Raw genomic sequence first — 144,179 nt, 5'->3', positions numbered from 1 at the left:
GGACATCACCGACACCGGCTTTCGCCAGATGGGCAACAGCGTTTGCCTTCGTCTGAGCGGTCGGTTTAAGGCCACCGATTTCCATCAGAACATGCAGACCAGGGTACTGGACATGGCCTTCGACGGGAACAACCTGTTCGGCAAGGCAGTGGACGAGTCACTGCAGGCCATCAAGGCGGACACTGAGACGGCCCGGGCCTTGGGTTCTCTCCAACAACGACGGCCACCCGTTCGGACCTCCGGAGGCAAGTCTCAAGGTGCCTCCAAAGGATTTGGTGGCGGTTCCTCGTCGTACCGCCAAGCGGCCCATTCATCGTCACAGGAGGCCTACAGAGGCTGTGGCAAGGCCGGAGGACGTCGTCGTCGTTGCCAGGGAGGCCAAGACGCCAAGGCCTTGGCGAAGCAGGATTGAACCGGCCACGGCATCGGGCCCCCACCGAAGCACCCCGGTGGGAGGCCGGCTGGGGAAAATCGTCAGCGTGTGGGAGTCCATCTCCACCAACCGTTGGGTGTTGGACGCGCTGGGCTGCGGGCACTCTGGAATTCCAAAGAAAGTGTCCCCGTCTACCACCTGTGGCCAGGAAGGAAAACCACGTCCCACAGCTACTTCGGAGGTACACGTAATGCTGAAAAAGGGCACGATAGAACTTGTCCCGAAGAGGCTCCAGGGGCTCCGGAGTGTACTCGCGGTACTTCCTCGCCCGAAAGAAGACCAGCGGTTGGTGACCCCTCCTGGACCTTCGTCGTCAGCACCCAGGGTCTTCACCAAGTGCCTGGCGGCGGGCATGGACTTCCAGACCCAGCACATCAGGAAACGGTGACGACGGACGCCTCCCTGGAAGAATGGGGAGCTCACACCGGAGATCTCCACGCAAGAGGCCTTTGGCTCCCGGAGGAGAGGTCACTACAAATCAACGTCCTGGAGCTCCAAGCCATGTTCTGGGCCCTCAGGTTGTTCCTTCCGTCCCTCAAGGGCAAGGTGGTAAGGGTCTTCACCGACAACACCACCACAATGTTCTACATCAGGAAGCAGGATCTGTAGCATTGGTCCGTTGCCCAAGGGATGTTCCTGGTACCTTTCCATCTGGCAGGAATAAAGAAAACCATTGCCGACTCACTCAGCAGGGAGCTGCGCTCGTGCCACTAGTGGGAGCTTCGGCAGGATCAAGTGGATCTCCTATTCCGACGATGGGGCAATCCCCAGATCGACCTATTCGCGACGGTGAGGAATGCCAAGTGCCAGAGGTTTGCCAGCAGGTTTCCCCAGCCGGGGAGCATGGGCGATACCTTCTCATTCCCCTGGGATGGCCTGTTCCTGTATGCGTTCCCTCCGTTGCCGTTGCTGCTCCGACTCAGTCAACTCAGACGGTCCCGGTGCAGGATGATCCTCGTCGCACCGGCGTGGCCGAGGCAGATCTGGTTCCTGGATTTTCTGGACATGTCAGCGTCCCCTGGTCAAACTTCCGGCGGACGTGGATCTTCTCGCCAGGGAAGGAGGCGCCATCCTCCATCACAACCCAGGATCGCTGAACCTGCAGGCCTGGCTCCTGCAGCACTAGAGTTCGGAGGGTACAATAAACCGGCGGACTGCAAGGAGGTGCTTGCTTGCAAAGGCCAGGGCGTCCTCGACTCTCAAGTGCTATGGACACAAATGGAAGAGGTTCTCTGTCTGGTGTCGTGCACAGAAGATTAACCCTCTGCGGATTACAGACCCTCAAGTGCTGCCGTACCTACTATCGCTGGCCAAGGCGGGGCTGGCACATGCCTCCATCAAGATCCATCTGGCGGCTATCTCCCGCTACACCAGAACTTCGGGCGGTCATCTCTGTGGTCTCATCGCCTGGTGAAGGAGTTCATGAAAGGACTGTTCCGGTCGTTCCTGGCGGTGAAGGCCCCGGCCCCGGCGTGGGAGCTCAACATGGTACTGACCAGGCTCATGGGGCCGCCATTCGAGCCTCTGCATTTGGCACCGTTGAAGTTCCTGTCGTGGAAGACAGTGTTTCTTGTGACCATCACCTCTGCACGACGAGTGGGAGAGATCCAGGCCCTCTCCTGTAAACCTCCATACCTGACATTCCACGAGATGAGGGTAGTGCTGAGGATGCACCCCTCCTTCATGCCCAAGGTGCCGTCGGACTTCCATCTCAACGAGCCTTTGGTGTTACCTGTTTTCTTCCCGTTGCCTTCGTCGCCGGCTGAGAGGACTTTGCACTCGCTGGATGTGGCTAGAGTGCTGAAGTTCTACGTGGACCGCACGAAGAGTCTTTGGAAGACATTACAGCTGTTTGTGAACTTTGGACCTATGAACCAAGGGAAGGCTCTCTCGAAGGCTTCCATTTCCAGATGGTTCTCCGGCTGCATCATGCACTGCATCATGCTCTGTCACCGGTTGGCAAACCGACCGTTACCTGGCTGTCCGAGAGCCCATTCAACCAGAGCGATTGTTGCTACCATGGCGTTCCTGTCTGGTGTGTCCCTGCTGGACATCTGCAGGGCTGCTATGTAGAGGTTGACACACACCTTCACAAGATTCTACTGCGTCGACCGGGATTCCAGGGAGGAGTCCAGAGTCGGCCAGGCAGTGCTGTGCAACCTGTTCGCCTGAAGGTGAGCCTGGTGAGGAGGTAAGAGATGCTTAATGTTGAGTTGTTGAAATGCTTAATGTTGAGCCTTGCCACCTCCCGTGGTTCTGCATGTGTGTACTGCTATGTATTCTTATATTCATGAGCATGTGAATCCATGCCAGACCACATGCTGGAGAAGGAACAAGTTACTTACCTGTAACTGGTGTTCTCCAGCATGGTTCTGGCATGGATTCAAATGTGAACCCTCCCTCCAACCCCTCTGCGACTCCTCTCTTGGTCATACTGCCACTTTACGTGCTACCAAATCTGAAGATGGCTGCCAGAGGAGGGGCTTAGGTAGAGGGCAGTCATTGGTTGCGGGCAGTATGACCCAGAGACCAGTCATTGGTTACTAGTAGAAAGACAGCTCAGAAACAAAACTGAAACTGATTTTTTCTTTACCAAGGATTCCCAGCGAATCCATCCCAGACCCATGCTGGAGAACAACAGTAACAGGTAAGTAACTTGTTCCTTACTTCCCTTACTTTCTTATAGTTCTTAGGTCAAAGGCTTTCGACTGTACAGGGATTTTGCTTGACCTCCTGCATGACCACTTTGAGCTATCTCGACGGCTCTCCTACGGCCTTCTGGTATCTGTAGTTTCACTCAGGGATCAATCAGAGTCGGCCAGAGTTTCTCGAAGCAGTACCCACGTGGTGCTGGTCCCCTTCTCCAGCTGGTCTCCCCTTTACAATTTTTCTTTGAACTTCTTTTACTTTCATTCCTCACAGCCCGGTTCTTATCAGTTTTTCCTTCGACTCACTGGCTGTGATGAACCGCTTGGTTTTCTTCACAACTGGAGTCAAGGCCGGTACCATGGTAGCAGGAGTCTCCCTCGATCCAGTTTATCAGCGTCAATACGCTCGGTGTACCTTTGACATCTGTAGCAGGACACTTGGTCTATTGTCCTCGGTCTTACGATTCCTTTTGCAGAGGTTTCGCTGGGTTTTGTCGAGAAGGGCAAGGTTGTGTCACTCCTTGTCTGCCTCTCGATGTTTGTCGCCTTTCTCCTCCTCTTGAACTGCCTGGTCTTGATAGCTGTCTCATTGTGCGGTCTGCCTCGTTCGTGCTGTGCTCTCTATGCTCTCTTGCTCCCTTTTTATTCCTCTGGGGAAGGGAAAGGGCCATCAGGTGTGTGTGATTCTGATAAATTGCCTGACTTTTGCCTGACCCTGGTATTGGGACAAGTCAGGTAAACGGCTCTGGTGTTAGTCCATTGTCTTTCATGTTGTGCAAAAGTGTTCGTGTCGGAAAAGGGGGGGGGCAGTGTTTTTGAATGTCCTACGGAAGAGGATGGGGAAAAGGTGTTGAAGGAAGGGGGATACCAGTCTCACCCGTCAGTGTCCCACTCCCCGAGGACACCCCATCCAGGTGATCCTCCCTCACTAGTCCACCCACAGGATCCAATAGCGATGGCCATGTCCTGGCCACCTGGACGACAGATCTCTGGGATTTAGCCAGGGTGACACCTTCAGGTTTCTCACAGCGGTTAAACAGGCATAGGGTGCAAGCTTTAATCGGCCACTGAGTGACTACTGTATGTTTTTTATGTTGAAGGGAAAGTGTAAAAGGGAATTGTATCTGGGCAATCACAAACAATGGGGGCTCTGCCAAAACTAGGGTGATTTGGCAGTTAGTTGACAAGTTGTCCCACTGAGCTTGATCATAACCCTGGGGAGTGGCTTCCTCTGAGGGTTTGACAACTGAGAACTTGGCCTGACTCCCATCACCGTCTTCAGCTACAATCCAAACAGACTCGTTTTTGGGACACTGAGAATGCTAGGATCCCTCACTGATTGTTTCAATGTGTCCCTCCTGAGCACACGAGGGAAGCGGCTACATCCCCCATGCACAGCCCCCACCCACTCACACAAATACTAGAGCAGCGTCTTCTGATTCTAGAATGGGAATCTGAAGTACAGGCAAGTCCCTGTTCGGTCCAGAACCTTTCTACGACCCACCTCAGCAAGCTCTACCCCATGAGGCAGACGGGCAGCTGTAAGCCCGGTCTGCCGCAGGGTGTCCCTCTGTATCTGGTGGGTGATAGGGCACCGCTGCCACACTAGCTCAGGGAAGCCTTTCAGAAGCTACCCTGTACTGGTGTAGCAGCAACGTCCTATTTAAACGAAAAGCTCCAAGCTGATGTGTACGAGCGGAGAGCTTATCACTTAAATAGTGCGCCTCTGCCACACCAGCATGGGCAGTTTTTCAAAGGCTGTCCCATTCTGGTGTAGCAGCAGTGCCCTATTGAAATGAAAAAAGTCCTGCTCCCGTGCTGGAGCACCCAGAAGAAGGGACATTTGTTTTTATGAGGAGCAAATGTAATATATTTTTCTGTTTTTCAGGGGTAGGCTGCAGGGGCTACAGCTCTTCCATTGTTTGGAATGGTAGGTATGTGCAGTACATGTAACAGACAAATCAGAGCAGGCATATTAACCCTTTGTGCAATCTAACTGGGAATGGGAAATTCGGACCCGTAGGATACACATATATCACTGTAGCAGAGACATTGACACCCCTGGCTATATTACAGGGACTCAAACTTACTTTTATCTCTTATTTGATTCATTTTTTATTTGACTTTTTATTTTAGTAGAATTATTTGAGTACTGATTACATTTGAATTTATAAGTTTTGGCTCCATCAGGTGGTGGTTTAGTTCCCCTCTGCATGTGAGCCAAAATGAATGCCCTAAATGATGACTAGGAGATAAGGCGTCAGGTTCAGTCCTTACCTCTTTGCTTCTGGACTCCTTTGCTGGGAAGAGGTAAGGCCTGTCCTTTCAGGTAGCCACCATGCAACCCGATTACAGGATAACAGGTAAGCACTACGGCTACCCTGGGAGCCAGGTCCCAGGGGGGAAAAAACCTTGAGGGGGAAAAAAACAAGGTGCTGAGAAGAAGTTCCAGGTACAATTGTTATTCTGGGAATTTGTCTTTACAGGAACCAGGAACAAGTAGAAAACACGAGGTTGCAAGGCAAACTAGCGTTCCGCAATACAAAACGATTGCAATGCGAGAAACCTTCTGAAAACCTCTATTTATTTCCCGGTATCAGATGTTGCCGGGAGCAATCTTGTATCGGGACGCAATTTGAAAGCGTTTCCAAAATGAAACCTGATCAGATAAGCGCCAAGTAGGCGAAAGCATGACATAAGGGTTGGCAGAGACAGATACAGAGTCTGGATTTTGTTTGGCTGAACTGTCTTTAGTCTTGGTTATCTGCAGTTAAAAGGTTTTGCATTTTGCATTATTCATATTACCAAACATTTTTTAAGATCAGACAGCAGGCGACCATTGCCAAACACAGTTGGCCATTGCTGACATTTGCCAGCGTCCAAACCAACCACAGTTGCCTATCCCCAAGTCAATCATTGCCAATCATTGCCAACCATGGCCCACCATCCCAAATCATAGCTAACCATTGCCAAGCATCGCCAATCATGGTCAAGTCTTGCCGATCATGGACAGCAATTATGGACCATGGCCGACTATAGCCATCTGTTGAGCCAGTAAGGTTGTTCTGTGGGTTGAGTCCCCACCACAGAGATCTGTGGAACACCTCTAGACTGCACCTTTTATACTTTCAGGGTCTATCAAAGACCTTGAAATTATATGAGGTTAATGGTCAAGGTGTATTATTGCAGTGGCAAGAGTGCATTTAGTTATGGAGGGTGTTTTGTCAAAGATTGTGTGAGAGAGACAGGTAGAGAGAGATAAAGACAAACACTTATGATGATGATGATGATAGTTTATTTATATAGCGCCTATACACAATGTGTTTGAAAGGGCATCAAGGCAAGGGAGGGAACAAGGGAAAATACAATGACATTCTTACAGGCCATGAACAGCAAGGATGTGAAATTAACTATCGTACTCGGCCTGACGACATTTCAGATAGTGCAAGAGCTAAGACATAGATAAGGAAGGGAGGGGGAGAATGGGAAGGAAATGTAAACAGACAGGCGACTACCGTACTAGGCCTGACGACATTTCTGGTAGAGCCGGAAAAACAAAAGGTGAGGGAGAGGGGTGCAGAAAGGGAGGGGAGGAACAAAACAAGCGACTATCATACTAGGCCTGACGACATTTCAGATAGTGCTGGAGGTGGAGTGGGGAGGAAAAAACAGTAATGGAAGTGTGGAGGAAACAGACGAGGTTGCTATCATATTAGGTCCAGGGACAATTCTGATAGAGTAAGTGCATAGAAGAAAGTAAGGGGAGGTGATAGGAAAAGGGAGAAGGGAAAAGAGGAGAGAACAGAGAGTAAGCAGCCAAAAAGAGTGGAGAAGCAAGAGTGGAGAGCGAATAGAATTGCAGAAGTCAGTAGTGACGCATAATGTTGCAAGCCAGAATACAAGATGAAGATGGGAACAGCATGATTCAAGGCCACCATGAGAACAAGATGCAAAGGAAATCCAGCATGAGAGTTGAGAAAGAGTGACGCACCGTGAATGAATGAAGTCCATAAAAGTCAAATCCAGCATTGGCCACAAGACGGTGATGGTGAAACCACAATTTATCAGGACAGACTCCTGTAGAAGTAGCCTGGAAGGGGGTAGGGGGAGCAGGGTAGAAGAATCAAGCAAACCAGGCAACACCTGTGTGTGTGCGAGAAGGGTTGGGGTACAAGGGAACATCAGAGGGGGACCAGAGAGGATGGGGATGGCCTGTGGGGACAGAAGGGGTAACACATGTTGGTGCATGCGTACCTGCTGTCTGAGCAGGGGGTCGGGCCCTGGGTCCTCCTGGTCTGAGCAGGCCCAAACAGGAATTGCCCTTTTCTTCGTCTGCCCTTCGCTTAGGACGCCCAGGCGAGAGACGCCCTTGATCTAATAGTTAAGAGCAGGAAAGAAGAGACAGGGCTAAGAAGGTGGGTGGTGCTTAGGCCAGGTGACCTAGATCCACTTGCACCTGCTCCCCATCTGCAAAGGAAAAGAGGCTGGAGGGCTCCTTAAGTAGGGAAACAGAGCGGCAAGCAGGAAGGCACCAGGTGGGCGGGGCTTGCTAAGTGGTGAAAAAACCAGCAGGCAGGAAGGCACCAGGTGGGCGGAGTTTAGGCCAGGTGACCGAGATCCACTTGCACCTGCTCCCCACTTACCATTCCAGCACCCAATATGGCATCCAGAAAATCATCATGGAAGGGATAAACACATGTTATAAATATAATCCCCACCTGTGGAACACCACCAATCACTGGGGCACCCTTGAACGGCATTAATAAGCATGCCAATTAATCTGTTTTTACATACTGCCTGCGCCTGCTGTATGCATCTCCTTCTTAACAAATGTATGATATACACAGCCTATAAAATAGCTAGACTGGTAATATTGCTGTGGAGAGGATTAATACACTTGCTACCGTGATCTCCATGTGAGCAGGAGTAGGTACAATTTTTATTTTATTTATTTAATATATTTTCACGGTGAAACATATTCTAATGAGGCCTCACAGCGTTGACAACATTGGCAGCTTCCACTGCCGCAAGGTTGATGAAATAGGAACAGTTCCACTTTCTAAGAGTATCATCTGGTATGGAAGACTTTGCTAAACCAGGGGATTACACCAAGAACTGCACTAGAAGCAGCGAACATGCTTTAACAAGCTTGTGGCAGTGGGGTTTGAAAGGGAAGGCTGTATCAATCCTACTCTCTGACAAATAATCCGGCAGGGCTTCTGTATTGATCTGCACAAAAGAGGAATACATCAGTACAGTACTCCACTCATGCACATCTTCTGAACTAAGGACGTGAGACCAAAGGACATACAGGAGAGAAGATGTGGCACTTTGCAGCAGCACAACATCTCTCTTATCTCCTGACTCAGGGTTTGAGCCCAGGCCATTGTAAAAGGGAGGCAACATAATGCGTGCCTGCTGCACCCATGCACCAAAGCAGTATCCCAATTGTGTTCAGAATTGAGGGCTTCTTACCTGCAGATGCTGTAAGGGGTGAGAAGAACAACCATGTATGCCTACTGTGTTGATGTTTCGGCACAGCATACTGTGTTGCCCGCAACGCTCTGCCCGACGCCACAAGGGCACGCCGTTCGTGGTCGAGGAGGCGTGTGAGGGTCTCGCAGGGCGCTGCACAGAAAAGCACAGAACGGCAGGCAGAGCGAATGCTCCCATGGGGCTCTCCTGCTTGTGGAATGAACTACACTATGCACACCAGCCGGGTGTGATAGCAGCATCGGTACTTTATGAAGAATAATACTGTATCTTGTTAACAATAACAAGACTATGGGCCTCATTACGGATCTGGCGGTAACCCTGCCGGTAAAACCAGTGGGTTGCCGCCAGACCCGACAAAAATGACCAGCACCTGATTTCCCAGTAACACCAACCCCGGTGGCTGGGAAGTCAGACACTGGTAATTCTGTTCGTCCCCATTCCCATTGAGTCCAATAGGACTCAATGGGAATGGGGACCAAGGAAGCAACGTCACCGTTAATAACGGTTTTGGTTCTTCCGTGAAACTCTGCGGGCGGGACAGCACCTGCCCGCAGAGTCATACTGTGCCGGTCCGGTAACAACAGTGCCGGCACAGTCGTAAGTCAACTTTATGTGTAGAAATACTCATTTCTACACATATCTCTCAGGCATATTACCTCCATGTTCCTCTTCCTTGTCCCAGTACCTACTTTTAAGGTATCAGCCTCTTTGACAGAAACCCTTCCGGTGTCGGCATATGAGGAGGGTCACACAGCTTGCAGACTTAATTGCTGCTGTAAACACGCTACTGGTGTAATAAAAATGCTGAAGCCAGGTCTGCAGTCAGCCACTTAATTTATAAGCACTCTGTGTTGATTTCATTGAAGTGCTGTTAAGCACAAGCATTGGCAAAGCCAACAGTTTTGGCTTGTGTATAATATTAGGAACTTGCCGGGCACTGCTTAGATGCCCAGATACTGCCACATTTTGCACCTGCAACTACCAATGGGCAGTTAATACCAATACGACTGTGCCTGACAAGTGCCTTTGCCATGCCTACAAAAAAGCCCAAACTGTTCGCATTGCTAATGCTTGTTGTATCAGTGTGCTCCGTCTTGTCGATGTTCCTGTTGCTGTCTGTCACAAACACACCTTGTACCCACCGACTTTTCTTATGTATTGCTGTTTGTGGTTGTTTTTATTAGTGCCTCTTTGATGGAAAATTGTATTTGAAAGGTTTCATTTCTTGATTTATGTAAGGAATCTGTGGCGGTATATGATGAGGATGTATCACTTTGTTGAAATTACTGTTCACGCTCTTTCTTGAATATAACATTTTGACAAAAAAAGTGTAGACCTAATGGAGGAAGTCTTATGTGGTGTGTTAAAGCCCTTCAATCCGTAGGATGGGTGAAATGCACAAGGGTGGTTCATAAACTCATAGATGTGGCACCAGGGACTGTAAAGCTTCATATCTTGATTGGCTGGAGAACACCTGGACACAGTGGCGTACCGAGCGGGGCTGGGGAGGGCACACTGCTCTTTTGAGAGCCTGACCGGGACTTTCGTCAGTGGGCCCCCTCTCCTGTTCGGCACCTCAATGAAGGTGCCCAAACGGGAAACGTGTCCCCCTTGCAGGACAATGTGTGCTGAGTAATTCCTGCTCAGCACAGTAATTGTCCTGGCAGCAGGACACCTTACTCTTTCCGAAGCCTCTGCCAGGATAATGTCCCAAGGAGCTCCAGGCAGCAGCAGAGGGGCTCGCAAGTTGCTCTGTGTCAAGAGCATTTCAATGTGAACCATTAGGCACTGATGGAAGGGAGGGTGGACTATTAGCAGGAACATTTGTCCATTTAGAAATGTGCATGGGAGGGAGTAATCAGGTGTGAGACGGTTGCATATGGCTGCAGGCTTTATGAAATAATGAGTATTGCTTTACCCAAAGGGGGTTTGTTAGGCTCACATTAATCTGCATGATGCTATTGTGACTTTGCATGCAGAATGGGGACAATAAAACTAAATCCATCCTCTTATTCCTCAACATATTTCTATAATGATGTATAGTTAAAGTTAATAATGAAAGGGTAGTTTCTTATGTAATGTGCTTTGCTTCCAAGGCATTGCTATAAAGTATTATGTAATGTGTGCAGGTTTACTAGGAAAACAACATCATTCCAAATTGAAGGAAAGGAATGGAAGATCAAACATTTCTCAAATTGTAAAACTACAAATGTGGTCTACATCATTGAATGTCCTTGCGGACTCAGACATGTTGGCCAGACCCAGAGGCAAGTCAACAAAAGAATTGGCGAACATCGCTCTAGGATTCGATGTCGAGTCCACACAGCACCACTAGTCTCGCACTTCATGGAGTATCAACATAGTGCGGATGATAAATACTGGTGGATTGCAGATACAGTAGCCAACACCACCAATGCATCCAATGCGTTGAACAATAAGGAATCATGGTGGATTTTTAAACTTAAGGCTACTACTAAGGGTCTCAACGAGGCCATGCCAAATACCTTCAGATGACCTGTTAGTCCCTATCCCTTTCACTAAACTCGTGGGGGGACCCACCACTTCTTTTCCTTCACACAAATAGGACAGTCCACTATGTGACTGTACTCGAGCAATATGCCAGGTGTGCTATCAACGCCTGACCGCACAAGTACACATCATGTCCTCGTATTGTTAGGTGCTTTACATTTTCTATAAAGTGGAGCACTAACTAGCAATGTGCTTCCTTATGTACCATTCGTGAAAATGTACACGCAATCATTTCATGCAAAGCAATTAATGTTATGCACAATAAGAGTTTATTTGCTAATGGTTTCATCCTGTGCCAACCTTGTCCTTCCTGCATATGCCATGGTTCCCTCCTATTTGGTATCACTTGTACATATATATATATATATATATATATATATATATATATATATATATATATATACTGTATCATCATACGCACACCAATTGATGCTGAGCATATTTACTTTGAGTTTTGAAATGCTTGTGTCACTGTCTATTTTGTAAACAACACGCAGCCTACAGTCATCGCGGCAACAAACTGCCTTACTATTCAATCCATAAGAATCTACCAGTATAAGGAGGATGTACATCTGTGCCCTCCGTAATCGCAACCAACATCTTCCCTATTCAATATTCCCATTCACAGCCCACACGATAGAAGCTCTGATTCCACCCCACTCCTTTAACGCCATATTACGCTTCGCATAAACTGTTCGGTTACCATGCCAAACCTTGGACCGGCATGGTTCGCGCATGTGCAGGGTGACAGACACTTCTTACCTGCGCCTGCGCTGAGCGTACTTGCGACACAGCTCTGACTGTCTCTGTTCCGACGCCGGCTCTCGCAGCCGACCTCCACAGCCCAAGAAAGCGATCGACTCACTTTTCGGACACATAGGTACGAGCGCCCTGCAGGGCTTGCCACGAAGGAGCCGGGGGTTTACCGCCCCCGCCACGGAAGCTACCCGTGTACTAAGCTCCTGTCTTCTCACGACGGCACGATCCAACCCAACACGGGCGGGCGCCTTCCGCCCCTTGCTTTCAGAAGTCTCATAGCATCATATTTTTCTGAATCTCTTTAGAGCGTCTTCTTGATAAACTGTACCCTGGTTTCTCATTTCCAGGGTCCTGCAGCCACATTAAGGCGTGGCAAAATTCAGACCCCATAATCCTGGGAGCCCCACCAATATGTGGACCACCGCCTGATTGCCTTTTACAAGCATCATTCATAAGGTCCTCGCACAACTGAACACAGCCAAGAATCTCCAAACGGCTGCAAGACTGTGCCAACAGGTACTTGTATGTCAACTGTTTTAGTCAAGCATTCCACTACACATTAGTGACTACCATTTATTTACTCATACATATATGCTTTCTGTGTTTTTTAAATATTTTTCCCAATACCCAAGTGCATCCAGCACACAGTTACCTAGCGGCAGAAATCCCCTCCTACTGCTTGAAGAGGTCCGCCACTCATTTTTCCCAGTCCTCTGGTACCACCAACTGGAAGAAAACACCACTTTCTGATTACTGTCCAGGTCAGTAACCAAGTGCCAGCAAGCCAGTGGACAATGACATATTGTTCACTCACATGGTCTCAATTAGATTTTATTGCATGCCAGTATAACTAGCATCAGATTTGAACCTCCTAGACGAGCTCTACAATATTTTCTGAGCCCATTTCCCTCTTTTTCTTTTCTTTCCTTTGCTTTCCATATAGGGTAGACCAAGTCAAGGCAAATGAAGAAGGCTTTCCGCCGAAACGTCACAGGACTACATCATTTTGAGGGCTTTATTCCCCCATTCCCGCTTCACACCTCGATCCGTTTCTAGTCGTTGACCAACGACTAGGTCCCTTTCCTTTAGGAGCCAGTAACAAATCTACCCAGTCTCAGAAAGAAAGAAAGTCTTTTCTCTGACACATGGTCTGGACTCCACACATCCCACATAAGTGTTTGCCTTGTGTTTAAATAATACACCATGTTTCGCTGCATCCATTGCACATCTAGGCAAATCATCAACGATTGTGCATTCATTTGCCTTGTTTGTTAATTTCCCTTAAGCATTTGCTATCTTTTCTTTGTTGCATTTGTTTAATAAGATGACTGTAATTTGATCCTTATGTACACCAGAAAACAAATTAGTTTCATGTTAGACTTAAATGCGGGAAAAAATTCCCCCTGCATTCACTGACAATGGCTAAATAAAAAGCTACAGTGCACCTTTGAAGTGCTCCAAAGCTCGCCTTTTTTGTATATGTGTGACAGTTAGCTTAATGAAATAGCTTTTGCCATACTAAGCATGCTGAATAACTTAGCCTTGACCAACATGTTTAGGTCAAGAGACTAAAAGTAAGTGGCAGGACGCCATCCCTTTCGTTTCAAGTATCATTAGCTCTTAAGTCCTTCCACTTGTTCATGAGCTGACCCTCCAGTTACATAGATAAAGTATTATTTAAGCAGATGAAATGCAAAGGGAAACATTAATAAAAATCTATATAAACTAAATCTGTGAAGAAGTGCTCAGTTGCTTAAATTGTCCACATCCCAGTTTCACCATTTAACCAAAGTGTGTGATCCTGGGCAGACCATGTAATCAGACTGTGTCTTATCTGCAGCTCTGTAAGTGATTCACTTCAAAGCTTTAATATATCATGCTGGTATTTTTTTAAAAGCCTGTCTTGCTCCATATATAACAATGCAATTTAGGTATTTTGCACCAGAAAATTATTTGCCACTTGGCTTACTTATGACAACTTATTCTAAAGTCAGTTGCATGGCGCCTCCAAGTATCAAAGACTGTTGATGCTCCTTGCGATTTGCTTTCTGTGTAGTAATTTCTGTTGGTGCAATCCACAAGCAAATCAGGAGATGTGCATGTATTTTGCCCCAGAGCACCTAGATAGAGCTCTAAAAGATGAGTTCGCTGCATCTGTAATGATTCTGCCCTTTTTCATTTTTGTTGTGTTAAAATGCGAGATGCCACTAGTAATGTTACCAAAAAAATAGATTGGGGCAGGGGTGGGCGGTTTGTGGGCGCGAATGAGACAACCTGGAATTGCGTGCACTGCATTTGAGGGGAAAGTAGCAGGCGTTTCACCGTGGCTGTCCCCCTCAACACATCTTGCAATGCGCTGAATACTCCACTTACAGGATAATATAGGGAGGCTTTTCATGAGATGTAACTGTCTTTTTTTTTTTTTAACCTTTATTTTATTTTGCTTGACACTGCATAGAGGGGTGCGTAGGGGGTACATACATCAATTTTTACAAAGATCATACAAAAAACCATGTATTTGCAGTAATATACATCTTCATGACAAAATCATATCAGTGAGATCTAACTGTCTTGTTATTATCACAAAGCGCAGCTCGACATTTCATGAACTGTAACGAGTCGTTAATGGCTTCAGTCGAAGCCTCGTATTTTAATGACAAGTTCAAGTTTATGCAATGCCGAGCTTCGTTCCGTTGTGGGTACAGATTAATAACTGTTTATTATTCTGAGAGAAAGCTTTACATCAGCAGCCTCGCGTTTTAATGCAAAGCTTTCTCTCAGAATGAACAGTGTTTTATCTATTCAGCAACGGAGGCCGCTCGCGCAGTGCTCTGCTGCTTATGTCTGTGACAGCTGGAAGAGGGGCCACTGCTCAGGCTTATTGCAGCCAATCAACGATCAGCCGAAGACAGCCGAAGACCAGGGGATACCGGATCGGTATGGGATACCAAATATTACAGAACACCACCAACGCATTTAATAACAAAAGGGCGCCTACCGCGCCTTCTCCCACTATGCCAGCTCGGGGGAGCCTTTGAAAGACTCGCCCCGAGCTGGCGTGGTGGGGAGCTAGTGGCGCCCTGGGGGGCATGACGCCCCGGGCAATCGCCCGGCCCCCCCTGCCCTAAGGCTGGCCCTGCCAAAGGAATTGACAGGCAGCAAAGGGGGCTAAATGGGACAATGGTAAAAAAAGGGGCAAAACTGAACTGGAGTAAAGGGCAGTTACAGGGGTTGGGGAAAAAAGGCGTTAAATTGGACTGAGAGGTCAAAAAGGGGCAAAATGGGACTGAGGGCAGCTAAAATAGTTGAGGGGCAACAAAAGGGGCTAATTGGGACTCGTGGCAACTAAAGTGGCTGAAGGCAACAAACAGGGCTAAAGAGTTCTGAGGGGGCAAGAAAAGGATCTAGTGGGTAAGGGGCTCGCTTAAATTTGACGCCACTGCACAGCACCACCAGGAAGTTGTAGGACTACTCGTGAGACCCAGAAACCCCGAGATATTGCAGGATTTGATGCAAGAGGTGCAGAAGGTTGCAGGAAGCATTGGGGAAGACAGGAGAGCCACGGAGCAACAGCAGCTCCCGACGCTCCTCCTGCATGAGGATTCAGAGACTTGTACTAGCCTTAAACACTATGAGAAAGCCCAGATACTTGGACATTACAATACATTGAAGCTAATTGTGTTCTGTAATGACCTTAATTTATGCTGCCACGTGTGCTTATCTATAAGTCCAAGGTTACAACACTACTGTGGGTCTGATCATTATAAAACATAATTGGCGACAAGGAGCAACAGAGAAACCGCAACCCACCATGCAAGGTGCAACGCCGCCTCGCCTTTTCTTCAAACTCCAGGTAGGCCCACAATTCCATGGCCTCAATCGGAATCTTTATTTACAACATATGTGGATGCGATGGGAGGTGCGGAATAAACAGCTGCTAGGTGCAGGGCAATGCTTCTAAATGAATTAGGAGTAGAAGGACAAAGAGTGTTTGCCTAACCTAAGATTGACATGGACACACGGGAAGGGGAGGAGCGCGCCAAGGGTGCGAGATCTCAGTTCCAGTTAGGGTTCGATATAATAAAGACATGGCGTACCACATCTCCGGCCTCCGCCTCTTATGTGATGCCTGAGTGCATGACTGGGCCGCAGCGAGATAAGTACGTCCACGGCCATCTCACACTGGCGACGAAGCGGGATTTCCGTCAGAACCAGCATTTTCCCTCCTGAGGGCACCCGCGCTCGTGGCTGCGAAAAGGCCGCCACTCGAGCTGCGTGCTGTCGGCTCTGGGAACGGAGTCAGGCTAGGAAGGAAAGGCGGGTGGGAGCTCATAAGCTCTCTGCCAGCTGGCCGCACATCCCACAAAATCCGGGCGGTAAGAGGAACATCTCCCGCCGACGGCAACAAAACACACCAGTGAGTAAGAGCGGGAAAGCTCCCCACTACAATGCACATCCGGACGGTCGGAGAAGGACATTGTTCTCCCGCCAACTGCAATGTTCCATTCCTCGCTCAGAATGGGAGCAGGAAGACCCTTACGGCGAGGCAGATACAAAGAAAAAGAGAGATAATAAACGCTCTCCCGCCGCCGCCTTCCACCGCCAGCAGTGCAACACGCCCTCACAGTCACAGAGGCACAGGAAAGTTGCAATACTGCCCCAATCACAGCAAAGACTGGTAAGTGCACCAGTTTGTTTCACGTGACACAATCATCAGACATCCACCTTGAACAGGGCCTGTCCAGGTCTCCTGAACACGCAGGATTTCCACCTGTCCATCAAATACAGAACCAAGTAGAACAAAACAGGCCCGCCAAGAAACCTGAAGAGACACCATCTCACACAAGGTCAGTCTGGAAACAAAGAGACAGGCAAATAGCAACCCTACCTGGCCAACGCAATGTCAGAAAATGATTTGCTGACGGTACCATTAACTACCGGTACCATTTGGCCCAAACACTTCAGCCCAAAATGTCAGACAGCTTACTAACTCAATTGCCCACAAACTTCAACCTCAGCGACACCAGCACCTTGGGCCCACGGTGGAAAAGGTGGTTGAGGGATTTTGAGGTGTGCCTAAAAGCGGTGGGCCCAATTGACGATGAAAATAAGCACAGCCTACTAACTTTTGCCATAGGTTCAAATGTAAGAGACATTGTAGATGAACTCCCTGAAAGTGACACTGACACCTACACGAGCCTGAAGACAATAATCACAGACTATTTCACAACACATACAAACGTGGATTGCGAAAAGACACATTTTCCACACCACCAAACAAAACAAAGGTGAGACCATGGATGTTTCCGTGATGCGTTTGAGACTCAAGATGAAACACTGTGACTTCAACCAATATTCCAACAAAGAGGCATTACGCTCACAGATTATAGTAGGATGTGAGAGCGCAGACCTAAGGAAATGACTGCTGCGGAAGCCAAGGAGTCTGGAAGAGATCTTACGCATGGCTCATTCAGATGCTGCTTTGGCGTCACAGGTAGAAGGGCTAGATGACACCAAGATCACTCATGGAAAGCAGGAGTGCGTCAACAGATTGGAAGGGGCCTCAAAAGGCAGCACCGATCCCTTCTGCTACAGATGCGGTCATGAATACCTGCATGAAGGACAATGCCCAGCCATGGCCAAGAGTGCTCTGCCTGTGGGGGGAAAAACCACTGCAGAGCAGTATGTCTCATATACCGCAGCAAAATACGAGGCGCAGGAAGGAGCGGACGACCGGCACCGGAAAGAGATCGAAGACTGTAAAGTCCACCCCGCTCCACAGGCTCATCACATGACACCATGTACAGCATATACAAGGACGACCAGCCAGACAAAAGAAGGGAACGGACCTCAAGTGACTGGAGAGACAACAAACCCACAACATCCAGACCAAGAAGACGCCCCAGAAGATACGTCAGATGTCTATTGGAACAATCTCAGTTAGAGAGCGCCTCAGGAGCATCGTCGGATGACAATGCCAGAAGAAGTGAGAAACCCAGGGAAGAGCCACGGAAAAAGAGATACCTGTATGTTCTAGGCAACCCAACAGCCAATGAGCACAGTCCAACTCTGATCATGCAAGTCAACAAGACAACGGCAGAATTTCTGGTGGACACTGGAGCCACCGTAAATGTCATAAGTGAAGAGGTATACAATAATAATACAGTAATAATACAGTAACGTCTACAACCAGTCAAAGCACTTATATTCCCCTACGGCTCAAAGACACCTCTAGCCTGCAAGGGTTTCTTTACAGCATCCTGCAGCTACAAAGGTCAATCCAAAGACATCCCCATGCATGTCCTGGAGGCTGCTACAGATAGCGGATGCATTCTGAGCTACAGGGCCGCAATTGAAATGGGCCTCATCCACATTCTTTATACAGTCATGGTGCACAAATACCTGGATCCTACTGCAAACATTGAACAAGTATTTCCAGCACTCTTCAAAGGCTTGGGAAAATTGAAAGGCTGCCAAATAAAACTGCACATTGACACTAGAGTCATTCCTGTGGCACAGCACTACAGGGGCATCCCTATAAACATACAAAAACAGGTCGAAAATGAACTGAACAAATTGCTGTAGGCTGATATCATTGAGCCAGCAGAAGGACCAACACCCTGGCTGTCCCCCATAATACTGGTGCCCAAAAAGGATTCGTCAGACATTCGCATATGCGTGGACATGCGACGGCCAAATGAAGCCATCATGAGAGAGCGTCACCAAGCACCACGCATTACCGACATGGTACACCTCCTCAATGGAGCCACCATCTTCTTCAAACTGGACCTCAACAAAAGGTACCGTCAATTGGAACTCCACAAAACGTACCGATACATCACCACATTCGCCACCCGTCTGGGTTTATATCTGGGTTTATACAGATACAAACGGCTCAGCTTTGGGGTCTCATCCGCGGCAGAAATATGGAGATATGATATATCAGAGATCCACAATGTGATTAAGCATATACCAAACTGTCTGAACTACAGTGATGATATCCTAGTTTTTGGTCAGACCCAAGAACAGCATGACAATACACTTATGCGAGTGTGCACGGCCCTCAAGGAGGCTCGACTTACCCTAAACAAGGACAAATGTGATTTTAGGAAAAAGACATTTTGTTTCTTTGGCCACATTTTTTCTGCAGAAGGAATGACACCTGACCCAGAAAAGGTCAGAGCACTCAAGGAAGCGGAACCACCATGCTCCACGACAGACCTCAGATCATTTTTAGGATTAGCGAGCTACTGCACACTATACATAAAAACCTTTGCGTCGGTGAGTGAACCCCTCAGGGCACTCACAAAACTTAACTCAGAGTTCAAGTGGTCTGAGAAGTGCCAGCAGGCATTTCAGCTCATAAAGGATCGCATAGCGGATGCCAAGAATATGGCATACTTTGACCCAGGAAAAGCCATGGAACTGATAGTGGACGCAAGCCCAGTCGGCCTCGGGGCCATCTTGACCCAACTAGACGAGAGAGACAACCAATCCAAACCCATTGTGTCCTATGCTAGCAGGAGCTTTTCCAAGACCGAGCAAGCCTACTCACAGGCCGAGAGGGACGGACTTGCTGTAGTGTGGGCCTCTGAACACTTCCACTTATTTTTGTACGGGAAGCCATTCACAATAGTCACAGACCACCAGGCTTTGCTGTTCATTTACGGAAACCCTCAGGCAAAAATGCTGCCACGGATAGCAAGGTGGACCTTAAGACTACAAGCCTACCACTTCAACATCATTCACAGGCCCGGGAAGGAGCACAACCCTGCGGACTTCCTTTCAAGACAACCAAACAAGGAAAGCAGGGCAATCCCGTCCATAGCAGATCAGTACTTCAGATATGTAATCAAAGGAAACACACCAAAAGGCCTTGACGCGCAGCAGATCGCACAGGAGTCCAACGCAGATCAAGGACTACTGATCATCCTGAGATGTCTGGAGACCGGGCACTGGAAGCAAGCACGAACATTGATAGAAGGGACATGAGAAGACACCAAACAAGACATCACTTGTCTCTTGACCGTCAAAGAGGTACTCGCCAAGTCCGAGGAAGGTTTGCTGCTCAAAGGCACCAAACTAGTGATCCCTCGCAGTTAAAGACAAAAGGTCCTGGAACTGGCACATGAAGGACACAGGGGCATAGTGTCCACAAAAAGAATGCTGAGGCAACGACTATGGTTCCCTTATATCGACTCCGAGGTGGAGGAACGTCTCAAAAACTGCCCCACATGTGCAGTAATGAACCCTGACACCAGACCAGGACCACTCTGCATGACCGCACTACCAGAAGGGGCTTGGGAAGAAATCGCTGTGGACTACTTTGGACCACTGGAACGGGGAGAACACATAATAGTGGTAATCAACTAATACTCCAGATTCCCAGACATTCAAATAGTGCCGTCCACATCAGCCCATCACGTCATCCCTGCCCATGGTCGTGAAAACGGACAATGGGCCTCCATTCACGGGGCAGGACTTCAAGACATTTGCAGAGTACATGGGATTCCAACACAGAAAAATAGCACCTTTGTGGCCTCAAGCAAACAGCACCATAGAGTGCTTAATGAACAATATCAAGCACACCACGCAAATCGCTTGACTCACAGGTGAACCGCTGGAGAAGATGCTGTGTCAGCTAATGAGAGACTATAGGAATACCCCACACAGCACCACTGGGAAGACACTGTCTGAAGTAATGTTTGGGAGAAACATAAGAACCAGGCTCCCTCACATAACGCAGGAAGACAAAAGATACAGCGGCGACCAGGAGATGCGAGAGCAAGATTCTCTGGGGAAGGCTGACATAAAGAGAGACTCGGACCTGAGAAGAAGAGCCAAGGAAAATGACCTTGAGCCAGAGGATGCTGTAATTGCAAGACAAAACCAAAGTCGTAAGAGCATGGCCGCTTTTGACGAAGAACCCCTCAAAGTCGTTCAAGTTAAGGGATCCTTCATCACTGCTGAAGGTGACTTGAAAACCACCACAAGGAACTCCTCACATTTCCGGCAGATGCCGGGAATTGTGCCCATCACCAACCCCAGCTCACCCACTCACCTTACAAAATGGGATGCATCCTATGAAGGGGACAGAGAAGACTCCAGTGCAGAAACATCGCCCTGGCCGCCTCAGAAATGTAATGAGCAGACAAACCAGCGACCCCAAACAGCACGTAAGAAGCATCACCGGCTCATCGGAGAAATGAACTAGAGTCGGACTTCATGTTTAGTATCGGGGGTGGTGGGTGTAATGTCGTCACTTACCCATGTCACGTGGGGAGGGACATGAACACACGGGAAGGGGAGGAATGCGCCATGGACATGAGAGCTCAGTTCCAGTTAGGGTTCGATATTATAAAGACGTGTTGTACCACATCTCCGGCCTCCGCCTCCTATGTGTATGCCTGAGTGCGTGACTGACACTTCGGCCACTGCTTTTATATTTATTTTGGAAATAGTAGTTGATGTGACTTCCTGTGATGTCTCCATGTTCAAAGTTTATCGTACATCACTTCTTGTGATATAATCTTGCCAACTGTTTTGTGATGTCACTTCCTGAATGTCATTGTGGTCAAATTTCATGTGATGTCACTTTGACCACTCTTTTAGTGAACTCCACCACTGCTCGCACATTTCTAGTGATTCGGCGGCTTCGTTGGCATACATGGATACGTTCTCTCACACTTTAGCAAGTGCCTAAAAGCAGGACTATTTGAAGTGATGCAAGAAAAGTGCTCTGTTAAAGAAACACGGCAAGAAACATGAAGACTTCTATTTGAAACTATGAGAGGCACATATGTTGAAACACGCAACATGAATGCCATTTTCAATCTGCGGTTGTCTGGGTTTGTGGTTGCATTAATCTATCATGACGCAAGGAAATATTAAAATAACACTGAAAATACAATAAGAAATGTCATTTGCCATTTAAAAGGGAACCTTCACCATGGGAAGCTTGCATGATTGATGCATCTCAATGTGAAAAGTGCTCATTGAATAGGTGAAGAGGGCAGTTCCTTGGGATGCTTGTCAATTAATGCTATTCACATGTCTGCCCCCAAGTCTTCAGTCGTGGAAATCACACCATTTAACCAGTAGCAGATTTAAGGCAAAGGGCCCCGAAGTCAGCACCTGACACAGGGCCCTAGGTGGGCGGATCATGGAGGTGCAGCTTTGGGTGGGCAGAGTTAATTGTGGTCACAGTGCAAAATGGCAAACTTTAGTGACAAAAGCAATTTTTTATTAAGTAGTCTTCATTACAGTTCCCTAGTGGTCTGACTAACTGGAAACAGCTGGGCCTCCTCAGCAGGCTTTGCTATCAATGTTAAATATCAATGTTAAATATTGTAAACTTAGAGAACATACGCGTCCTTGTAGAAAGTGATGTCATCTCTGTTTGTGCGGGCGTTGCTGCAGCCATGCATTGCAAAACAGCAGAATTGCATAGTGTTATGCTTTTGCTGCACGGGCTGGAGAGTGAAACACTCGGATCTGTATAAGGGTGTACTAGTATGGAATTACAGAGCCCTTTACATATTTTGTATCTGCGTGTACTTTAGATGCAAAACAGATCAATGTGGACGGTGTCAAAAAACAAACAAGAAGATCATTGATGTTTGTGACAATAGTGTGATGAGCTGCTTGTGATCACCGCAGGACCAGATGCTGTATCTATTAGTTTATTAATTAGATTTTTTCCCCAAAAGATGATAGAATGCTGTGACACTCCTCAACCATACCACACCCCTGTGTGCCTGATTTACAAAACGCTTCCAATAGGATTTTTCCACTGAAAAGTGCTTTTGTAAATCAGGCCATATAGCGCCTTCAAGGGTAGGGCTGTGCTCCGTAAACTTCCTAAAAAAAAGGAAAAGTATAAAAAAAGCAACACAAAACAACGTGCTGATGTGGATTGTCGTAATATTTTAAAACCTTCTCATTGCAGCATGTATTTTGAAGGAGATACTGACATTGGTATATAACAAAGCCTGTGACAACGTACATGCAAAACACACCACAAGAATTGTGTTTTTTTTTTTTCATCAGCGACCAAACCCCTCTTCATTTCGTACCAACCTTGTTTGGCTTTGTTTATGCTGTGAAAGCTGTCACATAAAAGCCTGCAATGTTCCCTCACGGCTGACAAACAGTGTTAAGATCCACACGGCGATGGCACGTGTGCTCTCTGGCAGCAGTCAGGGGGAAAGCGAGCAGAGAACTCGCCGCTGCAAAGCAGGCCTGCCACAGCAGAAAGGGCCCTGTGCTGTGTGGAAGGGGTGGAGCCTAGCACAAGACCCGCTCCCCATTTGTCTTGCTCGTTAGATCTACCTCTGCATTTAACACTTCCATGAGCTGTTCCAACCTGTACAATCTCCCCATTCGGACTTGGAAGGGTTTGAAAGTGGTCCATTCTTCCTGAGAGCCGTGTGCACATGGCTCACAGAGACATTCTTGCATGATTCCTGGTGCCCAATCGGGCGCAGTAGAAATGTGGTAGACGAATAGCCTGGTTACTTAACGCACTCTGTATTGCTCTTAGTCATACTCTTCCTCGTCACAACTTTTACTTATGTGGTACTAACTTCAATGACAGGAACCAATTTTCAACTCCTTTTTGTTAACACCCCCTCTCTCAGAGTGTATCCAACCTCCAGTATCCCGATGCCCGGCTCCAGGATTTTTTATCTGGGTGATCCAGGCTTGCCACCAGAGTTGGGCGGCGGGGTACTAGGGGAGTTTTCCTAAAGTCCACTTGCGGTAAGACTTCATAAAACGATCCCAATGGTATGCAGGTCCCCAACTCTTAGTATCAGTCTGTACTATTCATGGAACCTTGGTAGAGTGGCAGAACAGTCAGGCTTATCATAAACCATGATTTTGATTTACTGATAATTTATTAGACGCCTATAAAACAAAATGGTGTTTCCAGGCATCACAAGGCAAAGTGGGGAGGGAACAGGGGAGTAAATAATAATGGCAAAAGGAAACAGTAAATATACATTCATGGTCCTACTAGGCCTTGTGACATTCTGATGTGCAAGTGCAGTGTAAAGAAGTGCAGGAGATGGGGGGGCAAGGTATGGGCATGCACTGGTGAGAGCCCGGTAGGGAAGTGCCAAGGGGAGCCAGGGGAGGAGGCCTCAGGCAAGTGCTAGGGCACAGGAATCTCAAGGGTGGGATACACAGCTGCCATGAGGAGGGCCACAAGGGCAGTGCTGTGGGTGTGGGGGTTGCTGGTGTAGACTGGGCAGGGGCCTGGTAGCCTGTGAGATTCATGAAGGTCCTGGCTGCCAGTCTCACCGGCAGTGGAGTGATTTGCAGGGAAGGGAAAGAGAGAAAAGCAGAGTTTTGAGAAGTTTCCGAAACTTAAGGAGGTCCAGCTCAAGTCTGAGAAGAGAAGGGAGGCTGTTCCAAAGAGAGGCACCAGCCGTAGAGAGAGAGACCTGCCACCCACTTTCTGCTTGGAGAAGCATTTGACAAACAGATTTGGAGTTAGAGGAGCGAAGGGTTCTAGCAGGGGAGTATTTAGGGAGGTATTTAGGGAGAGAAAGTTGGGGGTAGCGTGGTCGTAGGCCCCAGAAAACCTTGTGGATGATGCATAGAGTCTTGAATTTGATCCTCGCAGCCACCAGGAGCCAGTGGAGAGATCTTAGGGCTGGAGAGATATGGTCCCTCGGCTTGAGGCCAAGGATAGGTCTTGCAGCCCTATTCTGGATTAGCTGAAGGGGGCATAGGAAGGAAAGGGGGAGATTGAGGAGGAGGCTGTTGCAGTAGTCCAACCTAGAGAGAACCAGAGCTCTGGAAACATTGAGCATCTGGGGAAAGGGAGAATGCATCTAAGGAGGTGAAACTGGAAGTGGGCCTTCTTGGGAAGGTCCAAGGTGTAAGGGGTGAAGGAGAGGGAGGAGTCGAAGATGACCCAAGGTTTTTGGCCTCACCTGATGGTGAACGTAGAGGGCCCAAGAAAGGCAGCCAGAGGGTCCGAGAGAAACAGGGCACAGATGTCCCAATATTACTTAATTTACACATCTTGTACATTTGTAGGAGGGCACAAAACCTGCAGGTATCTAGGTACTGGTTACAGAAGAGGGAAGTGGGAAGGGGGCACATGGGAGAGGTCAAAACCTAGTTGAAGAGGAAGGTTTTGAGGTGTTTCCTGAAGGCGTAATATGAAGGTTCATTTCGCAGATGTGGTGGGAGCTCATTCCAAAGGGCTGGTGCACGGGCTAAAAAGCATGCCCTGCCTGCTCTTTTCCTGTTGAAACGCAGAATGATTAGACACTGTCTATAGGCAGATCTGATCGGGCTGGATGACAAGTGTTTTTTGATAGTGTCAGTGAGGTATTGGGTGCCTCGCTGGTGATGCACCCCAATACCAAGGATCTCCGTCGTGCTGGTATTAAGACAAGAGGTCATTAGCCTCACACCATACCTGGATAGTGGAAAGACAATTGGGGATGAGAGAGGAGGAAGAAGCGGTAGTAGAGGGAAGTTTGAAGGAAAGCTGCGTGTTATCAGCACAACACTGGAAATGAGGAGAGAAGGAGATCAGGTGAGCAAAAGGGGCAAGATAGATATTGAATAGCCATGGGGAAAGGATAGAGCCCTGGGGGACGCCACAGGTTGAGAATGAAATGCTGGAGGAGAAAGGGCCCAGCTGCAGCTGGGTGAGGCGGTTAGTGGAGAAAGTGATTAGCCAATCCAGTGACCGATCCGTGATGCCGAGGGTATCTATCACCCATCCTCCAGTTGCAGGTAAGTACACTGAATCTAGTTAGTAATGCAATTCAAAGAAACACTTACACAAATAAATGTATATAAAATATATATTTATTATATTTACATAAGAGATGTTTTAAAATAATTAGCACATTAAACCAAAACACATAAGATTTCTTGTACATACTTTTCAAAGGCCACTGCTTAGTTTGTCGTTGCTTGTGGTTACAATTGTTGCAGCTTTTTACAGTAATTACAGTTCTACCGTATTATCGGTAATAACGCACACTCACGCACACACAAAGATATACAGTAATTGTATTTAGTCAGCAAAACCACATAAGATAAAGCCTTTTTTTGGAAGGAAAACAGTTGGTTAGTCAAATAGTAGCAGAGCTTAAGGTTCTAGAGGCAGTTTCTTCGCACACTAAGGCTTTTAAAGTCCAATTCGCATCCCTAGCTAAAAGGCAGTTCGGAGAGGGCTCCAAGTCTTATGAAGCAGCAGAATTGCAAATGTTCCTGTGGATACTTTCAGTCTCTAGGTAAGGATACTAGAAGAATAACCCAATGTTTAAAGGACTTGCAAAAGTGACAAAGCTGGAGCTTGTGTCAGAGGTAAGAGTTGACTCCCTAGATACCTCTATGTGCACTCTAACACTCTGGTGCAACTTCTTGATTTAAGGTACGCAATACCTTTTCTCCCCACAGTACCTTAGGTTAGAAGAAACGTTTGTGGCAGCGCTGGACCTGACCTCCTGATTCCTTGGTCTGGTGACGAAAGGCAAGACAATGGACAGGATATCTCAGTGGCTGTCTCGATGGAGGACCTCTGACACGGATGTCATCAGCTTCTCTGGTCAGTCAGTGGTTTTGGTGCCTTTTTTGCAGCACCAACAAAGGACACAATTCACCCAGACAATCTTCTTTGATTCCTGGAGTCTTGCACTCTGGACAGGGGACTTGTATGAGATAGATTGTGTCTCTGGAGGTTCACCTAGAGCTCAGCAAAGACTTGGACGGATTCGGCCTTGGAAACACGATGCACTATAATTGGGTCGGAGGTACCCTGGTATTCATGATTTGGAGCTCTGAAACACCACATCACGTCAGGAGATGTCTCTGATTAAAGTTCGTCTCAGGGCTAGTTGGTCCCACCAACCAAAAGTAAGGAGTCATCCTCTTCGGAGTTCCACTGTCGCAAAGAATATATATGGGGTAAGGAAAGCAGTGGTCGCTTCACAGTTTTGCAAAAGGTCTGCAGGTGTCTCTGGTCGTCTCTTTGGTTACTTCAGTTTCCAGTGGTTGACTTTCCTTTTTCATCTCAGGGAACTCACCTTTTATTTAGTTTCAGCACACACTCCTCTGCAATATCTCTCAGCAGTTCACAGGTAAAGGGGTGGGTGGTTGTCCAATCAGGATAGCCAGACCCCCAGTGGGAGCTGGTTCCATTCAGGCACTCAGGCAGACAAAGGGCACAGGAGTGAAAAACCCCTCCTCCAATTCCCCTACTTCCTGCCTGCCCAGACACACAGGAACCTAGATGGGGACACCCAAGAATCCGACCAAAGGCAAAACATACACAGAGACCGCCCCCTCCAGAATAGTAGAAGAAGGGCTAACAAAGACCAACCATGCTAGAAATGGAGAAAAAAGAAAGAAGCCACCAAGTTTGTACTTAGATGACTCTATTGCGCACAAACGGGACTGTGAATACAGTCTGCGGAACACATAGCACAAACACGTCCACTGTTACCAGCCATAACTAGACGGTTGCCTATGTGACTAAAAAGTCACAGGAACAGAGAGAACGGGCATACTAAGTATCCCCTTGGCACTCCACATAAGGTGGTGTGTGCCAATCTCTCAGAATATAAAGCTTTAGGAGGGATACAAAGTATCCCTCTATCCTTAAGAACAGTAGTAAGTAAGGATAAAGAAGGAATCTCAAAGGAGAACCCAAAGGGTTCCCAGCAACACTGCCCATAAGGAGCTGTGTGCTGCAAACGTTTAACACAGATGCCTTAAAAGAGATCTGGAGGAAAGTAGACTCCACAATTGTTAGGACTGATTTTCCATACTCTGGCCTGGTGGACAGATGTATAGAAGGCCAATCTATAGTGTGACAGGGACAACTCTGGGAAGCTGTAGCCAAACCAGTTTAAGGTAGCAGTGACAGGCAGTCTAGGCTACGTTATTCAGAGGGGTGAGAGTGTAAAGGGTCCACAATGAGGTCACACAATGGGAATCACAAATTGCACTTAAACAGGATGTATAAAAATACAGTTATTTAATTATGGCCAAAACATACTGTAAGAAAATGAATACAAGCAAGTAGACTTATTAACCAATACCATCAAACTAAAATGCATATATACAGTCACAGGTTCAAATGCACAATACAAATCAAAATACTCCTGCAAAGGAATGAATAGGTAAGTATCATACACAAAAAGGTCCACAGAGATTATCCCTAGCTAAAATTGTCCAACCATAAGTTGTCTGGGGCCTTGTGCCCTATTGTTCAGGATACAGTTGCACAGAACTTAGGATGCAGGATGAAATGTAGGTAGGGTCTCTGGGATCCAGTGATGGATTCTTAGGGTCAGTGTTCAATGTAGACAAGTGCCCAAAATTACCCCAAACAGCCAGAACTCTTGCCAAGGCAAGTAATGGCAAACGCCAATAGTGTAAGTAATGGGATTATTATAAGCCCTTTGACCTATAATGGGAGTATAGGGGTAGGTTAAAAGCTCTGTGACTTACCCCCTTACTCCAAATCTTCCCATGTCTTTGTGGAACAAAGGAAGGGTGTGCTGGCTTGCTTTCCCCCCCTCGATTTTCAGGGGTTGCAGGTTTGAGTGATTCTCCGTTGGGATCTTTTGCTGGTGCAAGGACTCTCGGTGAAGAAATGCAAAAACCAATGATGCAGCACCCCTCTCAGGACTGGACTCGTGTCAGAAACGCAGGTTTCAGACGGTGCCCGCCACGCACAGCAATGCAACCACCCTCAGTAGCCGCGGTTGGACTTTCCGGTCTTTCTCGGTGCAAGGATGCCGAAATTTCGCAGATAGTGTTGGTGCAGTAGTAGCTGAGGGTGTGCCAAGTTTCAGGTGGAAACTTGGAACGGCGACAAAGTTAACCTGGCAGTCCAAAAACAAAGCTGGTCAGCCACAGGATGATTCCCGGGCACTTCCGAAGGCGGCTTTTGTGCTGGGCACTGAGTAGACGTCGGGAATAGATGGTCCCTCCACTCCTGGAGTCGTAGCACCTTCGCAGGCCTATGGAAGATCACGAGACAGACAGGGCTCCACCAGAACTGTACCCGAAGTCGGTTGCCAGGCCTCCTTCAATCAGGTTTCAGGTTTCTTTGCAGGTCTTCTCAGCTGGACAGGATACTTGGCTCCTTCAGGTTCTTCCAGGATCTCTGAGAAATGTATGCAGGGGTCCTCTTATTATCCTAAAAGCCAGGTAGGAGTCAAAACTCCCACTAGCCAATAGCAGAACTAGCCCACACACACACCCCACAGTGGTTCAATCAGGACCACTGGCGGGAACACTCATGCATACCATTCAGACACACAGAAACCAGTATGTGGATTAGGGTCAGACGACCCAGCCCACATCCTGCCTGTCAAACACACAAAGCCCTCCAGTAGCCCGCCAAAAGCTGCTGCTTTCCCGGGCACTGGAAGTCCTTATAAGGATCTTCCTGGACTCTGAGGCCAGGAAGAAGGCTAAACATCAAGATGCAAAAAGAATGGCCGAAAAACCTCATGGCACTGCCACGTTTTACCTGTAGACACAGTCAGTAGCTAAACGCGGTAAATGTGGTAAAGCTAAAACAAAATTCCCCAAAAAGTGGGGAAAAGTCACTGCTGCCACCAACCCATTTTGTAAGCACATCTAGAGTAACCAAAATCCTATGAGTGTTAGTCCAGGGCAAAAGGAAATGCACCCCATTGTACTGCAGTGTAAGCTGCTTTGTGCAATGATAAAAAGTTACCACAAGTGATACAAAATTAACCACCAGTAGCAACATAGTCACAAGACAAAGGGAAACACTGTTTCCCAGTACTGATAGCCTTATGGACCTATCAGCTTTCCCCTAATATGTGAGCAAAGGCCAGTGCAGTGAAGCTTAAGGCTTCACTGTACAGCAAAACGTACAGCTCAGGGTCAAAATAAAAGCTAAATGTTTGGGGGTTCCATAAAGATGGACGGAAACGTGCAGTAAAGATAATCTTTCCTAACAACAGTAAAGGTAAAACACAGAGAACAGAGTTCCAAAAGACAGAGCCCACAAGAATGAATGAGTGGAAAAAGGCATCACTCATTCAAGGTTTAAAGAAAAAGGTCCATAAAGCCAATAAAAAGTGCTGGGGGTCTCACTCAGAGAAGGGATGAAGCATAAACATGATACATCTCCCTAACAGGGGGCACTGTTTGTTTGGTGCAGGAGTAGACTAGTCGACTACACCCTCGGGAGTCGCATCCTATAGATTTCCAAACAAGTCCCACAATACACATGGTAGATTCTGTTTGCATAAATACTGTTAACCTCCTACTTGCTTAGAAACTGTCTGGTCAGTACTTAGCAGGCTGAATCATGACAACGTCTGGCCGGGCATGCTGCCACACACATACACAAGGATACATTCTTTTTAGGTTGGAAAGCCTTCGCAGGTACGCTTGACAGGAAGAGCTGTTCATGCTCGCCATTCTAGGCTCACCATTTTCAGGCATGGCCTTGTTGGACCTAATCAGTGAGGTGCTCCTTGATTCCCTAGAATGGGGGTCTGCAACCTGTGGCTCTCCAGCTGTTATGGGCTACAACTCCCATGATACCTCACCATTGACTATGCTAATGGGAGTTGTAGTTCAAAACCTCTGCAGAGCCAAAGGTAGCAAACCCCTGCCCTAGAAGTAGCAATCAAGACACCCACAGCTGAGGATACAATCTGTGAGTTAGAGATACACGCTAAAACCAACAAGAATTAGCAAAGGCAACCGTTGTTTCTCTTGTCTCGGCATAGGATAGGCATATGCCAGGCTTTGCCATAAGGCTAGCTCCTGACCATAAGATAGTAACAGCTGGACAATGGCGCTATTACCGGAGCATATGATGTCAATGCTTGGCAAATGCATATCGAATACATATACAGAAGCCATAACTGTTAGCTTTAAAGAACAGATGCCAGGACGCACATACTGCTTATAAATCAAGTAGGCACGATTGCTTAGGAGGTTTGTATTATACCAGGAACTCATTTATAGCAGCAATTAATCCATTAGCTTTCAAAAGGCTGCTTAGAAATACCACTGGCTGGCTCTATACAGTAAAAGGTTTGAGGTTATACAAGGAAGGAGCTAGATCCAAGGAGGGTGTGTTTTGGGCGGGAGGAGCAGGTAGTGGGTCAGAAAGGCCATAGGGATTAGCATGGCCAAAGATGGTAAATAACCAAGAAACACCCAGGAGAGTGTGTTCCTCCTCAAATCCATCACCCTTCTATTTGTACTCCAATGCAATAGTTTCGACTGATAGGTGGCGCTAAGAACCACCTAAGAGCTAAAACTAAAAAATGGATGAATGTAAGGCGTTCAATCAGCAATATTAGCCCCTGGTATTGCTCTGGTCAGCCTGCACCATTGTCTGCAAATCAGTCTTGGTCCTGCCTCCAATGCGAGCAGTCCTGTCTGAATGGCTGGACCACAAGGCCTAAAATGGCTGCAGTGGCTTGTGTTCCAGTGTAGAAGGGACCTTGCCAAGTAGCTCAGGCTAAATTGCAACTCTTAGTGGAAGGTCCAATGACTCATTTGCCCATGACTAGTCCGTTTATGTAATGGCACTGGCATGCTAAAGAACAATGACATAACAATGGCATGGAAGCCTGACCAGAGCAATGGTTACTGTTATGTATTGTTATTTCATTAGATTAACATGGTTGTAGCTTAGACAGAATTTAGAATGGTAGAATGGCAGGAATAGGACTCTAGAATGTGGAGCTCAGGAAGTTCAGTTGATGTATGAATAAAGCTGTGTCAAGACGCATAATTTGTGGTGGCTCGTAATTACAAAATAAGGAAACCAGATCATAACAATGGCGACGAGGATAAACTGGACATGATTAAAGATTTCACTCGAAGGCAAGCGGGACCGTGACGCCCATGAACAAAAGCACTGGAGGTGCAACATTGCAGAGGATAAAGCGGAGAACGCAGACGACACACCGCTTACTGAATCAGCCGATAAGTTAAAGTATGACCTCCGATAGCAAAGAGTGTAAGCGCGTGCATCATATGGCCAAGCAAAACAATTTAGGAATTTGAGGCATCATTCAAGCTGCAACGTAACTGAGCGTGCAAGCCGACACGCAAGTGGAGTAAACATAGAAGAGAACTGGCATGCGCAAAAGTATGCTCTGTAATAAAGAAACAACTGAAAAACATTAGAGAAAAGGATCCGCGGACGTAAAAATACGTGCCGCCATTTTGAGGAAGATACTTTTTTGACATGTTGAATTAGCACGAACGAATTCGTAGAAGTATAAAGGGGCGTTTGAATACACCGAAAGGCAAAATAAACACAACATTGCAAACCGGAACAAGGAGGAAACAGAAAGAAGTGGACAGAGACTGAAAACAATTTATACTGAAGCTCTAAAAGGGAAAACAAAATATTAAATGGACAGAGAAATGATAAATGCCATCCAATTAAAGATGAAATGGCAACGTAGTGAATAGAAACACACGTAAAATTAAGCAGGAAAGTGAAAACTACTATAAAGTTGGAAAACATAAAAACAAAAAAAATGTTTAAACACCCCAGGAAATAACAAACAAAGAAAGTTATAAAATGTCTCTGGAAGACACACATTCTGCGGGGGATGCAAGTGAACAACAGAGCATGCCACAAATAGCAGCAAGCACACTAATGTCAACAAATCCACTAAATTATCTAAAAAGGCCAAATCCATTTACCCTAGACTCAAAAGAAAAACAAGGCCAGAGGTGGCAAAGGTGGATTGAGGAATTCGAGGAGTTCCTTAGAGCTGTAGGGGATCAAAATGCCCCAAATAAAATGGACATTTTCACAAATTTAGTCTGGAAGGAAATAAAAACCATTATCAAGACGATTCCACCCCAAGAGAGAATGACTTATCCATCATTGGTGGATGCAATTAATGCACAGATAATAATCCCCCTCAACAGAGATTACGATAGATATGTCTTTAACCAATGCATACAAAGCCCCCACGAAACAATAGCCCAATTTGTGCTGAGACTGCAAAAGAAGACCACATACTGTGAATTTACTGACTTCAATGATGATGAAGCAATACGGCTGAGGGTGATTGAAGGGTGCCTATCATCACAATTTAGAAAACATTTGTTAAAGAAACCTCTACCAATGAAAGAGGTACTAGAACTTGCTAGAGTATATGAGAGGGTAGATGCGCAAGCGGCAAACATAGAAAACCCGAAGAAGATAGACACCATTGCTGTCATAAATAGGAATGTCCAGTGGCAAAGGAGACAACCTGGAATGGGATCACCTAATGTAATGCACAGGGGCAGCGGTGAGAGACAGTGCTACCGATGTGGCTTTGAATTTCCCCACAAAGGGCCTTGCCCCGCGATGGGCCAACTATGCCTACGATGTGGGCAGGAGAACCATTTCCAGACAATGTGCAGAGAAAGGACAAACATGCCACTCAGTAACAACAATTCGCAAGTCATGTCGAATAGAAGATATGATATCCAAAGGAGTGTTGGAGGGCGGAATCCTACGGAAAGAGATATGAGGTCTTATTCTGGGGCAAGAGTAAATTCGCATTTGGCTCAAACCGGATTTGTTAGGGCCATGGATGAATTACAGATTGTAAGAGCAGATCAAAATACACAGGATTTGGGACAAAGGATGGTAATTAATGATGAATCACAAACTCAAGAAAGAGCAAAATATGAAGACCCATATGAGAATCCACCAATAGCAACAACGTCATATGAGGAGGAAGTGGAACCAGTGGACTACCAGAAGGAATACGAATATGATAGATACAGCAGAGAGTATGTGAGGCTGATAGGCAACAATGAAAATGACAAAAATACAATAAGAGTAACAGTGAATTTGAATGGAGAAGATATACCTTTCCTAGTAGATACCGGAGATACAGTCAACGTTATGAGCGAGGAAATGTACAGGAAGGTGGCCGAGCAATATCCTCTCAGAATCTCGAGAGCCACAATTTTCCAGTGGGGAGCGGAACAGCCATTGTTAAACATAGGACTGTTTCAATGTAATTTAGTTCACATGGGGAAAAACATACCAATCAAAGTACATGTCATTAAAAGTGCCGTTGATGGCAGGTGTCTCATCGGTTGCAAGACTGCCACTAATTTGGGTCTCATTGATGTGCGATACAATCAATCTGAAAAGATACAAGGAATTCCTTTGGAGTCTCAAATTGTAAGATTCATGATGAAAGAGAAGGTGGACCTAGAAAGGCTGAAAGTGGAATTTCCAAAATTGTTCCAAGGAATTGGGAAGTTGAGATCCAATAGCATACATTTGCACATTGATGATTCAGTTCAGCCTGTCCCACAACACCCAAGGCGCATAGGTTTTCATCTGCAAAAAAAGAGTATCACAGGAACTGAAACAATTGAGAGATAATGATATCATAGAAAGAGTCGAGAGTGGCCCGACCCCATGGGTTACGCCTCTGGTGGTAGTTCCCAAGGCTGATGGACGGCTTCGACTCTGTGTGGACATGAGGATACCAAATACAGCCATATTGAGGGAGAGACATCCAGGCCCAAACATAGAAGACATGATTATTCACTTGAATATGGCTAAGAGATTCAGCAAATTGGATCTAAACTAGGGCTACCATCAATTGGTAATTGATCATGAATCTCGTCCGATAACCACCTTTAGTACCCATGAAGGTTTATTTAGGGACAAGCGACTCCGTTTTGGAGTCTCTTCAGCTGCTGAAATTTTCCAAGAAAGGAACAAACAGAAGTTTTCCAAGAAGCCATCAGAAAAGTGATAGCACCAGTACCAGATGCATTCAACTATAGTGACAATATTCTTGTATATGGAATTGACCAGGCTCATCATGATAATGCTTTAAGACAAGTGTGTAGACTGTTACAGGAGAGTGGGCTGACATTGAATGCACAGAAATGTGAAATAATTAAACAAAGCTTGAAATTTTTTGGGCACATATTCTCGGAAGAAGGTATGAAAGCGGATCCAGAGAAAGTAGGAGTGATATTGAAGTTGAAGGCCCCAAGAGATGTGGCTGAAAAATGTGAAGAGAGTTTCAAGAGGATAAAGAGTGAGCTAACAAATGATAGACAATTAGCATACTTTAATCCTAAATGGGACACCAAAGTGATTGCTGATGCTAGCCTGGCGGGATTGGGTGCGATTCTAGCACAAACGAATCCTGATGAGACATTAGAAGATAAGCAAACAAAGGTTATTGCTTACGCTAGTCGAGCACTAAGGGACATTAAGCAGGCTTACTCGCAAGCGGAAAAGGAGAGTCTCGCCGCTGTTTGGGCCTGCGAAAAATTCAATCATTTCATAATTGGAAAGCCTTTTGTTTTGGTGACAGATCATCAAGCACTAATTTCAATATTTGGAAATCCCAGAGTCAAAATGACCCCAAGGATTGAGCGTTGAGGTATGAGACTGCAAGAATACGATTACAAGATTGTGCACAGGCCAGGAAAAAATGCAAATCTAGCCAATTATTTATCAAGACATCTGGTGAGTAAGGTAGATCCAATAATGCAGATGGAAGCGGAAGAGTATATATCGTATATATCGTATATATCATTAAATGCAATGCCCATTACGATAAAAAAAGAGACATTTGTGGACAGAAGCCAAACTGATCCCATGATAAAAGTAGCAATCAGACTCACAAGGACTGGGAAGTGGCAGTGCATTGAACAAGAAAAGGAGTTGGACGAAGGAGATATCAAGGATTTGAGGAAGTTAGCGAAAAAAAGCAGTGAATTATCTGCAACCAAAGATGGAATACTTTTAAGAGGGAATAGACTAGTACCACCCAAGAGTTTAATGAAGACATTAGTGATGCTGGCTCATGAGGGACACAGGGGAGTAGTGAACACAAAGAAAATGTTAACCAAGTATGGTTTCCATGCATTGATCTGATTGTGGAAAACACAATACAGAATTGTTTCGCCTGTCATATAACATCCAATGCGACTCAAGCAACGCCTCTGAAGATAGTACCATTACCCAGAGGAACGTGGAACTGAGTAGCTTTGGATTTTTTTGGCCCATTAGAGGAAGGTGGATATCTACTAGTGGCCATAGATGAATACTCAAGATTTCCGCTGGTGAAAAAAGTCCAGTCCACAGCGTTTCATCATGTGGTGGTGGTATTAGATGAACTTTTCAGTGAGTGGGGAATACCCCAAATAATCAAAACAGACAATGGAGCACCTTTTCAAGGGCATGAATTTAGTAAATTTGCAGCTCACATGGGATTCCAACATCAAAAGATAACGCCCCTGTGGCCACAAGCGAATGGGATGGTGGAGAGATTTATGAGTAGTTTAAAACGAACCAGACAAAGGGCCGTGGTGGACGATATCTCGTTTCCTCAAGCAGTTTCACAGATGTTAAGGAATTATAGAAACACCCCTCATGAGATGACAGGATACCCTCCAGCGGAATTGATGATCCGGTACAAGCCGCAAATCAGACTTCCCAGGTTGGAGGATTATACAGCTGAAGAAGATGTTGAAATCAGGGAAAGAGATCGAATGAGGAGATTGAAGACCAAAGTGTGGGTGGATCGCAAAAGGAAGGCCATGGAATTAAACTTACAGGAAGGAGAGGTGGTGGTTGTAAAGCAGAAGCAGAGAAAGAAAACAGACTCTAAATACAGGACGACACTGTTGAAAATCAAAGGCGTAAAGGGGACAATGGTCACAGCGACTGGTGGTGATGGTGAAGTCACGAGAAATGTATCCTTTTTCAAAAAATTCACACGGGCTGGGTGTGAAGGAAAGGAGCGTGAAAAGAATGGGGCGAGTGGGCGAAAGGTAATGGCGGCCCGCGGTGGTCTCAACAGGAACAAAGGAGGTGGGCACAGCCCAAGTCAACCGGGCCTGCGGTGGTGAGCAGTGGAGAAGAAAAAAAAAGGAAAGTTGGAGGAAGGTTGCAAGCAGTGGCCCCTCAAGTAAGGGGCGTGGCCTCCCAAAGCTTGGGATTGTGGCGGTGAGAAAGAATAGCAGGTCACCCGCAACAGGTGAAGGGCAGGGCCACACTGGTTCAGCAAAGAAACTGAATGGAGGGAGTCATGGTCCTCAGGCCACTCAGCGGAGCTGCAGGCACCCACCCCATCCAACTCAAGAAAAGGGGCCAACAAGAACACTGACCCCCGCAGCGCATCCTCTGCCTGCCACCATCAGGGGGAGCTGCCATCATCAAGTTGGGGGGCACAAGAAGGATAGCCCCGAGCAGGCTGGCCGAGGGGAAGGGCGGTGGCCGTTCAGAGGAGCGGGCAAATCCAAAGACGAGGAGGGAAGCCAGATGGTTCGGTGGCTCCCACTGCAAGAGGGGTGGGGGTCATGTGACTGGCGCCGCCCATCAGCCCACTCCTCGTGAGGTCCCTTGGTGTCACCAGGGGTGATCACCATGAGGGTTGCAGCTCTGGAGAGTGCTTGTGCGCCCTCCGCCCTATCATCAGTATCTCCCTGTCAGCTGCTCATGAGTGAAAGGAGTGGTTGTCAGCCCACCACCAGTATCCTGCAACGGCGAGCCTTCACCACCTATGAACAAGGCCAATGTGGCCCCTGGTGCCCCAGGTGTGGTTTTGCCGGCCCCTGAACTTTGCAATCATCAAACTGCCAACAGCATCCTACCACAAGATTAGCCTACCAGCGACAGACTGGGCCGATGTGGCCCCTGGTGCCCCTAGGTGCGGCTTTACTGGCCCGTGAACTCTTGACGGCCATAGAGATACCTCCGCGGGGATCGGACCGGCACCCTGTGAACCCGGCGGTAGACATACAGGGGTTGGGAGTCTGCGGACCAAAACTGGACCAGCCCAAGTATTGAGTGTGACTGTGTTCCTGTGTTGGCGGGTGGTTGGATTAAGGGGTGCCCAGGGGCGAATCGTAGTGATGTGTCAGTGGGGCAAGGCCCACTCACCCAGGTTAATAAAGGATGTGAAAACTCGGAGGGTTTATACTATTAGTATTAGTGTGTGTATTGTGCTGTGGTTTTGGGAGTTTGTTTTGTTGTTATGAAAAAGGAGGAGTGTTGCATGTCACCCCTTCTGGGGGACATGGTACCTTCCAGTTTTCGCATCATGGTCACATGGGTCAACCATGTGACCATGTAAATAAAAGGGACGAGCCGTTTCGGCTTGTCAGTCGATCCACTGCTGACTCCTGTGTCTTTGTTGGTGCACCCTGCTGGTGCGACACGGTATGCCGAGGGCCTTGCCACGTGGCCCGGCATTGGAACGGCAACCCTGCCGGGCAACACTGTCCTCCTTGGTTTGATTCTGCCATGTGATAATGGCCTGCTTTCCCCTCCCCGGCATGGGTGCCCCCAGAGCTGGGGCGGGATCCAGTTGGGTGCCACCAGCCGCCATGGTTCGCTCCGGTGACTAGGAGCAAGCAGGGTGATCCCTGCGTCCTGAGAGCAGCATGGAGGCTGTTCCAGGAGCCCTGTCGGATGACCCCGGCATCGGCGCGGCCCGCTCCGGTGACCCGGGAGCGGCCCACAACACCATGGAAGGCGGAAGAGAGGAAAGAAAAATGTGCGGAACTCATCAAGGATCCCCCATCATCAAGGCAAGTGTACCCTACCACCTCACTGCCAGGCTGGGGACCTCATTGCTAAAGACCGTAGGCCAAGAGAGGGGAAAGGAACAGTAACCGTGCTTCACCATACATCACCATACATACTAACTGCTATTTCACTCGCTGTGATCTGCTCCTGGGGGGTCTCCACGGGTACCTGTTTCTGGAGCTCTTCTGCCATTTTTTTTGCTCCACTGTGATTTTACCTGACGGGCTGCTGGCAGGGTGTTTGCACCTTTTGCAGCAAGCCATGCGGCCCTGCGCCGAGGTGCACTCCTACTACAAAGTCTGCATGGCTACACTGGATAAGACTCTTGAGATGCCCATCAGGGCGTCCATTGCCTGCTCCTCTCATTAACATACCCAATTCTGCTCTCCACCTCATAACATGCACACTTAAACCACCCCCAAACAGCAGCCAAACGCCCTGCGGAACACACACTAACTACTGTACCTCTCCCACCAACTTGTATTGCACAATTCAAACCTACACACCTTTGCACTGAGGGCACATGAGTAGGCTGACAAGATGTCTTTCTAGGACAATCACGGGAAAACGCCCTCCGTCCTGCAATGTTCTTTTATTTTATAAACCCCGTCCCGGGATTGGAAGTGTGGGTGGCTATAGTCCCGGTTTTTGCCGGGACCGATATTTCGAAATCCTGAAATCAGGCCCTGTGCGACTCTTCCTGTGTGTGAATGGGGGCGTGAATGTCCTACCCCCCCTCCCCTCTCCTCCAATTCACCAGAAATTAATTTGAAATATTTATTATGACACACATTTGAAAAGTCTATTACAACTGCCATAGGTTGCACCAAAAGAATGTTATGCTGTCGTGCCTCTGATAATGCCAACAGGTGTTTAGCCTCCACTGGCTTTTTTAAGGCAAGGACTGAATGCTCCATCAAGATGCTACAATTTAAGTTGGTACTAGTGGAACTTTTGCCTTGAAAAAGCTGGTTTGGGTGAAATAGTTGGCACTTCTAATTGATTGTACGAATTTGTGTAATACTAAAGCAATAGAACCCTCGGAGTGGGCATTAGCGTTTGGGTAATGCCGCCGGGGCGAAAGTTACAAGCCCGAGCTAGGTGTGGGCTTTAATGTGGCAAAATAGTGTCTAATCGCACAGCAGCAATGTGCTGGGGACAGCACTGTTCCCAGTGCCGGTGAGGAACAGAGCAGTGCAGGTAAGTGGGGTTGGGGTAGGGAGGGGAGTGGATATTTTGAAAAGGGTTATGGGGTAGGTGGGAAGGGGCAGGGGACGAGTGGAGCGCACTTACCTTCATTCCAGGCAAAGGAAGATGGCGGTCTTCCATACTGAGAAGGCTCACAGCAGGATCAATCCCTGTGTGGTAAGGACCCCGTTCCAAGTCTCCTCATTGGCTAGGAGGCTGCCACACCCCTCTCACGGGTTCTAATAAATACATTCCATTAATTTCTGTTAGCTGTAACGTTATAGGTTCTACCACAACATTGTATCAGGAATTGAAATTGTAGCCACAGATGTAATTTATGAATGGGAATAGAGCATACGTAATGATTTTGGGGAAAAAATACACAGCTGACTATCACCATATAGATTTTGGTGACTAGGGTCCAGTTCCAACATTTATCAGGTTCTGCACAACTTTTGTGTATAAACCATGAATGATTGAGGTGTGGTGTGCTGTGCCCACCTTACAGAATAACTTCTCGGAAATCCTGGTGTGGGCAGCCATAGAAAATAAGACCAATTTAGGAAGAGTGATTTGCCCAAAATCACACAGATTGACCACGTAAGAAGGGCAGGCTGTGAGCCCAAGTTTTCTGATGGCAGAGTTTGTAATTTTGTATGCTTCAGAATACACATTTTTCCATTGGATCCTTAATTTTGCACCAACATGCAACTGTATCTACATAGTAATGGGCAAGAGCTATACCAGTAGGCCCCGGAAAGTGGGCAAGCATTGCACATGGCCAAAATAACAACCAAGTTATGTTACTCTCTTTTTGGTAAACTCTGAGTAATGACCACAGATTTATTAAGTCAAACTTAAAGAAAGAAATTCTCATCATTAATAGATGATACATTTACCATGAAATTAGATGCTGTTTCCCCTATCTTCAGTTCCACTCCTTTGAGCTTTAATTAGGGGGCACAACCAACTGCCCCAAGCCACCTCCAGTATAACTTCTATGCAGTTATGGGGTCCAAGCTTAGTGCCCACTTGTCCACCTGCCATGTGCCCAACCCAAGCCCAACCGTTTCCACCCTCAGAATTTCCTCCCGCCTGGCCCGTAGACATTAATTGGAAACGTAGACCTCCAACGGCCACCGAAGGGCAATTGGTGCATGACGCATTAATCATGCAGTGGGATAAAACTGATCACTGCCTACACCCTCCCATGGCCTGAAGCAACTCTATAACAAACACACCCAGCCAATATGTGCTCACTGCCAACATAAGCGAAGAAACAAAGGTTAAGCTAAGAATCCATGCAATCTGGCAAGGAGGCGGACGGCCATCAGGGGATAAGAGGGACTGGACGATGTTAAAAGGTTTCTGTGTCCGAAAGATCTCTTACATGATAACAGACATAGAAGCATGTATAGTTTGGCTGAAATGGCCTTCCTGGATAAATCCTGGTTGTCTGGGATAAAACGGATCACTGCCTACACCCTCCCATGGCCTGAAGCAACTCTGTAACAAACACACTCAGCCAATATGTGCTCCTTGCAAACATAAGCAAAAAAACAAAGCGTCAACAAAGAATCCATGCAATGTGGCGAGGAGGCGGACTGCCATCCGGGGATAAGAGGGACTTGATGATGTTAAAAGGTTTCTTTGTGCTATTTGGTGGAGGCAATTGGCCATTTTGTGTTTGCTGCAGCAGTCTTTGGGGAGTGTTTTAGTGGAGGGGCCTGGGTTCTTTTGCGTGGCTCTTGCTAGGTTTCTGATTTTGTGTCTGATGTTGAGGTGGGAATTGTTGAACCATGGCGTGTAGTGGTGGTTGTGGGGCTTCTGTGTTTTGCGTTTGAGTAGGGGTACTTGGTTTAGTGGCTGGGTGACTGTGGTGTTGCAGTTGTTGGGGAGGAAGGTGGGCTGGATGCAAGGGGAATGTGGATAGTATGAGTCCTGCGCAGATGTTATGTGTGATGTGAAATGTGTTTGTGATGTGTTTCATTTATCTGGCTGGGGAAAAACGGGATGTGTGGTTGGTGGGGGCATATTGTGTTGGAGAGTGAGCATGACGGGTGATGGCAAAGTGGTCTGACCATGATAGCAAGATGCGATTTTGCATAGAAAAGATTTAGCAAGCGCCAAGAGTGTTGTCAGTGTGTAGGGTAGATAATGTGTTGGGTGAGGCCCATAGTGAGAATATGGTTCGCTACAGCGTTGTTGCCTTCGTGGTAACTGCCTGGGTTGAAATCACAAAGGTAGATGTTTGTACAAGTGGAGTTAGGGCATTTACTGTGGATGTTAGGATTGTGTGTTGGAGATGGGAAATCGGGTGGATGAAAATTGGGTAGGAGTGTGATGGAGGAGAGCCACTGAGAAAGAGGGCTTCAAGGGATGTGGATGGTCGGTGTTTGGCATTGCTGAGTGTAGCCCTTGCCCCCACAGGGCTGGATAGTGAGGCTACATGCTTGTCATGCTTGGAACACCTAGAATTAAAGACACCAACACCAAGGTAATAAAGCATTTTGATAAATGTTTAGTGTGTTTATTTATTTAAATGTGTCCTGTGTGTTTGTGTGTGTGTCTTGGAAGAAACCATCCAACCCACCATGGCACACAACCTTTTCACTTGACATCACAGGAAGTGGCATCATATACTTTCATACACAACTCGAATGACACTTCGCACAACACACATACCTGATACCTGTTTCTCTGTAGGAGAAAGCAATATTTAAGTGCGAGCAACCTCAGACAGCTCAGCATTTACCCTCCCAATTTCTGCAGCCATGATGCATGGTCCAAATTATCTGGATCCGCAAGCATCCTGGCTATCACAAACACTACCGTCCTACCTTGGTTGTACCCGCCTTCCATTTTGCCTGAATACTCTGAGCAGGGGCATATTACATTACATAAATTCACTGCTCTCTTGGAGATGAGCACCCGCATTTTGGTTTTGTAGTTGCTAAGCAGGCAGGCGCGACTTTGCTCAAGTTTGGCCAAGATGTGAGGGGTTTTGTTGCTGGTTTAAACCTGTGCTTGGGTTTGCGGCGTTCTGAGGTGAACACCCCGTTCAATGTGTGAAGAAGGACGTCTGCCGTTTCACAGGGGCCACAGCTTGAACTTGTGGCTTCTAGCGGCGTACAGCCTTCGAGAGTTGAGGGGTCCCCCAGCGGTGCTCCCTCTAATCGCCAAAGCTGTAAATTCTATTTCTCAAATAAATTGTTGGGTTAGCAAAGATAATAAAAGGAGGGAGCAGCCGCCCAGTGAAAGGCACGTTCCGAAGGCCATATTCTGCAGATGCCTGTGCTTTTTATCTGCCTAGAGCCCAAATGAACAACTTTGGGGAGCAGTGTGGCAGGGAGAGGTAGAAGCTCCTGGAACCAGCCAGTGTAACTATTTCCAAAGTGCATTATACTGTGTCAGTTTCTTTTTTTTCTTCAAGCAGACCACGGTTGCCAAAAAGTATGTGCCTTGTTTTATTAGGGAGACTTTTTCACCAATTTGTTTCTTTTTTTTATGGGTGCCCGGTTTACTCCGAAAGCATGTCTATAATCATATAACAAGACATATTTTGTGTGGATATATACAACAGTATTTATTTATAAAAGTATTTGAAATGGTTATAGCCTGAAGCAGCACTTTAATTACATGTAAGCAAACCACTTTACACACAGTAATGGGGTAATTGAAACACATGGATGGCTAAAACGGACGACTTGTGCCTTGCGAGGATGCGTACTGGACATTTGTCGTAACCCAAACTCAAACCACAGTAGGACGACTCAAATCTGTGTGGCGTGAGATATAGCCCCAGAATGCCAGAAATAAAGAGGCCAGAGTGATTTGAGAAGTCCCATTGAAGTATAAGGCCAGCATAGAAATGGTGATGTCAGACATAAGGCCTGTTGAACCAAAAACAGGCCTAAATCTCAAAGCAAAGAAAGTGCGCTTGAATCTCAAAAGTGCGAAGATATGCGAAATGCATTTCAGCAAGTAAAAGAAAGATATGTGACTGACAATGCTTTTTTACTAAATCCATGGAGAGCTGCACTTTTACTTAAAGAGACAGATAGCAGTGTGTTCAATATCTTTATGCAACATGAGACTGTGATCCTGAAATCTTAATTGAAACCAGGCTTCTTGCAATTATAAGATATAAAAGAACTTCCTTTTTCCCTCATCCAAATGTCAGTATGCTAAGAGAAGTGCTCACTATTCAGAATTTGAACATGGTTTTCTCATATTACTGCCATATACATATGGACAATCCGGAAGTGATACTCATGTATTTTGCGACTGTGAGATTAAAGAAGTATACTACATATGACTATAAGGTCCAGGGTCCTTATAAAATGTCATGTGAAATGCAGCCGGTCATTTCTCCGAAAGATGAAACTTAACCTCCAAGACCTTTCCTCTACTGGTCTTGGAGATGGAGGTCTGGTTGTCGTCAACCTTCAATCAGAGCCATTGCTTAAAAATATAGAAGGAAATACACTGCTTGGATTTAAACCACGGTGGAAACAGATAAGGTCATGCTTGTTCTTTCAGCAGAAGTGACCTTGGGGTCACAATTCCCATAAAATGTCCATTAGAGTTGCAGCCAGGGCCATCACAGGCCATGAAGGGAGGGGCAAACATGAACATGAGCCAGTCTCTGTCTGATCACATGCAACATAAGAGAACAAAGGAAAAGGCTGGAGTTTAGTTAATAGAAAAATACATATTATTGCATAAAAAGGGCAGCATATATGCCACAATGGTCATTCCAGTCTTTTATTAAAGGTGAGAGTAACCCCCTTGACCATACCAAAATGATTTTGGTATGATGAACATAACTAAAGTTATTAATAAAAATGTGATTTGGGCCTTCCCTTCATTCCGAGAGATTTGAAAGTTGGTGCAAGGGTGAAGGACAAAATTAACATGGGAACGATAAAGTGGCATATTTTTCACTGATACAGCTCCTGAGTAAATGAAGAAAAGCTGTATCTCTGCATAGGAAGGGGCGTGCTGACTGCAGACGAGCATCATCTGATTTTCCTCAAAATTTAGTTCTTAAAAATATATCCATACATGTAAGTATTTGAAAAATTAGGGTACTTGCCATGTTCATAGATTTCTAGATTTGAAACAGGCCGAGCCCACATGTCAATTTGGGATGACAAAACGTTCTCCTCCCACAGCTTTCCTCACTCACACTCCTCATCTCCTTGTCCTATCAGCACACAGGTGGGAGGTGGGTAGAGAAAACCAACCAATCCCTTTTGCGGGAATCATGACAAGTTTGTGATGTAATTTGCCCTAGAAGTAGACCAGTTTGCATTAGAACTGGGCTTTTTCACTTATTCCGGGAGTCAACCTGCTGCTGAACTCTTGTGGGAAACATCCAAGCAGAGAGGCCCCAAATCTTGCATTGGAGGCAGGTACCAGGAGACATAGAAGCTGACTGGGACCCCTTGGAGGAGCCGGAGGAGACTATCCTGGACTGACACTCTTGCTGTCCCAGAGGTGCCCTGCTGTTCCCTGATGCTCATTACAAGGCCTCTCCTGTAAGAAAAACTAACCCCAAAGCCATAGATTGTGTAGGCCATGCTTATTTTCTAGCATTGTTTAGTTATTTCACCATAGCAAAATATCCTGTTTGTCTGTAGATCCTTAGCGTATTTAATTAAAGTAAATCAATTAATTCCCCTATGGAAATCACGGGATGTGTTTGTTGGCATTCGAAACTAACAAGCTCTTCCCAGTGTGTTGTGAGCCAGTACAGACATAAAGATTTGCCAAAAGAATGAATCCAAAAACCCTGTTTCCATGCGAGTCCGTAGGGTGCAAAACAAAATTCCCCATTGATCCCCTTCATTCTAAATCAGAGGTGTGAAGCCTGCTATTTCCTTTAAATGTGTGATAAAAAAAAAGAAAGGAATTGCCCCTGTGTTCCCATTGTGCTCTGTCCAAAACCACAAAGCACTGCTTGTGGCACAATTAATTTTCCCATTGCTTTTATGTCCATCATATTGCATCTGTGGTGATAAGTTAAAAAAATGATTTTTCCCCTTGAATTCTTTTTCCAAAGAGAGCATTTTATCAGAATCCCAAAACAATGTTATCATGCTGTTCCCACTCTTAAAGCTATCTTAAAGCATTTCTGCATTCACAGGAACCCTCAGGAGGCCTGCAGGGCAGCCTACAACATGTGGGGAAGACCAAGCACCTAGAGAGTTTGTGCAAGAGCGGAAACAGGCATTTGCCTAGACCTCTAGGCAGGTGAACACAGATAGCTGGGAGTTCATTAACACTTACTTCCATGCACTCCCAAAATACATCATGACCCAACTGGTAAGGGCCTTCCATGAGTGTAGGACCTTGGATTGTGTGATAGAACAGGCCACCCAGATCTATGAAGTACAAAAGCCCTCTGAAATCAAAAATAACACTAAAAACCCCAAACCGTCAAACACACATGCTGCTTCAAAGGTGGCAGAAGTGAAAAATACCCCCATATTTAACTAAGAAATGGGGGGCTGAAAATACCCCTCCCTCTAACACTAATAAGCAGAATGAGAGGCAGAGGCGACCCTCTGATCCAACTTGGTGGTAGCCAGGCAGGGTATCCGACCAACGCTCCACCTGAAGCTGCCACCTATATCAGCCCTAGATGCAAGGGTAACAGACCCATCTTGGTGTATGTATGGACTCCCCTTGCACAAGGGGGGGGCAATCAGGTAAGTACTGAGCCAGGAAAACTCCCTCAAAACTCCCCTCAGAATTTTTCTCAGGCGGGAAGAAATACTCCACACCCCCAACGTCAGTTTCTTCCCCAGATACCCTGCAAACCCCAATTTCCAGAACAATACTCTTGCTCCCTGCTTTCAGGACAATAGATTTCCAAATCAGGGAGAAGAGAGATGGAGGGGTATCTGGGAAACTCTCAATACCCAGGCTACTCTGAAAGCAGCAGCTACCCTTTCCGGGAGCAGCAAAGGTATGAATCCAGACGCCCTTACCAACCAGAAAGGATGTCTCAACTGGAGCACCAGGACCAACATTGAACACAAGACGTGGGTCGCACGTTGAGTGCTCAGCAGAGCCCTCAAATGGAAATTGCTGCCCAGAACAGCTCAACACCGGGGGCCGGTTTCCCGGAGCAATGTCGGGAAGAAACCTCCGACATCCAACAGGTACCAGGGCGGAAGGGTGATTGAAAGCCCTAGAGGAAGCTTCCTTTCTCCCCAGAACAAAACCCCTGGAAACCTCTGAACCCAAATCTTCTATCCCCGAAAAGCTGGAACCTAGGGAACAGAGGGTAAGTAGGAGAAATCCTGAGTCAAAGAGTACCCACTTTGTGGAGGAAGTCTGCATCATCCCATTTGAAGGGGAAGAATCCCTGGAGGATTCAGGGAAGAAAATATTCTCTTTCAGGGATGGAGGGATCCCTCCCAAGGCAAAATGGGTCCTAAAAGACCCAGATTGAGACTGGGTATGTATGGTGACTGAACCAGAGCAAAACATTCTTAAATCCCAACAATGTCACGCAGATGACCCTGAAACCAATTAGGGATCTTCCCCCCAAGCTGGTTCGGGTAACTGTCTCCAGGAATAGAGCGGCAGCAAAGAATCAGGGAAAAAAAGGGGACTTCCCAATCCCACAGATATCTGGGTGCAAAATCTTCTTTACAGATTCCCGGACTCTGATACAGAAAACTGTCCAAGATCACACAGTATCGGAGTTCAATATGAAAGGATTGACTGCCAAGTTGGCACAAAATGCACACTTTCTTTGTCCCCTTGAAGAATGAGAAGGAAATGAGAAGGAAGATTGTATGTATCTGTCAAGGTACAGGGTCAATGTGCATTAGAAGCGCTGGTGGATACTGGATCCTAAGCCACCCTCCTGTCCAAAAAGGCCTTTGAGCAAATGAATTCAGGAAGGGTGGAGGGTGACCAAATTCCCCTCACACCTCTTCCTGGACAACTCCAAAACTTTGATGGGAATGATATTTCCGTCGAAGGGACTGAAGATCTGGAGATCAAAATTGGGTAACATAGGGAGGAGTCCCGGGAGGATAGCTCAGCGGCAACGTGTTCGCCTTGGAAGCAAAACAACACAAAGCAATACAGGTTCAATCCCTGGGTCCGCGCTTAGAAACCTCTGGATATCTAAGCGCATTATAAATATGCAACTAAGAAAAAAAAAAGAACAATTACGCAAACAAAAAAAAACTATTCCTGTAACAGCGCCTCAATGCCCGTGGGCTGTGTGAGCACTTTGAAAATGCAAATACAATGACACCCGGTGATAGTCATCACTCGAGAGGGCACACTGTTACGCTCACCTGGTCTCTGCGGGGACATTGGGGCACGGTTGGAGCCCTCCCTGGACTTGGCTCCCCTGAATCAGGCTTTACTCCCAGCTGCTGTAGTGTGGACTGCTCTGGTTGCTGGCAATGCCCTTGGGAGAAGGTAAGAGGAAATGAGAATGCTGCAGCTGAATTACGATCCCCCTCAAACCCTTCGTTCCAGAATGAGATGAGCATGTGTTTTCCCATATGGTCTCACCTGTTGTTTTGTAAGGATGAGCTCTCCGTCCTGCTTCTCATCAGCAGAGGCGCCGTTGATGGACCTAGTTGCTCCACTGGTCCGTGTGCGTGGCGGCCCAGACTGGCTGTGACCAATCCACTTTGAAGGTAAGTGTTCGTAACAATGATTATTGTAAGTATCCTTTTACAATGTCTTTTCCCAATGATTATTGTCCGTAATTCTTGTAATGTTTTTTTCTCTTCCCAATAGGTGTGAAGATGGCCACGCGGTGTCGCGATGTTGGCAGCAAGTTCAAACGGTGCCAGAGGGGAATTGGAAAGTACCCACTAGAAGGCAAGTCGGGTTTCAAGGTGCTACGCAAGGCTTATGTGTTGCGCGGCCAAGCGTAAAATGTTGATGCAGTTTCTAACCTTGTGCGTTCCTTTTCTCTTGCAGGGATGGCCTGGCGGCTCCTGATGGAGAGCGGCTATCCGAGAACCTGTCGGCGGTTGCCATATGGATGGATCGGCGAGGATGCTGAGCCGGAAGAAGACTCCCACGTAGTTGGACGCTCGGAACAGGCGAGGATGCGAAGCGCTACAGGCGATGGATTTGCAGAGACAGGTAATATGCGCACTGTAGATGCAGAGTTGGAATCAGGTAAGCTGCGCTTCGAGCGATGGTGTGGCTGGAGTCAGGTAGGATGCGTGCTGTAGATGCAGAGTTGAAGTCAGGTTAGTTGCGCTTCGAGTGATGGTGTGGCTGCAGTCAGGTAAGAGGCGCGCTGAAGATTCAGTGTTGAAGTCAGGTTAGTTGCACTTCGAGCGAGGGTGCGGCGGGAGTCAGTTAGTTGCACGCTGAAGAAGAGGTTCCAGAACCTGATCAGAAGTGTGCTGAGCTGGAAACAGGTAAGAGAGCTTCAGACGGCGGTAAGCGTTACTCTGCACTCAGCAGACAAACGCTAAGCACCTGCATGAGGGTGGGGCTGGCTTAAATAGCCTGGCCCCAGCCACTCCCCTTAAACCCCACCTTGTGGCTCCACCTTACCACTCCCACAGACTTCTGCACGTGCCTTCCTATGCTTTTGAATGACCACGCCTGGCCTGGATGCACGTGCCTTAGGTACAAAGTGTGCAGAGCACACTTTCTTATGAGCCTGGCGCCAAAGGTGCCTTGCTGGGTCCATTTAGACCCTTTGGAGAATGAAAGTAATGGCCCTTGACTAGTGGCCATGACACACACCTACACTACTTGGGAATGACCTCCTTCGGAGATTATCACCCCTAATTGACTGTGTGAACAAGGTCCTCTGGACTCAGACTAACTGGCCAATCAATTTAAAACCAAGTACAAATTATGTGAGTTTAAATGCACATGCCACATGATTGAACAACGGTCCGACCAAACAGAATTTCACTTTAGGAACAATCAAGTACCAGACATCCCTGTCATCTATGTAGGAGAACAAACTGGTGAAGGGAACACTTCTCCATTTTTTTAAATTAACCTTCCTCCCAGTTTTAAGTGGCCTTGTTCCCTGCCTTGAAGCACTTTGAAAAACATTGTGTATAGGCGCTATATAAATAAACTATCATATCATATCATTCCACACTGGAAGGAAATACTCTGAAATTTTATATCAATCCACAATCAGAAGAAAACCCAAATCCTATGATAAAAGATGATGAAAAACCAGCTCAAAGTCTGACCGGCATCCAGAGAAAGGGTGAACTGCTGTTTTTCCCTATTCAGGTAAATGAGGGGGGAACCTGTTCTCACCAGAGTATGCCTGAATAATGGAAGTAGCTTCATCTGCGAATCATTATTCAAGAAACTCCCAAAAGATCAGACCATACCCACATTTAAGTTGATTGATAAGTGGGAAATGGGCGTGGAAAATCCAAATTCCAACCATCAAGTGCATGCTAAAAATGTCCATTGGCGACAAAAGCATAGAACATAATTGTTGGGTTGTGAGAGAGGTCCCCTTTGCCTTTTACATAGGCAGTGACATTCTTAATTGATTCGCCATTAATTTGGACCTAACTAATTAATTACAAATCCTGGTCCTGACTGGGGGGTAACCCCATGGGCTTTGACAACACTGAGAAAGCATTTCGGTCAGCTCAATTGCTGCTGATTGCAGTTGAAGTTCAAATGGTAGAAGAAGTCACCATCCCAGGACAGGCACGACAATTTACAATTCACCCTACAAATTAAGCGAGGACAGAACCTCAAAAACAAGGATGCGTATATACATTTGAATTATCACCTCCAACAGCAAGATTTGTATTTACATCGAACGCCCCTAGTTGACCTGGAACATGACACCATTTCAATATTGGTGGATAACAGCGACCCTAGAAGTATCACTTTGGGCACAGACACCTTTATTGGAATGGAGGTTAGTGCCCAACATTATTATATTGATTTAAGTAATGCGATCATGGGACCAATTCCAAATTACTTACAATTATGATGATGATATGCCTCCGGAAAAGATTTTCACCCGGCAAAGGGTGTACTCCTCCTGCCCTTATGGTGGGGAAGAGGTGACCTGTGACATCAGGAAGGATGAGGTGGTATTTCAAGTCAACAGTCACTACCTCCCATCAATGAAACCTCATGTCCAGGCCAACACCATAACAAAAGATCTCTCCATCCAGCTGGAGGATACGGCAGAAATAGCCAAACCTGAGGTCTTTCCAAGCTTTAAGCAGATGGTCGAAGAACTAATCAATCTCGCTGATGCCTGTGAGACGGAGGAGCAAAAGCAGAAGCTGAAACAGGTGTTTTGGGATTTTCAGGATAACCTTGCTGTGGATTTGTACGACTGCGGACACACAGAGATACATTCAACCTACATACCTACGGACCCCGAGATGGCTCCCATATTGGTGAAGCAATACCGGTTGCCTCTCGCGTCTATGGAGTCACTCACAGGGATTATTAAAAACGTAGAATCCCGAGGGATAATTTGTCCAGTCCACAGTACCTTTAACAACCCGGTACTGGGGATACTCAAACCCAATGGCCAATGGAGACTACATCAATCAGTGACTGGGCCAGATCCAAGGGTCAAAGGTGTATACTGACATTGACCTGACCAACGCTTACTGGACAGTGAGTACCCATGAGTAGGGAAGACCTGTACAAGCTGGGGGGCAGAAATACACGTGAACCCGAACCCCCTTTGGATACATAAACTCTGGCAACAAATTTTATATCTTCCTACATAAGGCCATAGCCGACTTGGGCGAAAGGTGAAACCTAGCCTATGTAGATGATGTCTTAATCAAGAGCACAACGGTGGAGGAACACATAGCTGAAATACACTATGTTCTGACCCAGTTGCTGAAAGCCGGAGCAAAATTGTCCTTTCAGAAGGCACAGTGGTGTAAAACTCACATCAACATTTTAGGGCATGAATTCACCCCTGAGTGTCTCAGTCCCCAGACGAAAAAAAGATCGAAGCATTATTAAAATTGAAAGACCCTACTGCTCTGCGTGAACTAAGAAGCCTTCTTGGACTCACAAATTATAGTAGAATGTTCATTGAAGACTACGCAGAGGTCACGCGACCCTAGGTCCATTTACTAAAGGCCGTGGTCAAGTGGGAGTGGGGTCCAGAACAATCTGAGCAAGTAAAACAACTAAAGAGAAGCGTTTCCCATGCACCTTTTTGGCTTACCCCATAAAGAACAAGTAATTCTTCTTGGAGACAGGGTTCTCAAATACTTGCTTAACAGCAGGATTATACCAAATGTACGACACGGTTACCAAAGTAATCTCTTACGCGAACAAGACTTTGTCCTCTGTGGAGAAAAAATTCAACGATTGCGAAAAGGCTCTCCTGGCAATGGTGTGGATGTTGAAGAATTGCCACCCATTCATATAGGGCATGGGTGCACAATATACGGCCCGCGGGCCAGTTGCGGCCCGCCATGCTGTTTTTTCCGGCCCGCGAGGCACAAAGACTTTACTAATGGAGGGCGGCCCGCAAGCAGCATCGACCGCCCTCCATTAGGAAAGTGTTTGTTGTCTTCTGGGCCAGACAAAACACTGGCCGTCATTGGCTCAGCACACACGCACCACGTCACTCCTATGAGCCACGTAGTGCATGTGTGCTGCACCAATGGAGTGCCAGCACTACGGCTGGCGTGGCCAGTAAGGCTTGTGTGTCGGGTGTGTTCTGCTGTATGTTTGTGTTGTGTATGTTGAGATTGGGGGGGGTGTCGGATGTGTATGAATGTTTGTGTTGTGTATGTTGAGATGGGGGGGTGTCGGATGTGTATGAATGTTTGTGTTGTGTATGTTGAGATGGGGGTTGGGGGGTGTCGGATGTGTATGAATGTTTGTTTTTGAGTGTTTGTGTTGTGTATGTTGAGATGGGGCGGTGGGGGTGTGTCGGATGTGTATGAATGTGTGTTTTTGAGTGTTTGTGTTGTGTATGTTGAGATGGGGCGGGGGGGCGTGTCGGATGTGTATGAATGTTTCTGTTGTGTATGTTGAGATGGGGGTGGGGGGTGTCAGATGTGTATGAATGTTTGTTTTTGAGTGCTTGTGTTGTGTATGTGGGGATGGGGGGTGTGTCGGATGTGTATGAATGTGTGTTTTTGAGTGTTTGTGTTGTGTATGTTGAGATGGGGGTGGGGGGCGTGTCGGATGTGCATGAATGTTTGTTTTTGAATGTTCGTGTTGTGTATGTTGAGATGCATGTATGGGTGCATGCTTCAGAGTTTGAGTGCTGAGTTGGGGGGTTTGGGTCTGTATGGGTGCATGCTTGAGAGTGTGTGTGCTGAGTTGGGGGGTGGGGGGTTCGGGTTTGTATGGGTTCATGGTGTATGCTTGAGGGTGTGCTGAGTTGGGGGGGTGGGGGCATTGGGTCTGTATGGGTGCATGTTTGAGAGTGTGTGGGCTGAGTTGGGGGGTGGGGGGTTCGGGTCTGTATGGGTGCATGTATGAGAGTGTGCTGATTTGAGGGTGGGGGTTCGTGTCTGTATGGGTGTATGTTTGAGAGTGTGTGTGCTGAGTTGAGGGGTGGGGGTTCGGGTCTGTATGGGTGCATGTTTGAGAGTGTGCTGATTTGGGGGGTGGGGGTTTCGTGTCTGTATGGGTGCATGTTTGAGAGTGTGTGTGCTGAGTTGGGGGGTGGGGGGTTCGGGTTTGTATGGGTGCATGTTTGAGAGTGTGCTGATTTGGGGAGTGGGGGGTTCGGGTCTGTATGGGTGCATGTTTGAGAGTGTGTGTGCTGAGTTGGGGGGTGGGGGGTTCGGGTTTGTATGGGTGCATGTTTGAGAGTGTGTGTGCTGAGTTGGAGGGTGGGGGGTTCGGGTCTGTATGGGTGCATGCTTGAGTGTGTTTGGGGCATAGTGTTTGGTTGGGGGTGAGGGGGCCATGGGGCATAGTGTTTGGTTGGGGGTGAGGGGGCCATGGGGCATAGTGTTTGGTTGGGGATGAGGGACAGGGGGCATAGTGTTTGCTTGGGTGTGAGGGACAGGGGGCATAGTGTTTGGTTGGGGGTGGGAGCCATGGGGCATAGTGTTTGGTTGGGGGTGAGGGGGCCATGGTGCATAGTGTTTGGTTGGGGGTGAGGGACAGGGGGCATAGTGTTTGCTTGGGGGGTGAGGGACAGGGAGCATAGTGTTTGGTTGGAGGTGGGAGCCATGGGACATAGTGTTTGGTTGGGGGTGTGGGGGCCATGGGGCACAGTGTTTGGTTGGGGGTGCGGGGGCCATGGGGCATAGTGTTTGGTTGGGGGTGAGGGACAGGGGGCATAGTGTTTGCTTGGGGGGTGAGGGACAGGGGGCATAGTGTTTGGTTGGGGGTGGGAGCCATGGGACATAGTGTTTGGTTGGGGGTGAGGGGGCCATGGGGCATAGTGTTTGGTTGGGGGTGAGGGACAGGGGCATAGTGTTTGGTTGGGGGTGAGGGGGCCACGGGGCATAGTGTTTGTTTGGGGGTGAGGGACAGGGGGCATAGTGTTTGGTTGGAGGTGGGAGCCATGGGGCATAGTGTTTGGTTGGGGGTGAGGGGGCCATGGGGCATAGTGTTTGCTTGAGGGGTGAGGGACAGGGGGCATAGTGTTTGGTTGGGGGTGGGAGCCATGGGGCATAGTGTTTGGTTGGGGGTGAGGGGGTCATGGGGCATAGTGTTTGGTTGGGGGTGAGGGACAGGGGGCATAGTGTTTGGTTGGGGGTGAGGGGGCCATGGGGCATAGTGTTTGGTTGGGGGTGAGGGGGCCATGGGGCATAGTGTTTGTTTGGGGGTGAGGGACAGGGGGCATAGTGGTTGGTTGGGGGTGGGAGCCATGGGGCATAGTGTTTGGTTGGGGGTGAGGGGTCCATGGGGCATAGTGTTTTGTTGGGGGTGATGGACAGGGGGCATAGTGTTTGCTTGGGGGTGACAGGGCCGTGGGGCATAGTGTTTGGTTGGGGTGGGAGCCATGGGGCATAGTGTTTGGTTGGAGGTGAGGGGGCCATGGGGCATAGTGTTTGGTTGGGGGTGGGAGCCATGGGGCATAGTGTTGCACTCCAAGAGTGAACTCTATAATAAACTAAAACAGGCACAGTTAGGAGATGTACATCCTTTGCTTTTTTGAGGAAACCTGACTCAACGAAGGCCATACTCCTCTTGGGTAACCCAAACAGCAAACTATAGCAGTCCAAAATAATGGAATGTCCAATCAAGGGTCAATAAAATATATATAATTTAATTAAACAGACGATATACAATAACTAAATCGAAATAAATGATAACAATGGAAAATGTGTAGTACAAAATGTAAGTTTGAAATGCAATAAAAATCGTTACCCCTCAAAAACATATGCTTTTTCCATGTGTTTGGTTGGGGGTGAGGGGGCCATGGGGCATAGTGTTTGCTTGAGGGGTGAGGGACAGGGGCATAGTGTTTGGTTGGGGGTGGGAGCCATGGGGCATAGTGTTTGGTTGGGGGTGAGGGGGTCATGGGGCATAGTGTTTGGTTGGGGGTGAGGGACAGGGGGCATAGTGTTTGGTTGGGGGTGAGGGGGCCATGGGGCATAGTGTTTGGTTGGGGGTGAGGGGGCCATGGGGCATAGTGTTTGTTTGGGGGTGATGGACAGGGGGCATAGTGTTTGGTTGGGGGTGGGAGCCATGGGGCATAGTGTTTGGTTGGGGGTGAGGGGTCCATGGGGCATAGTGTTTTGTTGGGGGTGATGGACAGGGGGCATAGTGTTTGCTTGGGGGGTGACGGGGCCGTGGGGCATAGTGTTTGGTTGGGGTGGGAGCCATGGGGCATAGTGTTTGGTTGGAGGCGAGGGGGCCATGGGGCATAGTGTTTGGTTGGGGATGGGAGCCATGGGGCATAGTGTTGCACTCCAAGAGTGAACTCTATAATAAACTAAAACAGGCACAGTTAGGAGATGTACATCCTTTGCTTTTTTGAGGAAACCTGACTCAACGAAGGCCATACTCCTCTTGGGTAACCCAAACAGCAAACTATAGCAGTCCAAAATAATGGAATGTCCAATCAAGGGTCAATAAAATATATATAATTTAATTAAACAGACGATATACAATAACTAAATCGAAATAAATGATAACAATGGAAAATGTGTAGTACAAAATGTAAGTTTGAAATGCAATAAAAATCGTTACCCCTCAAAAACATATGCTTTTTCCATGTGTTTAATACAAATTGGGGGTTGAAAAAGCCTCCTGACATGTCCCGCCTACCGCCCCGCCCACTTTTACTTTTCGGCCCACTATAGCCCTCATGTAAGGTACTTTCGGCCCTCTGTCAAAATCAGTTGTGCACCCCTGATCTAGGGGGAGCACATCATTGTCGAGACTCCTCACCTGCCCTGGCAATATCTCCAAAGTGACTGAATCCGAACAGGGAATGTAATTCCAGAATTACTTCCTGGATTCTGTCCATGCAAGGCTTTCAGATATGGATATAGATATAAGGAGGTCAGATATGGCCAAAACAAGTGCCCTAGCGCAAGATTTGGCTGACTTGCATGACTATGCCCAAACAAACTGTCTTTAGGGCGAAAGTCTAAAGACCAAAGACAATATGGAGGCGTACCTTACTTCCCAGCACAAAGTCTATGAGGAAGACACATGCCAGGAGATACCCACAGTTTATGTGGATGGGGGCCCGTACCATGTTGATTATCACTGGGAAAGAGAACTAGTGGCTGGCGTTTGGAATGCCTGGGCGAATGATACCTCAGAGCCCTCTGCTGGGTACAAAATAGGTCCCTGAAGTAATCAGGTGGCAGAGTTGATGGCAGTAAATCAAGCCATCCTCACTGCCGTCCAACACCAAGTTAAAGAACTGGTCATAATCACTGATTCAGATTATGTCAGGAATGGGTTCGTGAAGCACCTGATTAATTGGAAAAATTGAGACATGCTGTGTGCAAATAAACCGCTCAAGCACAGGAAATTAATCAAAGCAATTGATGATCTGGTCACCTCTAATGAGATGACCATCTATTGGAAAATGATCAGAGGTCACTCCAAAACAAAGGGACCAGACAAAACTGGAAATGACTTGGCTAACCAGTTGGCCAAAACCAGAGCCATCCATGGGGATCACATACAAACCAAATCCCTGTTGGGGGAAATCCAGGTCGTTGCTCTCACCAGGTCCCAAACACATGCCCAAAATGAACTCTGAACTGCCCAGTGGAGTAAAGAAACCCCAGATGCTGATTTGATTACGGCACAAAAAGAGGACCCAATTATTGGGAAATGTTATCAACATATTGAAAACCCTGTGAATTTTCCTCCGACAGAATCCGATTATATCGGGAAAGAGGATCTCCGGGTGTTGATGAAGTTTTCCAAAATGTTCAGTATCCAAGCTGGTTTGTTGGTACGGAGATCCATATCTGGATGTGACTAGTGGGTGGTACCTACCTCATTCCGAAGCCTGATGTTAAGTCACGCCCATGACGCGGCCACTGCCGGTCATAGGGGTTTTCATACAACCTTAGAAATCTTGCGAGAGGTTGCATACTGGCCACACATGGGTCAGGACCCTGGCATACACTTGAAGGGGTGTCTTGTGTGTGCTTAGTTTCAGCCAAGTTCCCTCACACACTGAGCTCTCCTACATAAAAGGGGATTAGTCGATTTCATTGGCCCAGTGATTCACTCCTCTAGAGGAAACAAGTACATGTTGACTGTGACATGCTTGTTTTCCAAGTGGGTGGAATGTCTTCCAGCCCCAAATTGCAAGGAATAAGCTGCCGCCCTAATGATCAATCACATCTTCTCTCGTTTTGACCTTCCCCAAAGGATTGAGTCGGACAGAGGAAGTCATTTTACCAGTGAGGTGATGACAAAGATGTGGGAGATACTAGGGGTAAAGAGAGAACTCCACATTGCCTACCACCCAGCCTCGAGCGGGGGAGATGAGAGGTACATCCAATTATCGCTTGTCCTGATGGTCATCAGGTCTACACCATCTTCTGTGACAAAATGTCTCCATTTGAGCTCATGACTAGATGAAAAATTGTGCTAACTCAGCATCTACTTTACAGAGCAGGACCCTGATCAAGAGCAGACACTGATAAACGCGACCACGACCCATGAGTATGTTGAACATTTACAAAAACACCTTCAGCATGCTTTTTCTTATGCTCAGTGAAATTTAGAAAAGTCGACAGAGGGGATGAATCCCCACTACGACTTGAAGACCACCAAGAAAGAGTGTGAAGTAGGAGACAGGGTCTACCTGTGAAATTTCCAAAGAAACCAGACCAAAGAGCAGAAGTTTCTCCCTTCTTGGCGCAGTGCTTTTGAAATGGTCGACAAAATCTCACCAGTCGCCTATAAGATCTGCATGCCTAAAGGAGAACAGACGGTAGAGAAATGGGTTCATATCAATCAATTAAAAAGCTGTCATCCCAAACAGACTTTGTGACTGATTGAAGAACCCAGTCAAGATATAGCCCAGGAACCATCTGAAAAATTAAAAGTAAGGAATGGAAACCCGGATGGAGGAAATCACACATTTACAGGACGTTGAACAACTTATACTTATCAGGAATGTACCAAGAGTAATTGTCATTTTCTGAATTGTAGAAGCCAAGTGAAACGTAATGTGTAACTGGTTGTTTTTAATGTCAATGTTACTCACCACTCCGAAATAGGCCGAAGTTGCAGAGAAGTGACCTTGGAGATGATGGTACAAGAATCAATATTCAGCCTTCCATCCCAGCTCCCCTGAGTACAAGACTCAGGCTTCCTCAAAGAGGGGCTCTTTTCCACAATGTACCTCTCTGCTGTTTCAGTTGGGACAGACAGAGGTGTCAATTGAATAAAAGAGCGGGGAGAACACACACCGCCAATACCAATGCTGCAAAGGAATACAAAGATATTAGACAGTGTTGAGGTTAATGCAAATGATTAGAACAGTTGAATTAAATGGGCAACTACCTAGATAGATATTGGAGTGGAGCTTCCCCGGGGTAGATCTACAAGAAATAACACAAAATGAGTGGAAATGGTCTAATTCAATATCGGTCCCAACTATATATAGAATAGATAAAAACTAACCTGAATAAGGATATATTGAGGAAATGAATCCAGGAAACAGATGACAACGACAGGAGAAAATAACAAACAGGGATGTTAGTATAGGGAGGTAGCCCCGGATGGCACAAGGGTCGCACTAGTGCCGGGTTGGTGCAGTATCAGGAAAGCGTTAATATGCACTTAAGGAATCTCCCAGGAAAGTCACTCAATGTCCCAGAATCCAACAGAAGACAAATATCCAAAGACGTCGTGTAGATAAACAGTAGCAGAGATGGGGAATAGCCAAAGTACCATAGCACACATGTATCCCGAGTAGCTGTAGAAAAGATCCAGATAATAGACAGCAATTTGGTTCCGAGTGCAGAAGCGGCAACCAGGAGTGAAGTACCGCAAGAGACAGAAAGGAGCCGGATCCAGTAACGTTCCGAGTCAAACAACCAGACGAGCACGACAGGAATGAAGGAGGAGACGAGGCAGTCCAGTAGTCAGGCAAAGCCAGGAGTTCAAATGAGGAATCGTGTAGGAAGACACAAAGAGGAAACGGACGAAACCGCGTGTAGCTTGTAACGCTAATTAGCAGCAACAAGCCCCTTGGAAGACGGTGGTTTTATAGTCGTAAGAGGGGCGTGTCTTGCCGTACATCTTCCACGTACAAGATGTGTCAGCTGACCCGGAGTCCGTCGAAGTTTGTACAGACGCCATTGTAGCCTGTATCTGGTCCATAGAGGAGCTTGTAAAGAAGTCGTACTCTGCAAGGAGGACCGCGGGGAAGCCTGAAGTGTAACAGCATCCTCCCCCAAAGACTCCGGCAACCCCTTGGCGGAATGGAAACTCCTCATAAGATCCGGACAACGCAAATTGGAGAGAGGCTCCCAAATACGGTCTGCAGGCCCATACCCCTTCCAATCCACAAGGTAGAACAACGTACCCCTAGACACCCTGCAGTTCAGGATACGCAAGACCTCATATTCCTCCTCACCATCCACCAAGATCGGCGAAGTACGAGTAGGCAGACGGGTCCCCTGGATGAAGACTTAATCAGGGAGATGTGAAAGACTGGATGTATGCGCCATGATCGCGGCAGAGAAAGCTTAACCGCCACAGGATTGATAACATCAGTAATGACATAGGGTTCCACATATTTGGGCAGAAGCGAGCGTTTGGCTGCAATCCGCAAATTATGGGACGCAACCACACCTTCATGCCACTGCGATAGACTGGAGCAGGTGATCGATGTACATGAGCATACTTCTTGGCACGATCTTGAGCTCGAAGTAAATGACAGCGTACATCCCGATGAATCTTATCGAGATCTCTCATACAATCTCTTGTTGTAGGATTAATGGCCGGTAATACCGGATCAAGTGGGAGTGCCCTAGGATGACCACCATACAGGGCAAAAAAGGGAGAAACTCCAGTTGATGTATGCATAGAGTTGTTATATGCAAATTCTGCATAAGGCAGAGAAGTAAACCAAGACTGTTGGAACTGAAGGCATAAACAGCGTAGATACTGTTCGATAGTAGCGTTAGTTCTCTCAGTCTGCCCATCCATTTGAGGATGGTAAGCCGAGGAGTACCTGTCCTCAATACCCAGAGAAGCTGTAAGAGCCTTCCAGAATCGTGACGTAAATTGTGTGCCACGATCGGAAACAATAACCGAGGGTAATCCAAAGAAACGAAACACATTCGTCAAGAACAGTCTCGCCAATTCTGGAGCCGCGGGCGAAACCAGAGCAAGGTATAAACAATGCATATTTTGTGAAATAATCAACGATTACCCAAATAGTGTCATGGCCCTGAACGTCAGGAAGCTCCACAATTAAATCCATTGACAGCATCTGCCACGGAACAGGAAGAAGTTGTAACAAACCGACTGGTTTGGCTCTAGACGTTTTACACTGAGTGCATATGGAACAAGTCAAAATGTAGTCCTTTACATCACGAACCATGGAAGGCCACCAAGCCCAACGCCGTAAGGCTTCAAGAGTTTTTTGACTTCCTGGATGTGCAGCAATCAAAGAGTCGTGAGACCACTGAAGCACTAAATCTCTTGCTTGACCTGAGGGTATATAGACGTGCCCTTGAATGAATGGCATACCCTGAACTATTTCCAGGTTGGGGTCAGTGATCTCTTTTGGATGGGTTGAGACCCAATCAAGGATGATTGAACGCAAAGAGGGCTGAACCGAACAACCACAAACAACTTTGTTCGGTAGAAGAGGAAGTGCTTCATCTGTTGAGACTGGCCATCCGCATGTAAGCGAGAGAGAGTATCAGCAGAAACTTGAGCTTTAGCAGGACAGTACGTGATAACAAATTGGTATTGTGAAAAAAACAAATGCCACCGCGCCTGTCTAGCTGTAAGACATTTCATAGATATGAAGGCTAACAGACTGCGGTGATCCGAGTATACTGTTACTGTTACTAGGTGTTTGGCCCCCAGAAGGTGATGTCTCCATTCCAAGAATGCGTCTCTGATGGCTAAAAGTTCGCGTTTTGTGATGGAATAATTTCTTTCAGAAGCTGTCAATTTACGAGAGAAGTAGGCAACAGGATGAATCTCTCCCGAATGAGGACAGGTTTGAGACAACACCGCCCCAAGAGCATACCCTGAAGCGTCAGCTTCAACAAAAAAAGGAAGCTCGGGATCAGGATGTTTGAGGACAGGGGCGGAAGTGAAGGCTGACTTTAATTGATCGAAAGCTTTCTGAGCTTCTGAAGACCATACAAATGGCACCTTGGCACTCGTCAGAGAGGTAAGAGGTGCAGAGATTTACGAAAATCCATTGATGAAGCGTCTATAAAAGTTTGCAAAACCCAGAAATGATTGTAAAGATTTGACTGAATTGGGCACAGGCCATTCCAGGATTGCACTAATTTTGGACTGACTCATGCGCACTCCACTGTTGGTAAGATCATATCCCCAAAATTCCACCTCTGAGGCATGAAATATGCATTTTCCGGTTTTTACAAACAATCTATGTTCTCTGAGGCGTTGGACTACTGTTTTGACATGTTTTTCGTGGTCTTCCTGGTTTTGTGAATAAATCAAAATGTCATCCAGGTAGACAACAACAAATTGATCAAGAATGTCATAAAACAAATCGTTCATGAATGCCTGAAAGGTGGCCAGGGCATTACATAACCCAAAGGGCATGACAAGATACTCAAATAGACCGTAACGTGTTTTGAATGTGGTCTTCCATTCGTCCCCCTCTCTCATGCGGACGAGATTGTAAGCTCCTCTAATATCAAGCTTAGTAAATATTTTGGAAGAACCCAATTGATCAAGGAGGATAGAAATCAGAGGAAGAGGGTACTGGTTCTTTATGGTTGCTGCATTCAAAGCACGATAATCAATACAGGGACGTAGATCCCCTTCCTTCTTAGGAACAAAGAAAAGTGGTGATGAAATTGGTGATTTGGAAGGACGAATGAATCCCATGGCCAAGGCCTTGTCTATGTAATCTTTAAGGACTTCATCTTCTTTGAGAGTGAGGGAGTACACTCTGCCGGATGGTATCTTTACACCCGGTATTAGATCTATTGGGCAATCATAGGCTCTATGTGGGGGTAGAGTCTCCGCCATCCCTTTGTCAAAAACATCTGTGTAATCTGCATATTGAGAAGGTATCACAGAGACAACATTTTTAGAGACAGCTCCAATATGCATAGTAGGAGAAACCAGTGCCCTGACCGGACTATCCTGGGTAATACCGAGTAATGTAGTACATCGAGTATTGCATATATTGGAAGTTAACTGAATCTGAGATGTCGACCAATCGATGGCAGGATTATGAAGCTTCAACCATGGAATGCCCAGAATGACTTTGTAGGCTGGTGCTTTAATGATATCGAATGATATGTCTTCAGTATGGCCTTCATCGGTACTCATATGCAGTGGAACCATTTGGTGAGTTACCATTCCTGAGACAAGAATTGAACCATCCACTGCATTTACTGTTTCAGGTATAGTTTTGCGAACCAGTGGTATTCTTGACATGGAGGCAAAGCATTGATCCACATAATTACCTGTTGCACCTGAATCAATCACGGCTGTTGTCTGGAATGAAACACTGTGATCTAAGGAAAATGTAACAGGTAGGCGGACTAAATGACTCCGATTCTGTAATGTAGAGTCCAAAGGTGAATTTCCCGACATAGGGACTCTGTCTACTGTCGGGATTTGGCGTTTCCCGCCTTTCTTTTGGGCTTTTTGGAACATTCAGGCAATAAGTGATCAGAGGCCCCACAGTACATGCAGAGATTGTGTGATCTACGATATTCTCGTTGAGCAGGGGTAAGTGGTGCCCTAAGCACACCAATGTGCAAAGGTTCTGGCACAGGAAGTGAGGAAGACGAGGCCTCTGCTGAAACCGTGCTGAACAATGCTGGTTTCTTTTCACCACATCTTTCGGATTTACGAGCATCATTCTGAAGGACTAAATCTAGCATTTCCCCGAATGCCGTGGGGACTACAGGAACAGTGGAGAGGATGTCCTTTAATTCATCTGAGAGACCTTGATACAAGACGGCTGTCTTCTTTTCCTCAGGCCAGTCAGTTTCTGCTGCCAACTGATTGAACCGGGCCAAATAGACCAATTAAGAATTGTTCCCTTGTCGATGCTTTAAGAGTTCCAGATCAGTAGCTTGAGTAGTATAACGAGTATCAAAAACTTTACTCATCATAGCAAGAAGGGCATCACAATTGTAGAGAACATGACTATTGGATTCCAACAATGGATTAGTCCATGCGGCTGCAGTGCCTCCTAAATGAGACAAAACAAAAGCCGCTTTAGTTGTAGAGGTGGGAAATGAAGCGGGGCGACACAAAAAAATGCAGTTTGCACTGGTTAATGAATGTTCGATATTGTTTAGGGTCGCCTAGGAAGCGTTCAGGAGGTGCTAGAGGGAACTGGGTTGTGAGCATGATCGGGTTTGATTCCTGCTGCTGAGGTGGAAACCCCGAACCTGATGCTGTAGCACCAGCACCGGCCATCTGTGGCGCTGGTGTGTTAACCAAAGCCTGAATGGCGTCCATACGTTGGCGCAGTGCCTCTTGTGCATTGTTCAAGTCGGTACGTAGATCCGTGACCATTTGCACGATTTGATTTAATGCGTCACTGGCCTCCGTGGACATTTTCGTGGCTGCTAATTCTGTTACTCACCACTCCGAAATAGGCCAAAGTTGCAGAGAAGTGACCTTGGAGATGATGGTACAATAATCGATATTCAGCCTTCCATCCCAGCTCCCCTGAGTATAAGACTCAGGCTTCCTCAAAGAGGGACTCTTTTCCACAATGTACCTCTCTGCTGTTTCAGTTGGGACAGACAGAGGTGTCAATTGAATAAAAGAGTGGAGAGAACACACACCGCCCATACCAATGCTGCAAAGGAATACAAAGATATTAGACAGTGTTGATGTTAATGCAAATGATTAGAACAGTTGAATTAAATGGGCAAATACCTAGATAGATATTGGAGTGGAGCTTCCCCGGGGTGGATCTACAAGGAATAACACAAAATGAGTGGAAATGGTCTAATTCAATATCGGTCCCGAATAAGGATATATTGAGGAAAGGAATCCAGGAAACAGATGACAAAGACAGGAGAAAATAACAAACAGGGATGTTAGTATAGGGAGGTAGCCCCAGACGGTACGAGGGTCGCACTAGTGCCGGGTTGGTGCAGTATCAGGAAAGCGTTAATATGCACTTAAGGAATCTCTGAGGAAAGTCACTCAATGTCCCAGAATCCAACAGAAGACAAATATCCAAACAAGTCGTGTAGATAAACAGTAGCAGAGATGGGGAATAGCCAAAGTAACTTAGCACACATGTATCCCGAGTAGCTGTATAAAAGATCCGGATAATAGACAGCAATTTGGTTCCGAGTGCAGAAGCGGCAACCAGGAATGAAGTACCGCAAGAGACAGAGGGGAGCCGGATCCAGTAACGTTCCGAGTCAAACAACCAGACGAGCATGACAGGAATGAAGGAAGAGACGAGGCAGTCCAGTAGTCAGACAAAGGTCAAAACCAGGAGTTCAAAGGAGGAATCGTGTAGGAAGACACGAAGAGGAAACGGACAAAACCGCGTGTAGCTTGTAACGCTAATTAGCAGCAACGAGCCCCTTGGAAGACGGTGGTTTTATAGTCGTAAGAGGGGTGTGTCTTGCCGTACGTCTTCCACGTACAAGACGTGTCAGCTGACCCGGAGTCCGTCGAAGTTTGTACAGACGCCATGGTAGCCTGTATCTGGTCCATAGAGGAGCTTGTAAAGAAGTCGTACTCTGCAAGGAGGACCGCGGGGAAGCCTGAAATGTAACAGTCAATTTGCACCTCAATCATACCGTTGAAATTAGTACTGTATGAAATACTTAACCTCTCTTTTATTCTTGGCAGATTAAATAACTCCTTGCCTCTACAGGCCGGAGGTGGAACTACCGGAAAGGGAGGGGTCCAGGATCAAAAACCCAAAATCCAAAAAGAGTGGAGTGCAGACCAGAGCGCCACTCCCTCAGGACGGGGAAAAGAGCAACATGCTCTAATGGAGATTCATGGAATGAACCCAGGCCACAAGCAAGTCCTCGCCTTAATTAGAAATGGCAGTTCCTGGCTTCAAACCGACAGCTTTAGATTGGAGTTTAAAAATAACATTGATGAGGGCTAAACTCTCTGAGCTACCACGGTGACAAGGCACTACATGAATATCGCTGCAATTAAAATTAACCTTTTAGATGCAACTATGGCTTCATTTGTCATAGGCCCATAATCGAATTATATAGCAGATGTTGCGGTTTATTACACGTTCACCCTTAACTCAGGGAGTTCCTTTCCCCCCCAAAAAAGGGGGAGCACAAGAAATCACTATCATTTTGATTCAGCTTCAGTGTGCTAAGGCCTCCAACCCGTGTCGTACCACCCCAACAAATACCCTTTGCACCACCAATGAGCTAGGAAACAAGCTGGTGTATAGTGAGAATATATATTAGGTTATATATTTTTAGGTTTGACAAAATTTAATAGCAACCAAAACTTCAGCCACCAACGCTGTGGCACTACACAATATCACAAATTCAAAGTTTTGCACCAATTGACTGACTTATATTTCTAATGAACTTACATATACTACAACACACAGGTAACATTTTGAAGTTGGCAGTCACAATTTACATCATATTTCTTGCAAATTAACCAATAGGAAACATACAAAACACACAGTGATTGCTAAGTTTGGCACAATATTCCTTTCTTCCAGCAACACTCACCCGCCAGGCATAAATTAGATACAACCACTCTGATCTGAAGGCAAGGTACAGGGAGTGTGAATACAGTAGTAACATCGTTTTTGGGTTTTTTATTTGAAAGACAAAGTCAAGAAAGGAACTCAATGGGAAAATCATTTTGGGCTTTTTATTTGCATGAAAGGCAAAGTCAGGAAGGGACTCAATGGGAAAATCATTTTGGGCTTTTTATTTGCATGAAATGTAAAGTCTGGAAAGGAACTCAATGGGAAAATCGTTTTGGGCTTTGTATTTACATGAAATGCAGGGCTTTGGAAAATCGTTTTGGGATGCAAGTAAATAAATGGGAAATTTTGTTTTGCACCCTCGACATTCACTTGAATAGCAGCATTTTAGGGTGACTTATTTTGAGATTATGGCTACCCCTCTTTGGTACAGAAGACAGGGGTAACCCAAGTACTTTATTGTCTATATCGGCTCTAACACACGGGGCATGAATGTTGTTCATTTCAAACTCTAACAACACTCATCCTGTGATTTTCTAATGGGAATTAATTGATTTAACTTTCTATCGGAATTATGGGAAGGCCGGAATAATACTTTGTCTCATTACTCAAGTTGTATCCATCACACAAAAATTGTTTATACATGGTCCCGATGTGCTTCCAATCCCCTTTAATATGAACCTCGGGTGAGCTCACTGGGAAGTACACTGAATTTTCTATTTAAGAAAATGTATTCCATGTTAGTCAAGGCAATGCACCACAAGTCCCTCAGTTTCACATAGCCCTAACCAACTTTCTTAGGTTGCATTTCTCTTCTATTTCCTGATCGACATCTGGCTGGCCCATGTGACCATGCCCTCCCCTCCTGTGCTTCAAAGGTTTTTGTTCAAAGCTAATCCACAGTTAATGGGGAACCAGATCTTAAAGGTCATTTCTGCGGCTGTGTTATCTGTAATTCCCATAATGTTGATCTACTTCTAGCATTTCAACTGAAATCCAGACCTCCTCCTCCTAGGTTTCATCAGTCAAAGGTCTTTAGGTCAAGTTTTCAAAGGCAGAGACCTTTCAGTACAGTGGGGAAAACATCACCCATCCTTCAGAAAATACAGCTTTAAATCGACAAGATGTGTTTACATGTAACATTTTAGCATTATATCTAGGCCTGCTGTTCATAAATACAATCTTTCTTTTGTACTATATTAGAACAGAGGTAGATTCATTATGAATCTCATGCACACAGATGGGCCAGAGTCAACATAGGAAATCAGTGTTCACTTTTACAAAAACGAAATAGGCCTTTCTCTTTACCGGCTGTAATTTTATATGATGAAAATTAAGTCTATTCCTTATAAACGCAATCTGTCGCTTGACTTTATTTCTTTACTGTCAGGCATCATTCCTCTTTTTTTATATCCCAAATACGCAGTGTTTCAAAGGATGTATTTTCCTTCCATGTGCACTGCTGCAGTTTTACATCATTTCTTGCCATTTCACTAGGCCTTATGTCGAAATCACTGTTTTTTACTGGCTTTTATATTTCCATGGAACTCCCCATTGGCCAGCTTCTATCTCACAATAGGAGCCTAGGATGGCCTCTCATCTTTGTCACTCTGTTACCCCATACCTCTACATCACAGCTAGCACCTTCCACATGGGGCATTGCTGCATCCCGAGGAAACATATCTTTCCCCAAGTCTTGCCGAGGTTCCAATGATCATCAGTTGAAGGCAACATCTGGATATGTAAGATCCTTAACCATTGCTTGCGATGCCTTCTCCATCACCAACTACCGCTGCTTCATACCACCCAAATGGTAGCACAAACCCACCTACCTTGAGGATTCCAGACTATGCGGAATTCCCCTTAGGCTGCTTGGCAGTCATGGATCCGAAGAATCATCTTAGAGTAGCATCTTCCGCCGGCTCTTATAGAGTTTCCTCAGACGAGCTGAGGAGAGACCTACTAAGTGGAGGAAGATGGGCAGGTAAGGGGGGCCAAGAACAAGTGAAACTGTTTCTACATTCAAAACCACACTGCTCCTTCGGTGTGCCAGGAATGCAACAAGTATGAAAGAGTTCCTGGCACTCCCAGCATCCCTATTCCTGCTTGCACTGAGCCGGAGCACTGATACATTTCACAGCCGTGTAGTGATTTGCGGAAATTGGGCTATTTGACCGAGACTGCCGATCTTGCCCTCTGTAATAGCTAGTTTTACTTTCTTTCCACTCTTCAAACATCCTTTTTTTGAAAGAGAAGTAGAAAGGTGGGCCTGCATTCAAAAACCAGCTCATTAAAAGCGCCCATGGACTTTCATTTTTAATTTTTGCAAGTTTCAGCATTGAGCCGCCTCTTCAGATTTCCTGCGCGCAGTGGCTGGAGCCAAAGTGCTGCCCTGCCCCGCCTCGCCACCGTAGAGGAATGTGAGCAAAGCAATGCAATTCTAAGGAAGTTGTGTTTGTTTTTAGTCAGCGCGAGATAACATGACATTTTCTCTTGCCTTTGAGAGGAGGATAGCCTGTTCCATTAGGTCTCTTCCAAGGCCCTTGCTTTAATTTACTGGAAGATTGAAGGGCCCCAGTTCACCATGCAGGCAGTATTACTCTGGAGAAATGTCCTATCAATAACCTCCAACTAGATCAACCTCTAGCCACAGAGTCGCTCTACAAGGTACAGTGAGGTCAAGCCACACAGTATCCCTTAGACTTTTGGAGAAGTCGCTGCTCGCTTCTGCTGCGCACACGAATCCGTGCAAATGCCACAAACTTCCTCCTGCTATATAAATAACGTATTACTTGCAAACCATTCAAAGGTAATGTCATTGCATAGGATTCACCTGCGGTTGAGATGTTTTTTTTATGTGGAATCCTGCAAAAGACTAAGCGCTGAAATATCACTTTCTAACCCCCCCTGCGCCCCCGCTCTCTCTACCCCCACCTGCGCTACCCCCACATTCTACCCCCACCCACACTCTCCACTCACTCTACCCCACCAACCATATCCCTTCTCTCTCTTCCCCCACCCATCCTACCCCTGATTTCTACCCCCACACACCTTACCCCTGCACTCTACAACCACCCTACCCACACTCTGTCTACCCCCACCATACCCCACTATATCTACCCCCGCCCAGCCTACCTACACTCTCCTTATCCCCACCCACCCTACCCCCACTTGCTCTAACCTCTCCCAGCTAACACCCACTCTCTCTACCCCACCTGCCCTTCCCCCACTCATCCACCCTGCCCCACTCTTTCTACCACCACAACCCACCCTACCAGAGTCTCGAAGTCCCCACCCACCATCCCAACCCTACCCCCACCCACCCTCGCCTAACTCCACCCACCATACCCCCACTCTCTCTTACACTCTCTCGAGCCTCATTCTGACTATCCCCACCCACCGTACCCCACTCACTGTCAACAGAGCATCAGAATGGCAGCAATTAGACATTAATAGGAGGGAGGGGGGAATGCTGGCAGGTACTTTTGTGCTTTAAGAAATGTGAATGGGAGTGTTAGAAATGGGAAGGGCGCATAATGCAGCGTGCTGTGTTTGAAATAAGCCAATGGTTTGAAAACCCAAGAGATAATGCTTTGGAGGTGTTGGAAAAGTGTTCTGCAGTGTTCAGTGGAGTGAGGCAAGGGTTGCAATGCAATTCAGGCTGTCCAGGAAATAACATGGTAAGCATCCCCCATTGATCCTCAGTGATCCCTTCATTGTGGACGTGTATCTTTCTTTTTACACCTGAACGCCGTGAATACTGATTTATTTCTGGATGCGGTCTGAAAGTGCCCATTGACTTGTTCAAAACAGAACGCATTTTAAGTTATGAAACCTTGCGCTGTTATTTTTCACTGCACCCTTTTCGTGGCGCGATAAGGAGCGCATGTTTTGCAGCGTCGCTTCATTGCCAACAGAGCAATTGTGTGAGCTGTGATCTTCTCGCACACATCTTCTTGTTAGAAATATCAACAAGCGTGTTTTGCATATTTTATCTGTTTTCTTTAACGCTGAAGGAGTCGGGAAAATGTTCTTTCTGCAGCCAGGTGCATGAAACACTGATTAACTATCGGCCCCAATAGGAAGCTGTGATTTTTTTTTGGGTGGGGGGCGGGGGGGCCATAGAGGGGGTTTCCTCCTTCAATGTTCTGCGTGCTGCATCTACAATTATTTCTGTGACTGTTAAACGAATCGACTGCTATATTGGTTTCTCGCAAACTTGTTTAAGTGGCTGTTATCTGTAAACAGCTGTGTTATATACTTTCTGTAAGCAGTTTTTTTTTGTCACCGAAGCTGCACCGGAAGCCTGTTTACATCAAACAGTTTATATCTTTGGAACTGGAGTTGCTTTGAAGCGCGTTTGGTTGTACTTATGCACATATTCTGTTCTTATGAAGCACCGCGGGTGACTGCAGAGGATTGAACCCCCTTTGCGCCACGCTGTGCTTCCAAGCTCAAATACATGAAAATATAATCAAACCATTACATTTTTTTGAAGAGTGCTTATTTCTTTCTAAAGCAGCTCTGAGGACTGGGGAGGGTGTGTACTCTCTTCGAGCCACGCTGTGCTCTGGAGCATAGTTTAATTAAATCATCCTAGACTCTTGTAGTTTGGACATAAGGTCTCAGAAAACTACAATTGTATTGGAAGAGTGTGGGTGACTGCAGAGGGTAATAACCTCTTTGAGCCACGCTCTGTCTGTTTAGGTTCTACTGCCTGTTTTGGACCTAGCGAATTTAGAAAAAATGCTTGTTTGTTGGACAGTGAAAGTAAGTGCTTGAAACTGGGATTCATAATCTTTTATTTAGACATCAATCAGGGGACTTCCAGCAATTCAAGGGTATTGAAACTACTGAGAGAGCCACAAAATGCTTACTTATATTGAGCACTGAAGTTAGAGTAGGGCATATCCCAGGGGTAAAAAACGTGGCGGCTGACTCTCTCGTTTGCAGTGGGAGAAATTTCGGGGGAACTGGCCAGAAGCAAGCAAGATGATGACCTCATTCAAGGCGCAGTGGCTGGGCATGATTGGGGGATCTGAGTTCCTTGATACATACATGCGCTGGCACCTGGCACAGCAAGAAGATACAAGGGCTGCTCGGAGCGGTTCTTGACCTTCCAGGACGAAGTGTTGACGGATGGACAGAAGGGATTGCGAGTGCGCGCCTTTGTTGGATGGGGCCGGCGGTCTGGGAAAGCTAGAACATGGATGGCTTATCATTTGGCAGCGATAGCGCATTATTTCAAACTGGGGGGCACGGCCGACCCCACCAAGGAGCATGTGATGGCGATGAGGGGGTGGGCCAAATAAGCTGAGAGGAAGACAGATGCCAGGCGACCCATTGATATTGCAAAACTGCACAGGTTGATTGAAACACTGTGGAATGTTTGCCATGATGAGTTAGAGTATTTTGTTCACGGCAGCCTTTGGCATTGGCTTTCTTTGGAGCCTTTAGAGTAAGTGAGCTGGCGCCCGAAAATAGGGATGGTAGGGGCGCTGGGTTTCTAAGGTCGGAGATGTACGATTGACTGAAGTACAGGTGTGTATTTATCTTAGAAGGTCCAAAAACAATCAGAAAGGGAAAGGGAGGACAGTTACACTTCATAACATCCAGGGGAGCATGGTGTGCCCTGTAACAGGCGTAGCAAAATACCTCCAGCATAGGCAGCCGGTGGGTCCAGGGGCTCTTCTTTTCTTGCCCAGGGACGGGTCGGCCTTGAGCCGTTTTCAGTTCAAGAGGGTCATGCACATGGCATTAGAGAAGATGGGGGTAAGATAAGGGGTGTTTGGGACTCACTCCTTCAGGATAGGGGCTGCCACATCAGCGGCTGAGATAGGTCTGGGTCCGGAAGCAATCAGGAGAATAGGGGGGTGGAAATCTGGGTGTTTTAGGAGCTACATCAGGCCTGATAAAATTTAGTGTTAACAGCATCCTTCTCATCTCCTTCTTACTAGCAGCAACACAGAGGAGGAGACGGTCCGTCTGGGTAGTAAGGCATTCATTTGGGTCGAGGGCCGCAGAGAGCTGGCCGTCCGAGAGGGAGGAGCTGACTGCCGACAAGTACAGGATTTGGTGGCACAGGGTGCCAGGAATGCGATGGGCTCAGCTGCATGGGCATATCAACAAATTGCTGGGTAAGCAGCAAAGGCCGGATGTGCTGATAATTCACTTAGGAGGGAACGACTTGACAAGCCTGGGAAGGGGGGAGTTAATGAGGGAGGTGATGTTTTTGTTACAGGAGTTGTCCTCGCAGCTGGGCGAAACCGAGATTATGTGGTCAGAGATAATTCCGAGACAGGAATGGAGGGGCGCCGAGAGTCACTCAGCAGTGGAGAAATCAAGAAGAAAGTTGAATGGCGCAATGGCAACATTTTTCAGGGGCAGAGGTTTTTCCCAGATCAGGCACGGCTTGACTAATTTGAAATCCCCTGAGTATTACTTGAAGGATGGAGTGCATTTATCGTCATCTGGGATGGATATGTTTTATTGGAATGTTTGCACGAAGCTCCTGGAATTGTAAAGCTGCAAAGGGGGAGCCACGGTGGGCGGTAGACCACCTTTGGCATGGCAGTGTTTTGGTGACCAGTGGCAAGATACAGTCTCCGAATGAGCCACTGGAAAGTGTAAGAGGATTCAATTCAACACTACAGCTAAGTCAACGCCTAGTCTAGAATACTGAATGAAAACCCTTATTGATATATCCTTATGTCCAGTTCATGCGTTTTGGATGTGAACCCCTATATAACACCCCTCTCTTGGAATCCCCCTGACCCCGCTGAGCCAAGAAGTAGTTCTGTTTTGCAAGTTTAAAAGGTTTATTTGATAATTTAAACAATAGATATATATATCACACTTTATAATAAATTAATAATTGAATATCACACTTAATCTGAGCAGTAATCAATAATGGATAGTCCGGCACTAGCACACTTCTTTATAATCAATGATGAGTGGTCATGGGATGGATAAGATAGCAACAATACTTTGATGGTTTCAAATGGATGCAATGTGGAATGAAATGCAGTACAGAAAATAACTTGATAGGATTTCAGCAAAAGACAATGTAATCACTTTCTTGGACAATTCACCCCCCCTTTTATGCAATGCAAGGAAATGGAAGGAAAGCACACAGTTCTCAGAAATGCAATCAAATGTAATTCAGTTCACCCCAGCAAGCTTAGACTACAGAAGTTTGAAACACAGGCCCAAAATGCTTTTATATGTGCTGGCAATGAAGTGAAAAATATGCTAAAATGCTTTTAATTCCCTCTAGAGGTTCAGGGTGAGTGGTATCAAGTTAATATTAGTCCAGGCTCACTCTAGCAATGATTCAGGGATGGTTCTTAAGAGGCAAACGAATTTTTAGCAAGGAAAGCAAGGAAGCTGCTGTTTTCACACGTGGAGAAATTTGCAAATCGCGGTAAAATGCGCGAGTGCATTTTTCGCGATTGCTGCAAAAGTATAGAGAATAGGAATGCGGTTCTAGGTTCGTTGAAAAGCCAAGATTCCCAGCTTTCAGAGGAAAGTTACTGCAAGTCTCTAAGACAAACGGTCACAGAGATATGAGCGATATGGTAAAGGTCGTTTTTCAGATTTGAAACTTTAAAAGTTCAAAGTGACAAGTGACAGCTAGCAACTAGAAATGACAGGTGACAGCTTTGCAAATGACAGGTGACAGCTTTGCAAATGACAGGTGACAGTTAGGAGACAGTTCTGGTTAGATTAAAATAGATTGAATTATATTATTTTAACTAAGAGATTGGTTCTGCACAGTTCTGCTAGGTACTCACAATATATTTAGAAATAGAATGGGCCTCGCCACGGATCTGGTCAGGTTTTCTTCACTCGCCACGGACGGTCTCTGCGCACAGCGTCGGGGTCAGCTCTACTCTGCTGGTCTGGTCTGGGTCTCTGGTTCTGATCAGGTCTGTGGGTCCGGATACAGCGGTCTCCGGTTCAGCTGGTCTCTCTCTGGATACAACACTGCTCTCTGGCAAATGGCAAGAGTTCTTGCAAATAATTCAAACAGCTCGCCTGGCTGTGATAATGGCAATGATTTGAGGCCTGCTAAAGAGGGATTTAGCTTGTAGTCGACCTCTCTGCTACAAATTCTGAAGTAAAGTCTTGGTCTCTGAAGGTGGATAGATTGAAGTCTCTATGTTGGCTCTCTGGAGGTTGATGGAGGTAAAGTATGGATTTTCCCGGCAGAGCGTCCCGCAGCAGATGGAATAGAATGTCCCTATCTGTCCTGACTGTCTGCTTTTATGTGTTTTGAAAGTGGGTGTGTGTGCAGCATCACTAGCCAGCCCCTCTCCACTTGTCATTGGCCACTTCCTCCTCTTCCCCTTGATTGGGGGAGTGAAATGAAGTGTCATCATGATGAGGTCTGTTTATGATACAGAGAACCCACCCCTGTCAACTTTACACACAATCTATATATGATCAAAAAGACATATTTCATAGCTACACAGTGGTTTGAAATTACATGCACCCATCATGCATATCACATGAGATATACCCTGTTCAAATCTGCTCTTCCTGAGAGCTTGCATTGAGAAATGGCATCATATTTCACTTTTTAACTGGTTTCGCAATATCGGACATTAACCCAAATTTACACACATGTGCGCAAGGAGTATGGACATTAAGTGATGAAGTGTCAGATTTTTAACATGCATACATTTTAAGTAATACCCTCTTAACTGCTAGTTTGCCCCCAGATCATGCCACCGGTTCTAAAAACCTCTTAAAATGTGGGCAGAAAAATCACAAGAATTATGGTATCATTTAAATAATTATGACAAGTCCGTACTATGAGTTATTCATCTTTTTCTAAAACCATATTCTGGCTACAGGGGTGTGGTTTCCCATGTCACATGGTGTAGAAACCAGTTTGTCCAGGTTCTGCCAGGCTCAGAGGCCCTGCCCCTCCCAGCTTCTGCCAAGAGGAAGCTGTTTTACGGTCCCCCAATAAACCATCTGCCTGGGCCCTGGAAGGCCCATTGTTCAAGAGGAAGCCATTTATGGCCACTTCAATAAACCCTCTGCCTGGGTCCTATGTTTAGTCTCTAGCAGTCCCTTGGTAATTCAATCAGAGAAGTGTCATATCCCTTTTGGTGGGAACAGCAAAAGGCAGCTAGGCCTGGGAACACAGCAGTTGTGCAAGTCTCAACTCCTGTCGGGGGTAGCTGGTGGGCAGAATTCAGTTCCTTAAGCCAGGCCCCAGCTAATGTCACTTTTAGTTACCCAGTTTTCTGCATTCAAATAAAACGAACCATTTTTACATATGCAGCTAGAATGCTGATTCTAAGTTGAAAACTATGACATTAAAACAATTGCAACCTATGTGACACTCAAAAGTAGGTCACTCATTTCTTTTAAACATTTAGATTTTTAGTGTCCTTCAGTCCAAATTTACTTAAACTGCTGAAATCCACAGCTCAGCCAGTCTTGTTATAAACCTTCAAGTCACTTCAGAATATAACTTTACATTGTATCCACCTCTCGGTAAGTCTTTCTTTGGCCTGCTTTGGGTTCATCTATTCAGTTTTACACAAATGTCTGGTGTTGTTTTCAAACGCAAGCTTTCTGATAGTGGTGAGTACTGGTAATGCACCCATTTTTGGGATTTAAGAAAATGAATTCCCCACAATTCTAGGTTGCTTTTGGCAATCAGCATTGCCATTCCCAATGGTTTCAGACTACTGTGTGGGTAGTCCAATGGTGGTTTTAGGCAGTGCCCTTCTGTGCCCATAACATCGGCAAAAATGAGTGGCAGCCTATTCTTCAGCACTTCCCTGTGCATTTTCTGGGAAGCTCTGGCCATCATGATGTTTTCCATGTCAGTACTGCACAGTTTTGAGGTAGGGCTCGGATGCATGGATAAAAACATCCCACAAAAGCCGGAAGGGTCTTTGCTCTTCTCGGGACCAGCACCTCTCGGGGGCCTAAGCGGCAGGGGTGTCTTGTGGTAGCAATGAGGGCTCAGCTTCCCCTGGAAAAACGGCACTCCCCCAGCCCAGGAACACAAAGGGTTAGGGGAGTTGTGCCTACTGTGGACTTTGTTCGTAAAAGGGGGAAGCAGGTTTTGGACACTGAGCAGTCGTCGCACCTTTGGAACTATTTTCACACAGTGGTGTTGTTTGCAGTGTTTTGAATTTATTATGTTGTGAAAATAAATCTGCAGCCTTTTTATGCCACAAAGACGACATGTCTCATTTTGCACCTTACTGGGAGGGAAAAAAAAGGGGCAAAGAGAATGAGCAAATGTGATGGTCCAAAGATGGACAAATGCCCAGGTTATGGAGGTGACGACGGAGGAAAGATGGAGGAGGCGCCCGGATAACGTGGGCAGGGTCCACCTCCATCCCCCCTGGGTAAGGAGGAGGGCCGTTGCTAGCGCGCCAAACCCAAGGAAAAGCCTGCTAAGGGCAACAAAGGAAGGGGGCATGGCCTTGCGGCATATAAGCCGGTGGGCGTCCTGCTGCAGGAACTTCCAGCCCCAAGCAGAAGGATGCCCGCCGCACCTGAGGACTTCGTTTTCCACCCACCCACCCAACATAAGGAACAGCGGTACTGCAGGGCCTGGCCGTTGTCGTTGCGGTACGGCGAGGCAGTGTTTTGGCGACCAGTGGCAAGATACAGTATCCGAATGAGCCATGGGAAAGCCGGAATGGTCTTCACTCTTCTCGGGACCAGCGCCTCTTGGGGGCCTAAGCGGCGGGGGTGTATGGTGGTAGTAATGAGGGGTCAGCTTCCCCTGGGAAAACGGCACTCTCCCAGCCCTTGAACACGAAGGGTTAGGGGAGTTGTACCTACTGTGGACTTTGTTCGGAAAAGGGGGAAGCAGGTTTTGAACACGGAGCAGTCGCCGCACCTTTAGAACTATTTTCACACAGTGGTGTTGTTTGCAGTGTTTTGAATTTATTATGTTGTGAAAATCAATCTGCTGCCTTTTTATGCCAAAAAGACATGTCTCATTCTGCACTTTACTGGGAGGGAAAAGAAAGGGGCAAAGAGAATGAGCAAATGTGATGGTACAAAGATGGACAAATACCCAGGTTATCCCATCGGACTATTACATTTTCTGAAGAGTGCTTTGTAAACTTACTTCCTTGTAAAGCTGCTTGGTGACTGTTGGGGACCTCACACTCTTTGAGCCACGCTGTGCTTCCAAGCTGAAATACATGAACATCCAACCAGACCATTACATTTTTTGAAGAGTGCTTATTTCTTTGTAAAGCAGCGCTGGGCACTGTGGAGGGTTTGTACTCTGTTTGAGCCACGCTGTTCTCTGGAGCACAGTTTAATTAAATCATCCTAGACTCTTGTAGTTTGGACATAACGTCTCAGAAAACTACAACAGTATTGGAACAGTGCGGGTGACTGCAGAGGGTAATAACCTCTTTGAGCCACGCTCTGTCTGTTTAGGTTCTACTGCCTGGTTTGGACCTAGCGAATGCTTGTCTGTTGGACAGTGAAAGTAAGTGAAAGTAAGTGCTTGAAACCGGGATTCATAAGCTTTTATTTAGACACTGTGGGTGACTGTAGAGGTGGAATATCCTGTTTGAACATTGCTCTGGCTCCACTGTGAACTATTATAATTTGTTTCTCCTTTGAAGTTATTTTAGTCATTTTGGCCTGCATCGTAGCACTTATGATTAAGCGTTCTGCTTCTGTTTGAGTGTTAGTCATCTACTTCTGCAGTAACTAGAGTGTCAATGCGGACCGGTCTGCGTACCCAAGGACAGCACCAAGTAGACAGGGATGACATAAATGCCCTTGCCGAAATTAACTTGTGTGCACACACTTCTGTTGAAGGTTTAGAGTTAAATAATGCTGACTTGTGTGACCAAAATGAAGCACAAGTTGTTGCAGTGTTACATCATAACCTTGAAACACCACTTTCACAGATAGAGTTGGTTATTAATGCAAAGGGTTGTCAGAGTAAAGCCACCTCCAAGGGCCGCAAAAAGCATGATGTGAAAAATCCGATTGATGGGTGTAGTGGCACTCCTTCCAACCGTTCGCTGATTGCTGGCCAGTGCATTTCTGATTATTTCCCTAGAGTGATGGCGACAAGTACAGAAATAAACCTCCTGTTGCAATTAGCAAACCAGCCTCTATTGATTGCACACAGATGCAGAGCATAAATGATTTAAGTTTAATTGAATTTGTTGACTCACAGACACGCCCTGACGTGTGACGCATCATGCGTCAGTTCCCCTACAGAACTAACCAACTATATCACTGAAGAAAAGGGAAGAAGTCTGTCAATGTCTTCCCCTAAATATTCCAATCAACCCGGTGAAGGTGTAATGCTTCACACTCTTTGGGAGGCTGACGATTGCATCAAATTATCCTCTCCCAGTCTATGGCGATTGCATCAAATTATCCTCACCAGGTCTATCTGCCTTAAACATGGTGCTCAGTTCTTTTGCCCTACTATATGATAACACCTTGGAGGAGCCCATGCTTGAGATAACCAACCCCTTCATTAACTATTTTAAACGGTGGTAGGGTGGAAACAAAGTTTGTACCCTCGACTGGAACGAGCTAGTGCAATCAAATGGGCCTTCTCATAATGGCAATTGGCGGCTTCAACAATGAAAAAGTCAGCCCTGGGGAATTGAAGGTTATTTCATGGAACACCAGGGGACACTCCAATCTTTATACTAATCTGGCAGTGGTAGAGACTTGGAATGCACAATGTATACTACTACAGGAGACTTGGCTCATAGCCAAATTGGTTCTTGATGGGTACCAGGTTTTCTGTCAACCTGCACAATTTGGTAGGAGAGGTAGATCCTATGGAGGCTTAGTGACTGCCGTAAAATCAGACCCCTCAATGAAAGCAGGTTAAAATTCTTATCAACCTTATGGTATTTTGGCAGTAGAACTGGAGTGCTCGTCCAAGGAATTTCGAGTCCTTCGATTGAATATTGTTAGGGAGAATTCTCTGTATAGGCTAATTTCCCAAACCTAGTGGGTCCCCCAGCAGCTTTGCTGGATTTTTGGGGTTTATTTTTTTCTCCTGCTAAGAGTGAGACTCTTTTTCTCCCACTCTTAGATATGATTTGAGATATCCTTTGACTTTGTAATGTGTTTTAAGGGCTATGGGGTCTTTTACTCCATAGGGCTTCATGTGTTTTTGGTATGTGTGTTACACAGCACCCTCCGTGCAGTAACATAGGGGTGTCATAGTGACCCCCAAACATAGACTCCACACCCTGGGACTGACTACTGTCTCCAAGGGCATGTAAAGTCACCATTGGCTTTACTAGTCCCAAATTGTGAACAGAACCAGTACAAACCATCATATTGTGGACGTACTGGTAGGGGCAATTCGATTGCCCCTGGGTCTGTTGTTCGAGGGGGCACTGTCCAGTCCCCCCTGATCGAGTTTTGGCTGGTGGCAGTGGATACTACTTTTTATATTCGACCGCGAATATATTCCTATGGGATTTTCCCACTGTTCGTAATCTTAATTCACCGGTTGGGATGTTTTGCCAGAACTCTGTGCCAAAATGGCGCCTGTGTTTGCTTTTGTAACTCTAACGCAAGTCGAGCCCTTTGTTCCACTTTTTGGCGGGCTTCTGCACAGAAGCCTCCAAAAGTGGTGCCACTCTGTCTGGGTCTACAGGATGTGTGGGAGGGGGGTTTAGGCACCCTGGACTGAGTTGCCTCGGCAACTCATGTCGTACTCTTGTGTGATTGGCCCAGTGGTGAGCTGCCCGGCTCACCACTTAGCATGTTTGAGTGACAGCTAGGACTGATGAATGGGGGTTTTCTGCATAAAAGCAGGGCTTTGGAGACTGGAACTTGAGAAGTCGCCACAGGACCAAAGAATCCAAAGAGGGAGAAGCTGAGCCGACCTGCAACGACGACACCACCGGTGGAGCCCTGCAGAACCGCCTCACCACTTCCCGACGACAGAGAAGATCTTCATCCCGGAGAGTCTTCTTCCTCTGAACTGGTGGGGATAACCAGTTCGCCCTCCTTTTTCGCCTTCCTGGATCTTCTCATGGTCGAATCGCCCGTGCCAAGCACCCCGGCGGTCGGACAGCCACGCTTCACCACTACTGCAAATAAAAGGGTAGTACCTTTTAACCGGGAAACTCCGCGGCTGGTTTCTTCCCTGGCAGTGCAACGACCTCCAGCTTTCCTCCACGTCGAGATCTTCTCTTCCCCTGGATGAAGCACCGACTTGCACCCGCTGCCAGGAACAACTGCCCCCGCTGGAGCTTTCTCACCATTTCAGGTACTGTGTCCCGCCTGGTCTCCCTTGCAACAGACTGTTCAAGGTGTCCCGTAAATCCTTGACTCTCTATCCTGGGGTGGCCTGGGACCTGTTAACTAACTTTTTCTGAACTGCTCCAACTCTTTTTGAACTATCTGCAAAGACTTTTAAAGTATCATTCAACTGTGTGATCTTGGACACATTCCGCCTTGCCCTCTCGAAGAGTGGGCCTGGCCTATAAACTTTCTTGCTCTACAGTAGACTCTACCTTTTCTGACTTGCTGTGGTTCTTTTAAAAGTGTTGGTATTGTGTGCTTTCCTAATTCTGCCTTTTCCCTCCCTTTTTAATTAACTTATTGGAGTGCCATCTTAGGTTAAGCGCTCACCTCGGTCTGCAAATAAGTGGTGTTTTAACTAATACTTGTTCAATAAGTAATCAGGGATGTATATATATTGATAGTGACTGTGTTTGAACTTGCTTGCCATATTAGTGTTAAGGTATTTTCATAAGTGTGTTTTTAAATAAATAATTATATACTTTTATACCAAAGCTCTGGTCAGTGTTTGCTTGTGCTACTGTATTTTGGTACCTATTTTGTATGCTCTATATACTGTCTAACTCTTCTTGAGAGAAATCTGACTGCTCAGCCACAGCTACCAGGTAAATCTGGGTGGTGCAGACTTCTACCGATTGGGTTTACTGCCAACACCTGTAGTCCTAAGCCTTTTGCAGTGGTCCCTAAGGGAACTGCACTCGTTTCCGCCTATCAACCTTATGGTATTTTGGCAGTAGAACTGGAGTGCTCGTCCAAGGAATTTCGAGTCCTTCTATTGAATATCTACTGGCATCTGAGAGTGGGTAAATTGGACATACCTTTCTTACATCTATTGTTAACCTTGTTTGCGATTGGAGGGCCCGTAATAGCGGTCAATGTTTTCTGCTAGCAGGAGACTTGAACACTAAATGTTTTCCTGTCTTGGCTGACTACTCATTAGATAATTTTAAATCAGATACCAGCCCTCAGCAACTGGGCAATGATTGGGAATGGAGTACCACCCTTTCCTCACTTAACCTTTTTTCCCTCTACAATCAATTTAGAAGAAATTAATTAACTCATTTTACATGGTTCAGAGGTGCGAGCAAAAGTATGATAGACTATATTCTTGTTGAACCGGTGCTGTTAGAACTATTTTATGATTTTGCAATGACCCCAACGGATTGGAGTGATCATTGCATGCTACATGCCCTTATATACCTGCCATTTCTGCTTCTTGAAAAGGGAACCTCAGCTCCTACAAATCGAAAAGTTTGTCCTGGGGGCTACGCTGTCCGTCGCATTGCTATGAATGTTGATAAAGCTGCACAATTATTGTGAGAAGTAATTATTACCACCACATATGAAGGGAAACTTAATACGTTCAATGTTGCACACTATGATTACTTCATTGAGTCCCTAGGTTCAGGAGCCAGATATCCTTTGATTCAGGCTCTAGGTTCGAAAGGTAAAACACATCTACATGTCTCTGATGCACAGTTGGCACAAATTAATCACTCATGAGACTAACTTAATTCAGTTAAATTAGTCAAACAAAAATACAGACTATACTGTAGACAACGCCGTGCATCTTTACTCCAGCGTGATGCTGAACTAGTCCTACAATCATTATCCAAAAATGACTGCGGCCTCTTTTGGATGTTAACAAATGGTATTGACGTTTCTCTATGTACTTCGGAGATTAATGCTGTCCCAGAAGCAATATGGGTAGAGTACTTTTCGACCGTATATGCTTTGAGCTCTGTTAAACCATTTGCTGTGCTCTTTGAGCGATGTGTATTGTCTGCTGACTTTGCAGCCCCTACCATCATTAAGGAAGACGTTTATAACTTGATTCTAAAAAGTAAAGTGCCAAGATTGGCTGGACCCAATGGGTTAACTAATGTCATTCTTAAATCAGAACCCATGTATTGGGCAAATGTTTTGACTATCCTCTTCCAAAGCATAATATCTTCTAAGGAATTCCCCTTCTCCTGGCAAACAGCACACATCGTATCGATCTTTAAAAAAGTTTGGAGATGCGAAACCCTCTAATTACCGCCCAATCTCGCTTTTAGACACTGATAGCAAGATCTTTTCATCAAGACGTCGAGGAAGGGCAGGAGCCCCTCCTACCAGCGCCCCACGAATGCCGTGCACTACGACGAACATCTTCAGGTAGCCGCCCACAGCTACTTATCTGATATTGTACCCATCCATCTGCACGCTCGGATCAGCGTACATTGTGCCATTTGCCTACTGCATTCGAGTTCATATGTGCTTTTATCTCTGTATTAACCAGAGGCGACACGAGGCCTGCCTTAAAATGGCCACTGCCGTGTGTGTTTACCTTGGTTGCTAAGCAACCCTTGCCGTTGATGCTGCTCCATGCCGATTGGAGGTCTGCCCCCACTTCCTCCTTGGTCCCATGCCGGTTAGGCGTCAGCCGGACCTCATCCCAAGGCACAGAATCCAAAGGATCACCCCTGTCTTGGCTTGTTGTGGCCGTACGGGCCGTGGGCCCGCCACTCTGGCCCTCCGTTCACTACTACCATCCATGGTCTCTGGCTAAAACAGACACTCGTAAACCTCAGCCTGCACCCCAAATCAACATGGATGTTACGGTAATGACTATCGCCCAATTAAACATACTGCATTAGCACATAATTGTACTGATGTGCATCACCAGCAAAGTTAGACATAATGACTGTATCCAATTGCCCATTACTATGTGGTCGGAGGCATTTTCGACCTGAATGTACTAACCTGCTTGTTCTTACGATTGTACGCCTTTATTATATGTATAGTCTTTCATTGTCAGCTTAAAAGTAATAGACTAACTTCCGCTGCTTATGGTCACCCAACACACACCGCCTCTTCCACTCACAGCACGGCAACACTGACTACAGCCACATACAAGTTACCCGCACCCACCTCGACGACCCGCTCCATCATGCTACCAGAATTACCACATACTACACACAACAAAAATACACGCTCCCACACTCTCATTGCTGCGCTCTGCTTAGCCATCTTCATAACCTACGCTACTGACCCCACAATCATGGTCCCTCACCTCCTCACACACACCTCGCACATCCCACTCAAGATACTGCAATGTACTCAAACACCTCTCTATTAGTACAGTACACTACACATTCACAGCCCCCTAGTACAGCAGTCAGACTCCTTAGACTCAGAAATGGTACAATACCTAGACACCTGCCATGCTCACACGCACTTCTCCCCTTGAGAAACTCCAGACTAAGCTCCAGCACTGCACCCACTCTGCACACCAATTGTGGCAAGGGCTCTGCCTTCCTCTCCCCACCTAGCCACACATCCAAAACACCTCCACACACTAAGACACACAGGTCCCCACACAACCATAAGCATACTTCATCTCACCCCAAAACGAAAGACAAATCCACTCAATACCTACCTCTCAAATGTGCATTGCTGAACGTACGATCACTGCCTGCACATGCCTTAGAGATAAATGACCTACTAACCACCCATAACCTTGACCTACTAAGCATCACTGAAACCTGGCTCAATTATCCCTCTTGCCCAGACATATTACTAGCCCTACCACCAGGATATGCCATTTTCAAGCAAGATAGACCTGACAGAATTGGAGGTGGAGTCGCCCTTATGTACAAAGATTCACTCTCCATCAGGCTATTAGACTCCACTACATCGGATGGAAATGTCGACATCCTTGTCAGCTAAACTCACGCTTTCATCCAACAACTTAATCAATATCCATATCCTGTACAGGCCTCCTGGAATTCCAGCAGTTATCCAAAACCGCCTCTCCCACCGTCTAAGCAATAATATCAAAAAGTCATCAAAAATCCTACTATTAGTAGACCTAAACTTAGGTTACAACGACCCCAAAGATGCAGCTGCCTCAGCCCTTGCTAAAGAACAATCAGACTTAGGCTTCTCCCAAGGAGTAAACTCTCCCACCCACTCGAAGGGCCACACCGTTGATTGGGTTATGGATCACAATTGTGCTTCCTACATTATCTCAAATACCTTCGACAGACCACACATGCATTGAATTCCACATCCCCACCACACTGAGTCCCAAAGCTCTTACTCACGCGCCACTAGCCGTAACAAGAAGCTCAAAAAAACTCAATGCAGACAATCTCCGGCCATACCTTAACAACCCTTGCTTAGCTGCCCCTTTCTCTCAGGATCCTAAAGTACTATCGGATATCTTCAACAACAGACTTACTAATCCTATAAACGCTATAGCACCACTTGAAAGTAAGAAAGAAAAATAATCCATTCACTGCAATGCCTGGTTCACGGAGGAGCTCCAATCTCTCTGCGCTAAGAAGCGTCAGGTACAAAAAAATTGGCAAGCAGACCCAAATGACCTAAATAAGGACCTCTTCAAACAGATAGCTACCCAGTACAAAAAAGCTATCATTGTAGCCAAATCCAGCTCCTTTAACAATAGGATCTCCAAGGCCAACTCACAAGCTAAAGAGTTATTCACAATCTTTAATGAACTGGTCACACCAGCGGCTAGCACAGACGAGATAGTCAAAGACAAAGCCTCCTCCAAGAACCAAGAAAAAATTTGCAACCACTGCAAAGTTCTCCCTAACCATAAGACCAAACCCATCGCACAAGCAAAGCGCAGTGATCCCCATCACCCCCAATTAGTCTTTAGAGACACAACCGAATCTGAGGTCATTGATCTCATCAAGTGCCTCAAACCATCACTCTGCAAAGGAGACATATGCCCTCCCAAAATCATCAAGGAATGTGCCAAGTACCTCGCGCCTCTGGTTACTTCCTTCATTAATGCATCCTTCAGAACAAGCTCTGTACCCAACAGTCTCAAAGAAGCTTGGGTATGCCCCCTTCTAAAAAAGGCCACATTAGACCCAGCTCAGACCAACAACTACAGGCCTATAACGACAGTACAGTTCCTTCTGAAAATGTTGGACAAGGCAGCTCACAACCAAATTCAACTATACATAGCATCCAACTCCATACTGGGTTTAAGACAATCGGGCTTCCATGTAGGGCATGGAACAGAATCCGCCCTACTAGACCTAAAAAATCAAATCTCCCAGATCATGGACAAAGGCAAACCTGCCCTACTCATTCTTCTCGGTCTATCTGCAGCATTTGATCGGGTTGATCATAAAACACTAACAACTCACCTCACTCAGGTTGTGGAAGCAGAAAGAAGATATCGAGGCTGAGTACCCCAAAAGGAAATGCACCAACACGGGTTGTAAAGATACACAGATCTTTATTCAAAGTAACTGAACAGTTTTCGAAGGACAAAGCAACAGATAGCTATCAGGCCCTCAGTACAACACAGCGAATACCAGCCCTGTTCGGTGTGTGCAGTGAGTGGGACTGTACATCAGAATATGTGTACCTTTTATACAATCCAAAACATGATGTCCACCAACTTACAAGTTAACCATTTACCCGGGCTAGAGGTTCATGCCGAGTTTGTTCCTAATTTATGCATATATACATCTAGGGGTTATCCTTAATACACTTGCCAACAGATAACAATAGCAACAGTGTGTCTTTGGATTTCACATTGAGCCTTCGTACACATTTATATATATCATATATATATGATATCAACATCATATATGTTAATGGATTAGTATCGTTGGCACAGGTAATCCTCTATACACAGGTCAACGAAGGACAAGGTCTCAGTGCATGACCCTAACATTTGGCCTATGGACAGTTTAAGCATTAACTCGCACACAGAGGTGGGGACGGCCATGTTACATTCAGAACAACACTGTCCACCATTTTAGAACACAGGGTGACTTTGGATTTAGTATCAAAATGGCGAATGAACCTAAAATGGCGGCTAAATCTATCTGAGGTCAGGACCTTGCTACGCGGATTTCTTCGCAAAGCGACTTGGCTTAGGCCAATATATACAATATAGGAGGCACAATATGATTTCCCGTTCGACAAACCCTCCTTTTGGCCTAGGCCAAGCGCTAAACTGTTTCCTGTCGCTTTTCGAATAACTTCACAGTTCAACGTCCATACACCCTGAATCACAATCAGAAATATTGATTGCCATTAGATCAGTCACTAGGATTTCTTTCAGCACATATTCATTGGCGTTCTTGTCTGGGGTGTATACCTTGCGTCCTAATGTACCCATCGCCTGTGCGCAACATCCGTGATTCTCTTGGTTTCCACGACCATGCTCAATGTAGTGATTGCATAAGCAGCTGTGGATGTACCAACCGGAAGTTTGAAGCAGGAGCCATCGCAAAACAGCTCCCCTTGTGGATTATTCAAAGGAGTATCTTTCAGATAGATTCAACCCTTTGTTTCTTGTTCAGTTGTGAAAAGGCAATCATGTGACTCTTGGTCACTGCAAGCAGTACCTTGCGGGAAAGGTCAGAGTTCAGATAGATTAAGAACACAACACCTCTTAATTTGTATGTGTGGTGAAAACAAAATCATTTCATATCTCGTTAATCGTGCGGAAGTGAGGTGTTGCATTTGAGTTCTGTTCAGTAGAACATCCACAGAGTGAGGTACCATCAGGGTTAAAGCATGGCTTAGGACCATTCCCTCACTCTGTTTTACAGACACAGCAGCAGCAGCAGCGACAGCTCGCAAATATCTTGGCAAAGCGCATGCTACAGGATCAAGGGCGGAAGAAAAATAGCCGCACGGCCTATTCTTCCCTCCATGTTCCTGCGTTAATACAGCCAAAGCACATCCATCACATTCATGCACAAACAACACAAAGGCCTTTTCATAATTTGGTGTGCCCAAAACTGGTGCCGGACACAATGCAGTCTTGAGCATATCTGCATTAAGTTAGTCTCATGCTCCAAGTTCCACGGCAATAGCGAAGAAATGCCCTTCTTCGTCAAAGCAAACATTGGTTTAATCACTAAGGAGAAGTTTGGGATCCACTGCCTACAGTAAGAAGCCATTCCTATCAAAGCTCTGACTTCCTTCTTTGTATTTGGGACAGACATGCTAGAAATGAGTTTTATCCGTTCAGGCGTCAACCATCTTCCCTCCTTTGACAGGAGATAGCCTAAATAGGCGACCTCCTGACAACAATATTGAAATTTCTTAAGCAAAGCTTTATGTCCATGTTTTGCTAGGTGAATAAGCAACAACACAGTGCCCTCCTTACAAGCGCTCTCTGAGTCAGCAGCTAAAAGCAAGTCATCAACATATTGAAGCAGTGTACAAGTAGTGGGCAACTCAAGGGTGTCGAGCTGTTCTTTCAAAGCCCTACTATAGATGCTTGGACTTTCCGTGTAACCTTGCGGTGCAGGGGGGAAGGTAAACGAGCGCATCCCTAAGGTGAACGAAAACAAGTATCTACTATCCTTGTGTGTGGGAATACTAAAGAAAGCGTTCTTTAGATCAACAACGCTAAAGTGAGTAGCTGAAACCGGAATCATAGTTAATATCGTCATCACATCAGTTATGTTATGTTATGTTATTTTGCACTTATATAGCACCTTATATACCATTGGTATGGTCTGGAAATGGGAAATTGTGGAGCGACGATCTTGTTGATGGCGCGCAGATCAATTATGAAACGGAAGGGAATTGCATTATCGCCTTTTTTGTACACGGGTAAAATCGGACTATTGCACAAACTACCTGCAATTTCCTCAATCATCCCTCGGTGCACAAAATCGGAAACGATGCATTTCAAAGCATGCTCACCATCGACTGAAATCTTATACTGTGGAATACGTGGCAACTTTACTCCATATTTCAAGACAATTTTAACAGGCTCAATTTGTAACACACCGACATAATTGTCGTCAACTGCCCATAAACACTCTGGAACATCTTTAAATTCCGGTGGCAAAGGTCTAGTCAAGAACTGACAAACCGAAAATTGCTGTGGTGAAATCGTCAAACACACTCCATCAGAAGAACAATTAATTACCGCATTTAATTATTTCAACATATTCAACCCCAACAAATTCTCTCCACAATTCGAAGTCAAAAGGAATGAACAATGGTCCGTAAACGGACCCAAGGAAATAGGTACCGGCAAAAAAACCGGACAGACAACTGGTGTGCCAGAAAACCCTACAGAAACATTGGTTTGCCCTGACAGTGGAATGTTTGGAACCCGAGAATGATCAATGGAACACTTCTGTGCCCCTGTGTCTATCAAGAATAGATGTTTCCTATATCCCACTAACATCTCAACGTAGGGACCTTTCTGATTAACGGGAATAGGCGTAGGTTCCAAACCCTGCTTCGGGCAATCCTAGCGAAACAGAATGTCGTCGAAAGGAAGTTCTTCAGAGAGGTAAGCGGCAGAAGGATGGTCAAAAATATTTCTAGTATCCACACCTGATGCCTGATTGTCCTGTGAAAAAGGTTGCTATGAATCTTGTGAAAACTGACCTCTACCAGGGCCCCCCCACACCCGGGTGACCTCTGCATCGTCTACCCATATTCCCAAACGTGTTATTTGACCTCTGTCGGAGGATCGGCCATTGTGCACGCCAATGACCCTCTTGCCTACAATAGGCACACTGGTTAATGTTTACAGGACCCAAGGGTGCATTCCCCTGTGGGACATACTGACCTCTAAATTGCGAACTACCCCCTCTAGGGCCTCTAACAATTTGCTGCAATAACACTTTTGTCTTCGAATCACCTTTCCTCTTTTCGACTCTTTCTTTTTCATTATTGACATGGTTCTCATACTACTGAGCCATATGCAGTACTTCTGATTGAGACTTTGCTTGACAAGCACTCTCAGAAGACATCATTTGCGACTGGATGTCTGGCAGCAATCCACGCACACATTTTTCTACGAATAATCTCTTCCCAGACCCTGTGCCTAAGTCTTGTCCAATGAAATCTGAAAATACCTGTTCGAACCGATTAAAGAACTCGGTAGCACCCTCAGACTTCCCTTGGACACAGGCAGTAAGTTTGTCCCAATTAACTCTCTTTTCGGGAATTATAGTTTTCAATTTCGCAACTATTCTGTCAGGTAAAGTTAGTATCACCTGAGGCGGTCTTTCGCCAGCTGGCCTTTCTCCATCAAGCCTAACTATGTTAGCCCATCTATCTCCTAGCCCTGGTGCATCATCTATAGTTCTAACCTGTTTCCACAAATCAACAGGCAGGAGTACAGGAAATAACAGATCAATATCACTTAGAGTAAATACTGAGGATTGCAAAACAGACTCTATTTCTTTGTAGAACCCTGTCGGATTCTTTCTAATGTCGGGAATTGATTGTCTAATAGTGTTCACTTCCTGTCTTGAAAATGGGACATGAACAAACTGTGACACATAATGTGCAGGTATTTCTTGAGCAACTGTACCCGCTGCAACATTAGCGGGAATCTCAAGTTTTGGGACAAATGTCGGAGGAACCTCTCTTATAGGCAACTGAGAAGTAGGCAACTCCGAATGCTTACTATGCAACAGAGCCAGATCGAGCGCTAAAGCAGCCGAAGAAGTGTCAAACGAAAAAGCTCAATAACTCTGCTGGACAACAAATCTTTCTTTTTACACACTCATCCTGTAGGTATTCTACCATTACCTGTATCACTTTCCTCTGCATTTCTGGCGCATACTGACTATACATGTCATATACTTCAACAAGAGTTATCGATGTATCTGAGATCCATCTAATCGCGTCTTTCGTGCAAATTCGCGTTTCCTCAGTTATCGATTTACGACGAGGAAGGAACCGTTTCTGCACATACATAGCGTCCAAACTACCTACATCTTCTTCTTCATTCTGTAACCTTTCCAACTCCTTTCTATACTCAAGTACCCTCTCAATATGCTCTTGTACTTTCTCCGCGGTGTCTCTAGAAAATGATAAAGTATTCAAATCCCTCAACTCTTGCGGGAGATCTATATCATTTAACTTATCCCACATTACACATAAATGAATCCCTAATCTTTCAATAAAACATTTTTCTCAGGATTATTGTCCATATTAGAAAGTGTGGCAAAAACATTAGCTTGATCACCCCTCTCCATGCAATGCTTAGTCCAAGCGATTAACTCACGTTTCTTCTCTAGAGGCACAGTATTGCGAGTGACAACCATTGGTCCCGCTTCCCGATCTACTACAAGCGGTGTAGAACCACTTGGAAGAGGGAGAGTAGGCAAGTTCAACGGAGGTGCTATCACTGGTGCAACAAGCAAAAGTGGAGGAGCAGGTGGAGGAGCAGCAACAAAAGGAGGACCAACGACTGGAGGACGAGGAACAGCAGGAGCAATGATAGGAGCAGCAGGAGGCGCAGGAGGAGGAATAACAGCAGGAAGAGGCAAACCAGCAGGAAGAGGAACATACGGAGGTGGCGCAGTGGCACCAGGCCTTCGTTCATTTAACAATTTATTGATAAGTTCATCGGAAACATGAAAGTCTTTAGAAGGATAGAATTTCTGGATACTAAGTGAGAAATCCCTATCCATATTCTTGGCTGCCTCAGACTGTTTGTCTTGGTCATATAATAACGCTTTTTCGGCGTTCGTCTTATGACGGCGCGCATGCTTTTCTCTACTCTTAAGCTGCTGCAAAGCTTCTTTTTTCCAATTCTGTAACACATCAAATGCTGCAGGTCTAGCCCTTTTCTTCAATAATATAGTATAATAATATAATACGCAATACGAGGGATTTCAGAACTACCATTGATTGGCCACTGAAGTTCGGAAGCATGTATAGTTTGTCTGTGCCAAATATCATTAAACACTATACTACCAATGCCATGCTTACAGTACATATTACAAGCTGGCGACCCCTCCTGTGGCGCCGGTCGGCTAAATTCCAAAGATTATCTGTCCTTGAGGAATAATGACCTGAAGCAGGCAGACAATTTCCCAGGCATGTCAGAATACTGGTGTTACCTGGTCAGGAAATGTACTCGTGAGTGCAATGCACCAAAACAAATTATCAGGATACTTAAGAATAGGGTCACGACTCACCTGATCAAATCCTAAGGAGGTCCGATCGGATTTCAAAATTTTTTAACAAAGGTTACCTCATGTTTCGTGATTTCGGTAAATCTGCCCGCCTCGATATGTGGACCCTCGTCAAGATGCCGACTCAGACTGCGTGCTCACCGTCCAGGGATCGGGCCGTGCAGCGCTGCTGAGGTGTCGCGTCTCATTCAGGAAAGGGGCCCCTTTTACACCGTCCTATCCCGGTCCGATAGCCGCGTCAACCTTCAACGAGCTGGCATCAATCTTGAGGGTCCCTATTCAGGCGCCATCTGTGAAAGCAAAAAGAAGATATCGAGGCTGAGTACCCCAAATGGAAATGCACCAACACGGGTTATAAAGATACACAGATCTTTATTCAAAGTAACTGAACAGTTTTCAAAGGAAAAAGCAACAGATAGCTATCAGGCCCTCAGTACGACACAGCGAATACCAGCCCTGTTCGGTGTGTGCAGTGAGTGGGACTGTACATCAGAATATGCGTACCTTTTATACAATACAAAACATGATGTCCAACCCACTTACAAGTTAACCATTTTCCCGGGCTAGAGGTTCATGCCGAGTTTGTTCCTAATTTATGCAGCTATACATCTAGGGGTTATCCTTAGTACATTTGCCAACAGATTACAATAGCAGTGTGTTTTTGGATTTCACAATGAGCCTTCGTACACATTTATACAATATAGTCAGACAAGTGTTCACGTTAGATGCTCAAACCGTATTGTGCATAATATATGTTCATGGTTTAGTATTGTTGGCACAGGTAATCCTCTATACACAGGTCAACGAAGGACAAGGTCTCAGTGCATGACCGTAACATTTAGCCTACGGATAGTTTAAGCATTAACTCGCACACAGAGGTCGAGACGGCCATGTTACATTCAGAACAACACTGTCCACCATTTTAGAACACAGGGTGACTTTGGAGTTAGAATCAAAATGGCGGATGAACCTAAAATGGCAGCTAAATCGATCTAAGGTCAGGACCTTGCTACGCGGATTTCTTCGCAACGCGACTTGACCTAGGCCAATATATACAATTTAGGAGGCACGATATGATTTCCTGTTCGACAAGGTAGCCCACTTCTCTCAACAAGCAACAACCTGGATTACGTCCTTCTTGGAAGGCAGAGCCATGAAGGTCTTCTCCAACATAGCAAATGCGGATCCTACAACCATACACTGAGGTGTACCTCATGGCTCATGTACTGCCCCTACCCCCTACAACCTCTTCACTAAACCCCTCTTCAACCTACTTGACACCATGGGTATAGTATATACCAATTATGCTTATGATACTCAAGTACTCATACCACTATCTGGCTCCTACCATCAAGATGCCACTGCCCTACACAATATCTATGCTACCATCCAAGCATGGATGGCTATCAATGGCCTATGTCTTAACGGGGATAAGACTGAAATATTGATCCTCAGACAGAAAAATACAATAGCAAAACTAAGTCCTGACTACGCCAACTTTAATACAGATAACTCCTCCATCACTGTATCCTCCTATGTCAAGACACTAGGGGCCTGATCACGACTTCGGCAGTAATGCGGCGGTTTTCCCGCCGGACGTAAATAGCGCTAACGCCAAGGTCCCCGGCGGACAATCCGCCAAATCACGACTTATCGTGCACGCGCCCCAGTCCATGGCGTTATTGCAAATAGCGTGAACCTTTAAATCCGGCGCACCGTGCCATACCGCCATATCGCGCTCATAGCGTGTGGGAAACGCGTCACCGCCGGAACGGGAAACAAAGCGGCGGCCATCTTGGAAATCACAATCCATCGGATATCACAGCTTCTGGAAGCCATCCACGCCATCCAACCCCAAAACATGTCTCAGGAGCGCACTAGGGGCAAGACTGCCCTGGACAGGGTGAGAAAGCCCAAATTCAGTGACCAGGAGCTAGCTGTACTGGTGGAGGAGGCGGAGACACACCATGAGGAGCTGCAGCAGCGCAAAACAATTGGCCAGCGCAGAGCACAAATCTGGCGCAACATCAGCCAGAGGGTCACTGCTGTGGGGTGCGTGCCCCGGGATGGGGAGGATTGCCGCAAGCGCCTGAATGACCTGCGTGTGCGAGTCCGTGGCATCCTGTCACAGCACAGGAGTGCAAGCAGGGACACTGGAGGAGGGCCACCACCACCCCCACCCGAACCCACACCATGGGAGGAGAAAATGAGTGCCCTGATAGATGTTGGAACCATCGAGGGCATTGGTGGAGCAGAGGCAGGCACTGGCATCGATCCGACTGGATGAGAGTCCCACACCCAAATACATGCAGCTGAAAGAACCACACATGCAGAACCCAAGTGAATGAATGGGAGGAAATGTGTGTGATGAACTGCATACACCCATAACTGAGGCCTACACCATTGAACCGTAGTGCTGCCTAGACGACCCTGCACGTGCAGTACATGAATGACTGGGGCAGGGGATAGACATCCATAGCCATAGGACAGCTACATAGAGTTGAAGTGTGCATGAATACACCCCCAAAACCCTGAGCACAATGCACACCAAGCACGCATGCAATCTTGTCACTCTGACATTCCCATGCAGTCTACCTCCATACCCACTCACAACAAGCACCACATGGCGACAGAACAGGATGCAAGGAGAATGCGTGAGTGATACTGTCTTCAATCCCACTTGTTGGCATGAACTGCATCACACAAATATATGTAGCATTGAACTCAAACCACACCCTACTATGTACCCCACAGGAACACATCGATCCCAACGGGATGAAGATGATGGGGAGGAGGCCACACCATCACAGCGCCCACGGCAGCGCTCCTCCACCAGCACCACCACCCCACAAAGAGGCCGCACGGAAGGGAGACGAACCAGGCCAACCCCCACTACACCCCAACGCAGCCCGACCAGATAGCAGCAGCACCCACATGGCCGCAGGGAAGCCACCAGTCACAGGCCCGATGCTGAGGGACTGAGAAGTGGATCAGAGACCCCGACGTGGGAGGAACACCTCCACATGCTCATCAGGCAGGAGGACAGCACTCTCCCAGAAGCAGTGAAGCCGAAGGGATGTTCACACCCCAGGGGAGCCCAAGGCCAGGCACACAGCTTGCGCAAAGCCCACATCTGCCTGTGCGTCGTGTCCGCACACCACAGCCGGACGAGGATACGCCATCATATGGCAGCCCAGTAGACCAGCACTCAGAGTCTGGCAGCCCAATCCAAGCCAGCACCATGTCCCCATGCAGTCCCCCCACCCGACAGCGCACAAGTCGCAGGCCAGCACATGAGACACCAGGGGTGCCCTTCGTCACAGGGGCAGCAGTGATGGGCCGACTGGACATTATTGAGGCCAAACAGACCAGGGTTGAATCAATGGCCAAGGTGCAGAGTCGTCACATCAAGGCCGTCAGTGCATCTATACAGCATGGATGCAAATACATAGTGCATGACAATGCGCACACACGCAGAGTTGTCGAACAATGTCCTGCTGCCCTGACAGGGTTCGGACAACGAGTGAGGGAGTTGACCGAGGCAGTCTCAGCACTTGCTGAGCAAACAAGGGAGGGAAACAACCTCATGCGACAGCACATGATGGCCGCCGCTTCAGTCCCTTCGACATCCACCACACCCACAGAGAGTTCCCTCGAGCCACCTCCTAGGCACCGGTCTATGCGCCACCTGAGGGCACGCACACCAGAGGGGCCCGGAAAAGGAAAGCGCCCACGACCATCCTAGTGGTGCATGGCATCGTTGTTGGTGCCCTGATAAGACACATGTGCCTATCTGCACAGTTGAGGGTAGGACACTGGGGGGATGGGGGATTGTGTGCTGGGAGTTCACTGGGGGGAGGGGGGATTGTGTGCTGGGTGTTCACTGAGGGGGGAGGGGGTATTGTGTGCTGGGTGTTCACTGGGAGGAGGGGTGATTGTGTGCTGGGTGTTCACTGGGGGGAGGGGGGATTGTGTGCTGGGTGTTCTCTGGGGGGGAGGGGGGATTGTGTGCTGGGTGTTCACTGGGGGGAGGGGGGTTTGTTGGACTGAAAATAAATAACGTTTGAAAAATCACAATGCATGGACAGTAGTGATTGTTACAAATACAATTTAATGTTGAAGTGACATATTTCCAATTTACCCATTACCCATTTCTAAAATAATCCATCAATCAAACCCTGTCTGGCCAACCTCCCCTCCTTCAGCCCAAACCTTTGTGCATGTGCAACACCTTCTGGCACTTCATCACCCTCACTCCCATCCTCAGGTGGCAGCACATGAGCATCAGGGGGCAGTGGCACATTTCTGCGACAGCAGATGTTGTGCAGCATGGCACATGTCAGTACAATTTTGCAAACTTTTTCTAGTGCATACATCATTTCCCCTCCCGTGCGGTCGAGGCACCGGAAGCGTGCCTTCAGCAGTCCAAATGCCCTCTCCACTCAGATCCGTGTACGAGCATGGGCAAGGTTGTATGCCCGCTCCGCCGCCATGTGTGGATGACGCACAGGGGTCATGAGCCACGTGTACTGGGGATATCCAGAATCACCTGCAGGGGAGAGAAAGCCGGTATGGGGACAAGGTAAGTCCAGTGGGTGTACAGAGCTCTGTCATCAGTGTGATTTTGCCATATTTGTCATTTGGTCTAGAACATTGTGGAGTGTGCTATTCTACAGGCACGATTGAATCAATGAGGTACTCTCAACTTGGTACGCCTATGTTTCTGGATGTAACAGTACTCATTCACTTGTCGCTGGGTAAGGGGGCCCTTCCATCTACTTCTGCATGACAGAAGTGGCTGCCTCATTTGTCATTGCAAATACATTTGGCTGCAGTTGCTTTTGCTGGTTGTCACTATTCTGTAATGTTCTCCATGCATGTGCTTGGCCATTCTGGGGACAGTGTTCGTGGGATGTACATTGCCATTACTTAGCCTACTTATGTGTGGTGCATTTGTGGATGTGCCAGTTTATGGTTTAGAATGTCATTACTGTCGGGTGGCCAGGGTGGGATTTCTGTATTGTGTCAGTGTTGGGAGCCATGGTGCTACTCACACAGGAGGATTTATGGTGGTGGGGCTTCCATATATCAATGTGCCGCCACATGTCTTTTACATCCTGCATGGGTGTGTTCTGCTGTGTTGGACATGTCCAAGGTTTCTCCTGCAAGGTGCTTGAATGTGAATGCTGCAGTAATGGTGCTACCTATTGGGAATAATGGATTCCGTGACAGGCACCATCAGTTGTGGATTGACATGCATTATGGTATACATTTGTACTCACCCAGTAGCCATGTGTCTTGGCCACGGTGCCTTTCCATGTACGCCGGCAGGGTACTGTTGCGCAGGACCATGGAGTCGTGGGTGGATCCTGGGTAGCGGGCACAGCAGTGGCTGGAGGTGAGGTCAGGACCACATGTCATCTGCACGTTGAGGGAATGGTACGGTTTCCGGTTTCTGTAGGCTGCCTCATGTGCCTGGGCTGGTACGAGTTCCACATGTGTGCAGTCCAGGGCTGCTATTACATTCGGAACTTGGGCAATGGCATAGAATTGACCCTTCAGCTGGTGCACCTGTGCCTGTTTGGCTGGCAATGCTATGTGCTCGTTCACATGATTCAACAGTGCATCAAGCACCTGTCCCAGCATGGCAGTGAATGTGGACTGGGCCATTCAATGCATCATGGCAACGGTATGTTGGTAGCTGCCAGTCCCAAGGAATTGAAGCACAGACATGAGCTTCACTAGGGGAGGTACTGCCGTGCTGGTGGCTATGCGGCTGCCAATGTCGCCCTGGATTGTGTCCAGCAACTGGGTGATGGTTGCCCTGTCCAGCCGATATTGTGTCACCAACTGGCCATCAGTCAGGGCCCAGGGTGTTGGCCTGACCCTGGGGATGGCTGGCCGCCTTGCTGGTGCTGCTCTCCTCCTCCTTCTCCTCATCCCCACTACCCCCTGCACTCCCAGGGCCATGGCCTGGTTGGCTGGCCTCTAGCTCCAGGCGCAGCAGGTAGAAGTCAACTACAAGGCTCCCGGCTCCAAATGGCAGCATGGTGTTGGGGAGGGTGTGTTGTGCATGGGTGGGTCCTTTGTAGGCCTCTGAATTGCATTGGTTTCACCTGGGCCCTTATTGCTGTCTCCTCCCTGCTCCTGCTCGTGCTATGTCGTTGGGGAGGGTGTGTTGTGCATGGGTGGGTCCTTTGTAGGCCTCTGAATTGCATTGGTTTCACCTGGGTCCTTATTGCTGTGGCCTGTGTTCTGTTACCTCCAGCTTTCTGCTGGAGGTATTTTCAGCGGATTATCCGCCGCTTTTCTGGCGCTAATTGCGTGATTGCTGAAGTTTTTGCGCAAATGGTTACTGGCGCTATTACAGCCGGCGCTTGTACAGCCGGCTGTACTTGCGCAGGCTGTAATGGTGCCGGCGGTATTTGGACTGGTGATCCGACGGACCCTTAAAATCGGCGCTAATAGTGTTACCGCCGATTTTAAGGATTACTGCCAAAGTCGTGATGAGGCCCCAGGTGTCCACATCGATGCTAATTTATCTATGAAAAAACAGGTCAGCGCCATAGCCTGCGCCTCAGCCTACAGCACCAAACTTATCAATGCCATTAAACCCTACTTATCTGCACCCAACTGCCTTACAATAGCCAGAGCAACCATAGGCGCTAAACTCGATTACTGATCTATTGACTGGCACTTCTGCCAAAAACATACAGAGATTACAAACCATACAGAACAAAGCCCTACGAGCCGCTATGAGCATTCCTAGAAGAGACCACATATCTCAAGCCAGACAAACAGCGCGATGGCTCCAAGTCAAAAACCGCATCACACTCAAAATCCTCACTATCACACACAGATGCATCAACAGCACAGCTCCCACCTACCTAGCAGAAGCCATAACCAGAACCATCTCGACACGCCCCATAAGAACGCAGTACACCAACCAGCTACACATACCCCGCGTCCAGAGAGCTACAGCAGTAGGGCTAGGTTTCTCATACATTGCACCCAAACTATGGAACGCACTCCCTGCACCCCTCAGAGCTGAATCTTCCATCCATGCTTTCCGCAAAAACCTAAAGACCACTCTCCTGAACCAAATCGGCTAGCACGCCCACTGCTCCTTATATACATACTGTAATATAAATAGAATGTAATCTATGTATATATCCTATCTCTGCCTATCACACGTCAAAGGTACAAGTATGTCATACAATTATGCTTACGCCATGTAACAAATGTCAAGTGATACTTTCCTGTAACAAATGCCTAGTGATATTTTTCCTGTAACTAAGTATGTCTCTGTAACAAGTGCCACGATGCCTCTGGGCTGCTGTGCACTAAATAAATATGAATAATAAATAGATAAATACTCCTTCAACACCTGGAGATTTGGGCTGTGTCATCTGCCAGAGTATCTAAATATCAAACTGGATTTCGAATGGGGTATTTTACATTGCTCAATGGCCTTATCCTTAGACATGTCCAACAGTCCACTTGGGATACTCCAGATTTGTGCACTTAAGTTACATCAATTGACCTATCGGCAGCATTTGATCGCGTGGACTGCAAAAGGCTGCGGTCTAAGCTCAAAAGTTGGGGAATTCCAAACTCCCTTCTGGACCTTATCATAGGCCTTCATGCCAATTCTTCAGTTAAAGTCCGATTAAATAAAGAGGGAGACATGTCACGTAGGATTTTCACTGAGTCAGGACTTTGCAGGGGTGTACCCTTGCAGGAATGTCTCTTTAATCTTTACATGTTTGAAGCAAACGACTATTTAACACCTGTCACACTAATAGCTCCTAAGGTAGGCTCACATATGCGGACGATTTCCTTCTCTTTGATAAATCTTGTGTTGGGTTGAGATGTTTGTTAAAGGCATTTTTTCGAAATTTGCCTTTGATAATGGGCTCAAGATCAATGCTAAAAAAAACTCGAATTTTGGTAGTATCAAGAAGTCAGAAAAAGCGACTGCAAACATGGTTATGGGATGAAACATGTATAATTCCATCCTCTCACTTGACATACCTGGAATACATGATATCGGCAACTCCCAGTATTGTACATGTGAAGAAAGCGTTATATCAGAAGGCGACAATGCTAATCTCTCAAGCATTGGCAACACATAAAAATATGGCTCCTGCTCAATTTTACCAGTGCTACACTTTTATCTGGGGATGGCAGTCCCTTAACTGATATATGGCCAGGAACTGTCCTATAATTCAAATTTGAAATGCCTAGAAGTGCGGGAAAGGAAATTGTGGAGGACAGTATTAGGAGTCCCCAACTGTGTGCCGCTTGCGGCTATCACATTCAAGCTGGGCCTATCTTCTCTTGCTGCTAGGGCCGAATGGAATCTGCTCTCATTATTTCGGAAAATAGTCATGTCCTCTGGCGAATCGCTGTATGCAAACCTGAATGAGAGCTTGCAAATAACTCGTAATATGAAGAACAAAAACATTGTAATGTCAATTGGGACGCATTGTGCAGAATTTCTTGGCCAAATGAACACAAATGAAACCTTAATTCCAGATCCAGACAAAGTAAAAGACAAACTATTAGAATTTGATTGGATTGTAAATTTAAAGAAATTCCATATTTATCCCTCAATGACACATTTTAGTCATGAATATAAACAAGGTGAGATTGCTCCATATTTTGCCAGGTTTCCTGACAAACATCATAGACACATTTTTATGCAATTACGGTGGAATCTGTTGTACACAAAAGAAATTCTTTCACGACGCTCCCTAATTGAATCTAAAGAGTTGTTTTGCCGATTTTGCCTTCGGGAAGGAGCTGTTGAGTCAACAAGACATCTACTATCCTTTTGTAAGGAACTGAACACAAAACGGGAATGTTATTTGATAAAAATGTACCCTGATCATCAATGGGCTAACGAACAACAAATATGGCACTGATGTCGGAGTGGATGCAACACATCTGAAACCCTACCCGTAGCTTCTTTTTTAAATCTTTGAATTTGAATGAGGGTTCTGTTAAACCGAACACTGAACATGACATGGTAGCACTATAGTATGATATAATGACTCCTGTGCTTTTTTCAAATCAAACATTTTATTCTTTGATTTATAGGAAATCAAATGTGTTCACATATGTTTTAGTGACTTTTATTATCTTTTCTACTGAGTAGTCTAAAGTGTTTTATTTTTGTTCTAGTTAATTTCTTTTAACCCTGTTATTGTTCTTTGATTTTCCTTGTTTCCACATTTATTGATGTAGTGGTTTGTATTCCTTTGATTGTGTAGTGGAAATTTTGTAAAGGTTATTTAAGCATAAACAATGTTTAAAAAGTGTTTTGTTTCACATTAGTGTGCCTGGTGCTACTGTGACATTTCATGCAGGATGGGAAAATAAAGCTAAAGTCATAATCATCTTGCTCAACATGTTTATATGACAAGTTATATAGTGTAAGGTTAGTCTATTGTGACATGTTCGTTTTTTATGTTATGGCGTTTTTTGCAAGGCGTTTCTATAAACAAAGTCTTCATGAATATCTATATCAAATAAACCTTGAAAGATATGTGGTCAACTGCTTAATTGCCCACATCCCATTTCCAACCTCTAACCAAAGTGTGTGATCCTGGGCACATCATTTAATCTCACTGTGTCATATCTGGAGTCTGTGTAAGTGATTCATTTCATAACTTATGTTATTATCCCATTATGTTATTATAAATTGTTATTAAAAGAAATACGTGCTCAGGGTTTTAATAACGATAGTGTCACGCATGCATTTCACCCACAAAGTTATTTGACACTCAATTCACTCATGGCAATGTTACTGCCCTTGGTGTCTCTACGTATCAAAGACTGTTGATGCTTTTTGCAGTGCTCTTTCTCTGAAGTCACTTATGTTGTTGTCAATGCGTATGCAAATTTGGATGTTTGCATATATTTTGTCCTACAGGGCCTGTAAAGAGCTCTAGCAGATGAGTGCCCTGCCTGTATAATGGTCCTACCGTTTTTTGTGTGTGATGTGTATATGTTAAAATGTCATCTGCCACTTATGTTACCAAAAAGTGGATGGGGGTGTGATCACTCCATTAGGCTTCTGACGTGCTGCCACGTCTACAGTGTGCTGCTGAACTATTCAGTGTAATTGGCCACCCTACTCTCTTGAGGGGGGCTGGGAGGAGCAAGAAGGAGCAGGCGCCCACTCCTCGCCCCTCCTGAGCAGAGAAATAGTTGATTGTTTGGATGGTCTGGAATACTTACACTTTACTGTCCGGGCTGCTGGTGGCTTCCTAGGCCGCTTCCTCGCACCGCTTGTTTTTATATGAGTGTCATATACAGATCAACGCCGCCGCTCCACCTTCATTTCTGGTCATTAAATAGGGACAGGCAAGTTGCCCCTTCCTCGTATGAGTTCAACAGACGGGGGAATCGCTGCAGCCCGAAACCATGTTAACTTTAAATATTATAAATACTTTCGAAACGGGTGCATTATCATTTTCTGTGGAATCAGCGAGTCTTTGAGTTACAGTATATACAGCAAGAGTTCACCACATGCAGAAGTCTAGTGCAGGCACGGCGAAGGTGAGGGTTGCTGAATAAAATAGCATGTGCCACGTACCCTTGTGGACGGTTGAGGAAAGGCAGCCGAAAAATAATTGCTCTGCCCACATTTCCCGCGCAGTAAACGTAAATCAAATAATAGCGAGTCTGCGGTATGAAAAATAACATAAATAATATCGCAGACAATTAGGCAAAAAACCGGACGTAGATGTCGACATATAGCACTAGAGCGCGGCTGTGACAGGAAGACGAGGTGGCCGAGTGGTTAAGGCGATGGACTGCTAATCCATTGTGCTCTGCACGCGTGGGTTCGAATCCCATCCTCGTCGGATTCCTTTTTTCAATTGTTATTTTCACCATTCTTTTCCGTCCTATAATTTGGAGCGCTATGAATCATCGCGATTCATTACATTTATTTATATCACAAAAAAGTGTTTCAATAGAAATCGTATCGTATGCTAGAGGCCAGGTAGAGTATTTTGAAAAGCAATCACCAGACCGCCAGCCGCAATGCAAAACATCCACAACGTCGAACGACACTGAAAAACCCAAGTCTCCGCTCTAAAAACAACATTATGATCTTCGTCATTCACTTCAGCCAGCCTTTGTACTTCCCCGTCCCTCTTCCTCGTCCCAGTGCAACATAGCTCTCAACTCACCTGCTTTTGGCGGGGTGCCATCCGCCTTGAAAGCAGATGAATCACCCCCCTAAGTCCCTCATTCGCCCAGAAAGTCGGGTGTTTTCACACGCCTTGGTAACAAAAAAGGTTGGGACTTATGAACACATCACAACAAGAAACACACCACAAACCCACACACAACAGCACACGAAAAGATCAGCGAACGCTGTTAACTGAGCTGAAGCTGGCAACAGTACGTCACAGCTCCCTTGCTCCTGTGATATCTTCTGAGTGGACCGCCTCACACACTGCATGCACACTCGGGCGCTCTGCACCCATTCTACATAGAGGCCGACATGGAGCTGGGGTGCAACCCTCTTTATTCATACAATGCCTGCCAGGAACTGGCGCCTTTCCCGTCCCTTGCTCCTCCCCTTCCCTCTGTCCCCTGGTACTCCAGACATGACAAGAGTGTGGTGAAGACAGTGCTCAAGCCTGGGGTACACGCGGGGGAACGGAGTCCACCCACCTTATTGAGAGAGTGGACTCAGTCCCCCCAGCTAAAATGATAATCATTGAATGTCCTTTTTGAATTTTATGAATTAAAGCCAACCTCTGCGAACAAACCACAATGACTAATCCCCCACACTAACGTGAGATGGGGGTTTAGATTCTATTAAAGACAAGGAGGCGATTATTATGCATTAAAATCTTTACTCTGAAACCACAGCAGCAAAGAAAAAACTTTTACAAACAAAAAAGTTTCAACAACAGAACTAGATAAAGTTCAATGTCAATGCATGGGGAACTCCCCAAACCATCATGGAGGATAGGGCATACCCTGCAGGGGACCAATGAGCAGGGACCCTCCTTTATATATGTCCATTACTCTAACGCCAACCCCTCTTTCTGCAGCTGACTTGCACCAGACGCCCAATGGAACGGTTGAACTGCGTAGCGCAGAGAAAAAGGATCCAGCGAAACCGGAGATCTCAACCTTTCCGCAGCCTGAAGCAATGAAGAAGTTCTTCTGGATAGGACTTCTCACCCGAAATCACGCACTCCAGAACTTGTAACTGCGATCCACACTCCTGAGCAGAACCTCAACTCGTACCTGTAAGAACAACAAGCAAGAAGGGTGGGTGGTTGGGAAGAACAACAAACCAAAGAATGTTCTCACTTGAACCACCTGTGTACATGCGTATCACAATTGTCATATCATATCATATCATATCCAGGGTGGGTGGGAGGGATAATAATCGCCTCCTTGTCTTTAATAGAATCTAAACCCCCATCTCACGTTAGTGTGGGGGATTAGTCATTCTATGACAAGACAGGAGGCTCATATTATGCAAGTTCAAAGCCCTTGCATCTCATTAGTAAGTACAAAATGATCCAATATAATAGATAATATAATAAAATAATAGGAAAGGAAACATTTTTTAAATGCTTTCATTAAATCAATCTGTTGACCAATCAGAGAATTGCCCAAGACTAGGTTGCCCGAAAAGCTGTCTTATAAGGCAAAGTCAAATCCACTGCAAGAAAAACAGGAATGTGCCAAATCCAGCGTTCCTTACAGGCCACCAAAACCAACTGGTTAAAAGAGGGGAAAACATTGAACAAAGTTTTCCTATACTAATAGGTTAGGACAAAACCATCTGAAATAAACACCTATGTTGTTCAATCAAATATTCAAAACACTTAAATTCGTACCATTTTTGGGGACCTAGAAAGCAAACCAATGAAAACAAACACCTAGCTCTCCTGGAGATAAAGAAAAGTACCCCATAGGGGTGAAAGTCTTATAGGTTCCATCCCATGCATTAAAGGAAGATATCGCATTAGAAACAGGGCATGTCACAGAACTACACTGGGGAACCAAGAGGGAAAGACAAATCTTCAAAAGGGTAAAATGGGAGTAAAAAATCATTTTTATAAATTTTGTAATAGGACAATCCATCCTGAGCGGAGCTGAAAAGCAATAGAATTAATCTACAATTGTCTTCAGACATATGTGTATACTAAGGAGGGAAGTCTTCTGGAGGCAGAAGCAGAATGGAAGAGAGGGCCCCACCTGAGAAGCTAAACCCGTCAAACCGCCAACACAGAGACCCTCAGACCTCCCGAACTCTTGAAGAAGGACTCTGCTACCATGACAAAAGGCAGATATTATAAACCTGATCCTTAAGAGACCAAACTTGGCAAGAAGAAAAAATGTATCCGACATCCAATCACTACCATTATAGTGATATCTAAACTCCTTTGTAGGTATGCCCGGTGCTTGAACCTTGATCCCTCCTCCCTGGTGATAAATCCCCTAGCGGATCAAAAGTAACCGAAGGAGGACACCAAATTTCCAAAATCTTAGCAAGACTCTAAACTGCAAAGAACTGATCACTAAATGGTTAAACTGAAGGTGTACACCAGAAGAGGTCCAACCTATATTTCAGCCAATTTGCAGATCTTTGAAGCTCACAGCACCCTGAGCTGGCACCTTACTGCAAACAAACTCTTGTGAAAACCCCAAAGGTCCACCTGCCATGCAGGTGACTATGATAATCAAGTCATCAACCAAATATATATCCCAGCACTCTGGTAATCGTAGCGGCAGACACCGTCTGAAAGTTAATGTATAGACTCTAGAACGCATCGTGATAGAGGGTCATAACGTGGATGGGGGATAGTATCACTCCCAGACCCCTCTATCCCACCAAGGGATATTGAGCCTTCCCAAAAGAGGAGAAACCTCCCCCACTTATCCAAAGGAAAAACCTTGCAATCCAGAAAGAAAACTACCCTGAGGACCACATTAAAGCCCCGCTTTACACCGTTAAGAGAAATAAATACCCACTAGCGCCTCTAACCAATCCCCTGACTGGACAGACTCCAGTTAACTTATTGAAATACCAGAGATTAGCACAAAGGAAAGTAACAGACGGGAGGGAAATGCTCAGTGCGAGTCTGCACAGGTCACCCGCCAAAACTCCTGTAAAAAGGAAAAAACTGAAACCATTGGATACTCCCAGAGGTGTAATATTATGATGCAATCTCCCCCAAGGATGGCAGGAAGGGGAATGAGGGGGAAAGAACTCTGGATAATTATCAATGCCCTGTAAATGCAAGGTTGAGAAGAAATCTGGGACCACTGTCCCCTCAAACCCTGAGGTCTGAGTCACTGTATTCATGTGAGGCTGACTGGCCACTAAGGGAATCAGGGGAAGGAAAAACTAAGCACATTGTCCATAGCAAAACAGTACTTATACAGTACTACGAACCCTCAGGTATATGAGTGGTGCTTAACACTACTACGAGCGTTGTGTGGTGTGAGGTGTTCACTTATCGATCTCAGCAGGATAAAAGACTGATGTAGACCTTTCCAAAATTAGGAACCTGTATCAGAACGGTCAGCACGGATATGAAAACAGCACTCTAAAGAGGTTAAGCAACGCTCATGAGGGTACAGAAGCCTGCGTGTACTCCTCGAGCAGAGGAGAAGTTGCAACACACTGTTAGACGATTAGCTGAACCATAGGCCAAGCTTTGGGAGGAAAAACATGAGGCAGGCGCCAGCAAGTTATTATTTGGCAACTCGTCTAACTGATACCATCAAGTGTTTCCAAACACTCTATCCAAGTAAAACATGGTTGCTCAACTTGTCATGTAAAAAACTGAACGGTTACCCTCGAGCTGACCCTGTCTCCACCAGAAACCAAAAGAATAAGGAATGTCCAATGGGACAAAAGTAGGGGAGAACAAACGTCCCCACTAAAGAGAGCCTTAAGCCCTACAGACCTCAATAGAGGCATAACGCATCATCTTTATTCTTCCTCATGTTGAGAGAAAATACTGTAGCTTAATCAGCACTGGTATTGGGTGGAGCAATTGAGGTCGGGAATCAAAACCTAAGGAAAGGACTGAGTTGTCCTGAAACTAACTAAGGTAAAGGGTGACAGAATTTTTAACTAAAAGATGAATGATAACACCAGAGAGATGGTTAGAGAGGAAGGTACAACCCCATATGGGTCTGTTTACAACCACTTCCACACTCTTTTCTTTAAAGCACTTAATAAATAAAGAATATATAATATATGAAATATATATAAAATATCCAAAGAAGAGGGGTTACGCCCTCACAGGGGACCGAATCCCCGGCCCTTATATAAGCTGATACTCACTGAGCTTTCTGGGCCACTGACAATTCTGAAAAAACGCAAATGTGTTCCAGTCAACACTTAAACATATTGTTTATCAAAGCGTACACTGAGCAAGTGCACCTCAACTGCTCACCCCAGCAGGGTGAGGCAACCAATAGTACACAAGGGAGCACCTCGCAGTAGGAACAAGGCGAAGCCTGAAACCGAGCAGGTTACTGCACGCCTACAAGACCAAACAATGGCGTCAGCCATATGCAGCACCTAAACAAAACTGCCGACCTTAAGGAAGGAATACACTGAGCAAGTGCACCTCCAACTGCTCGCCCGAGCAGGGCGTGATAATCAGCAGTACACGAGGGGGTAACCTCGCATTAGAGCTCAGGCAGAGCCTGAAACCGAGCAGGTTATGGTGCATGCCAGTTAAGGTAATTACCCAAGTTGCCCACTTTAAGGGAGGAAACACTGAGCAAGTGTACCTCAACTGCTCACCCTAGCAGGGTGTGGACACAGCCGTATACAAGGGGACCCCTCGCAGAAACCCCAGGCAACCTTGCCACCGAGCAGGTGACTGCACCTTTCCAGGGAAGATAACCCAAACAAAAGAAAACTGTCAAGTTGAAGGTAGGATACACTGAGCAAGTGCACCTCCAACTGCTCGCCCGAGCAGGGTGTGATAATCAGCAGTACACGAGGGGGTAACCTCGCAATAGAATCAGGCTGAACCTGAAACCGAACTTATGGCACCTACAGTGAAGGCAAAGCACATAACTTAAGAAATAAGTAAATGAATAAATAAACAAAGAAAATAAAATAAAACTGCAGACTGGCAGTGCATCGGGCTCTTGCGCTGGATGGTCAGACTTTGACCTAACAAACCCACAGTCTATCAGTAAACATTCTTTCTTTCCAGCACTAAAGGTAAGGAAATGTGTTGTGTCACCAGGGATACGAAATTACAAACATTTAACAAAACCACATTTTTACTATTAAAATGTTTGTGCTATAATCTTTCTGAAGAATTCATGAACCAACCAAATGCCCATTAGGAAATCCCTGCTCAACTGAGCAAAAAAGGTGACAATCAAATACCTCCACTGTAAAATACAATTATTTAAAATATAACAATTAAAATATCTAATCTTAAAATATACAAATAAACATGCGCTGGTCGGCGCGAACCCGGGTCTTCCTGCATGGGAGACCTGCAGCTCTATATTTGAGCTAACTTGGCTCAGTACTGAAACAGAGGCTTTTGTTACAAACATAAGCCACAGGGGCAGGCCGAACCCAAAGCCTGCAGCACCTGGAATCCCCAGGTGACCATAAATCTGTCAAGGGGCACGAATTCAAACAGGCGAAATGAAGAGGGAACAGTGTAAACAACACTGCTCTCGCGCACGCCGGGAGCGAGTTGATTAATGCACTAGAAACACCTGAGTTTACAAGCGCGAGAAATTTTTAAAGAAGAAATAAATTAGAGAGCTCCCTCGAACTCACAACCTCATGGACTGTAGTCTGAAATTCAACCATTGCACCACTGCTTCAGCTGAAACAGGAAGTATGAGCATAATACATATTTTCTTTTTGAAAGACACCAAAATGAAACCAACGGCCGCACGCGGCTATCCAGATACATTGTATCAAATACACAAATTCCTTTATAATAAAAGGTAATTAACACATATTTACCATATATGCCATATTCAAACTAATAAAGCCTACTTCTGACAAACAATGTAAGACACAACTGAAAGGGGGGACTTAGATCTGTGGTGTCAGCAGCAAAGAAAGAGGGGTTGGCGATAGAGTAATGGACATATATAAAGGAGGGTCCCTACTCATTGGTCCCCTGCAGGGTATGACCTATCCTCCATGATGGTTTGGGGAGTTCCCCATGCATTGACATTGAACTTTATCTAGTTCTGTTGTTGAAACTTTTTTGTTTGTAAAAGTTTTTTCTTTGCTGCTGTGGTTTCAGAGTAAAGATTGTAATGCATAATATGAGCCTCCTGTCTTGTCATAGAATCATCAGGTTTGTAGGCCGGCCACTTCACCACTGCACCACTGCACTACATAACCTGATGACAAATAACAAACAACTAAAGGTTAAATGTCGCATTTCGGTACTGCAAGTCCTAGGGAAACCATTTGTATCGGTTGTTGGAGTTTAAAACATGCACACCTTTTAAAGTTGTCAAAAACATTATTCGAAGTAAATATCCTTTCTTGGTTTTGTGTGTGTGTTGATTTTATGAAAGGCAAATACGATTCGTCCGGTTCAATTTGGGTGGTTATGCAAAGCCAATTTAATGAAATGTGCATATTTCACATTGGTATGCTAATTTCTGGCGACGTCACATCCCGTAGCATCTGTTGATGAGTCCCCCCACTTTCTTTTTTAGGACTTGACCCCTGGGTGACGACACCACCCCTCCCCCTTTCCCCTGTTACTAAACACAAAGTTCTTCCTTAGTTCATTTCATCAATGAGCCGGTGAGGTTTCTTGCGGGATCTCTGGGGTCGGATGTCCATTCTTGCGGAGGGGCTTGGCGCAGCCTCCTGTGACATGTCATTTTCTGAGTCTTCTCTGTCTCCATCGTAAGGGGCGTCCCAGTTGGGGTGGGTATCATTTTGACTCAGGTTAACAGTGGGTATGATTCCCGGCATCCGCCTGAAGTGGGAAGAGTTTTTCGTTGTGGATCTTCGTTCCCCTTCTGCCGTGATGAGTGATCCTTTTGTCTTGATGACAGTGAGGGCTTCCTGTTAGGGAGAATTCTCTTATAAGGCTAATTTCCAAACCCTAGTGAGTCCCCCAGCAGCTTTGCTGGATTTTTGGGGTTTGTTTTTTCTCCTGCTAAGTGTGAGACTCTTTTCCTCCCACTCTTAGGCATGATTTGAGGTACATCTTTGACTTTTTGTGTGCTTATGGGTTATGTTTTTTTTTTTTTACTCCATAGGGTATCATCTGTTTTTGGGTATGTGTTACACAGCACCCTCAGTGCAGTAACACAGGGGTGTCATAGTGACCCCCCGAACATAGACTCCATACCCTGGGGCTGACTACTGTCTCCCAGGGCATGTAAAGCCACCATGGACTTTACTAGTCCAAAATTGTGAACAGAACCAGTACAAACCATCATATTGTGGAAGTACTGGAAGGTGTTAATTCGATTGCCCCTGGGTCTGGTTTCAAGGGGACACTGTCCAGTCCCCCATTGTCGAGTTTATGGCTGGTGGCAGTGGTTACCACGCAAAATATTCCACAGGAAAATTTCCTACAGGATTTTCCCATTGATTTTAAACGCACCACTTTTTGGTGCAATGTTAAAGATACCGCTGGTTTATTTATTTAATATTAAATCACTGGTTGGGTCTTTTTGCCAGAACTCTTTTCTAATTTGGCGTTCGTGTCCATCTCTGTAACTCCAACCTAGGTCGGGCCCTTTGTTCCACTTTTTGGCGGGCTTCTCCACAGAAGCCCTTCAACTGGTGCCACTCTGTCTGGGTTCCACAGGATGTGTGGGTGGGAGAATTGGCACCCTGGACTGCGTTGCCTTAGCAACTCAAGTCGCACTCTGTTCTCATTGGCCCAGTGGTGAGCCGCCCAGCTCACCACTTAGCATGTTTGAGTGACAGCTAGGCTGTTGAATAGGGGGTTTTCTGCATTAAAGCAGGGCTTTTGAGACTGGAACTTCAGAAGTCGCCACAGGACCTAAGAAAGAGTCTTCTTCCTCTGAGCTGGTGGGATCAACCAGTTCGCCATTTCGCCTTCCAGGACGTCTCTTGGTCGAATCGCCCGTGCCAAGCACCCCAGCGGCCGGATAGCCAAGCTTCGCCACTGACCGCGAATACCAGGAACGCACCTTTTCACTGACGAACTCCGCGGCTGGTTTCTTCCCTGGGCAGTTTCCTCCTCGATGAGACCCTCTCTTCCCCTGGTCGAAACCACAAACTGCACCCGCTGCCAGGAACAACTGCCACCGCTGGAGCTTCCTCAACTTTAAAGGTACTGTGTTGCATTTGGCCTCCCTTTCTTCGGTTTGCCCAAGGTGACCCTTAAATCCTTAGCTTTCCAACTGGGTTGGCCCCCAGACCTTCTAACTTTTGAACCACCCCAACCTCTTTTCAACATTTCTACAAAGGCTTGAATGCATTTCGCAACTGTGTGATCTTGGGCACATTTCTTCTTGCGCTATTTAAAGTGGGCCTGGCCTATGAACTTTGGCTCTACAGTAGACTCTGCTTTCACTAACTTGTTTTGGTCTCTTAAAAGTGTTGGGAACTGTTTTATTTTTATGACCTACCTTTTTCTCTCCCTTTTACCTAAGTATTGGAGTGCCATCTAAATTACGCGCTCACCTCTGTTTTGACAAAAAGTGATGTTTTGATTTAGACTTGTCTAATAATTCTTAAGGGGGGTGTGTACACTTTTCTGATTGTGTTTTGAATTTGCTTTGATTACTAGTGCTAGTGTATTTTCTAAAGTGTGTGTTAAATAAATAATTATATACTTTTGATACCAAGCTCTGGTCATTGTTTGCTTGTTTTTAGCCCTATTGTGTATCCTCTGTATACTGCCTAACTCTTCTTGAGAGAAGTCTGATTGCTCAGCCACAGCTACCAGGTAAATCTGGGTGGTGCGGACTGCTACCAATTGGGTTTACTGCTTACTCCTGTAGTCTTAATCTTCTTGCAGTGGTCCCCAAAGGAACTGCACAGGATTCTGCCTAACAGTTCCTCATTGAATGGAGCCATGTTCTTGCGGTTTTGTGGCTGTCGGACTACCACAACGTCTCCTGGAGATAGGTCATTTTCTTTGGCCCTTAGGGATATGTCAGCGGCCCTTTTCATGCCTTCTTTCCTTCTCATTTCATGGTCGTTTTCGTACTGGTCTTCCTCTGCAGTAACATGATTGTGAATTGGTAGTTCTGGAGGCGAAGTGCCCATCTTGCTATTCTGGGGGGCATCTTGGCTTGTGGGTTGCCATATATGAAGATCAGTGCTTGGTGATCTGTGACTACGACAAAAGGTTTCCCGTAGAGGAATAAGTGGACATGTTCGCAGGCCCAGACCACCACTAACCCTTCCTTCTCGGCCTGAGAATATGCTTGTTCTGTCTTGGAGAGGCTTCGACTGGCATACGACACAATGTGTTTATCCTGTCCTTCTTTGCCATGCAGTTGCGTGAGGATGGCTCCAAGGCCTACCGGGCTTGCGTCTACAATGAGCTCTGTGGTTTTTCTTGGGTCGAAGTAAGCCATGTTTTTGGCGTCTGAGATGCGGTCCTTGATGGTCTGAAAAGCCTCCTGACACCGGTGTGACAGGGCAAATTCAGTGTTGAGTTTGGTGTATAACATGAAGGGCCATAGTACAGAAGCTTTGCAGTAGTGAGATTAGCAGTATAACATGAAGGTTCATAGTACAGAAGCTTTGCATTAGTTAGATTAGCAGTATAACATGAAGGGCCATAATACAGAAGCTTTGCAGTAGTGAGATTAACAGTATAGCATGAAGGGCCATAATGCAGAAGCTTTGCAGTAGTTAGATTATCAGTGTAACATGAAGGGACGTAGTACAGAAGCTTTGCAGTAGGTAGATTAGCAGTATAACATGAAGGGCCATAGTACAGAAGCTTTGCAGGAGTTAGATTAGCAGTATAACATTAAGGGCCATAGTACAGAAGCTTTGTAGTAGTGAGATTAGCAGTAGTGAGATTAGATCTGTCAGTGAGCCCCTCAGGGCTCACTTTGCATCTGTCAGTGAGCCCTGAGGGGCTCACTGACAGATGCAAAGTCTCTGATATATCTTGTGCAGTAGCTTGCAAGTCCTAGAAAGGATCTGAGATCTGTTGTGGTGGTGGGTGGCTCAACGTCTCTGAGTGCGCTAACCTTCTCCGGGTCTGGTGTCATGCCCTTCTCTGAGAATATGTGGCCAAAGAATCAAAGTGTTTTCTTCCGAAATTCACACTTCTCCTTGTTCAGAGTCAGTTGGGCTTCCTCTAATGCCATGCATACTCTCATCAGTGTGTCGTCGTGTTGTTCTTGTGTTTGCCCGAAAACCAGATGTCGTCGCTGTAATTCAGGCAGTTGGGCATGTGTTTGATGATGTTATGGATTTCGCCTGAAAAATGTCTGCTCCCGAAGATACACCAAAGCTTAATCGCTTATATCGAAACAGTCCGAGATGTGTGACGAAAGTTGTTTTGTAGCGAGAGTTCTTGCTGAGTTCTAGCTGGTGATATCCTTTGTTCAGGTCCAGTTTGGAGAAGACTGTCGCCCCATTTAGAAGATGTACCATGCCGGTTATTGGGGGGCTTGATGGCGTTCCCTCAGGATGGCTTCATTTGGTCTTCTCCTATCTACACATATTCGGATATCGGGCAAGTCTCTTTTGGGCACTGGTACTATGGGGCAGACCCATGGCGTGAGACCTTCGGCGGACTCTATGATGTCTGCCAAAAGTAATCTGGTCAGTTCATTTTCAACTTGTTTTTGAATGTTGATAGGGATTCCTCTATAGTGTTCGGGTACTGGTGGGACGTTGGTGTTGATGTGATGTTCGATTTGTTTATTTTTGAGTTTGCCCGGCCCTTTGAACAGTGAGGGAAAAACCTGCTCGATGCTGGAAGTAGGGTCAAGATACTTATGTACCATGAGCCGATATAGTATGTGGATCAGTCCCATTTCTATGGCTGCTTGATTGCTTAAGATGCATCCACTGTCGGTGGCGGCTTCTAGGACGTGCATTGGGATGTTTTTCTGCATGGTCCTTGTACCGGCATGACACCATGAAGAATCCTTTGCAGGCCAGGGGTACCTGTGAGCTGTAGGGGAAGATGAGGGCTCTTGCTGGTTGTAGGCGAGGGGCGTTTGGTATGCGTTTGTGTACCTCTTCGCTGATTACATTCACAGTTGCCCCTGTGTCTATTAGAAATTCTGCTGCTGTTTGGTTGACTTGTATCATGAGCGTGGGACTGTGTTCTTTTGCCGTGTTGTTCCCTGCTGCGTAGAGGTAGCCCTTCTTCCTCGGTTCTTCTTGGTGTCTCTCATGCCTGCGGGAATTTTCTTCTGAGGACACGCTTGATGCACTGTCAGATAGTGATTGTTCTACGAGGCACCTGACATATCTCCTGGGTCTCCTTCTTGGTTTGGATGGTGTGGTTTTGCTTTCTCTCCATTCTCTTCTGTCTTGTCTTCTTTTGGATTGTTCGTCATGGTGTCTGTGGCGTGCCGTGTCATGGGGTTGGTGTGTCGCTCGATGTGGGGTCGGCTGACTTCGTCCCTGTTCCAATATGAACTTTCCGTTTCTCCCCATACCTTTTATTTTGCTGCAGAAGATCAGGCATACAGCTTTGTAATGGTTTTCTCCTCCGCAGGCGGAACATGTTTGGCTCACGGCAGGGCATTGCCCCTCATGTGGGTTGTCATGGGTTTTGACCCATGTTGAATCAATAGACTGGGTAGATGTGGGGATGAGCTGTCGCCGCCCATTATTCTATCCCAGAACAAACTAAATCAATAGACTGGGTGGATGTGGGGATGAGCTATCGCCGCCCACATTCACGCCAGTATAGGAGAACTGCGCAGTTGGCACGAGACCACTCCAAAGATACAACCTTCTTGTGGGGAATTCATTTTCTTAATCCCAAAAATGGTTGCATTACCAGTACTCACCACTATCAGAAAGCCAGCGTTTTAAAACCACCAGACTTTTGTGTAAAACTGAACAAATGAAACAAAACCAGACCAAGGAAAGACTTGCTAAGAGGTGGATACAATGTAAAACTATATTCTGAAATGACTTGAAGGAAGTAATTATTTAATGTATATGTAAAAATTGTAAGTGATTTAAACTGGGAACAAAAAGTGACATTTAGCTGAAACCTGGCTTAATGAAACTGAATTCTGCCTGACAACTACCCCCGACAGGAGTTGATACTGGATCAACAGCTGTGTTCCCATGGCCCTGTTGATTAGATTAGGGGTGGAGCAGCTGGGGACTACAGGGAGTTGAACAAAGGCCTGTCCTGGACTCAGGCAAATGTTATATTGGGGGGCCGTAAAGTGGCTTCCTCTTAGGGGAAACTGGGAGGGGCAGTGCCTCTGCTAGCAGCTGAGCTTGGGGGAAGTGGATAAACCAGTTATTCCACCCTGTGATGTGGGAAGCCACATCCCTTTTTGACCAGGGCATAATTTTAAAAAGATGGATAACTCAAAGTGCGGACTTGTCAGAATTATAAGTAATATCATTATTTTTGTGATTTTTCTGTGAACATTTTGAGATGTGTTAGGACCCTGTGGTGTATTCTGGGGGGTTGCTAGCGGAAAATAGGGTCTCACTCCAAATGTCTGCATGTTAAAAATCTGACACTTCATCAATTAATGTCCATACTCCTTGCGCACATGTGTGTAAATTTGGGTAAATGTCCGATATTGCAAAACCAGTTAAAAAGCGCAAAATGTTGTCATTTTTGAATGCAAGCCCCCAGGAAGATCAGAGGCGGACAAGCATGGACCATAAGGAATATATAATGTGCACATGTAATTTTCAACAAATTGTATATCTGGGAAGGATGTATTTGAATCAAATATAGATTTGTGGGCAAACTGACAAGGGGAGGTTCCTCTGACCATAAAGCCTACAGCATCACTCTGACTCACATTTCCTTCCCCCAATCATGGGAGAGGGGAGAATTGGGCCAATGACAAGTAGAGAGGGCAGGCTTAGCTAGGCCCAGGCACACACCCATTTTCAAAACACATAAAAAGAGACTGCTGGGACAGGTAGAGACATTCAATTCCATTTGCTGCGGAACATGCTGACCGACGACTTCACATCCAGAGATCCAGACTTCAAATCCATCAATCTCCAAAGACCAGAACTTTACTTCGGAACTTAAAGCAAGGGCCTAAACCCACAAACTGAGAACTCTTCTCAGCAGGCCTCAGCAACCTTAAAATCATTTGCAAACTATTCACAGCCGGGCTGAGCTGTTGATTCTGGCCTGAAACTCTGCGCCAGAAAGATCCAGAAGCAGTGCTGTACCCAGAGAAAGCAGAGACACCCAGAAAGCAGACCAGAGATCCAGAGTGACCCAGACCGCTGTGAAGTGCCGAGACCAGAACCGGAGTCCAGTCCAAAACCTGACCAGATCCGTGGCGAGGCCTATTTCAAATTTATATTGTGAGTACCTAGCAGAACTGTGCATGTCTCATAGTTAAAATAATCTAATCCAATCTATTTTAACCTAAGTAGAACTGCCTCCTAGAAATCATGTCATCGGTCATTTTTAAAGCTGCACAACTGTCACATGTCAATTCTGCAGCTGCAAGCTGTCACCTGTCATTTTGAGTTTACTTTAAATCCGAAAAACTATATTTATTTAATCGTCCGTATCTCTGGAACCGTTTGGGTTAGGAACGGAATTCATCTGAAAGCTTAGAATCTAGGCTTTCCAACGAACCTAGAACCGACTTCCTACTCCCTATACTTTTTCCGCAATCGCGAGAAACGCACTCGCGAAATTTACTGCGATTTGCGATTTTGGCTTAATTTCTCCACTTGTCAAGATAGCAGCTCCATTCTTTCTTTTGTTAAAATCCGTTTGCAACCTGGTAATAACTCATAGAGCATTGCTAAAGTGAGCCTGAACTAATACCGACACGCATCTCCCATTCACCCTGAACCTCCTAAAGGGAATTAAAAGCATTTTCAGCATATTTCTCACTTCACTGCCACCACATTCAAAGCACTTGGGCCTGTGTTTTAAAACTCATACCGGTTTTCTCTAAGCTTGCTGGGGTGGGAATTGAATTTCGTATTGTATTTGATTGCATTCCTGGGAACTGTGTGTGCTACTTCCATCTCCTTCCATTTCTTACATTGCATAGGGGAGGGGGGTGAATTGCCAGAGAAAAAGTGATTATCTTATCTTTTGCTAAAATCATATCAAGTATTTCTGTACTGCATTTTATTCCTCATTGCTTTTCCCTTGAAATCATAAAAGTATTTTTGCTACTTTATCCATCCTATACTAACTCCTCATTGATTATAAAGAAGTGTGCTAGTGTCAGATTACCCATTGTTGATTAACATTATATTTATAAGGGCGATATCGATTATTAATTTATTATAAAAGCGTGGTATGTATATTTTGTTTTATTTCTCAAATAAACCTTTTAAACTTGCAAAACAGAACTACTTCTTGGCTCAGTGGGGTCAGGGGCATTCTAAGAGAGGGGTGTTATATATGGGTAGTCATCTAGAACTCATGAACTGGACATAAAGCTATATCAATAAGGGTTTCCATTCAGTATCCCAGACTAGGCATTGACTTAGCTGTAGTGTTGAATTGAATCCTCTTACAGGGTATTCATGCCCACACCTGTAGCAAAAGGGGTCGCCGTTGTTTCTTGCGGCTCCTTCTAGCTTGTTGAGGTTCTCATGTTTACCATGTGTGATCTTTGTATCATCTACACCCTCCACTTGTGCTGCAAGTGCAGCGTCCGAGCGAGCCAGGCGCAGTATTTCCTCCAGGTTTCGCGGTTGTGGCAGCAGCCTCTTTCGGATGTCGGCGCTTTCGCATCCTACTATGATTTGTGATCTGAGGGCATCATCGTTCGGGTAGTTGTTAAAATCACAGTGTTTCATTCTCAGCCTCAGCCTCATGATGAATGCGTCGATGGTCTCACCTCTGTTTTGCTTTGTGGTGTGAAAAATGTGTCTTTCGTAGTCCACATTTGTGTGGGTGTGAAATAGTCCGTAAGGGCTGTCTTCAGGCTGGTGTAGGTGTCTATGGTGCTTTCTGGTATCTCATCTAAAATGTCCCGCACGGTTGATCCCACTGCATGGTTTAGCAGGCTATGTTTCTGTCATCTTCCAACGGCCCAGCCGCTTCAAAGCACACCTCGAAGTCCCTCAGCTACCTTTTCCATCTTCATCCAAGGGTGCTGGTGTCAGTGAGGTCGAAGTTGGATGGTAACTGGGATAAGAGGCTGTCCGTCATTCTTTTATGTGTTGGTCTGACAGGGGTCACTGGGACTGTCAGTGACTCCTCTTCGGAGATGCTCATGAGATGTTAGCTTCTTTCCTTTCAGCAGTTAGATTGCTGCTGAAGGTCTGCCGGATGAGGCCTTTTTCTGTGTGCGGTGAGGCCCCAGCGCCTGGTGGGGGCGCTGTGCTGTGTGCCGGGGGCCCTCTGTGACCTTTGCGCTGCAGCGCTGCTGAGCACGTGTGTGCTCTTATGGCTCCTGGCCCGGGCGGGGGGCTGTGTGGTGTTCTGGCGGGCCTCTGTTGTGGGCTTGGTGTTATACTAGTTGGTGCGGGTGGGTTTTGAGCGTACTGCTCTCTTACCCGTGGTTGTTTCCTTCGTACTTAGAGCGGGGGGGTCACGCCTCTACCGCTCTCTGAGATTCGCTGGATCTCGTGGTTGCCGTTGGTGGGAGGCTTGTGTGCCTCGACCGCCCGGAATGCTGCAGGCGGGGAGCCGCTGCTCCACCCGCTGATGTTAGTATGCACAAGGTCCTGCCTGGACCCGTGCTGTTGCCGTCGGAGGGAGATCACCTTGTCTCCACTGTCCGGAGTTGTGCGTGTGGGGAGCTGCAGCTACACCCGCGGATGCCTGTGCGTGTGAGGCCAGTCGGGCTCATGGAGGGTGCCGGCGGGGAGCCTTCCCGCTCTCACCCGCTCACGCTGCTCGCGTAGCCGGCAGCACGGCCTCTCCAGAGGCATTGGTCACGGAGAGTTCGAGGTGGCGGGCCAGGTGGGGCTCGAATTAGCCTCGCCGTCAGTGTGATATCTTCTGAGTGGACCGCCTCACACTGCATGCACACTCGGTCGCTCTGCACTCATTCAACATAGATGCCGACATGGAGCTGGGGTGCAACACTCTTTATTCATACAATGCCTGCCAGGAACTGGCGCCTTTCCCGTCCCTTGCTCCTCCCCTTCCCTCAGTCCCCTGGTACTCCTCACGTGACATGAGTGCGGTGACGACACCACAGCTCCTCTCCAAACTTTGTCCTACTAACATGCCCTACCCGGTTCAACTCCAGTGGTGATAGTGTGCGGTACACATATCCTTTAACTTCAACATCATAGGCGCCTCCTGGAGACCTCGAGCCGCGCTCCAGCTGAGCTCTAGGCACAGCCTGTGGATCGTTAAAGGATTGGTTCGGTCAACATTTTTTATTGTCCCCACGGGTCGGCCATGTGTTTTTAAGCCTAAGTCGCACGATTTTAGAAAGATTTCCTATGGATCTTACCCGAGTTTTCGTCCATTAAACGCATGCGAAAACAGGCACCAGGGCGCTGCCATTTTGTGATAATCCTATCACTTGCCCCAGCGCCCTGGCTGACCTGCTTTTGCGGCACTAAATCATATCCCCCGCCCCTGAGCCTGTCATCAGCAGATGCGTACCGCCCATTTCACAACGCCAAAGCACGTCTTGTGTCAACAATCGCTGCGCTTGAGCTAATGACGTGTCGCCATGGAAACGGCAGGAAGCCTCTAAACTCAATAAGTATAAACAGACCGTTTCACAACACACAGCAGCAGATTTTCGATTCCATTCCTCTCTCTGTGTTACTTTGAGTATTCTGTGACTCGTTTCTGTGCTCTGGTCAGCTACCTTTGCCGCTTGTAGCCCGTGTGAACACCTGTACCATCGCTATAAATTATTTTAGTTTGTTTACCACACAATGGCTACAATAATGCCCTACATGTACGAGCCCGAGTATACCGAGGAGGAACTACTGGAAAGGGAAACACGCAAAAATGATGGGGCTTCGGACGGCAGTTGGCAGGATGAATCAACGGATGAATACACTGGACCTAGTCGCATGGACGGTGTTTCCACCTGGTGCACATGCAATCGGTGCGAGCTAATGCCAACCGAGGAGGAGAACTGCTGCTGCTGTGAAAACTCGGGATGCGTGGCCTACATCTCGGAAGGCGAGTCACGACCGCAATGCATCACCAAGCTGCCAGACTTCTGGGCAGCCTGCCTCACACGGTCGGTGTTGAGAATAATGATGGTGCTTATGCACGAACCTCGCGCAACTGTTCGTCCTCGTAATCCGGGTAACCAGTAAGTATACTCTGCTTATGATGCCACTCCTATTTCATGGTCTTCTACTATATCCAAAATTACATATACGTATCATGTTAACGCATGAAAGTCGTTCAATAGTGTGCAGTCTCTAGCTTGCATTTGTCCAAGCAGAATGCCATTAGTTACAAGAATTGTCATTGACAACAAACGTTTAATAAACTTATCTTGTTAATTTAAAAACAGTTTGTATCATTCTTTTTCACAGGTGGTACCGGCTGGTGGCCTATCGTTCCTTTACATGGTGGCTTCACGGGAGGCTTGGACACCGTGTTCGAAGAGTAATACCCGCCTGTGCCATTCGTGCAATAAGAGAAACCTTCCTGAGTGACAGCGGTCAGTACAGGGGATTTTCCCTTGCTGTGCTGCAACCTGACCTGTACAATGTGTAAAGTCTTGTATTTTTGTGCCATCAAAATAAGATACAAAATAAAACACCACATATATTTCAACAACGGTTGTTTCGATTTTTTAAATGAATGAAGTGTGTCTTCATTCAAGGATGGACGTCAGACATCTGTGCTCCGAATGGGTGAAGGTCATATCGCTGTGAAGCGGGGTGGTCACTATCTAAGCTAACATAATATATTCTCAATAATGCATGCACTAAATAACACTTGTTCAAAGTCTTGCAGTAGGTTATGTCTCTATAAAAGTCACACATATATCTATACTATCAATTAACACACTGGTTGAAATGTGGGTCTGTGCTCACAAGAATCTCCGGTATGTGTCATTTGTTATTGATAGGCAACAATATACGGTGGTAGAGGTCTAATGTTAGTTGGGGATCTGCTAGGTGGGCATCAAGGCGTGGTCAGTGGTCTGGCACATGAAGAGAATACCTTGCAGGGACACAGGGTCAGAATGGCAGTAAGTTTCCACTGGCGAGGGTGCGTGGGCAAGGACACGTTTGTGGAGATGAACGAGCGATGTGCTTAGTTCAGGCTGGTTCACATGCAGTACATTTATTAGCTGTTGTAAATACCTCCGGAGTTTTCCAGTCAGAGTGGGAACGAGGGTGGGGGCCATGTGCTCTGCGCGCTGTACTATCGCAGTGAGGCCTGGTCATCAAGATGGAGTCGAAAGGGGGTACAAAAATGGATGCCCCGTGTCCTGCTCAGTGGTCCCATCTACGCGAAAGTCAACCAAAGTTAACATCACATAAGGGCAAGGGGCGAACCCACTACTGGAGGCACCTGGTCCTAGTTTCTACTGAGAAGTAAAGGATGAGAGGGGCCCCTCACTCCCACACACTTGCCTGCATGCCCACCGGCCCATCCATCCACTCCCCCTCCCCTATCAAAGGCATTTCGCACCCGTGGATGAGCGCTGCCATGGTGTGCTGTCAGGGGCGATAACGGCCAAGGTGCCAAACACCATGTACACTTCAAAAGGTATCCCACGCCAAAGGGGCAATCGCTCACATGGCCTCCTCATACCCTATGTCTCCAGGCAGGCCTCCCCTGATGCTGGCCGCCCCCCTGCAAACCACATAATACTACGACATACACACATCATTCATTCACAAACACAACCCTGTTTCTAATACTTTATAAAACACTTGATATGTCTCATGAGAATATCTTTGTGCTTTGCAAGTCAACTCCTGAAGGTTCTACCTGAGAAGCACTGAGATCTATGCTAATCTGCTCGTCGCCGTGCCATCTGTGACCGCTTCGAGCAAACTCGTCAGTGTGCTACCTGTGGCCATCTACCTGTTCTCTTGCAACATACTGCTCGGCCTGCTGAATCCAACTGTTTGTTGGTCAAGGTAAGGCCATGTATCTTAGTCATATTTCGGTTATTTTTAAATTTCTATCTATTTGCGATTAGAGTACCCAATAGGGGTATGTTCATTTGGCTCATTGCTATTGACTTGAGTTTCAATGTTTATGCTATCGATAGATCTATTTATTTTCATCTGTGTCAATTGTCATCGAATTGCATCCTTCGGGGGTCCAGTCTATAATGTAAGCATGTTTTCTTCTCGTGCAAGACAGAACATCCAAGGGACGAGTCACATGTTCAGAGTTTAGTCACATCATTTACAAATTTCTGCAATTTATGCAAACACTAAGCCGCACATGATGAACTGGTATAGTTCCGGTGAGTAAAACGAACTTTGCATTGAACATTGTATGGTTCATTTACTTTTGTATCACATTTTTATTCATCAAGATTGTTTAATAATGTCGATATTTACTTTTCAGAATTTTCAACAATGCCTGCCTGTTCGATTAGCGGTTGCCCTTCGAAGACCCATGCTAAATCTGAAGGCACTACAATGCATGTATTCCCAAAAACTGTTGATCGAATAAGAGAATGGGTCAGAAATTGCGGATATCCACTGCATGAGCTTGAAAGTAGAGTCCAACAAGACTTTGAGGACAAGAGGGGTGATCGATATCGCATCTGCAGCCGGTACTTTCCCTCGAACATGTACGCCACATCTTGGGTAACAAGAAGAATAAACGGCGAACGACACGAAAATTACTCGCAAACGCTATTCCCACTCTATTCGTCCACATTCCGCCACTGGTGAGTCAAGTGTCCGTTTTTAGCTTTAGGCCTTGCGGTAGTGTGTAGGTAGCCGAATGGATTCATTGATATTTTCGGTGTTGTTTCCAATTTGTAATATTTTCGACATTGATATGAGTGTATAGCTTTTTGAATAATGACATTTATCAATATATTATTTTTAGATTTCATAACCCACAAACGAAATCTATATATGGACACAGGGAACTGTGCTATATTGCTCATTTTCAAATGCATTACTCAAGTATTCTGTCTCCTTACATGGCAATTTAAAATATTGGCATTTCATTATCAAACAATAATTTACCTTTACAACTGCTTGACTATCCCTTGAATCTGAAGCAAGAACATTCTACTTCCGTGACGTGCTCGCAGTTATCAACCACTTCCAGCGCGTATCAGGTAATCTTACTTGGCTATTCCGCTACAGACTTGTTTTATGCATGTCAAGTAATAGTTTTTATGTACCGTGTGATTAGTTTACCAATTATTTGGTTAGTGCTTTCCAATTGATATACACCTTGGTTGTCATCCCCTGGTGTATGTTTTCAGTTATAATTAGTGTTATCCATACTAATGCAAGTACTGTCTTTCAGGGAGATGCTGAAGCGTCCACCACATTGACAACAGCCCTAGATGTTCTTCAGCAGCATGAGGTATGGATACTGACAGCTCCATCGACCGTGATCATCAGGACTGGAACACTTGTCGTTTGTTCTACACCATGTTTCATTCGTGGTTAGCCATTGATATGTACCTGTGCTTTCGACCCCAAGTGTGTGTTATGTTTTCAATATTGTAATCCTTACTAATGCAAATACTATGTTTCAGGCAGTTGTTGAAGCGTCAACCCCCACACTTGATGCAGAGCCTGACATTCAAGTAATTCCAGGGGAAGTGGAAGCGGGACCATGCGGATACGAATCGGCGCAACAGCTTTCGGAAGTGCGCACTACATTTACAACATCCCTAGATATTCTTCAGCAGCATGAGGTATGGATACTGACAGCTCCATTGAGCGTGATCATATAACGTGATTCCATTTGCTATACTTTCTTCCCTATTAACGCAAGTACTGTGTTTCAGGGAGACGTTGGAGCTTCCACTGCAATCACAACATCCCATTTAGATGATGCAGATGTAAAGAAATCGGAGAAATAAGTCGATTAAATCGGATCATATTTAAATATTCCTTGATTCTTTTAGACAAACCATCATTTGTGGTTATCTCTTTATATGTACCTGTGCCGTCGACCCCAAGTGTGTGTATGTTTACAATATTGAAAACCATACTAACGCAAGTACTGTGTTTCAGGGAGTTGCTGATGCATCGTCTCCAATACAATCATTCATGGCATTCCATGCAGAGCCAGAGGTATGGATACTGACAGTTCCATCCAACTAGGTCATCAGAGCTTGAATACTTGTTGTTTGATTGTTCTACACAATGTTTAAATCGTGTTTAGCTATTGAGATGTACCTGTGTGTTCGTCCTCACGTGTGTTTTATGGTTAACAATATTGTGATACATAGTAATGAAAGTACTGTGTTTCAGGGAGTCGATGAGGCCTCAATCCGTGCTGTCTATGCGGATACAGAAAATATAGTCGTTGCAGCGCAACAGGAAGGGAAGAGATGCGGAAACAAATCGGAGCTATAGTGTTCAGATGTTGAAGGTCCAGTCAAAAAAGTTGCAAAGAAAAGAAACAAAAATAAGGTTAGCTACAATCAGTTCATAACTTTAGACATTTCTTTGAACTGGGGACTATTTTATGTTTTTTTGCAGTCAATTGTACTGTACTTTATCTTGTGTTTAAACTGAACATCCCTTTTCCAATCTGTCCTCTAGTTACCCGTGGGTGTACGAACTATACATACACAGACGGTGAAGCGAATGAGAGATGTTGCTTGCCAGACCATTTACACTATGGAGGAACTATTAATTCAGACGCTGCATGTTGAGACTAGAGATGCTCATGTCCAATGGCCAGAACATGAAATTAATGTGTCCAGAGAATCCAGTAAAGGTGTAATGGACCATTGAAACAGTGCGACTGCAACACCACAAGAAGATGATACTGAATGTATTGAAGATAGCTCTGAAGTAGGCGCAGATCAATTCACAAAATCTACACCCGGCAAAAAATTGCCACCAAAAAAGCTGTCGACATTGTTGTGTTCTCCCATCAATGTTGAAGTAACAGATGTTGAAATGACAGAGAATGAACCAGCAGCAGCATTCACCGACGCATCAGAACCTGATATCGGCAATATTTCTTTCAATGCTGCTGATATGTCCTCAACGATGCAGTCCGAAACAAGTGTGATGCCGGATGACAGTCTAATGAAAGAGGGCAAATACATAGTATTTGACAGTTGTTTGATGGATATTATAAGTATGCTGAAATGTGGGCATTCCATCAGAGGGAAAGTATGTCGGAAGCCATTGATTCATGTGACTCGTCAAAAACAAGGCAGGTATCAACCACTTCTAGCGCGTATCAGGTAATCTTACTTGGCTATTCCGCTACAGACTTGTTTTATGCATGTCAAGTAATAGTTTTTATGTACCGTGTGATTAGTTTACCAATTATTTGGTTAGTGCTTTCCAATTGATATACACCTTGGTTGTCGTCCCCTGGTGTATGTTTTCAGTTATAATTAGTGTTATCCATACTAATGCAAGTACTGTCTTTCAGGGAGATGCTGAAGCGTCCACCACATTGACAACAGCTGAAGCGTCCACCACATTGACAACAGCCCTAGATGTTCTTCAGCAGCATGAGGTATGGATACTGACAGCTCCATCGACCGTGATCATCAGGACTGGAACACTTGTCGTTTGTTCTACACCATGTTTCATTCGTGGTTAGCCATTGATATGTACCTGTGCTTTCGACCCCAAGTGTGTGTTATGTTTTCAATATTGTAATCCTTACTAATGCAAATACTATGTTTCAGGCAGTTGTTGAAGCGTCAACCCCCACACTTGATGCAGAGCCTGCATTCAAGTAATTCCAGGGGAAGTGGAAGCGGGACCATGCGGATACGAATCGGCGCAACAGCTTTCGGAAGTGCGCACTACATTTACAACATCCCTAGATATTCTTCAGCAGCATGAGGTATGGATACTGACATCTCCATCGAGCGTGATCATATAACGTGATTCCATTTGCTATACTTTCTTCCCTATTAACGCAAGTACTGTGTTTCAGGGAGACGTTGGAGCTTCCACTACAATCACAACATCCCATTTAGATGATGCAGATGTAAAGAAATCGGAGAAATAAGTCGATTAAATCGGATCATATTTAAATATTTCTTGATTCTTTTAGACAAACCATCATTTGTGGTTATCTCTTTATATGTACCTGTGCCGTCGACCCCAAGTGTGTGTATGTTTACAATATTGAAAACCATACTAACGCAAGTACTGTGTTTCAGAGAGTTGCTGATGCATCGTCTCCAATACAATCATTCATGGCATTCCATGCAGAGCCAGAGGTATGGATACTGACAGTTCCATCCAACTAGGTCATCAGAGCTTGCAACACCACAAGAAGATGATACTGAATGTATTGAAGATAGCTCTGAAGTAGGCGCAGATCAATTCACACAATCTACACCCGCCAAAAAATTGCCACCAAAAAAGCTGTCGACATTGTTGTGTTCTCCCATCAATGTTGAAGTAACAGATGTTGAAATGACAGAGAATGAACCAGCAGCAGCATTCACCGACGCATCACAACCTGATATCGGCAATATTTCTTTCAATTCTGCTGATATGTCCTCAACGATGCAGTCTGAAACAAGTGTGATGCCGGATGACAGTCTAATGAAAGAGGGCAAATACATAGTATTTGACAGTTGTTTGATGGATATAATAAGTATGCTGAAATGTGGGCATTCCATCAGAGGGAAAGTATGTCGGAAGCCATTGATTCATGTGACTCGTCAAAAACAAGGCAGTAACGTCACAATACATGCCGCCTGTAGATTAAATCATACGTTCTCATGGTCTGCACAACCAATGCTGGGGAAACTGCCAGCAGGCAATCTACTGTGTGCAGTTGCATCACTTTTTAGTAGCTCCAGTTTTAGAAAGTTAAAGTCTTTCTTTCAGTTTGTGGGACTCCATTTCATTTCTAAAACGCAGTACTACAGATACCAACGTGATTATCTATTTCCGGCCATTAGTGATGCTTGGAAAATTGAACAATTGTCTCTAGCAAGTACATTCGAAAGCAAACAATTCAGGCTAGCCGGCGATGGACAGTGCGACAGCCCTAGATTTTCTGCCAAGTACTGCACCTACCACTTTCAGGACATGGATAGTAAGAAAATTGTGAGTTCGGTGGTCATGCAGGTGTCCCAATGTAAATCCTCAGTGGCCATGGAGAAACTAGGATTTATAAAATCAGTGGAATATCTACAATCGAGGGGAATGCACATCGACCTCATAGCCACGGACAGACACGTTTCAATTGCCAAGACAATGAGAGAGCAGTTCCCACATATTAAACATCAATTTGATGTATGGCATCTTGCTAAGTCAATCAATAAGAAAATCTCGGCTGCAGGGAAAGAAAAAGGTTTGGAAAGTATTTCACAGTGGTCCCAGTCTATCAGCAACCATCTTTGGTGGAGCTCCAAAACTTGTGAAGGGTCAGTGGAAATCCTACTTGCAAAATGGCGGTCACTGATGCACCACTGTACCAACGTTCACCGCAGGACAGAAAACCTACATTTCCACCAATGTGAACATGGGCCTTTGTCCCCAGAGGAGGCACGGAAGAAGAAGTGGTTGGTTCCATCTTCACCCACACACAAAGCCATTGAAAAGATTGTTTTCGATAAAACTCTATCAAGAGATTTGAGGGGGCTGACAGAAGACGGTCACACATTAGGTTTGGAAGTGTTCCACAATATGTGCCTAAAGTACAGGCCAAAGCGCTTGCATTTCAGCATTCACGGCATGAAATATAGGACTCTATTTGCGGTCTTGGCCCATAACGAGAATGTGTGCCGTGAACAATCTAGATCTACAGGTAATGTAGGGATGCTTCGCTACACTACGGCCTTTGCAAAAAGAAGTAAGCAATGGGTAATAAACCAGTCTATGAGGAAATGGAGTTCAACTTTGTTAAAGGCCTTATTGTTGCTGTACTCGAGAAGCACAGATATGGAATTTTGAGCGTTTCTGTGCAGAGCACTGATGCATTGCCACCAAACATTGCCACTGTGCCATGTCCACCCAAAGAAGAACTCGTTGAGAAGTACAAATCCCGGTTTAAATCATTATAATCTGATTGTCTTTTTGTAAAAAAAATGTTATTATACAGTGTACATACAAAGTATGCAAACCCTAACCCCTACCTTCGCCATCCTGGGTGGCGAACAACCCGGGTGTCATCTTTAACTTCTCCCTCTATTCACCTCATATCGCTGACCTTGTCAATATGTGTATGTATATATTTTTGTTGATATAACTAAGTTTCGCAATCTCATGTAAATGATGCACACTGTTAACCGAGGGGAGGCTTGTGTATTGCAAATAATAAAACAAACAAACAATAAATCTCACTTTCAACTCAACTCCTCGGGTACTTTCCCACAAAAAGTCAATATCTCCATAGTTATGGTTCTGTAGGGCTGCAAAGCTCGTGGACAACGAGGACAAAATTGGGGGCCTTAGAACGCGCCAAGCGAGCCGTTGCAGATGGGAGAGAAGCCAGTTCGCATTTGCACATTGTGGCCCAGTACATAGATGGATTTAAATATTCAAGTTCTCACAGATAGCTTTACTACGGGATGTTGCAAAGTAAGAATGTATGCTCATTTCGAGTGAAGGTCAGCGGCTTTGATTTTCAGCTTGCGGCCTGAAGCGGCCCACAACTCGCACTGGCAGTATAAGGTTCTATTGTTTTTTGACCTTGAGAGACAGGGCCAATGCCGAAAGGACTTCATTTGAAGGAGGTGGGCAATAACGTAAGAGACGATAAGACAGAACATTCGGAAACTAGACATGTTAGTTCAGTATACGAAAAATCGCTGTCACGAGCACAGTGGGATTTACGGACTGCATTACGCAGAGACACAATGGAGATTGCAAATATAATGTAAGTAACTCTTAAGACGCTATCATACCGGAATGAAGAATTAATGAATGGATGAATGAATGAATGAAGAGCAAGTAAAACGTTTGTGGGATCGTCTTTGTACCGGGCACATGGGCATGCAGGTCCACATTCCACACGCATGTAGACAAACAGTCGTTTCTCATTGTGTGTTAACCTCGATTCATTTAGTTAGTTTTCGCATTGATTTTAGAGCCGAACATTCTCCATTGCACTATCCTTGCAAGCAAATAGTTTCTGATCGGCCGTAATAAATAAAATGAATAATAGTAATAAAGATCGGCTGGCGAGACTATTTATAATTTTCATGTTTTCAAAACAGGTATATCCTACCCGACTGCTACTGCCACCAGTTTCAGACCCCGGCAGATGGTTTTTTCAACCGCCAGCTGCAGCTTCTCGTAAACAACTGCACCACTTTGACGATCTTATGGGACGATTGCCAAGGGCCCATATGCCCTTACGCGGTACTAGCGGCTAGAAGCAACATATCAACCTTTACGCTGGCCTAGTGCCTAGTTGATGGAACAGCCTTGCGGTTCACCGTGCGACCAAAGTGCTTCTTTTAACGAAAACCAACACCCTGTGTACCATAAAGGAACAGCGCGTGACTCACGATAAAACGGAACAGCATTTGCGGATAGAGAGAAAAGAAAAAAATCACATTCCAATTTAATATGCCAATTGATGAATATTCTAAAAACATTTAATGTCAAATAAATGTACTTTACCAAATGTACCATGTTGCTGTTTGATTTTAAAGTAGTTTCATATTCACAATTGTGGTGCGCTGTGTTGTGAGTTGATCTGTGTTGGTTTCCGGGTTCTGTGTGAAGTCGCGTAGAAGACAACTGGGCGCGTTTGCCTACGCAGCACAGTAACGTCACGGAGAGAGGCGGGGAATATGAATGTTTTGATAATGTCACGCTCAGGGGCGGGGGATATGATTTAGTGCTGCAAAAGCAGGTCAGCCAGGGCGATGGGGTAAGTGATAGGATTATCACAAAATGGCAGCGCCCTGGTGCCTGTTTTCGCGTGCATTTAATGGACGAAAACTCGGGTAAGGTCCATAGGAAATTTTTCTAAAATCGTGCGACTTAGGCTTAAAAACGCATGGCCGACCCGTAGGGACAACAAAGAATTTTGACCGAACCATTCCTTTAAGCTACGTCAGAGGCAGTGGCTGGCTGCATGGCTGAGTTTATGCGGCTGCCTTCCGTGGCAGAGGGAGGCATTGTTTCCGGCAAGGACAGGGATACAGGAGCTATGCGCCTTACATTCCTAATGACAATGGCTTATTAGAGGCTTGAGATGTAGCGCATGCGCAGAGCCTCGTGTGTGGCTCTGTATGTCTTGCCACGAAGTGAATAAAGCAACTTCACTCCATATGCAGCTCCCTGTGATCTTTTCTCACTGGCCCTGCAGCCCAGCCTGAACCCTTAGTACGACAGCACAATGGAGACGAGGACAATGGCTCAGCTGATCGCATCTCGCCTCCCGCATTAAAATAAATAAATAAAAAACATTTTTTTTGTTACTCTCCTCCTACTACCTTTCCTCCCTTCTTAACTCCTATACCCCTTCTCATTCTCTCCACTCTGCTAATCTTTTTCTACTCTCTCCTCCTCCACCACCATGCGCCCCCTCCCGCTTCCGCTCTTTCCAACTCCTCGCTCCCTTCCACTGGAACCGCCTCCCCCTCCACATCGCTCTTCTCCCTCCTACCCTTCCTTTCGCTCTTCTCTAAAATCTTATCTTTTCCATTCTCTTCCCTAACATCTTTTGCCTCCTTTCCTACTCCTCCCTGTTGTATTGTGCCTGTCTCTGGTGATGTAGCTGGTGATGTCGTGTGGAATGTTTGTGTGTGGATGATAGAATATTCTTAGTGAGTGTCCTATTTAGTGACAGTTACTGCTGGCTGGCCCTGGGTGATGGGAGCCGGTGTCTGTCCACTACGTATGTCCTTAATTTCTTCATGTGGAACTGTAACCATTAAGCTGGAATAAACTTACATGAAGTAAACATAAAGAGCCTGGAACCTGCTTTTTAACAATGGCGACGAGGCGGTCTTTGGTATCCTGCGTGCTACAAGTTGAAGGACTGAGGACCCTGCTGCGGGTGTTGCAGGAAGGACAAGCTGATGGAGAAGGACAACGCCTCTCCCAGAAACTGTAAGTCCCATCACCCAGGGGCCCAAGGGGTCATCAGGAAGAAGCCTTGACATGCTTACCCAGGGCGCAGGGGGAGCCGGAGGGAGAACGCCCCTTTTGTTGGTGGGACCAGTCATCATGAGTTCTGGGGGAGCTGGGACCTTAGGAGTCGTGGAAGGAGATAAAGGGCCCCTTGTTATGGATGGCATCACAGGGGACTGGAGAGAGAAAGTTTGCCCAGTAGAACATGCAGAATCTGGGCCCATTGCTGGATAAGTGCAAGGCAGCCCCTATCCCTCTGTGCTTAACCAGTAGCCCATAGTATTTGGGAGTGCTGCATTGAGCTAATCAATGTTCTAAGCTGTCCGTGGGACGACAACAATGCTTTTGTTGAGAAGAGGAGAGTCATTGCCATAACAAGTGTATTCAGCGCTCCATTGAGCAGTTGGAACTAAATCCCAGGGACTGGAGTGGCAGCTGGTAAAGACACAGAAATGCCTGTGTAGGACTCATGAAAGGCAATTTGTAGCCCTACAGGTACATGTGTAAAAATAAAAAAAAATCAGAGCTCCAGTGTGTCTCTCTGTGAACATAAGCAGTCTCTAGTGTGTCTGATCTGAGAGTCATTGAACAAGCTGCAGGTTCTGCAGATTCGGGGGACTGACCGGTGGGTTCTTAAACAGTGGATTGAGTCGGTTATCCTTCGTTACCTGCCGGACACTGATGACGTTGGTTGCCTGACAGGGGGACTCGGTGAAGCGTATTAACGTTGTTTACCCAGTATTCTGTATAGCAACTGCCTACGTGCATCGTACTAAGCCGTGAGATGAATAACGTCCCGAGAGAGTAAAGGACCCTGCTTTGTGGGCAGGAACGTTACGACGTTGCGTGGCTGTGCCCAGAAGTAATCGGAGAGAAATGGGAACTACCCGTGTATTGAATCCACGTCATGGATGTCGGGTAGCGGCCAACGGTGTTGCAGGGATACAAGGACATTTTCTATCTGCTGGTGTGCTATGACGTCTCCGTGCCAGATGCCGCTCCGCCTCAATTAGTGAGGCGTTCGGTAGCGGCCAACGAATAGGGTGACTGGTAGGGAATAAAGAAAACTGTGCATGGCGATTCAAAATGCTTATTCATTTTTGCCGGGTTAAGGTCGATGCTGGGGGTAGTTTAAATGTTTTCATAGTCTGTCATGGTGGCGTGGAAGTCCAAGTAAGTATTTCAGATGAAGAGTATCTCTCATTAAATGCGTCTTGCATATGATGTATATTCATATTTACTGTTCTCTCGATCTTGCATGTTTTATGTTTACAAGAGGGTGCGTTTTAGCAGTGTATGAATTGATATGCTAGAACCAATATTCACTGCGAGTATTTGGGAATGTTGTGTTTGAATAAGTATATGATACCTGGTGTATATTGTCTCACTTGATGCGATATTGGTTATAACATGTTTTATTTGTTTTTGTAAATTTGCACAAGTTTCATTAGGGCCCTGCACAACCAGTGTTTATACTCGTGTTTGGTTGAGATGTGTGTTAGTGCATCTTTGCGATAGTTTTAACCTTTTTGAGGAATTGTAGGTTTGTAGTGGCGAGCACCCTCGCACATGGACTTCCGCTTGCACAATGTGTTATTGTGTTGGCGCAAAGCATGCACATCTGGATGTGTTTTGTAGGTGAAGGCTAAAACTAACGTTTTCTTTTAGGATTTGCAGCATCTAGAGTTGCGTGTAGCAATATGAACTGGTAGGGGTTATTTTAGAGCCCAAATGGCTATGGACTTGTAGGACTTTAGAGCCCAGTAAATATGGGTATGGACTTATAGAGATGCTGAAATGTTTTTTAAAAAAAGGTGATGTGTTGATTTGCGATTCCCTTCCGTTTGGATATTGGTCAGGTTAATGGTGCTTAACTTATTTGGTGAATGCTGAGCAGTAGCTTCATTTTGGTTATAGAGCGCGGTAGCGTCTCGTTTCGTGTGATCAAACAGGGATTGGGTTTGGTTTGTCCAATATATGTTTGGGTACTGGTCTGGTTAAGAAGTTCGTTCTTATTCTGGCAGATGTGGAACAGCAAGGTCGTTGTTCTTATGGGAGGTAGCGCCTCCCTAAGGTTTCAACCTTCTCATCATATTGGACTGTTGGTAGCTGACGTTGAAGGGGTAGCTAGGGACGCCTAGTAATGACCCGGTGATAGTGAGAGTGGTATGTCCATAGCTGGTGAGTAAATAATTTTCTATGTTACTTGTGATTTGTATTGTGGATTTTGTCTTGCCTTTTGGTTCGAACAGTTTGACTTGGGTGAGGATGCCATCCTGGCTAAAAATACTGTTTCACTTTTTACCAGTTTCTGATGTTCGCTTTGTGAGTATGTGGCCACTGCTCTCAATGCGTTTGGAAGGATTGTACATCTTGGTCTGGTGCGGTGTGTATGGTGTTGAGTTCATGGGTGTTTCTGTTGGTTTGAGTGATGTTCTGTGTTTCCATTCAGTACCCCCTGTTGGTGTGATGTTGTGGTTGTTGTTTTGGAGACCTTGAAGTCTTAGCTCCCTAGGGGGGCAGTCTAGAGGCCTGCTGGAGATTCCAGGGTGGCAGCCTGGACACCTGCACTGTTGTAGGCGGGGGCAGGTGGTAGGAGGCTAAGCAGTTGTGTGGTGGTCAGGAATGTAGGTGATGTAGCCTAGTTCAGGGTTGGTCGGTCCTGTGGTGAGAGCCCAGTTGCTTGTTTGTGGCAGGAACAGGCAGATGGATGATAGTACTTTTGCAAGGGTATTTGGTTTACGGTTTGTCAGGGTGTGATGTTTTTGTTGGTTGGGTTTGGCTGTGGAAGTATCCGTTTTCAGTTGAGTGTCATGTGTGTCTGTTCTTGGAAGGTGGTAGTTTTGTTGAGGTGTGCGACTTGTTTTGTGCTGGTTAGGTTTGTAAAGGAGGGAGGTGTGTTGTATTGTGCCTGTCTCTGGTGATGTAGCTGGTGATGTCGTGTGGAATGTTTGTGTGTGGATGATAGAATATTCTTAGTGAGTGTTCTATTTAGTGACAGTTACTGCTGGCTGGCCCTGGGTGATGGAAGCCGGTGTCTGTCCACTACTTATGTCCTTAATGTCTTCATGTGGAACTGTAACCATTAAGCTGGAATAAACTTACCTGAAGTAAACATAAAGAGCCTGGAACCTGCTTTTTAACACTCCCAACCGCCTCATGCCTCACCTCTTACTCCTGCACTTCCTTACCCTCTCCATCCTCTCTACTCCCTTCTACCCTACCTCTGGCTCTTATCTAGTCTTTTTCTTTCCTCTTTTCTTCTTCACACCTTCTCGCCTTCCCTCTTACTTCTGCTACTACCTCTACTCATACCTCCCATTCCTTCTCACGCCTCTGTCCCTCTCCACTCCAACCTCACCTCAGCAATAATGTAAATTGTTCCTTGTACTGTTTTCGAAGTTGTGATTCAATTGCCATCTTATGCTTGTTGTACTTCTTTCTTGTTCTCATGTGAAGCACTTTGGATTAAAGGGCTATATAAATTCAATAAAATACAAATACAAATTCCTGTGTGGTCGTGAGAAACACGTGCAAGACCAACAATCTCTTGGACCAAGGTGGGAGAGATGGCAGCAGCGCTTTGAACTACCTGGCAGCCCATGATGAACAGACACCAATCGTTTTGCAAGAAGACTGCTGATAAACGTGCTGTGAGATGACGTAGGAGACCTCCTTCCCACTTTCTGACCGGAAAAAAGCAAAAACATTCTCTCGTCTGAAGGAGGCACTATGTGCTTATTTTGATCCGCAACGAAACATAGACCATGAAAGGCACATGTTCAACACAGCCTGCCACCTCACAGGTGAGAGTATGGACGCATTCGCGACCCGACTTTGCATGCTAGTGGCACATTGTGAATTTCACAAGTTTTCAAATGAAGAAGCAATAGGCTTCAGTATCATTGGTGGCTGTCTATCGTTAGCGTTCAGAAAAAAGCGCTGATACCCAAGCGACCCAAATGGGTAGTAACAAAGGACTCTCAAAGGAACAGGTATATCAGGTGATCCCAAGGAGGTGCAGTCAATACATTGTTGGCAACCAGATAAGAAGTCCTGTCTCCACAAGCAGGTGCTACATCTGTGGACTGAAGTTCCCACACGTTTCAGGTATGAAGTGTCCGGCATTTGGTCAAAAATTCACCATCTGTGGTCCAGAAAATCATCTGGCCATCGTGTCGAATGCCCCTCCAAGTCGACCTTAGGGGCTCAACTACAATACATGAGGCAAAAACAACCTGCATGCAGCATGGTGCAGAGAAGAGACACAAACACCTAACAAGATGTCGTGAGGCATGTACGGCAGATCACAGAAAGATCTCCTTCGCCCCCACAGTGGATGTGGGAGAACCCCGTAACTATGCATACATGATGAAGCAATGACAACATCGGCTGAGAGTGACTTTAACATGAGGATAGGAGAGCCCCCGGCAAGCTTTGTGATTGACACCGGGGCTACCCTTAACATTAAAAAAAAATACTTTGGAGTCTCTAATGCCAATGCTTGAGTCCGCAGCTCAGAAAATATTATTGATAGAGGATTTGCAAGATATAACCAATCTACTTTTCCGTACATGCCTGGAAACTCTGGCCATTTTAGCCCCACCTAAGAAAAAATGTTTCTCGGACTTACATAACGGAAACAAATGGTTTAACATGGTGCTCCAAAAGTTGAAATCAGTTAATTTGAAACTGTTTTACAAATGGAGGTAAAACCAGGACCCTCAAAATCTGATAACCTATAGAACAGAAGTTAAGTACTATACGACTGCGATACTACTGGTAAAAAAGGAGAGAACAAGAAACTCTCCAAGGGCCAGACAAGAAAATCATCCGTAAATATCAGTGATTAAAGTGGGCAGGAGCAGTGCTTCTGTACTTCTTTTAATTAAGTTTTACCATTCCTATACTTTTATTTTAAAAAGAAACCGTCCCGGAACGGTTGCCTTTTAAAATAAAAGTGTAGGAATAAGTTGGAACTTGCACTTTCAGTGCACTGCATTGGACGTTCACTTAAACAGCAGGCACGTGTGTTTTGAGGTTTGTATTGTGCATGGGAGGGGGCGTGGGGATGGGCTTTGTGGGGAGCTGTGCAGACCAGTAGGGAACATAGTTCCACTACTTCTTTTCGTACACTTCGACCACTGGTAAAGATGATGACTGGTGTAACAAAATACAGGAGGCTGTGGTAGGGAAATTAGTGAACATTAAAAAAGGAATTGAGGAGCAGAATTTGCTGCATAATTAATCACTAGATGGTTCAGCAGGGTTTACACACTTCAAGGCAGGTTCTCAGGAGCAGTTTAATTTCTCTCCAATTTCAGAATCAGAACTACTAAAGGTCATCACGAAGCTTAAGAACTCCAGATGTACTGGTCATCCCGGTTCATCAAGGATTATTAAAACCTGTCCGACTCCATTTCTATCGGCTATATGTAAATTTCTAAATGGCTCCTTTGCTGAAAACCTTGGTTGAGTACTATAAAAAAGGCGTGGATTTACCTTTGTTAAAAAAAAAACAGGTCTATGTCTGTTGACAGCTACCAACTATAGACCAATTTCTAATACCCTGTTCTTGTTAAAAATACTAGATAGGGTTGCCTATACTCAAACCGCTGAATATCTAAATCAACACCAGATTCTGAACAAATGCCAATCTGGATTCAGACAGCACCATGGTACAGAAACTGCTTTGCTTGATTTGAAAGCAAGGCTTTTGGAGACCATGGATAGGGGCCAAGCTTCCTTGCTTATGATCTTGGATCTTTCTGCAGCCTTCGACCTGGTGGATCATTCTATACCGACCACCAGGTTGAGGGATGTGGCTAACTTTTCCAGGGATGCAGCACTTTGGATATCCTCATTTTTGAGTAAAAGGCAATGGTGAGTGGTGGACGGAGACGCGGCGGCCAAACCTTTACTTTATTATATGGGGTACCTCAAGGAGCCTGCGTCTTCCCCTCACTATACAATCTCTTCATGATCCCGTTTTTTGACACCATGGCAAGTAATGATATCACTTCCACAAATTACACGGATAACAAGCAATGTGTCATCCCGCTCACGGGATTACATGGAGGATGAGCGTAAAGTCAATCTAGTATATGACAAAATCCAAATTTGGATGCTTCAAAATAGTTTAGCTCTAAACAAAGATGAAACGGAATTAATGGTGGTTGGCTCATCGAAAAAAATCCAAAAGCTAGGCCCACTCTATAACTGCTTTTCGATCGCAGGCTGCAATATTGAAGTTCAGAGCAAAGGGCTGCAATATTGAAGTTCAGAGCAAAGGGCGTTATTTTGGACCGAAACCTGTATATGAGGTCACAGATCAGTGGTTTAGTCACAACATCCACTTATTTTATAAAAACTATTTACATCAGTTCGGACTTGCATCTCATAAAAAAATGCTGAGACAATCGCTCGTGCCATAATTGGTTTAAAAATCAATTATTGTTGCAGCCTGCTTATCAGCAGCTCTCAGGCATAGTTTAACCGCCTTCAGGTGATACAAAACAGTGCTGTTAGGGTGGTCACCGGGCTGAAAGGGAGTGTCCATGTCTCATATGCAAGGCGAGGCCTGCATTGGCTGCCAATAAGGGCCAGAATCCAGTTCCGGCTATTATTGATCACTCAAAATGCAGATCGGAACTCATGCCCTCCTACCTAAGGGATCAGCTGGTTAGGAAGCATAATGCGGGAGCTCTAAGATCAAATAATTCAAATCTATTAAAGACTCCTCGATGCAATTCTAATAAAGCTCTTACTGGATCATTTGCTAATGCCACCCCTTTCGCTTGGAATGCTCTCCCTGATGATCTTAGAGACTTAAAGTCAACTGAAATATTTAAAAAGAAACTAAAAACATCTATTTTCTTTTAAACGCACCCCCTAATAACTGTTTCCATCAATAAATGTTCCATTGAAACTATTTGAATGTAATATTGCCCCTTTAATATTCAGTGCTGTTCTTTTGTGTGTGTCTTTGTCGGCACCCATAAGCCTTTGGGTCATTGGAGCGTGATACAAATGCATATACAATACAATATGCATCTCAAAATATCAGAAAATGTCGAACCCTCCACGCCTGGTTCCATCTGAACTGAGAATATTTCAATGGGTAGTAAAGGGCCCGTGCGGAATCACAGAAAATTCTCCACGACTCTTTGGTACAAAGACAGACATGCCGTCACAGAGCTACATGTACTACAGGGTGAAGTCCCTGAAAGCAACCTGCTGGGTCGCCCCACTGCCTTTAAAATGGAGATTGCAGCAGTAACCTACAATATGAGGCAGGATGACTCCATCATACAGACCTTCACGGCACTGTTTTCTGGCCTGAGCTGCCTCCAAGGGGATCACATAATATTACACATCAACGAATGATCACTCCTATCGCTCAGCACCCGAGGAGGATACTGTGTCATCTCCAAGCACAGGTGGAGAAAGAAATACAAAGCCTGATAGAACAGGACATAATTGACCCTGCCAGTGGTCCTACCCCATGGGTGTCCCACATAGTAGCAGTTCCAATAAAGGATATGCCTGACGCAATACGCATTTGTGTCGACATGAGACAGGCCAACAGAGCAATTAGACGCGAGCGACAACCAGGAATACATCTGGACGACATTATTAGTCTACTGAATGGATCTTGGAACTTCTCAAAACTCAATCTGAACAAGGGATATCACCTGATAAAGATAGATGAGCAATTGATATACATTACTACCTTTGCCACGCATGTTGGGCTTTTTCTGTACAAAAGGCTCAGCTTTGGAATTTCATCGTTAGCGGAGGTATTCCAGGAAAGCGTAAGAAAGGTCATTTGTAACATCAAAAACAGCTTCAACTACAAAGATGATATCCTGGTGTTCGCCACCGCAGAAGGGCATGATGATGAACTACATAAAGTATGCACTGCATTGAGGGAAGCATTACTGATGCTGAATTGCGAAAAGTGCCCATTTTGCAAGGAACATCTAAAGCTCTTTGGGCATATATTCTCAGACCCAGGCAAGGTTGCACCCATTACAAGGATCTCACCACTGAAAGATGTTAGTGATGTCAGATCGTTCCTAGGAATGGCGAGCTACTGCAGCAGATATCTGTACGACTTTGCCACCATCAGCGCTCCACTCAGAGAGCTTACCAAACAGAGGCATGTTTTCCGGTGGACTGCAGATTGTCAGGAAGCATTCATGCAGATCAAACAAGACATAGGGCCTCATTACGAGGTTGGCGGAATGGGTTTAACAGCACCGGTAATGGTGCCGGTGCCGGTAAACCCATTCCGCCCTATTACGAGGTTCCCTTGTGGGACCTGCTCAGAACGTCTGGTCAGACCAGACGTCCTTTGCGAGTCCCGCATGTGGACCAGGGAGCTAATAACGGGCACGTTATTAACGGGCCCGTTATTAGCTCCCTCCCCATTCCCATTGAGCCCTATGGGGGCTTGAATGGGAATGGGGATGGGTTTTCTGAATGAGGAATTACCGGGTCCTCCAAGGTTGGAATGACCCGGTAATTCCTCATTCATGGAGTCCGGACCCAGTCCCGAGTTTGGAGGCAGCCATGGCGCTAATAGCAGCATGGCTACCTCCAAACTCGTAATGAGGCCCACAGTATCTTCAGAGCCCATTGCATATTTAAATCTAGAGTTATGCACAGAACTAACAGTGGACGCTAGACCGGTAGGACTAGAACCTATTCTGATGCAACATTGACAAGGACTTCCTCTACTAAATGAAGCGAAGGATGAGATACTTCATGAGTGGAGGGAACCGGATCGAGTCGCAGTCCCCCAGTCTTTGGCAAAATTGTATCCACTCGAGGGGGAGGAGAACCTCCTGCTTCAGCCGATTCAGGTGGATACCATCCTTCATAGTTTGGTGGACCATTCATCCATGACTCTGGATGAGGCTTTCAAAGACGCCATGGACAAAAAGATAGATGGAGCCCTGCGGAAAGCTTAGGGAGTTGCATATCTTTCCATACGTGCAGCGACCTGTTTCTCTTATACTGCAGAGACTGCCCTGGGCTGCTTACATTCTGTGTCCAGGGCCTTACAATATAGTCTCAGGTGGAATTCCTCTCAGACCTGGCCTGTGATGGGGTAAAGGCCTCTGCCATGGCCAGGGGTGTCATTGTTGCTGGTCGTCGGCATCTTCATATTAAGGATTGGTGTACTGATTCACACCAGAAGGCGGTGGCCCAGAAAATCCCTTTTGAAAGATGTACGTAGTTTGGCAATTCCAGTGCACAAGGTCTTCCTGGCCGACAAGAACGCCAGAAAGCTTTGGAGAAATCCGATATGAAGAGACAGTTCTACTCTCGATATCGCCGTTCCACCTTCAAGGCTTTCTACCCATGAAAGTGGATGATATAGGTCTCGCTGGGTGCCTAGGAATAGGTGTCCATCCTCACCTCTGAAACAACCAAAGTTCTGATGCCAGATTTGTGGGGTGCGCCTGCAGTGGTTGCGGCGGACTTGGCATCATTGGTCCAGGGACCCCTGGGTCAACCGGACGGTGCGTTTTGGCTACTGTATCAAATTTGTGTAAACCCTAAGCACCTAAGAGTTTGCCAGGATACCTCAACCCAGACAGAAGGCCAAAAGGATGGCAAGGGGTATACTCAATAGTCTTCATAGTCCCCAAGCCGGAAGGGAAGTTTCTGCAGCATATGATTCCTCTGATCCAAGTAACTGACTTTCTGGCCTCTTTGGACCTTCAAGATGCCTATTTCCACATAGCTGTTTGAAAAAGGCATCAGCGATTCCTGAGATTCTTGGTCGAGGGAAAGATTACCAGTTCCGGGTCTTGCCTTTCGGACTGAATTCTGCTCCCAATATCTTTACTAAAGTATTGGGCCCTGTTGTCGACATTCTTCACCTTTGTAGCGTCCAGGTCCTCTGCTACCTGGATGACTGGTTTACTCAGGGCTCTCTCTGCGCTCCCTCCCAGGAGATTTTGTGTCACCATCTTCGTCTGGCCTGTGGGATTCTGTGATACTGGGATTTCTTGTCAACTGGAGCAAATCCCATCTGACCCTTCCCAGTATCTCAGTTCATCGGAGCCCGGTTCTGGACATCGTAGGGGAGGGTCTTTCTCCCACAGGAACAAGCTTCCAATCTACAGGCTTCAGTCCTCCAGGGTGTCAGTGATACACAGCCTCCAGTCCCTGGGCCACATGGCCTCTTGTGTATTCCTGGTTCCATGGGCTTGCTTCCATCTGTGTCCTCTACTGTGCTACCTCCATCGGTTCTGGTGGGAGGACGATGCAGACCTGGACCGGTGGGTTCCGATTGCTTCTTACAGTTTCTGCGTTGCTGCGCTAAGCTAATGATAACATAATAAAAGCAATAACAGTATGTATACGTATCTGTCCACTAACTATAGAATTGTACGCTCATATTCTTCATGTATTTCAGTGTGTGTTTGTGTCCCAATGTGCGGATGGCACGTGTGCTTCCTGTCGAACGCTGATATGTCGTGGTGTCTCTAACAACATCAGTAGCGTGGCTTCTTGGCGCTTTAATCAATGCTGTCAATTGAGGTCTCTTTAGTTGCAGCCTGAAGGTCTTCGTCCACTGTGGGTAAGGATTGTACCACACCTGGTCTGTAGGGGTAGCTGAGTGGGTACCTCTCGACATACTTGTCAATTATTGGAGCACTAGGAATTGGTCCAAAATAGTATGAGCGCTCACGGTATCGCCTGGCCTTCTTCTGTGTCATGTACCTCAAAGGAGGCGGACGAGGGGGTAATTTTGCCCATCCACCTTCACCTCCACACCTGGTTCCACCTGAACAGAGAATATTCCAATGGGGAGCAAAGTTCCCTGTGTGCAATAACAGAAAATTCTCCACGACTCTTTGGTACAAAGAAAGACATGCCATCAAAGAGCTACATGTAATACAGGGTGATGTCCCTGGATGCAACCTGCTAGGCCGCCCCACCACCTTTAAGATGGAGCAGTAACCAACAATATGCGGCAGAATGACTACATCATACAGACGTTCCAGGCACTCCAAGGTTGGAATGAGGCCCATAGTATTTTCAGAGCCATATTTAAATCTAGAGTTATGCACAGAACTAACAGTGGACGCTAGACCGGTAGGATTAGAAGCTATTCTGATGCAACATTGACCAGGACAAGACACACCGAGGAAAGTGGTGGCGTATGCCAGCAAAAAAAGGTCAGACACGGAAGTCAAATATTCTCAGCCAGAAAAGGAGGGGCTAGCAGTCATCTCGGCATGCAAGCATTTTCAAATATTTCCCTTGGGAAAGGCATTTACTATTGTTACTGACCATCAGGCGCTGGGAAACATCTATGGAAACCCACACCACAAAATGCAGCCTTGCATAGAAAGGCGGGACCTATGTCTACAGGACTTCGACTTTACCATAATATACAAGCCTGGAAAGGAGTACAACCCGGCAGACTTCATGTCGCGTCACACCCTGCCCAACAACACAACAGGAACATCAATGGCGGAAGTGTACGTCAATTTTCTCACACAAGAAAGAACTCCGAAAATAATGAGCTACAATGCACTAAGAGAACACATTCATCAAGAGCATCTACTAGGGAAATTAAAGGACCTCATAAGGTCTGGAAGGTGGAGAGAGGTGAACAGTGAAGTGCAACAGAGTTAACTGCCTTCAAGTGGGTACATGAACAACATTCTTCACATTCATAGCATCCAGGTCCTCCGCTAACTGGATGACTGGTTGCTCAGGACTCCCTCTGCGCTCGCTGCCAGGAGATTGTGGGTCACCATCTTCGTCTGACCTGTGGGATTATGCAATATCTGGGATTTCTTGTCAACTGGAGCAAATCCCATCTGACACTTCCCAGTATCTCCAGTTCATCAGAGCCCGGTTCTGGATGTCGTGGGGGAGGGTCTTTCTTCCACAGACACAAGCTTCCAATCTACAGGCTTCAGTCCTCTGGTTCCTGTAGTCCTCCTCCAGAGTTTTCAGTGAGACATTGCCTCCAGTCCCAGGGCCACTTGGCCTCTTGCGTATTCTTGGTTCCATGGGCTTGCCTCGATCTGTGTCCTCTACTGTGCTACCTCCATCGCCTCCATCGCCTCTGGTGGGAGGACGATACAGACCTGGACCAGTGGGTTCCGATCGCTCATCATTGACCTTGGATCTGCAGTGGTAGTTCCAAACAGACAAGCTGTTGGTAGGGTTTTTCTTGGCTGTTGGTAGGGTTTTCCTTGTCCCCGCCCTGGCCGATCCTGGTTACTACCAATGCCAGCGTCAAAGGATGGGGCGCTGTTCTTGGTACCCTGTCCCATCAGGACTGGGTCTCGGTCACGGAGGGATTTTGCAGTTGCTTATCGAGCACTTCGGGCCTCCGTCCTACATTGTGGGGAGAAGCTGTACCTATAGGAACCTGTAGACCTCCGTATTTGCTTGTTCAGGAGGGCACATTGTTTCTGTGATGCGACCCTGCCTTTCCTCCCGCCCTCTCCTATAATCTTGAGTCCTTGCTCTTAAAGGGGAGGTGTTCCCATTCCCTGGTAACACATAGCTACTTACAACCCCATTGCCAACCTCTTCAGCCTATTTATTACCCTCACTCACAATAACTCTTAAATTACATCAATATATATATGTACGGGATTTATAAAGTGCAATGCGCTGGTAAGCAACAGAGCCTAGTCCATGGGGGAACTGAAATCCTCCCAGGGTTCTTCAGTTTATGCAGGAGGGATTTGACCTGGGACTGGCTGTGTCTATCTTATGGGCCCAGGGGGTGGCTGTCCAGTGATTTCAGATTTTAGCCTGTTGTATTGTTCCTTGGCCTGCCAGCTTACTGAAGAAGTATTCTCTGCAGAGGTCCTATTTGGCCTCCAGGTTGCCCCATGGGACCTTCCCCTCATTTTGAAGATCCTTCAGGCTGCTCCCTTGAGCCACTGGAAGGGGTTCCCCTTCAGATCTTGTCCACCAAGACAGCCTTCCTGTTAGCTATCACATCGGTTAGGCGGCTGGGGGAGATTTGTGCCTTGACCTGTAGACCTCCGTATTTGCTTGTTCAGGAGGGCACATTGTTTCTGTGATGCGACCCTGCCTTTCTCCCCAAAGTTGTGTCCAATTTCCATTTGTGGTAGGAGGTGGTTCTCCATATGTTCTTCGTAACCTGCGACCATGGTGGAGGTGGGCTGGAGTCATCAGGATGTCCTCAGGGCAGTCCTGATTTATTTTGAACTTTTCAGTTCCTTCCAGAATGCGGATAGTCTCTTCATCACTTTTGGAGGTAGTAGGCCGGTGTCTTGGACCTCCATTCCTACCATTAGCAGATGGGTGTGGGACGCCATCTCCTTGTCCTATCAGTTCACTGGTGTGCCTTCCCTCCTTGGTGCGCAGTGTAGGTCCACCCGGGCTACGGCGGCATCCTGGGCAAAGCCACAAGGGGTATTCATTGGTGACATTTGCAGACCCACTACATGGGCTGACCCTAATACCTTTGTGCGGCACTACCAATAGAATCTTCTCAGCGCAGGGCCGGTTGCCGTTGGTGCTGAGATTCTGGGTGTTGGTACCAGGTGAACCTCTAGGCCCCATTTATGTTTCATAATAAAAGTAGTGCTGGGTGATGTGTACGACTTGGTGTCCTGTGTATGTCTTGCTTCCATTCAGCGAATCCTTTGGTATACCTCATGTATTGTACTGGGATGAGGAAGAGGGACGGGAGGC

General features: G+C 46.1%; 1 non-coding gene across 1 annotated transcript; it reads left to right on the top strand.

The window, feature by feature from the left end:
• The first annotated feature begins 101,957 nt into the window (after positions 1 to 101,957).
• On the top strand, positions 101,958 to 102,039 carry TRNAS-GCU (transfer RNA serine (anticodon GCU)). Its single transcript has one exon. It is a non-coding gene; the product is annotated as a tRNA-Ser (tRNA).
• The last annotated feature ends 42,140 nt before the right edge of the window (positions 102,040 to 144,179 follow it).

The sequence above is a fragment of the Ambystoma mexicanum genome, chromosome 1p, assembly GCF_040938575.1.
Source record: "Ambystoma mexicanum isolate Mex_15411 chromosome 1p, UKY_AmexF1_1, whole genome shotgun sequence".
NCBI lineage: Eukaryota > Metazoa > Chordata > Amphibia > Caudata > Ambystomatidae > Ambystoma > Ambystoma mexicanum.
This window is presented reverse-complemented; position numbering and strand designations above follow the sequence as displayed.